The sequence below is a fragment of the Phodopus roborovskii genome, unplaced genomic scaffold (genome assembly GCF_943737965.1).
Source record: "Phodopus roborovskii unplaced genomic scaffold, PHOROB, whole genome shotgun sequence".
Lineage (NCBI taxonomy): Eukaryota > Metazoa > Chordata > Mammalia > Rodentia > Cricetidae > Phodopus > Phodopus roborovskii.
The window spans coordinates 20097227-20216406 of NW_026126514.1; the positions used below are offsets into that span (position 1 = coordinate 20097227).

Here is a 119180-nt window from a genome sequence, read left to right on the forward strand (position 1 = left end):
AAGAAATAGTTTGCTCAATATCAGTTAGCTGAACAGCAGAATTCCATAGACACGTATAGTTACAAATAAAACAAATCTTTAAAAACTATACCTTACTGTGTAAGGGAAATGCTGTTGTCGATAAGGATGTTGAAAAACTTAAGGAATATGAACGTTTAATGCACCCTGAGGTACCAACTTTTACAGATGGTTCATAAGTTTCCGGCTTTGAAAATTGTCGCACTTGATAATGGAGCCACCTTGTGGGGCGTTAGCAGAATTTCAGGCATTCCAATTGTAACCATCCTTGTAGGAATGAGATGTTCTAGAAGCATGGGTGGCCCTCCCTTTAGCCATAAGACTATTAAAACAACGGACCCCAAGCAATTGGAACTTCCCCAGGAGTCTTTTTGTTTTGGTTTTGTTTGTTTGCTTGTTTGTTTGTTTGTTTTTGGTTTTTTTGAGACAGGGTTTCTCTTTATTGCTTTAGAGCCTGTCCTGGAACTAGCTCTGTAAACCAGGCTGGCCTTGAACTCACATAGATCCGCCTGCCTCTGCCTCCCAAGTTCTGGAATTAAAGGCATGCACCACCAACACTGGGCTACCTAGGAATCTTTTGATGGAAGACAGCAAAGTTTGGAGCCCTCATGTCTGCTGGAAGAGAAGAGGTTTTGCTCAGCTCTGCAAACGCACCAGAACACCTTGCAGAAAAGACTAGTGTTGAGACAGTGATGGGCATGGGCAGGACCATAGTTTGACCAGGACTGCTTAGTTATGCATAACTTTTACCTTCTATTTAAACCTAAATCTAAAGATAGATTTGAGGGTCACTGGACTTCATGGTTCCTCTTTCCAATTTACCCACATTGAACAAATCCTTTTCAGCTTTTCACTAGGAATTGTCTGTTTAATTGGCCTTTTGAGAACAGGTTGCTGAGCCTAGATTGTCAGGGCTGCCTGGGTATAAGCTCTGACCATGGGAGCTCTGGAAGCAACCCTATTCTTCCAGGACCAAATCTTCCTGGAAGATTTGAAAGGATGGAGACTGGGTTATCTATAGACATCTCAATGTTGTGTTTGCTTTCTGGAGTCCCAGTGCATTTGGCTGGTACCCCCTCTCTAAAACACTGGCCACTACGGGACATTTAAAACAAAAGTCTCAGGAACATGGGTGAACCTGTATGGTCCAAGGATGATAAAGGTCTATGGCAGCAGAGGATACTGGTAGGCAAGGAAAGCCACTAAAATGAAGGGAACTGCGGACACCTGCTATTTCTCCAGTTCAGGTTCAGCACAAGTGTAAACTATGGGAAAGGGAAGAGTCCCCATGCGCAAGTGACCACTCCTATGTCCAACCGAGAGACTCTAATTTCAGAGAGCCAAGACAGTGCCAACATTTCCGCTTCCTCTCTGTGTAATCCCCTACCGTTAAACAGCTTTTAACAGTGCTTTTAAAAAAAAACTGTTATGTTTTTTATTTTGCTCCCTGTATTACACAACTAATTTTGATGAATTTCTTTTCACTAATTGGGAAACCCTGTTGTTTTTATTCTGTAGCCCCCCCACCTTATCACAATGTTTGTTTTTTCCTTTCTTTTAATATTACTTCTTCTTTCATTAGCTATTTTCTTGTCTCCTTCCTTTATTCCATTCATTTGCTACTTTATATTTACCACAGACAATTTTAACCTGCACAGCACACACCACATCCTTTTAAGCATTTCTGGTCTAAGGTCATCAGGGGTGTGTGAGTTGATTTAACACGTTTTATTTGTGCTTTTTACCTAACTCAGTTTGATGTTACTGTCACAGCAATTTGTTTTTCCTTTAGGAATGTTGCCTAGGGTTGAGTCCTGAAGAGATCTTCACTGAGAAGATCTTCAAACGAGATGTCCAAACAAATAGATGTGCAAATCAGAACATTTATACAAGACACATGAACATGCAAGGCCACATGACTCTTCCAATTCCCTGGTGACAGAATCTGAAGATACTGACATGGGTAAAATGACGGATAAAAAATTCAGGTTTACTTGCAAAAAATGATGAAAATACAGAAGAATGAGGTAAGAAAATCAACTCAAGACTTGTAGAAGAAAGCTGACAAAGTCAGCCTTACGGGTGAAAACTAAGCGGTGATTAACTGAGATTTGTGTGTATGGGGAGGGGGTGGGCAGCAAATGGATGCACTAGAAATGAAAAGCTCAATGAATCAAGAAAACATAAATAGTAGAACCAATGGACTGGACTATATGGAAAAAGAACATTGTGGTGATATTTTGTTTATGATCCAATAAAGCTTGCCTGAAGATCAGTATGCAAAGCCAGCCACAGCCATAGAGGCCAGGCATGGGTGGCCACATCTTTAATCCCAGGAGCCACACTAGTTAGCCATAGAGGCTGGATGGTGGTGGTGTATGCCTTTAATCCCAGCACTAAAGAGGTATATAAGACAGGAACTCAGGGTCTCGGTCGGTATTCAGATTGCAGCCACGCTGAAGATAGGATCACCTTAATCCTTGGTAGAGGTAAGAACTCTCTAGTGGCCGGCTGCTTTGCTTTTCTAACCTTCAGCTTTAACCCAAGTATCTGTCTCTGGGTTTTTATTATTTGTGCTACAGAACATCGATGATGGAAGACAAAATTGAGAACTTACTACATTAAGGCGTCAAAAGTGGGGGATGAAGCACATAACCTTAACTTTGACCAAGACACAAAACCCAAGAATCCATGAAGTAGAGATAACTGTAAAACAAAGGACAACAACAAACTAAAGACATAGGAAATTATTTGATGGAATTGTAGGAAAAATATGATCAAGATACATGTAAAACTCTTTAAAAACTTATAAAAATATTAATTGAAAAAAATCAACAACACACTAAAAAGCTCATACATGATTGAGTTGGTTTCATTCTAGGGCTGAAGATGGTTCAATCAACACATAACCAAAAATGTAATACAGCACATAAGAAGTCTTAAAGACAGAAATGTCATGATCACCTCAATACATGAAGAAAAACCTTTTGTCCAAATACAGCATCCCTTGGGTCTGGGGAAGGCCTGTAAAGTGCCATGTTGGGCCATGAAGGTGACCCATGAAATTGCCCAAGAAGCAAGTCAAGGAGATGGGCGAGGAAGACAAGGCTTTCACACAGAAACAAAAAGAGGGGACTGGCCACAGCTGGAATAAAGAAACCTAGCAAAAGGTAAGCTGTTCCTTGCCCTAAGGCGATGTTGACCCTTTCTTGTGCCTATTTAAACATCTGGATTCCCTCCCATAATGACTTTTGCCACTTACAGCTAGAATAAAGTGTCCTATAGACTGCTGTACATTGTAACACACACACACACACACACACACAAACACACACACACACACAGAGGCTCATTGTCTCCAGCTTTCACGCAACTAGTCCTCCCTCAGCTGTTAATTTAAAGTAAACTCAGCTAGAATCCTGCCAAAGCCTGCTATTTTGACTGTACTCTGAATTCTGCACTACTTTAAATTAACCCAAGTCAGTTAAAAGAGAAAACAGAAATCAACACTCTTTCAAAATAAAAGCCCTGAAAAAGCTAGAACTAGAAAGGAACATACCTTAACATAATAAAAACTCTATGAGATAGACCTAATGGAAAAATATTAAGTGAGAAAAACATGAAAGCATTTCCTATGCAATCAAAACAGACAAAAAGCACTGACTCTTATCCAATATGATTCTTGCAGTCTTAGTACAAAAGCAAGAAGAAAAAAAGGAAAGGAAAAAAATCCAAGGCATCCCTATTTGCACATGACACAAGAAAACGCTCAGGTCTGATAAGCACCCCAGGAAAAGTATTAGACTACACAGTCAAAATACAGAATCAGAAACTTTCCTATAGACCAGTAACAAGATTGCTGAGAGGTAATTCAAGAAAGAAACCTCATTCATGATAGCTAGGAATACTAAAGAGGTGAAAGATCTCCACAATGGAGAGACCATCACAATGGAAAGACCTCCACAATGATGAGACAAACAGAAGATACTAGAGCCTGGAAAGACCTCACAGATCAGCAGAATTCATATTGTGAAAATGACATCATAAAAAGCAATCTACAAATTCAAAGAAATCTCCATCAAAATCCCAATGCCTTCTGCATAGAGATAACTGAAATTACTATGACATACAAAAGACTATATAGCCAAATCAATCTCAGCTAGAAAGAACAATTATAAGAGCAATTATCACAATTCCTGAGCTCAAATAGTAATACAGAGCCATAGTGACAAAAACACATGGTGCTAACACAAAAACAGACACATAGACTAATTAAATAAAAGAGACCCAGAAATAGAGCCATATAATTACAACCACCTAATTTTTGGTAAAAACTTGCATTAGAGAAAAAGACAGCCTCCTCAACAGTTTTGAGAAAACTAGACATTCACATATATAAGAATGAAACTAAGTCCTTACCGTGTGTGTGTGTGTGTGTGTGTGTGTGTGTGTGTGTGTGTGTGTATTTTAAAGTGAGCCTAATACCTTAATGTAAGACCCAAAACTCTGAAAATGCTAGAGTAAAACACTTTAAGATATAGGCCTTGGTGAAGATTTCCTGAAGAGATTCCAATAGCTTGGGAAAGAATTCCAAGAATTGACACATGGGATTGCATTAAATTAAAATCCTTCCTCAATGCTAAAACAATCAGCAGATGAAGAGATAACCTGTATAATGGGGGAAATCTTTATGAGCTATATATCTGGCAGGATATTATTATCTAGATTTTATAAATAATTTCAAAAATTATCATTCAATCAACAAGTGGGCAGATGTACTGAATAGATATTTCTCAAAAGAAGAAATATTATACAAATGACCAATAAATAGACGAAGAAGCATTGAGATTTTATCTAACCCATCAGAGCAAGTAGCACCAAGAAAGCAAGTGGCATTCACTGGGGATTCCACTGAAACTTGTGCAGACACAGCTTCCCTCTCCCATGGGCCCTCTTTGCATCCTCTTCCCATCCTTTGGTCTTAGACACTGATCTCTAGAAGCACTTTCCACATGGGACCCCAAGTGGACACAGAAGGCTGGGACTCAAGTAGGCAACTGTCCCTGTCTTTCCTGTCCTCCATTAATGCTCCCCAGTTCCACTGCATCCCTGCAACAGCCTGCTTGCAGGTGCCTCTCCTCCCACCCCACCTCCATTCTCTAGAGACTCTGACAAACCTCCTGCCGGTGAACTCCCTAGCCCCCCTTCCTACTCCCACAGACAGTTCTCTGTGTCATCCTCCAATACCTAGAAAGGCTTTCTAGCAGGGCGCTGGGAGGGATTGAAGCATGTGATTCTCGGTGTCCTTCCTGTCTTCCATTCTGACCCTTAGCCCAGTAACAGCCTGTTTACTCCTCCTCTCTGCCACCCACCGACCTCCAGAAGCATTCTCAAGGACAACCCACAACCTCAACACTTCCCTAAGATCATGAGACAACAATGAGGACCAAGGAACAAAACACCCACCAGCCAAAGACAGGACAAGATATCAATACCCAGAATCATCTCAATCATCCCAACCCCAGATGCTTAGACACCAAACACCAATGTATGTATGTATGTATGTATGTATGTATGTATGTATGTATGTATTTATTTATTTATAGTATTCTGATGGGAGATGTCATTCTGTAAATATATTTCTCTTATTGGTTAATGAATAAAGCACTGCTGGCCAATAGGAAAGCAAGATAGGCGGGACTAGGAGACTAGGAGGAGAGAGGAGGGAGTAGGGAGGAGATCCAAGATGGAAGACAGAGAGAGAAGAACGCCAACCCCTCTCTCCGGGAAGATGAGACCACGTGGAAGTACTTAGATTAATAAAAATGGGCTAATAATTAAGACAGAGCTAGCCGATAAGAAACAAGTATCTGGCCAAGAGCATTTATATCAAATACAGAGTCTCTGTGTGTTATTTGGGGCTGGCACCATGGTGGGACCAAACCAGCAGGGAAAAAACTACTCATAACAGTATTCTTTTAATTTTTTTTTTTTTTTTTTATGTGCATTGGTGGTTTGCCTGCATGTATATCTGTATGAGGGTTTTGGGTGCCCTGGAAATGGACTTAAAGACAATTGTGAGCTGCCATGTGTATGTGCTAGGAATTGAACTCTGGAAGAACAGTCACTGTTCTTACCATCCTCCAGCCCGCACAATACAAATATTAACAACCAGACACCACACCTCTACCAGAGGCCAGAAACCCTACTACAGAAGGCCCTGAGACATGCAATACTGCTTGTGGCCACAAGAGCCACCAACCAGTCCATGGCTAGAAAAGAAACTCTCTGACCTTTTCATATGCTAAAAGCTGCTTCTTGCTTAAAGTTAATGAATAATAAGATATGAGAACTGAAAAAACCTCTAAAGGAGCTGGCAGGTGAGGTTTCAGAGTCAAGATGATACTATCAGAAAATTCCTTAGAAGCTGTAAGCACGGCTCAGTGCTTGCTAGCACGCCATGCCGCTTTCATTTCCTGAACTGTGCTGGAGCAGGACTCTGGCAGAAGTGGATAAGACCCCCCTTCCCGAACCAAGGCTCTATCTCCAATTGGCAACCAATTGCAAAGGAAAAATTCAGTTTTCTCCAATGGAGTTTCGCTGGGGCCCCGTGCAACAATAGATGGCCAACACAAAATGAAGTCAGTTGTTTTGTATATTTTTTGTTTCATATGGCTTTGTTTGGGTATTTTCTTCTTGGCAGTACTTTGTGTGTATATTATTATTTCTGGCTTTGTGTGCTTTTTGTGGGTTTTCTTTGTGCCTTTCTTTAAGTGTCTCTCTGAGTGAGTGTTTCTTGTACTTGTTTTGTTTTTTTTTTTTTTTTTAATTCTGCTTTGCTGTTTGTTTCATTTGCCTGTTTATTTTCTAAATGGAGAGAGAGGGTGGTTGGGGCTGGAGGGGAGAGGGGAATAATCTAGGAGGAGATGGAAAGGGGAAATCATGATCAGAATATTTGAAAGAAAGTATTTTCAATTAAAAAGGGCTGTGGGAAGAAAGAAACCATTATACAGTGTTGGTGGTAATGAAAACTAGTTCAGTTACTCGGTATGGTTAAAACTTAAAAGCAGAGCAACTATGCAGCCTGGCTATAACTCTCCTCAGTATTGACCTGAAGGAAGAAAGCTGGCATCCTCGAGAGGAACTTGCACATCCAAGTTTATTACACTATTACTCACAATAAGACATGGGACCAGTGGAGATGCCCATCAGCAGATCAATGGGTAAAGAAAACATGGTGCCTCTACACAATAGAGTTTTATTCAGCCACACAGAAGGAAATTGTTATTTGCAGTACGATGGATGAAGCTGGTGGTCATGTTAAGGGAAAGAAGACAGACACAGAAAGACAAAGGTCACATGTTTTCTCTCACCGTAGGACTCTAGATAAAACAGCATGTTTATGACACAAATGTAGTAAGGGCACCATTTGTGGAGGAAGAAAGGGTACAAAGGGACCATGGGTGATGGGAGATGTCATTCTGTAAATATGTTTCTCATACTGGTTAATAAATAAAGCACTGTTGACCAATAGGAAAGCAAGATAGATGGGACTAGGAGACAAGGAGGATTCTAGGAAGTAGGAGGGAGGAGTCAACATGGAGAGACTGGGGAGACCAGACGCCGGCCCCATTCCCTAGTAAGATGAAACCACACAGAACTACTTAGATTAACAGAAATGGGTTAATACTAGCCGATAAGAAACTAGTACCTGGCCAACAGCATTATATCAAATATGGAGTCTCAGTGTGTTAAGACCAGTGGCAGGTTGAAAAACCTACTCCTAACACATGGGGATGGGTTCAAAAGGATTGTGGGGAGGGAAAAAGGAAAAATAAATACTGCATGTTCTCTCAGGGCAGTCTAAGTCACAGGAACTTTGTAAACTACTCAAAGAGAAGGGAGTTGTAGGTTGGTGAGAAGCAAAATTCTTCATATAAGTTTTCCATAAGCCTTTGGCATAGATTTATGAACTATAAACAGAACAAATCACCATGAGACCTGGGAGAGCCTGGAGACTGTGGGACGGACAGACAGATAGAGGAAACTTGGCAGGGTGTTTGGGAGTTGAAGAACACTTCCAATATGTATTTCAGGCGACAATCTTTTGCCTTAGAGTAACATTTGTATCCTAAAAGACCTAGAATGCCATGTAGCTATCAAAAAGGAAAGTAAACTGAAACAACAAACAAACATGGAAACTCGCAAAACAGCAATGCACAGAACAGTATCATTTGCTAACTTTTATGTACAAAAGGGAGATGATTAAGGAAATACCTTTGCTTGCATTAACATTAAAAGAAACAGTAAAAGATCTTTGCCTGAAGGGAGGGTCAGCAGGTATTGACAGGATAAAAATTAGACTTCATTTTATGTTTAACTTTTATTGATTCTTGGTGGATTTCACATCAGACATTCCAATGGCACTTACCCCCCTGTCCCCTCAAATCCACCTTCTGCCCATGCAACCTCCACTCCCCAAAACAAAGCCCAATTTAAAAGAAAAACCAAATAAAAAACCAAACAAATCTTGTCGTAGAAGCTGTAGTGTGGCCAGTTGAGACTCACAGTTTACCCTTTAGCCTGGTCATCTTTATATGCAAATTGTTTATTACCTCAAGTCGTTGATCTGGCTCAAGGCCTCTGGTTTTTGCTACACCAACTTCAATGCAGCTCCTCTTGAATATCCTGTTGTTGATATCCTGTGTTTTGAAGATCCTGCTTTTTTGGATCTGTAGGTTTGTCCCTTTACATGCTCCAATATTTCATAGATTTGGCGGATGTTGGGGTGGACCAACTGGTAGCCCTGGTTCTGGGCTTGGGTGGTAACAGTGTTGGTCAGCTTGCTAGCTTTCCCTCATCTCCTGCACTGCCTCAGCTAGCCCACCCAGGCTACAGCAGGAAGCAGGTCCAGTACTGCTATCAACCCCATAGATTCATCCCTGTTACTCATATCGCCAGGGGAAGCGCTACTATTTTGCCCAGGCAAGGTGCGAGGCATGGGGGGGCATGTAAGGGGGCATATGAAGGGGAGGAGGATTAGCTTGCCTGTTCTTAAACCCTCAGGGCTCACTCACCCTTGAACTCGGCAACAGGATTAGCTTTAGTGTGCTGCCCAGGGCCTGCTCTCCTGTGTGCTACATAGCTGGTGTGGGGCAGAGCGAGTCTCTCACTTTCGTGACCCTGGGGTCAGCTCTCTCACCTGACACAGGTAGCAAGGGGTGGGGGGAGGACGACATCTTAACCTCACCCATGCTACCACAGGGCAGATGGGGTGCGGTAGGGGGGATCAGTTCTGTTGCTCTTAACCCCGGCTGGCTCACCTGCATCCCTGACAACAGGGTCAGCTAAAAATCAGACTCTGGGTTGGCAGGTTTTCCTTTCTGTATCTTGAATATGTAGTCCTGTCATCATCTGGCTTCCACTGTTCCTGCAAGAAAATTATCTATTTTACTGGGTTGCCTATGAGTGTGATAAGCTGTCCTTCTCTTGTTGCTTTTGCTTTCCCTTTGTGTTTTGATATTTTGCCTGTGTGTGCATTTTGTGTGTGTATGCATTGTGTGTGTGTGTGTGTATGTGTGTGTGTGTGTGGTGTTTATATTACAGTTCATTGAGCTTCTTGAATGTAAAGTTTACTTTTAAAATCAAATCTGGGGAAAGGCTTTAAGCTGTTATTTCTTCAAATACGTTTTCTGCTCGTCTCTCTTTTTCATGTACTTAGTGGTACTCTGTGGTCTTGGAGCTTATGGAGAGACTTCTCATCTCTCTAGAACTATATTCAAATTCACCAATTTCCATCTCTGCAAAATCAAACTTACTTTTGAGCACCCCTAGTGAATCTTAAAATTTCAGTTATTGTACCTTTTAATTCCAGAATTTCTGTGTGTCTTTTTAATGGTTTCTATCTCTACCAATAGTTCATAATGGTAATAAATTGTCAATATGACTTCTTCTTTAAGCCCAGATTTTTTTGTTGTTACTGTTTGAGATAAGTTCTCTGTACCTAGCCTTGGTTGGCCTGGAACTCACTATGTAGACCAGGCTTGCCTCAAACTCAGAGACTTGTCTGCCACTGCCTCCTGAGTGCTGAGATGAAAGGCAAGAACGACCATGCCTAGTCAAAGCCAAGGTCTAAGGATTAATTCTTTGAACATATTTCTGATGGCTGCGTTGATGACTGCCCATGAAATCTAACATCCAGTTCCTCTCACGGGCAGTTTCTATTGTTTTCTCGCCAACCACAGGTATGATTTATACTTTTTGTTTCTGTGCATTTCTCATGTACATTTATCATGTATCTGTTGCTGCAAGCAGGACATTTAGATACAGTCAGGGAGAAAGACCTGGGGAATCCTGGGAAAACCTACTTTAGAAGTCACACTTGCCCTGGGGTTTGTTACTGCTTGCTTGTTTATTTAGTAACTAACTGGACTGCTTTCGGGCAGGCTTTTTGCCCTGCTATGTGAAGCCTCTGGTATAATATCCCTCAGCACAGTCTTGAATGTGGTCATTTTCCTTGATAGTGGTCTTAGGAAGAATCTCTGTCCCTTTACCTGATCACACCCAAATGATTCAGTGTCATTAAATTTGATAATTGTTCTATTGTTACTGATTTTTTTTAGGTGTAAATTGCTCCAAATCTTACCACAAAGCGAGTTAGTTGTTACAGTCAGTGTTTGTTGAGGGCTCTTCAGATATGCCTCTTTGCCTGGGTCTCTGTGATTTATCTCTTAGGAAACAAGTGGCCTTTTGTTTACCTCAAAGTTCATTGATTTTAGGAATGCCCTTAGACTTAAACTTACCTATATTCATCTTCAAACAAAGTTAATTCCTTTGAAGATAATTTCAGAACTCTTTATGTAAAGCTTGTCTTTATCCCTAGACAAACTGTCTGGGGGAGCTATAGAGCTGAAGCCAGGGCAGGGAGAGTGGCTTGCTTCCTCTACAGTGAAATCTTACTCTAGGTAGGGCTGGGCAGTGAAAGTAGCCTCCAGCCCTCTCAGCTTGCCTATCCTAGCTTTGAGACTCCATCCTAAAGTGAGCTGGGCTGAAACCACCACAGCCATCCTATTCTTGATATACACACAATTGAGGTGAAGCATCCACCCTGGAACCTTGGAGGCCAGGGCAGAAAAACCAACTTTTTGGCTGTGCTTGCCTGTACCTTAGCTCATCAGAGGGCTGAGGAGCTGAAAATGCATGACTTTCCCCTTTCTGGAATTACCATAGTAATTATCATAGTCATTCCCAGAGCTGGGGGAGATGAGAGCTATGCACTCTTGGACATTCCTGCCTGGGATGGGTAGAATGTTAGACTGATCTGATAGCAGAAAGAGCTGGGGGTATGATTCAAATGCTACATATTCAATATTTGTCTCCAATTTCAGTAAGCTTTCTTGGATAAGCATCCCATCATCTCCTTAGGTCAATACTGAGAAAATTCAGGACCGAAGTGGGTATGATTATGCAGCAACTGTGGGTGAAAGGCTAGAGGCAGATTGTCCCAAAGATGCCACAGACTGATGATCAGTAGGGAATGATGTTCACCAAGCCTTGACACCAAATAAGTCCCTATACCTGAACTAATCTTTCAGGCAGAATAAAGGATTAGAGAAACCACTGAGTTGCAGAAAAATAATGACTTTCTTGTGGCCCTAAAACTGTGGATTGTGACTTAGATCAACTGTAAAATGATAGACAATTCTTTTGGTGAGTCTGTCTGATAGCAGAAAGGAGAGAATGGGAGGAAAGGAGAGGAGAAGAGAAGACACACACACACACAGAGAGAGAGAGAGAGAGAGAGAGAGAGAGAGAGAGAGAGAGAGAGATTGTTTGAATGAGAATGATCCCCATAGGCTCACATGTTTGAATATTTGGTGCCCAGCTGGTGGAAGTGTTTGGGAAGGATTAGGAGGTGTGGCCTTATTGGAGGAAGTGTGTTGCTGTGGGTGAGGGCTTTGAGATTTCAAAAGCCCAGAGCTGTGCCCAGTTAAGCTCTCTCTGTTTCCTCTTTATGCATCAGGATATAATCTCTCTCTCTCTCTCTCTCTCTCTCTCTCTCTCTTTCTCTCTATCTCTCTCTCTCTGTCCAGCCACAGCTTCAGCACCACACCTACCTACTGCCATGCTCCCAGTAATGATCATGAACTCTAACCCTCTGGAACCATGAGCCTCAAATTAAACTCTTTCTTTTTATAAGTTGCCTTAGTCATGGTATTTTACCACACCAATATAAAATTAACTAAGACAGATGGGAAACATCTTCCCCTCTTGAGTGAGAGGCAGAAGAATATGCTCTGAGTGTTCACGAACAGGATTTGGTGGAGCAGTAAGGCTGAGGATGCCAAAGGGAGAAATGATTGACAGGTGAAATCCCTGAGACTGAAGATGGGACCAAGCTTCTGAGGTGTGCTGCAAGTCCAGGTTAGTTTACTACTAACCTGGTGACTGAAATTTCAATATGTAAACAAATAACACACACACACACACACACCATATACGTGTGAAGTAGGAACGAAGGTCATCTTACAAGATGATAGGATGATGAAAGGATGAGAGTTTTGGGAGATCACAAATGTAGGAAGGGTGAGTTGAGAAGTGAGAAAGTTCCTAGGTGGGGCAGGATGGAAGGTCCTAGGTAGCATTACAGAGTCTAGGTTCACAGGGTCTCATCGAGGAGATTCTAAGTGATCCACCCACACTGCTCATCTTCTCTGGAGCAGGAATAGAGAATATGGATGACAGGGCCATTAGCCCAAGGATTAGGATTATTTCAAAAAAAAAAAAAAAAGAAAGAAAGAAAACAGTTGCTTGGAATGACTTCATACCTTAAAAAACAATGAAAAACCCACATATTTTACATAGCTGCTAAACATATCTTTTCTTTCAAATATATGATATCCACTTTATATTCCTTTGACAGCTGACTACGTAGCTTGCTCCCACCGGCTTCTACAAATGAGAGAGAGTATGGCATGGTGGTTAAATGGGACTTCTGGAATTTTTTTCCAGATACAAATCTTGCATTTAGTGTTTTCTGTCTGTGTGACATCAGACAAATCACACACCTCTGCACCTCAGATTCCTCATTTGTGAATCAGGGTAAGGACAACAGTACCCTACCCACAAGGTTGCTGCGAAAACTAAGTAGGCCACTGCTATTGTTGCAATCCAAATGAATAAACTCTTCTAAAAGAACACCCCTTTCCTTCCCTTCAATTAAGGAGTCCTGATTGTAGATGGTTCTTAGAAAGCACAAGGCCCTCTGTGAGGTTGCAAGCCTTCTGCAGGCAGGATCTGTGATTTCTACCTGTTGGTTGCTTCAACACCAAGAAGACTGTTCTTAGATAAACTAAAGGTAAAGTGATACATGATGATGGGGAGGAGGATGATGAGGGTAACAGAGCTTCTCATCCTTGTTTTCCCTGTCATTAGACAGAAAAGGGAATAAGGGGTATGAAGCTAAACAGATTGCAGGGCAAATCTTACTTTTAGCACTGAGTAGCCTTAATGCTACAAATGAAAAGTACACACACACACACACACACACACACACACACGTGCGCGTGCACACACACACACGTGCGCGTGCACACACACACACACACACACTTTGGCAGGCAAAGACAGCAGGTAGCTATTACATGCTCTTCAGGTTGCACTAGCCTGTATCCTCTAGAAAGGAGGGGTTTTCCTCATCAACTTTATGCCACATTGACTATTGCAATAACACACCCAGATAATTTACAAATTTCTGACTGTGGGGATACCTGGAGAATAAGAAAAATGAAAACATCCTTTGATCATCAGGACAAGGGTCATGTATTTCCATCTTTGATTACAAAGTAATGGTGTGCACCCATCCGGCACACAAAGACACACCAAGGAACATCTTAAATATGTTACAAAAAATAATGCTGGCTAGTTCACAATGAAATCTTCATGTAGTATGCATTATCATACTTTTGAAAATGATTATTCAGCTGAAGCTGTGGAATACTGAATTAAAGAGAAGCAGGAGGAGGGGAAGAGACAAAGTGACGTTCAGTGTGGGAAATTTCATGTTACAAAGCATAGATTGTGCTTCTGAATTATTGTTTAAAAAAAAACTGTCTTTGAAAGTTTGCTTGAGGTATCTCTCCAACCTTGTGCCTATGGACTTATATCCCAGCTTGTAACCCCATACCGGTTGCCTTTCTAATGATGACTAGAATATTTGCTATTAAAAAATACCCAAACTTCTGAATAGAAAGTATGACCTCTGAGGATATTCTATGGCTGTCCCAAGGATGTGACCATACTTCTCACTACTTTTAGAATCCCTCTGTGGAGTCACATGTGGCATTGAAGGGTAAGTAGCACAGTCAGTACAAACATGCCTGTACACATATTTATCAGCACTCACCATATTCAAGCAATTTGACTTCAAATTACAGTTTGGGCTTTACTAAAAACCAAACTAAAAACAAAACAAAAACAGAAACAAACAAAAACAAACCACAGTTATCCCAATGAACAATTTTTCTAGTATGAAAGTTACTGGGGTTTTGTTTGTTTGTTTTTAACAAATGCATTTTCAGTGGCATATACAAGCTATCAAATAGGAACGACAGTTTAAAGTAAGAACAGAGCCTGGGCTTCCCAAGACAGATAATTTGGGGGCTAAAATGAGCTTAGCAGGAACGTTGAGGTTTTTATGCATAATGTTGAACTATCATTTAAACAACCACGTTATGTTCATTTTGTCCTTTGGACCACCGAATTCTATCTAGTAGTAAACGACCTTTTCAAAAATTCCGACGTGTTCAAAATAGACTCTAAATTTAAAATTTTGCACAAAAATTCCGGAAGAGGGCACCAATCTGTGTAATGCTATTTCAGCTCTCAGCGCCTACTAAGCACCCAAAGCAGGTCAGACAGGCAGATGATAGAATCTGGTTTCGTTGAATGCTGGTGAAGTACAGGGGTCTTCAAACAGATCCGAGGATCTTAGCTCTTTCAAAATCTGTTCAGTTCAGTTCAATGTTTTTTGTTTGTTTCACAGTGTGATTCCTGTAATGTGAGCTTTTTAGTAACTATGAATTCTATTTTTGTGGCTTTTTAGCACTTACACCTGACAATGTTTGGTTGTGTGGTTTAAGATTGGTTAAATTTTTGCATTTCACATTCCTTTTGGCACTTTTGAAGAGAGGAGTGTTCGTTTGCGTCTTTTATGTTTAAGAATGAAGTGGCTGTATGAAATCCGCAGTTCTCCCCGGATTCCTGCATCATTAAATGAGAGGGCTGGAAATCTGCTATTACAAGCTGTCCACCCCAACCTTTTTTAGAGGCTACTATCCCTAGCTTCAGATTTATGCTGTTTGCTGTCTGCTGCAACCGGATCTGGTGGTCCCTCTCGGAAGAACAGCACAACTGGGTTTTTGCGAGCCCACATGACCACTTCCCCTCCTGCCCCGCTAGTCGGGTTGGAAGAAGGCATCCTGCTGCAAGTCCCCAGCCTGCTGGCACAGCCATTTAGAAGGCGATTGCGGCTTCTGGCCTGCAAACCTAGGCCTTGGCTGGGTAAAAAAGCATCCATGTTCCTAGTCCTGTACCCCTCCTCACGGCTGCGCCCTAGGAGCATGGAAATGTTGGGGTTTCGGATGGCATAGATGACAGGGTTGATAGCCCCATTGGCCCACGTCAGCCAGACAGCCGCCACATTGAGCAGCGAAGGGGCCTGCGTGGCCTGACCCTGCCGAGTCGCAGCCAGAAGCACCAGGAAGCAGTAGGGGCCCCAGCAGCAGATGACGAAGATAATCATGATGAGCACGGTGGTGGCGGTGCGCACGTCGCTGAAGAAGCGCAGCACGCGGGCGTAGGTGGTCATCGGCCGCACGCGCACGTCGGACAGGCGCACGGTCTTGCAGATGTGATAGCGGCAGAAGCACATCAGCAGGAAGGGCAGCAGGTAGCAGGCCACCACCAACCCCACGCTGTAGGCGGCGCCCAGTTGCGCGGGGTCTGGAGAGGTGCGGTAAAGGCAGCGGTGGAAGCTCTGAGGAGTAGGGGGTTCCCGGGGCGTCCGAAGCAGCTCCCAGGGCAGGGAGAAGCCGAGCGCAGCCAGCCACGCACCGGCCAACAGCTGCAGCGCGCGTCGCCTGCCCAGCTTGTCCCGCGGCGGTCGCACGATGGCGCAGTAGCGGTCCAGCGAGATGAGCGCCACGCTGAATGTGGATACGATGCCAAAGCACGAACTGAAGAAGCGGCTGGCGGCGCAGAAGCTGCGCCAGGGCCCCGAGTCTCCTGGAGGCGCGAACAGGTCTAGAAAGGCGGCGGGTAGACAGAGCAGCGCGGTGAGCAGGTCGGACAGGGACAAGGACAAGATGAAAGCATTGGTGACCGTGCGTAGCTGCCGGTGCTTCACGATCACCCCCATCACCGCGCAGTTGCCCAGGCTAGACAGCAAGAAGATGAGCAGGAGCACGAGCGCCTGGGCGGCCACCGCCGCCCCATGCCACAACAGCGGTGCAGGTCCCCGAGACCCCACTACCTCCAGTCGGCCCGCATTGCTCTGGTTTCCCAGCGTTACCGTGGCGACGGCGCTGAACGACAGCGCGGCCGCGGTGGCCGTGGAAACCGCCCCGCCCGGATGCGCGCTGCCCAGTAAGGCCACGCTTGCGGGCGGGCGGCCGAGTGGCCGCGCCTGCTCCTCCATGGGGCCCCGTGTAGGCCGTCGCTCTGCTCATCCCGCAGCAGGGTGAAAGGCCGCACTGACCCAAGCGGCCACTGCGAGGAGTGGGTGGGGCTCGGCCGAAACGGGGCGGTCACCACCGGGACTGCTGGAACCTTGACGTGGGTTCCAGGCGTTGCCGAGGGAACCGCCTGTTTACGCAGGAACGCAGGGCGGGATGTCAGCCGGGTAACCCAGAAAACCAGCCCACATCATCTCCTTCCCCAGCCCCAGGCGACCCAGCTGAGGTCTGCGTGGCTGAGGGCTGGTATGGCCCACCTCCAGCACCCTGCTATGCCAGAGACAGCCAGACCACCCCGCATACGAATGGCAGACTGACCCAAGGTGTTCTTGCTCTTTCCTGTCGTGCACAGATGCCCAACTGGGAAGACTTTGTGAGGGGACTGGTGCTCTGGGCATCTCTGGTGTACACAGGTAGGAAAGGAAAGCAGTCGACATCCGGAGTTCTTGAACTGGGGGTGGGTAGGGGATATTACCAGTACCTCTGAATTTTGAGCCGGCAACAGAAACTTTGAGAGGGAATGTTACATGTGACTGAGTTCCAATCTCAGTTTCAGATGATGTAGCTCCGAGGACCAAGGATTTATATGGGTGGTGATGATGATGGCCCAAGGACCACTCTTTGAAAATTAGTGATGTAATTAACTTGTTTCAATAGATTCCTTCCTGACAATATTCCCGAGTCTGGGCTCCTCCCTTAAGTTTGATTCTGCACAGGTACTCTCAAGAATTGGAATGCGGTTCTAGGAGGGAATATATAATCGACTCACTGCTCAGGGTCCTAGACCTTGGGATGGTAACTGGTTAATGCATGGGGAAAGGGCAGAGAGAGGTGTAGGTTCCCCTGCTATTACAGTTTGGTTTCTGGAACGTGTTATGTGTGGCATATAAGGCATTTCCAGACACAGTCACTCTGGCAGATACTGGGTGGGGAGAGTCAGGACCAGGAAAGGCCTGGCTGCCCAGCAAAATTGCACCTCTAGATTGTGGCTATGGGGAGAAGCTTGATTCACCCCTCAGATTACCTATGCTCTTTAAAGCAACTGTTTGCAAAGTGTGGGTCCAGGACCAGCAACCTCAGCATCCCTTAAGAACTTTTAGCAATGCAAAAATCTGATCCGATACTGATCTGGAGAAGGTCCAGATTCTTGTGCTTCAACAAGCTCTCCGGAAAATGCTAATTGTTAGGAACTAGCAGCCAGCTGACCCCCCCCCCCCATGATGGGCGGGACGCTCATGGCCTTGTCATCGCTATGTCAGCTTTACCTGTTGGCCAGAGGACTCAGTTACGTATGCACAAGCCTCTTTTAAAGCAAGCGTGCCAAGTGCTTCTCTCTCTGGTCCCTCTCTGTTCCCTCTCTCTCTCTCTCCTGCTTTTGGTTGGTCACCAGCTACCCCTTTTTCTCTCCCCTCTCTCAATAAACTCCACATGGGTGCTGAGTCTTGTGTTTGTGTTTCTTAGGCATTAGCTGCACAGCAAAAAAACAACACTAATGCACCGGCAAGCTTGAGAAACTCTTAAAGAATGACTAGGACGCTTGCACGTCTTGGGACCCATATTTCAATGTATGCATTTAAGGGTTTCTAAGTACCAGCCGTACACAGTCTGGGTCAGGTCATTCCTGGTTGGTGGGAACTGTTCCACGAAGAGGGTCCTTGGCAGCATTTCTAGTATCTGCCCATTGGAAGCCAGCAGCACATCTCCCAGCTACAACAACTAAAGTTGTCTCCAGAAATTGCAACATTCCCCTGCAGGACAAAAGCAACAAATTCCAGCTGACAATCATCCAATATGAAAATATAGTACCTGTAGATTAATTTATTTAATTTATTTAGTAAGTTCAATCTTCAACCATTAATGCCTAGTTTTAGGAAACAGCAAATATGGGCCCTTGCCCCAAAAGACTTACAGTCTTAGGCAAACACAAATGCATTACAAGGAAATAAGTGTTTTTTTTTTTTTTTTTTTTTTTTTTTTAAGCAAGAATGAAATGCAATAGAGACTAAGTTGCTATGGTAGCTGATAAAGACTTTGCATACTAAATTGGATTACTGAGAAGAGGGAGGAGAGGAGATATAGTGAATGCAAACATGACATCAAGAGGTTAGTGTTGAAGTTGTGTCTGTTTCTAGGCTGCGTGCAATTGGGAAGTAAAAGGGAAATGCGGCGGTTTTCTTGGGACAGGACTTGCATGCTGTGCTATGGAGACTGAACTATGGAGGAGGAGGGTTTAATCACAGTAGCTGTTGACCTTTACCAAACAAGGGCCATAGTCTGGTACGCGGTTCAGAGAGGCAGCAGGAACCTCCCACCCTCCTTTTTGCTTTCTTCCTTGTCTGCACCGCCGCCGCCTTCCCCCTCTGCCAGTAGATCTCTTCCTACTGGAGCCCGGCTCCTTTCCCCTCTGAAGGCCCTGTCTCACTTCCCAGACTTCAAAGACTCGATTCCTAACCCCACATCTAATTCCATGGGCTTGAATGGGATCGCTTAGGGGCAGGATAGTGAGTGAAAAAGGAATGGATGCTGAATAGAATGCTAGGGGCTGGTTAAAACCCAGAAGCAGTTAACGAGCGTAAAGCAAGGCAAGGTGGGAGATACAGTAAGACAGGATGGTAAGTTTCCGGGTGTCATCTCAGTTTGAAAGCTCCTTGTGGAGGTCAGCTCTATCATTTACCTAAAAGAGAGACTTCTTGAGTATTTCAGAGTAAAGTGAAGTTCCTTAGTAAGGGCACTCTCACCTGTGAAACTTGGGCCCCATCAGGTAATTAACACAGATTTGCCAAAAAGTTTGTTACCAAAGGGGAGTCTCCCTCCAGACACCTCAAGAGTTAGAAACAGCTCAACCAAAGCCTTAAACTGGACTGGGACACAATGTGTGAGTTTTTGGGGGTTGAAGGGTGGCTTGATTCTTAAGGAATCTAGAAGGTTTGTAACAAGATGAGGGTGTGGGTCTTGGCTCACACAATTGCAGCAGCATCACATGCAATTGGGCGCTGAGGACTAACCCAAAACAGTCTGGAGAGCCTCACCCAGCCACTCTGTGGGTGACCTTTGATCTTTTCGTTAGAAATCCTGCTCCAATACAGGTACCACACTTGACTGCAAGGACTCAGCAGCAGTGTCCACCGTGGGTTTGAAGAACCCTTTGATGACTCATAACTGACAGGCCAAGAAGTTCCCAAAGGGTAATGATGCAGAAACCAGACAATGCTTACATACATAGGGAAAGTGTACCTAGAAGCTTGACTCCGGAGGGAAGGAGTTGGGGGTGGAGACAAGCTACAAAGTGGGTCAGGAGTCTTTGTCTCATCATCTTCATGAGGACACATGTAAACACGGGGCATACCACTGAGGGGAAGGAGGTTGTGGGTGCTATGGTTTGTTGATGAGGTAAGCCTTGAGATGGACTGGGTTACAGGGAGCGGTGTGGAAGCAGCCCCAGTAGTGGTCCTATTTGAAGGCCAGAGGAAGTGCGGCTGATCTCTCCCCAGCCTTTCTGACTCCAAGGAAGGCAGAGCGAAGGACAGGATAGAACAGTGCTTCTCAACCTTCCTGATGCTGCGACCCTTTAATACAGCTCCTCATGCTACTTCTGTAATTCTGCTACTGTTATGGATTGTAAATATCTGTGTTGTCTGGTGGCCGTAGGCCACCCCTGTGAAAGGCTCTTTAGACCCCCAGAGGTTGAGAACCACTGATGAGAATGCCAGATGTTAGGTAGTCCCAGCTTGTTGGAGTCCCAGTCCCTGGATTGACTATACCAGAGTGAGTCAACGTGCTTGTCCAGCATCTCCTTGTGTAAGTGGGATGAAGCACAATGGCACTGCGCAGGTGAGGCAGAGGGCTCTACCCTCAGGCAGTTAGTGGGGAATGTACTAACTGTAGACTATTCAAAAACAAGAAGGGAAATGGCTGAGTCATCTGCTTGTTATTACCACCAACAACTGATGGTTTCTTTAGGCTAGGTAATAAAGTTCCATGTCTCCAAAAAATGAGCCAATAAAGGTTTGCTGAGTGACAGAGCAACTTAACATGGATGAATTCAGTACTGATGTGCATAGAACTGAATTACAATTACAACCTCACAGAAGAGCCACTGAGTTGTCTGAGGGCATCGCAGTCAATGTTTCAATTTATGATGACGGACAATGATCCATTTTATTTTATTCCTGATTTTTAAAAAGACATGGGCCTCAATGAATTGGCTGATCGCAAACTTCACAATCTTCTTGGTTCTACCCACCATGTGCTGGGATTACAGGCATGTGTCCCCACACCTGGCTTTCAAGAACTAATTTTAACAGGCTCAAGGGTAAGTATTAACTGGCAAATAAAATGCTAGTAATGGGATTTTTTTTTTTTCATGTTCTAAATCTAGCAAGCAACTGGTTGTTGACAGTAAGGCTGACCCAAGGCTTTCTCAGAGGCCCCTGGGAAAGGACAAAAGGAACCTATTTTCATGTCCTTGCCCAGGGACAGACTTGGCCAGGTCCAGTCCGGGGCTGGAGCCAGGGTTTTGAAGGAGTTTCTATTCCTGGGAACTTGGCTGTCCCCACTGAAGAGACTGGAGTTATCAGCCCCAGGGACTGTGCGTGCTGGGCCAGTGATGCCCCTGAGGTATCCTGTGCTCCTCTGTGCAATACTACCTGATTAGCTTCCTGCTGACTTTGTCCCAGTGCATGATAGCTTTCTGCTAGTCCCATTTTCCCCCTGCAAACACTATTCAAGATGGTATACTTCTTAATAAATCTGTCTGGAATAAAACACAGCTTGTACAAGACCTCCTGAGCCCACCTTTCCTATCTTCTTCTTCTCTGATCTCCTGGACTTTGCTCGTCAGCACCTGTCTGTGAAGAACAACTTACAGGTCAAGGTCAGCTGGTAGAACATGAGATTCACTTCACTGTACAGGTTCAGAAATTGATTTTTACTTCACATCTGTATTTCAGTAATGTAGCATGAGTTGTAGAATCAATCCTTAGATCCAATGAATGTACCAAACACAGGGAAAACAACCAGACAACACACGACAAACAAAATAACCACTCCCAAACCAAAAAGCACCATTTTAGAGATGGCAAAAAATCTGGTCACCAGTTGGCCTTTGCAGCATCAGCCAGTGACTTTGAGGCACTTGGGTACCAGTGGGTGTGGATTACGGTGGGTCACGGCAGCAAAGGTGATGCCCCAGCAGCACCTATAAGAGGCCTGTCAAAGAAGCAGACTCCATTTGATCCTTCTAAGATTGTTTATGCCAAGTGTTGAGCACCTCCCAGCAAACCCCCTCCTCAGCATGCTGCTTTGCTTTACTCAAACTGGAATGTTAAAACAACGAACTCACAAAGTTTACTATTGTGTGTTCTTATAACTGAAGCTGTCATTCGAAGACACTTTAAGACAAAGCACTGTCATATCAGTACAGATTAAGTAACTAGGTCTTAATTTTGCCTTGCATGCTAATGATTAAAAAGTTTCTGAATTTTTAGCACTTTGTAAACCACATCAGTGATATTTATGCTCAAAGGGTTTGCAGATAGGAAGTACAATGCCTTGCAGTTAGCCATAGTGTTCTATTTTAGAAAGTGGAGAAAATTAGCCTACACGAATAGCTGGATGCTGATTTTCATGTGATACAGAGAGAACGTCACTTATTGGTAATGACTTTAGAAGGGAAACCTTAAAATGTATGGAAAAGGTCACTTGAGAAGAAAGCCATCCCTCAACGGGTCATCATCTTCCACTGTCAGGCTTGCTGTCCCCGTGTAATGGGCTTGCCCTGCAACTTCCACTATGACAGCTTTGAAGTCCCCGCACATTGCTTCCTGAAAAAAGAAGACAAAAGGAGCACACTAAGAAAACCCTGGTGGTTGGTATCTGAGGCTGGGCTCTTGGCTCTCACAGCTAGAGAAGCCCTCATGTTCATCTCTTAGGCACAGGAAGGTTTTTAAGGGGGTGAAAAGGTCAGATGTGTGTTTAGGTTAGCTGGAAAGGGGGGGCACATGGGACAGGGACTAGAAACCCAGAAACCTGCTAACAGGGGGAAAAGCTCTGATTCCTGACTGACACCTGGAGTCACTGCGCAGCAGCGAGGAGAGAGGGAGAATGCACGCCAAGTTGGAGATAGAACTGACTGCCTGGCGATGCAGACAGAGGGGATTGTGAATATGACAAATGTGACTGTGGTTTCCAGCTCGGAAGCGGCATTATTTACACCATTAACACAGATGAAAAGAGAGGGGAGGGAGTGAGAGAAAGAGAAGAGAGAGGTGGTTTGAAGGAGAATGGCACCATGGGCTAATATGTTTGGGTACAGGGTCACCAGCTGGTGGAACAGTTTGGGAAGGATTGGAAGAGGCATGTCACTGGGAAGGCTCTGAGGTTCCAAAAGTCTACTTCATTCCCAGTTACTTTTCTCTCTGCCTCCTGCTTTTGGACCAAGATGGAAGCTTCCAGCTATTGCTCCAGAGCCATGTCTGTATACGTATTACCACACTGCCTGCCCATCACGATGGTCATGAACTCCAGTCCTCTGGAACTGTTAGCCCCAAATTAAATGCTTTCTTCTCTAAGTTGCCTTGGCCATGGTGTCTTATTACAGCAATGGACACGTAACTAAGAGAAAAATGCATGAGAGAGAGACAGAGAGAGAGAGAGAGACAGAGACAGAGTAGAGAAAGAGAGAGAGAGGGATAGAAGGAAGGAAGGAGTTTTTAGTATGCAGAATTTAAGACACTTAGGTAGTAACTTAGAGATGAGTGTAGCGAACTGCTAAACTGTTAGATTGGACAGAGGTACAGGACAGACAGGGTTGAAATGCAGGTTTGGGACTTATCTTCAACAGATGATCAAGAACTGAAGTCCAGGAAGTAGATGAAATTGTCCAGTGTCATCGAATTGGAGAGAGGCTAGAAGGAAGCTAAGTACAAAATTCTGGGACCACCGAATTGGAAGGACTCCTTCAAAGATCCTGGAAGGCACAGGGCTCTTTGGTACAGTGGAGGAATGCAGTGTGGTGAGGAATGGGCAGATGTAAAACCAATAGCTGCTAATTTGCTGTGCCCTGAGTACGAAATGTCTCCCACAAGTTAATGTGTTTGAACACCTGGCTCCCAGTTGGTAGGTGCTCTTTGGGGAAATTGTGGACCCTTTAGTAGGCAGAGACTCCCTGAAGGGAATGGGTCACTGCTGGTGGGCCTCAATGTTTTATACCCAGCCCACTTGGCTTCCTGACAGCTGGCTTCCCTTTGCTGCTGTGTCTCCCTTGCCATTGTGGACCACATTCCCTTGGACTGTAATTTAGAATAAAACCTTCCATTGGGTATTTGGTCACAGAAATAATAAAAAACAGCCAATACAAAATCTTACTTGTAGTGTATTTGCTTTTCTAAATTTTAAAATAATAACCAAAATTAAAAGTAAAATGTCAACTATAAAATCCAGGTACAGTAGTTTCATTATCACTTTAATAGTGTAGGTTGGACCCAGGGCCTTGTGCTTGCCAAGCCGATCCTCCACCACTGTGGTGGCTTGAATGAGTATGTCACCGAGGAGGGCTTTGAGGTCTTAAATGACTCACACCACTCCCAGTGTGCTCTCTGCCTCCTGCTTGCTATTGGAGATGAGAGTTTTTAGCTGTTCCTGCTACCATGCCTATGATGATCTAGATTCATGTGAGGTTGAAATAAGATAGCATGCATAAAGTTCTTAGCTTGACTGGCACACAATAAAATTCCTAATAAATATAGTAGCTTATTTTATCTCCAGTCTCAGACTCTAAAGATCTAAAGATATCTATATTGTGTTCCACATCAATGCATAGAACATAAATGGTTTGGTGTATTATAAATCACTCAATATGTGGATGCCTAGCTTGAAGATAATTCAGTATTCGAGAGAACCCATAAAAACAGCTAAAGTAGATAGCTTGCTTCCGATGTTAAAAGACTCTGAGTGCGTTCATTCTATAACAGGTTTCATTTGCTGCTGAGTAGATTCATTGTTAGTACATTTGCATTTGATTTCATTACAAAACTTCTGTTTTTCACAACTCACATCTTTTATGTGCTACTATTTGAATCACAACACTTCCCCAGAACAAGTCAAAAGCTCTAATGTGGGACTTCTCAAATCTTTACACCTTAGTATTTGAGGACCTCAAGTTCTTCCTTATGCATGTTATACCTCTCAGCACTTATTGGGAATTAGAGGCATTTGTTCATCGCTTCATTTGAAAACAAACTGACTGTACAGTAACATAAATACACTTTATGGAAATAAAAAGCACTGTTTGCCAAAAAGCTTTAAATGAGAAAAGCGGCATCATTTTACAGTAGTGCAACGCCCTCTTGTGTCTGTCTCAATAGAAATGCTGGATCCTTGCCTGCTTCTGCATTTAATCATTCTCCTCTTGGGCTATCACCCATCATGTAGCCTGTGGAGAATACCCTCATTACTTCTGAGTGAGTGTCCTAGTATAATGATGAACATAGTTTTGACCCATGGAAAGCACAGTGGGTCAAACCAGAGCTGCCAACACTACACTGTGAATCGACTGTTGAACAGAAGTCTTTACAGGCCTGTCCCCTGCCCCTTCTGTCTTCCCGTGAAAGAAGCCAGAGTCACACTCACCCTCACAGCACGCCCCGTGAACACTGACCCAGTTACACTGCTTTTGAAGGCTCTGGTCTGATGCAGCTGCACAAAGCCCCTATGATACTGCAGAGCAATCCGGGCCGTCACTCCCGAGCCGGTGGGGCTTCTGTCGACCTGTTTCCAATCAGTAACGACAGGAACTGAGTGTTCTCTACCAGCTGCTTCTGGTGTTCAAGCCTAACAGTTGCAGTCTTGATACCTACCTGTTCGTCTGCAAACACGCAGATGTTGGTGGTAGGTTCCTCGCTGTAAACATCTTTCCCATCTGTTAAAATAGTTCCATACAGAAAACCAAGGTCTTCACTCTCAGGATGGTTGATTTTAAACTATAAATAAAATGACCATATGTAAATTTTTTTATTTGAATTCTGCCTCTAGAAATAATATCAATGACAGACTCTCAGACATAATTTTCTCAGTACATATCATTTATTTTATTTTATTATTTTACATGTCGATCCAGTTCCCTTTCCCTCCCTCTTACCCTCTCTCCCCCCTCACATGCACCCTGAGCCCCCTCCCCTCCCATCCCTCACCCCCATTCCACATGTAGGGCTATGCCATCCAGGTGGGGTCATGTAAATCTGTCAAGGCATTTGAAGTAGGGACTAGGACTTCTCTCCTGTCTCTAGGTTAAGGGAGTGTCCCCTCCATGGGGATGTGTCCGCAAGGTCCTTTTGTGCACCAGGAATACATCCTGGTTCCACTGTCTGAGGTCCCTTAGACTGCTCAGTCCTAGCTGAGATCCATATTCAGGGGTTCTGAGTCAGTCCCATGCTGGCTTCCCAGCTATCAGTCTGGGAGCCCGTTAGCTCCTCCTTGTTCAGGTCAGCTGTCTCTATGTGTTTCTGCAACCTGGTCTTGTCCTCTCTCTGCATCTGGATTCTAGTTCGACTCAGTATTTAGTTATGGGTGTTTGCTTCTGTTTCCAACAGGTACTAGATGAGGGGTCCATGATGATGGATAAGTTAGTTGTTGATCTCACTATCCAGGAAGGGCATTTATGGTAGACTTTCCATGGTTGCTCAAATTGTTAGTTGGAGTCAGTCTTGTAGGTCTCTAGACATTCAGTTTTCTCTTGAAACCAATAATGGCTCTCACTTTTATATTCTCTCTCTCTCTCTCTCTCTCTCTGTTTTCTATTCCTACCCTAACTCAATCTCCCTAGGCACAGTGCTTTCCTCTCTACCCCTTCTCTTTCTCCTAGTTCTCTCTCCATTCACTGCCCCCCCCCACTTCCCCTGTGCTCTGGGGGACTTGTCCCTTCCCCCTTTTGTGAGGGACCTTATATGAGTACGTATCATTTTTGAAATTACCTGTGGGATAAGTCTAAATAAATGCTTGATATTATGTTACTCTCTAGGTATAGTTTTATTGGCAGTTATGCTTCTGATGTTGAGCTCATATGGAGGAAGATGCTCTGTATCTAGCCTCAACTAATCAAGCAGGCCTATTTTATTTGCATGCCCAACACACACCCTCGGTGACTCACTGAATTCATGCTGGTTAGGCCACAGGTTGGCTATGCCAGAGCTAACACCATCCCATGGGAGGGGAGAATGTGAAAAAAGTAATCTAACTAATAATTTTAAAAAGGAAAGTTAAAAGGATTCAGAGGCTACTGGTAAGTAAGGAACAACTGGGTAGAAAGGGAGAAGCAGACACAATTTGAGGTTCCATGAAAAGCAGTGATTATGCACAGACACAGCCCAGGGCTGTGGGAAAGTATATTCAGGCCCAACGGCATAAAGCTTCCAGTTCTTGGGAGGCCCAGTAGTTGAGCTTTTCCTGGACTTCAGTGATAACTGACACTTAATGTCTGAGATCACCATATTCATCTTCATACATCTATCATATGACACTTAAACAGACCTGAGGTTCTAAAGTCCACTCTATCAAACCAAGTTAAAGAGACTGGCAAACTTGTTTCTTGTCATTGCTTAAAGTCCCATGCCTTCCTCTACTATTGCACAAGGCATAGCTCCTTCCATTGGATTAAGCTCCTGGGACACTGGGGTGGGGTTTGTCCCTCCTTTGGGTCTCCTGCACCTAACTTAGTGTCTGACATATGCAATATGTTCTTGTTAAATATGTGGTAAGAGGGTAAGGTTGAACTTAGAGCACATTAACCGTGGACCTTGCTATACAAAAGGTCTTTCCCTAAATCTGCATCAACAATATGGATGGCCAACAACTAACAAATGGATGCCCAATACTTCCGTGATGGAACCTTAATTCTCTCAAAGTACAGGGACTCTGGGTTATCTCAGATTCCACCCTTTGCCATTATCACTTGCCTCCCCATGGTCCCTTGTCTTTGCAGAACACACATCAAGTCCTAATTTTTCTGCACTAACATGCACAAAATGTCCCACCATGTGCAATGTCCATCACCACCTTTCCATGTCTAGGAACATCCACTGTGAAGTCTGAAAGAGGCACTTATAGGTAAGTTTGTCAGAAAAAGAAAAGAAAAAAAAAACCCACAAAACCCCATGTTGTTTTAACCATGGACTTTAACAGAAAGCCCCAAATTACTCATTTTTAAGAAAATCAGATCCCTTTGCTTGATTTCATTAAAAAAGGAAGTGGAGTTATTTGTATTAAATGTTTAAGCCATTATCTGTCTGATAGGATAGAAAACATGTAATTGAGTGTTAGAATTTATCATAATAAAATAATTCTATATATTGGTATTGATAACCCCAGAAAGTGGTAATTTCAAATAGTGTTATGCTGTGTATGTTCTTTTAAAAATGCCTGTTTTATGTACATTTTGCCTGCATGCATGTCTATGTACATGTGCCTGGTACTCAAGAAGCCAGAAGAGGACATTAGACCCCCCTGGAACTTGAGTTAGGGATGGTTATGAGCTGCCATGTGGGTGCTGGGAATGAACCTAGGTTCACTGCAAGAACATCCAGTGTTCTTAACCCCTTAGCCATCTCTCCAGCACAATGCTACATATTTTAATTTTTTTACATTTTATAAATTTTGTCAAACTAAAGTCTTGCTAAGTGAGCCCATAATATGATCAATATGAGTATATTAGATACCATCATGCTATTTTTTATTACCACTAATTAAAATGGCATTTAACATTCAAATATGGTAATGTTCTTTCACCTATGAGTCCTGATCCCAGGGAGATTGGCAGAATTATGCTAGAGATGAAAGAATTCTCTAGAGTCCCTCACCACCTAAAGTGTCTTGATTTTAAAAGTAGGGAAACAGACACATGGAGGTGAGCATAGGAATGTTCTCAGTGTCAAAGCTAGAATTCACAAGAGTCATGCTGAGCCCTTTGGCAGGTACGCTAGTCTTATGACTAAAGACTTGGGTGTATTCATGTCTAATCTCCATATGGGTGTGATCACTTGTATTCATCTAAGCACCAAGGATGGCATTGTCATCAAGGTAGAACTGGGACTCACCTGAGCCTTCACGGCTTCTGTCACTGCACTTGCTGCCTCCACGAGGTCCCTTGTCTTCGAAGAACACACATCAAGTCCTAGTTTTTCTGCACTAACAAATGCATAAAATGCTCCACCATATGCAATGTCTGTCACCACCTTTCCATGTCCGGGAACATCCACTGTGAGGTCTGAAAGAGGAACTTATAGGTAAGTTTGTTAGGGAAAAAAAAAATCACATTGTTTTAACCATGTTTACTCATGATTAAACTTTCACAATAAAAAGGAACTTTCACAATAAAAAGGAATGAAGCAGAAATCCATTTTCAAAATAAGAGTTGGGTAAACGAGAGAGCTATGTGCATTTTCTTGTTTAAAATGGTGGTTTGCCTAATGGCGGTCTGGACCTTGCGTTTCTCTTTGATTCTGTGTACGTGTCTGTTAACTACCCTGAGGTTCTCTTGTAGGAGACATGATAGAGTGTGAGTAAGAGATGGGGAAACTCTGGGAAATCTACCTGTGAAGACCATGAAGGAATACGTATAGTATGGAAGCCTTCAAATGGGATTTGAATGCTATTCACATAATTGTCAGTTATAGTGACAAAAGGAAAATTTTTAGATTTTTTTCTAAGCTAGGCATGTGTAACTCATGCCCATAATACTAGCACCGGGCTTGCAGGTGTGAACCACAATGCCTGCCTGCCACTTTTCTTCTTAAATGACTAAATTGCTGATATTGGAAATTGAGAGACCATCAATACATCCCATGTGCCAGACCCATATACTAGCTCCTTAAGTACTTCAGCACTGACAGACAGGTATTGTATCATAAGACCCTCCCCACAAGTCTGAGAAGCCCACCAAATAAGTGGCAGAGCTTGGGGTCAAACTCAGAAGCAGTTGACTTTGATGTCCCAATCATTTCCCCCTGAAATATGTAACCTGTTTTTAGAACTCAATCCTAAATCTATCATCTTTCCTTTCATCTATGCAAACTTATCATTAGAATTTTAAATTGATTTCCTTCAGGTAACACTTAGGGCATACCTACCAGAAGAGAATATACCATGTAGAAGACTAAAGAGTTACAGGATGAATAAAACAGCCTTTCTTCTCAAGTTCAGTTAGACAAGAGAGATAAAATCTCAAATGTCTCATGTGGTGTGAATGAGGTTGAATATCCGAGTTTTCCAAAAAATTGAAATGTGTCTCTGTGAGTTGCAAAAATGTCAGGAATGAAAGGCTAATTTGCCGGGTTTGGCTCCTGGTTCTGCTCCTCAGTACAACTTTGCTGTGCTTGCACAGAAAATGGACTTGGACTTGCTATGCCCCCTACAAGAGTGCACAGAGAGCACCCAGCAAGGTTAGTAGGCATGGTGAATGCTATAGTGAAAGCCAAAGTTTAATTTCCAACAGGAATGGCGTTCTCCAGAGGCCTAGATAGCCACAATTGCCCATCGGCACATTCTCCAAATTTCATTTATTTAGCTACTCGTTCAGCTGCTATTCATCTACAGTCTACTGTTGTAGATTCCTAGGACACAGTGAACAAAAGAAATGTCATTTATCATGAGGGGCTGCAGTGAACTCTGTAGCCCTCCCAGGTGGGTACTGCTTGCCCCTTCATTTCACAGAAAGTGACTTTCCTGAACAAGGTTGACGAGATGGGAAGGGGGTAGATCAAGGCTCTCCACCACCCCCTTGCCTTTTATGTGCTTCTGAGGATGCAAGGTTCCCTGTTCCTAGGGAGAAATTAGGTAGCCAGCCAGTTAAACGACTTCCTTCCTTCGTTCCTTCCTTCCTTTCTTAATAAAATCATAAATGACCTCCCTCAAGCACCAATCTGATTGTGTTACCATTCTCTCAGAGGGCATCGAATTGCACAGAGGCATTCTTCACCATGGGTGTTTGCCTACTAAGGTTGCTCTAAGCCTGTTCTGCAACAGTGAATTCACACCCAGGCTGATCTAGAGTTGAATTATTCTGGGAGGATCAAGAGAAGATTTTCTAAGAATGATTCAAAGACTTGGGAGAAAAGCGGTGTTACATAACCATATTCCTGGATTGACTGAATTAGCTCCCAGTCAGATGCACTGACAAATTCCAGCCTGCAGGTGTATCTGCCTTTCCACTGTGGCAAAGCTCATGCTAGAGAGCTACCCATAAGAAACAGGTAAACCATTAAAGAAACTCAATGCTTTAAGTAACTTCCCATTTTATGTTGGGCCACATTTATACCTACCCAGGGGCACATGAGCCCTGCAAACTGCAGGCTGGATGCTCTTGTTAGCGGTGGTTCTCAACCTTCCTAATACTGCGACCCTTTAATAGACTTCCTCCTGTTGTGGTGACCCCCAACCACAAAATTATTTTCATTGCTACTCCCTAACTATCATGTTGCTACTGTTATGAATCATACTGTAAATATCTGTGTGTGTGTGTGTGTGTGTGTGTGTGTGTGTGTGTGTGTGTGTGTTTTGAGGGTCATAGGAGACCGCTGTGAAAGGGTCAGGCATCCCCAAGGAGAGCCATGACCCACAGGTTGAGAACCACTTGTGCTAGAAGGACACCTGGCATAAAAGATAAAACACCAGCTGCCAGCTTCCTCTACAGATGACCTGCTTGGAAAGATAACAAAGGATCTATACTAGAGAACCCAGAAAGCCTGTTCATGTTTCTGTACGTCCAGGGAACAAGTCCATATATCTTCAAGGCTCTGCTTCCTGATGAATATTTTTTTTCAGATTTTAAAAAAATTCTACCAGCACTCAGGAGGCAGAGTGTTGGAAGTCAGCCTGTCAACATAAACGTTCCAGGGTTTCATTCAAGCCAGGGCTACAGAGTGAGACCCTGCCTCAAAAAAAAAGTCAACACGTATTCATTCACCTTTAAGAAAATAAAATTCTATTTTATGTGCTCATTTTTAACCATAAGGACCACTGGGAATAAATGAAGGAATAGACTAAGTCAGGTATCTGAGCGGTTGTCAACTTAGCATCCAGGCAAAAGCCACAATATCTTCACTTGCAAATTTAGTTCTTCCCCAAAGGCAAGGGCACTTAACAGCTGGGGAAAAGGACAGGTCATGTTCAGTAACTTATTAGGAGTAATATGTTTACCAAGCACATTCCAAGCTAGGCTAGAATCCTGGTACACACACTGTCCTTTGCTCTTAACTTCATTCTACCGTGAAATCTCCACGAATGCCTGACAAACGTGGAGTCGGGATCTTGGGTAAGAGAAGTAGGAGGCACAGAATTCTTCACTACTCCACTCAAAGCTCTCTCAGGCCTTGCATGGATGGATAGACTCTGCAAGATAACTGAATTGCAACCACCAAGACGCTGAGGCGTGTTTGCAGTAGCTTGGAATTACCTTTTTATGAATTGCGAGGGCAAGCAGGGTGGGTTAGTTGCATGGGTTTATTCAGCACAGAACAGTGGTTAGATTCGTCTGGACTGTGTCCCAGTCCAGACACCCTTTACCTGCGGCCAAGACAAAGGCCGGGACGCTGTGGAAGCGCACGGGGCCACAACTACGGCCACCTTCACATGCCACGAAGGCGGCCACCAGCCCGCAAGGGCAGTGGATGTTGACCTGTGCCTCGCGGGCGCCATCTGGGGGAGCGGGCACCAGTCCGAAGTCAAGAGCGAAGCGGCCAAGCGCCAGCACTGCGTGGCCGCACATGGAGCTGTAGCCTTCGTTGTTCAGGAACAAGACACCCAGGTGCGCGTCGGGCAGCTCGCTCGGCACCAGGACCGCCCCGTACATGTCCCGGTGGCCGCGGGGCTCGAACACGAGCCGTCGCCGTACATAGTCGAGGTGCTGACGCATGTAGCGCCGCTTGGCCAGCAATGTGGGCCCGGCCACCTCCGGACACCCGGCGTGTACGATGCGCAAGGGCTCGCCGCCGGTGTGCATGTCCAGCACCGTCAGGACTGGCGTCCTCACGTCGTGCGGGGGCAGCCGGGCCGCTGCCAGCGCTGCCTCCATTGTCTGCGTCCAGGGGTTGCTGCTCGGCACAGCGGTGCTTTCTCCAAGCGGGGGATAAACGCAAAACCCACGGGAGAACGTGCAAGGGCGGTGGCCACCTCAGGGCCAGGCCTCGGGGCGGAGATCACTCAGCCAGCGACAAGCGCCTGGAAGTTTAGCCTGGGAGCGCCCGCCGGGTTCCGAGGACACATGGCAGGGGCGGGGCCTCGGAGACTAGACACGCGAAGGGGGCGGGGCTAAGACTAGCCCGCCCACGGAGGCTCCAGGGCTTGACCATGCTGCAGGGGCGGGGCCTCAGCCTGGCTCACCCGACGGGGGCGGGGCTACTAAGCCTTATCTAGGAAACTGGGGTGTGACCTCAGGGTCCCGTCTAGGAGTCGCTCCAGGCGGTGTAGGTTAGACCGGGTTGGAGGCCGGACCTCGGTTCCTGCCCTGGCCCAGACGAAGCCCGATGGGTCTGGATCCGGAAAGGGTGGAGCCTCTGAGCTCAGACCCGGAAGCGACAGCGACGCTTCCGAACCTGGTCTAGGAGAATAGGCACCTGGGATCCTAGGCCGGATAGTCCGCAAAGTGCGTCTCAGCCTAGCGGAGAAGGCGGCGGTGGGGCGGGACTCGGAGCCTAATGTAGCCGGGGCGGGGTTCCACTGCGATCGATCTCCAGGCTAGCGGGAGGCGGCGAGGCGCGGAGCGCTGTGGCCCGGATGTTGGGGCGCTGCGTTCCAACCGGCTGAATCCCGGGCTTCTTTGGAGAACCTAGCGTGGCCAATGGGTAAGTGGTCGTTTAGGCTGCGGGGGGTTCTCTGTCTTCGCGTCTGCTGTTTTTCCACATTGTCGTCTCCGGCTCGCCTCCGGCCGACAGCTCTGACCTGGAGCGCAGCCTCCGTCCTTTGCTGAGCGGTGCTCCGGCTTTGACTTCTCCCGGGATTGGGACGGTCGGCTTCCGAATGGCTGGAGATGAGCGCGGGGCCGTGTGCAGAAGGAAGGGTCGAGGCTTTGTTGTGCTCTTCCTGTGTTATTTCGTTCATCCCTTTGTTTCTTGTCCAGGAGGGCGTTCCTGATGGTTGACTTTAGAATTAGAAGTGCGGGTATTAGTGAAGGGCAAAGAAGCAGAAGCAAATTGTCACATATGATTTTTCCCCGCAAATGTCAATTTTGTTTATTTGTTTTTTGTTGCCGTAGTTTTTCGAGACAACGTTTCTCTGTGTAGCCATGCATGTCCTGGAACTCGCTCTGTAGACCAGGCTGGCCTTGAAGGCAGAGATCCACCTGCCTCCCAAGTGCTTGCTGGGTTTAAAGGTGTGCACCACTACACCAGGCATCAAACGAAAATACACTAGAGCCCTTCGCAAGGGGCAAACGTTTGTAGAAAACAAAAAACAAGCTCAACATTTTAGCCATTCACAAAAGGCTGAGAAAGGTGATTGTACAGATTCTTGTTGTTAGGTACATGAGCTTTGTTTTTGTTTGTTGCACTGATTTTCAGGCCTTGGTTTTGAGATCTTTTAGATGCAAAGCCCTTTGAGAAGAGGCTTTCAGTGCCCTAACTTCTCAGAAAACCTGGAACAATTCATTTCATGTATTTATAGTTCATTACAATTCAGTTGTTGTAAAAAAAAAAAAAAAAAAAAAAAAAAGATGTCAAGGGGTGGAGATATGGCTCAGCGATTAAGAGCACTTGCTACTCGTCCTGACCACTGGGGTTTGATTTCCAGCACCCAACAGAGTCTCAGGACCCTCTGCAACTCCAATTTCCTAGGATCAGATATCCTTTTTCTGATCCAAGCAGGTACCTGGTGCTCAGATGTAAATGCAGGCAAAACACACATGACATAAAAACATAATACTATAATAATAACAAACAATATCCTAAAATAAGGAAGATGGGCAAATAAAGATGTCAAGTACTTGATAAAACTGAAAATATCAAACATGATATTTTAGACTGTTTTTCTGTTTTCCCTCAAAAAATGTAAGGACAAAACACCTCAAGTCTACAGGAATTTGAAGGGAGAAAGGCCCTTGTAACCAGAATCTCTGCATTGAGAATAATGGAAGATTTGAGGAAATTATTGTTCAGTGATAATAATAAAGTGTAAATTCCTACATAGGCCATTCCTACATTTGAACCATTTCATGGTATATGGCAGATTCTTAGAGTGAACAGTCACACTGCCATGGTCCTGTGAGGACCTTCATGGCCCTTGAGCAGCATACTGCATGTATGGTCATTGAGCAGGGAAGAGAACCGGGTGTTGTTGGTTCTAAAGATGCCTTCAGTAATTTCTCCTGGATAAGGTCCAGAATGATGTGGGGGTCCGCAGGGTTTTGTTTTTAAAAGAGCTGTTATTTATTTTCCCATATCTTTAAGAAATTAATTGCAAGGCAGTGGTTCTCTGGTAATTGTTCAGAAGCTCAGTGCTAGCATTGGTGAAATTTACCCCTGTCCTCAACAAAAATGATAAAACCTAGGATATTGCTTTTATGTGGGGTGAATTTTTCTTAAAGACCTACCTCTGTTCTGAAATTCTCTCCTTCCGCCTTTCTGTTAATGTATTCTGTTATGGACAAAGAATGTCTCTGTGTGTGACTAGTGTCCCAGCTGGGCAAAATGAAGAATATTGACCTGTCATTGATTTCTTTTAATTAATTTTTAAAATTATATGATATGCATGGCACTGGGGAGTGCCTGCAGAGCATGCACATGGAGGATGACAAATTCCTGGAGTCCTCCCCTTTTACCATGAGCTCTAGAAATCAAACTCCTCAGGTAGTTCAGGTTGCTTGTCAAGTGCTTTTACCAGAGCCCATCTCTTTGGCCCTCTATCAGTGATGTTTAAAAAAAAAAAAAAAAAAAGTGTATGACCTTATAATCAATGATACTGCAAAGTCTAGTGATAGGGACTGCTTCCTGGAACCGGCAAGATTCAGGGGTAGGTGCCTGGGGCTAGGATGAAGACCAATATGAGGCTCAGGGTGAACAGCAAAATGCAAGTATCATTTTCTGTAATGTCACAGTGTGAAACAGTGTGAAAGAATTTAAAAATAAATGCACCAAGACTTGTCTATTACATGTTTTTTAAGGGTGATTACATATTTCTGCCAATTAGTTCAGCTGTTATTAGGTTATTATTATTTATAATCACAAAAGATGTTACTATACTGGCATTTGTTTTTAAAAAGCTGTCGATATTCAACCAGCATGCCTTGGACTCTACTGTGGGAAGACCCTATTATTTAAAAACGGCTCAAATGAAATCTATGGAGAATGTGGGGTAAGTCCTATGTTAATATTATTTTATTTTAAGACCTATTTACTTTGGAAACCTTTTGCATGTAGAATTTTTTGTTTTAAATATATTCATTGAGTGTATAAGAATGTGGCATTAATAAGAGCCTTGTTTATATTGACATGTTGATAACTATATTAAATCTTCCTTGATAATCACAGATACTAAAATATTTTATAATGTCTAATTACTGTTTAATGATTTATCAAAGTGTTTTGTACAGTCAGTTAACATGACAACTCTAGAACACTTCTGCAATAATATTTATATGATGTTACTAACAAGGTTTTTTTTTTTTGTTTTTACTGAATAGTAGTTAGCTGTTTTAGCAATTAAATAGGAAGGGTCTTTATTGAGCATTTTGCAGACAGCACAGGTGATGTGGATCTCTTGAAGTGTTTTTCATTTTAGATTTCTTTTTATTCTGCTTACGGATTTTCTTTTTTAATTTCTAAAAGCTACAAATAAATACTAAACTGGTTAAAATAAAGTGGGATCCCTTATAGGACAATCCTAGAATACTGTTTATAAGGAGTAAGGTTTTTCCGCCCGCCGCCTGGTCTTGTCCCACCGCAGCGCCAGCCCCAATTAACACACTGAGACTCTGTATTTGGTATAATACTGTTGGCCAGGTACTAATTTCTTATCAGCTAGCTCTGTCTTAATTATTAACCCATTTCTATTAATCTCCACATGGTCTTATCTTACTGGAGAGAGAGCCCGCCGGTATTCTGCTCTCTCTGTCTTCCATCTTGACTCCTCCTTTCTCTTTCCTCTTCTTGTCTCCTAGTCCCTCCTGTCTTCCTTTCCTATTGGTCAACAGTGCTTTATTCATTAACCAGTATGAGAAACATATATACAGAATGACATCTCCCATCAACTGTTTGTGTGTAAGGCAGTGGGATCCCTTATAGGATGATCCTAGAGTACTGTTTGTGTATTAAGCAATGTTTTTACATGCTGTAGGTGTGCCCAAGAGGACAAAGAACAAATGCACAGAAATACTGCCAGCCTTGCACAGAATCCCCCGAACTTTATGACTGGCTGTATCTTGGATTTATGGCGATGCTTCCTCTTGTTCTACATTGGTTCTTCATTGAATGGTACTCGGGGAAAAAGAGGTAAACACATCCTGATTGTATCTGAATGGACCAGTGTTGATCACATGTTGTGATGCTGAGTACACAGTCGTCTGCCAGCCTACACCCTCAGCCTGACTGTCCTTTAGAAGAGCAATTACTCTTCACTTGTTTCAAAGGAGGCAACCTGATTTTCTTTTTTATTTCTACTGTTTTTTCTTGAAATGAGAAAGCCATGGTAGGACACATCTTAGTAAGTCTTAATGACACTCTGATAAAGAATATTACTTCTCAAAGATGATACTGAGTTTCTGCAAAAAATTGCTTAGGATCACAAGCTGTTACTGTTTTAGAACAAATACTTTGTAACTTAATTTAGTGCTAACGACCTGGTATAATTATTAGAGCTGACTAATGCACTGTTAATACATTTATTGAGCAGTGTATTTTATCTTTGGAAGATCGAAGGATGAGAGAGAGAAGTAGAGAAGATGGATAGGTACATGATGATACTATCAATCCATCTTAGAGATATAGGGAAATACTCTGTTGTCAACATCTAGAGTCACAAAGACTGGGAAGAGAAATTATGCTTAATAGAATCTAAAAGTCTTAAAAAGAAATGCTAAAACAGTTTTGGCATAAAAACGATGGAGGGATGGTAATGTGAGCTGAAGCGGTCGAGGTATGGCTTGTAAAGGAGGGAAGGTAATAATGACAGTGGGTGGAGGCCAGAATGAGGTTCCTGACAAGTGTGTGTGTGCCTGGTCCTTCTACAGGGATGGGGAGACAGATTCTTCCTTAGCTGTCTCTGCCTTTGTAGTTCTTTCCCTCTGCTCTTGTGAGTTTTTTCCTGCTTTGGTCTTTTTACTTTCTCCGAGCTCTTTTTGCTGCCTGGCACTGTGGAGGCAGACGTGAGTGTGGTATGGTTGAGAAATGAGAACTGAGAGTGGACTGACAAAGAGTCCTGGGAATGGAAGTTTTATGACATAATTCCAGAGCTGGTGGTAGAGAGCATGTGGTTTTCCACACATTTCTCCCCGTATTGTGGACCGTACGCCTGGCTGACCGAAGCATTGACATTGCTCTGGGATTGTGCTCCCTGTTTCTCCAGCTCCAGTGCGCTTTTCCAGCACATCACTGCGCTGTTTGAGTGCAGTATGGCAGCTATCATCACCTTGCTGGTGAGTGATCCAGTGGGCGTCCTTTACATCCGCTCCTGCCGAGTACTGATGCTTTCCGATTGGTACACGATGCTGTACAACCCGAGTCCAGATTATGTCACTACGGTGCACTGCACTCATGAAGCAGTCTACCCTCTGTAAGTATATAACCAAGACCTTTGAAAAAGAACGATTGTAGATTCCATTGATTTCCACAGATCAATTGTAAACTTCTGGTGCAGGAAGAGATAGTAGAAATTATTTTCTTCTCTGAAGGCATATAGTATATAGGAAGAAACATTATGTTTGTTTTTAAGACATGGTCTCACTAAGTCTCGTTATCTTGCCTTGGCCTCCTAAGTATTGGGATGCCAGGTATGTACTACCATGCTCAGAAAGTCAGAGAGAAAGACAGAGACAGAGGGAGACAGACAGAGAGAGAGAGAGAGAGAGAGAGTCTTGTGCTAGAGAATAAGCCCAGCACCTCTGGCATGCTAAGGCTCTACCACTAAACTGTATCATCAGCCCAGTACAACTTAGCGATAGAAGGGGGAGTATTTTTTTTTGATTTTAAAAACAATGCACACATAGATATTTATATGTTTTCTATGTTTCCTAGACTTTTTAAAAAGAGGTTATTCCTTTTGGGGATATACAATAGAGTTGCAATCTTTGACATACAGGAAGTAAATGTAGGCTCTGAAAACAAATAGAGCCTGGATTTAAATTGTAGGTAGATCTGTTACGCTAACATGAGTATGTTAACAATGCCATATGATTCCATGTTTTTCATTGGTAAATGGGAATGATACCTCCTAGGTTGCTGTGAGGATTAATTTACTCCATGTGTATTAGATGTTGTGTGTCCTGCAAATGCAGGTGTTCAGTAGTAACTGTCATTACTGTTTGAGTATTTGGGTTAGTGTTTCTTTCTTTTTTTTTTTCTTTTTTTTTTCTTGTGGTTTTGCAAATGAATGTAATCTTCATCAGGTTGCTATAGTTTATGTATATGAATGTATCTGCATGCCACAGCACGTGTGTGGAGGTCAGAGGACAACTTGCAGGAGTTAGTTTTCTCCCTCTATCATGTAGGTCCTAAGGATCAAACACAGGCCATGAGGTTTGGTAGCAAACATCTTTATGTCCTGAGCCATCTTGCCAGCCCAGGATGCTGTTTTCAAAAGGAAGTTCATAAGATTCTGTGCACTATAGCATGCTATTCCATTTTAGAGTTTCTTTAAATTATTGGCAAGTTGGTATATTTTTCTTGCTATGGGTAGAATAGAAAAGTTATTATTTATTTATTTTTTTTGGAGTAAACTTACTCAATTGGAACAAGTTTCTACTAAATAATGTGCTCCAGGAAATTAGTTTTGATTAGGTTTTTTGTTTTGTTTTGTTTTTCTAAAGGCTTTTGTTATCCTTTATTTTATATGTACAGATATTTGTCTACATGTATATATATATATATATATACTGTATGTGTGCCTGTTGCCCATGGAGACCAGAAAGGGGCATCAGACCCCCGAAACTAGAATTGCAGGTTGTTGTGAGCTGTTCTATGGGAGCTGGGAATCAAATCTGTGTCCTCTGCAAGACCAGCCAGTGCTCTTAACTGCTGAGCCATCTCTCCAGGCCCACAACCAATTTCTTAATAGTAAATTGTCAAACACATGGACACATGTGCACATAAAAAGTGATTCTCAAGTCCAGATATAGAAAAATGAAAATCACTTTTACTGCCAAGCTTTATGACCATCAAAGGGCATGCATCTGTATAACTGCATTTCATCAAAACTAATAATGTCCTCTGTTGACTTATTGAATCATAGAGCTGTAACCCTGCTTCAGTTATCTGTGGTTGTTTTGTTTTGTTTTGTTTTGTTATACACTATACTAAGAACTTGTAGAATTTGATTTTTTTTTTTTTTTTTTTAATTTTTTTGGCTTTTCGAGATAGGATTTCTCTATGTATCTCTGGCTGTCCTGGAATTCGCTCTGTAGACCAGGATAGCTTAGAACTCATGGAGATCTGCCTACCTCTGCCTCCAGAGTGTTGGGCTTAAAGGTGTGTGCCACCACCACCTGGCTGAATGTGATCTTTTTATATGTAGAAAACTTAAGAACAGAATGGAATATCATTTAACTAAGATATGTACTCATTTAAAATTAAATCTAGCTCATTTACTACTCGTCACATAAATGGTATTTATTATAAAAAATGTCAAATTTGACGGAAAATGGCAAATGGGTTCCCCAAGTCCTCTTTCTGTGCACATAACAGCTGCTCTTATTTTTAGTTCTGTTGTCTTTTAAAATTCGAATGATAATAAATAAATTAATGGGAATTGTAGAATTTCTTTAATTCAGGGTGGACATAACAAATACATGGGGTAGAGTTCAGATATGGCTATCCATGTCAGCTAAAAGTAATTGAGTTATAGGTGGTCATGTAAGAGACCACAAAGTTTGTTTTGGTCTGATGAAGTTAATTACATATTTCAGAATCTTCTCTGGGTGATTCAAGCTGTCGTACCTTCTCTTGTCCTGTCACTTTTGTTAGGGCGTAAATCAGTTGGAAGTGTTAATACACACACCATGACACATGTATACATAATAACAACGATTCTTTAGAAAAGATTTACCTTTATGTGTATTGATGTCTGTGTGAATGTATGCCGTGTGTGCGGGGGTGCCATAGAGGCTAGGAGAGGGTTCTAGGTTCCATAGAGGTGAGGTTACAGGTGGTTGTAAGATGCCTGGCATGGGTGCTGGGACTGAACTTGGGTCTTCTGCAAGAGCGTTCTATCATTTTAACTACTAGCCATCTCTCTGGTATAAGTAATCTTTATAAGTCAAATTCAAATCAAATCCATAGTTCAAACTGCTAACCTAAATTATGAAAAGTACATTTCTTTTTTGAAATGAAAAGTACCCCTTTTTTTGTTTGTTGTTTATTCTGGATGGTTTCTCTGATATATTTCTTCAAGTTAAACTTCTGGGTCTACAAGCATTTTGAGCTGGGAATGGCTCAGTGGGTGTAAGTGAGGACGTGGATTCAGATCCCTCATTGCTAATATAGAAAGCTGGGTGAAACGGCCTAAAATACCAGTTCAGGTAGGCTGAGACAGGAGGATGCCAGGGGCTCCATAACTATCCACTGTAGCCAGTCACTGAGCTCCAGGCTCAATTAGAGACCCTGTCTCAAAAAAATAGGGTAAACAAAAGATACCCACATGAACCTCTGGCCTTCACTGGTACGTGCATGGGCACACATGCCTGCACACAGACATGCGTAACTCCCCTCCCCTCCAGAGAAGTAAAAAGTTTTAAGGTAGATGAACATTGTAAAGATGGCTTTTAAATATGTATTTACTTTTGTTCTATGTGTAAGGGTGTTTTGCCTGCATGTGTCTGTACACCACATTTGTACCATGCCTGCTAAGGCTACAAGAAGGTGTCAGATCCCCTAGAGCTAGAGTTACAGAGGGTTGTGAGCTCCCTTGTGGATGCTGGGAACTGAACCCAGGTTCTTTGCAAAAGCAGCAAATACCCTTAAATGCTGAGCCTTCCCTCCAACACCATCTTTAGGATTTTTGAGGTATTTTTAAACAAACAAAAAAACTGTGTGTGTGTGTGTGAGAGAGAGAGAGAGAGAGAGAGAGAGAGAGAGAGAGAGAGAGAGATTCTTGTCCCCCCTTTCATCAATCTGAGTGTCTTAATGTGCAGACTTAGTAGCATTTTCAACCTTCTTTTCAGAACTTTGATTTAAGAACATCTAGGGTAGAAGTGTGTTAAACATAGCTCGGTCCATTCCTCCTTTTGCAGATACACCATCGTGTTTGTGTACTACGCCTTCTGCCTGGTGTTGATGATGCTGCTGCGGCCTCTCCTGGTGAAGAAGATTGCCTGTGGGCTGGGGAAGTCTGAGCGGTTCAAAAGCATTTATGCTGCACTTTACTTCTTCCCCATCCTGACTGTGCTGCAGGCGGTTGGTGGAGGCCTCTTGTGTAAGTATGATGAGTAGAAAGCCAGTGTTCTCATCCCAACTGACGTGATATACGGCTTTTTCTTTACAGTCATCCTTTAATCTTTGAAGGCAGGCCTTAGTGTCTTTGCTGAAACATAGTGCTATTAAAAACACAATGGAATAGAGTTTCTCAACAAGATGAGACTGAAGTTTGTAACTTAACTAGAAGATTTTAAAATTCTGAAATTCTGAGCATAAAAGTTTAAAAAGTACATATATATACATATATATATGTATGTGTGTATATATATATATATATGATAAAAATTTATGTTGGCAATAAGTATTGTTTTCTTAGATTTCTAAGGTCCCTTATAAAAATCTTTTATACATAGTTAAAAGAAAGTTTGTTAAGATAGCCATTCATTTAGCAACTCTTGAGATTGAATTGTGTCTCAGAACAAGATGTAAATCACCATTATAAGGCTCAAACATACCTCTAGGAGACAAAGCAGACCCCTTCCAGACAGCTGAGGAAACATTGGAGGGGATTTTTTAATACATTTCCATTTTCCAAAGCCATTGCACGTTCCGTAGTGTTTCTTCTAAGAAGTCTTCCAAGAAGCGGAGGAAAAGCTTTTTGGCCCAGGAGCGGGTAGGGGTGGGGATTATACGACTTGGTAATGTAATCTGGTTCCAGGTGAAAGTGAAACTGGAAGAAGAAATTGGAGGTTCTTGAGGGGTAGGAGTCCATTGAGGAAGGGAATTATGACAGCATGTGGTAGAAACAGTGGCAAGAACAGCTGAGAGCTCACATCTCAAACTGCAAGCAGGAAGCAGAGAGTCGAGGAGAAATGGCTTGAGTCCTTAAACTCCAGAGTCAGCCTCCAGTGACACACCTCCTCCCACAAGGCCACACCTCTTCAACTTCCCAAGTAGCACCATCGGCTGAACCAAACATTCAAACGTGAGCTGGTGGCAGACATTCTTATTCAATCTGCCCATAGGGACCTTACAAAGATTTAGGTAAAAGGGTGGCATGATCAGATTTCCATTTTAGAGAGATAACTTGCTAACACCATGCACTGTCAGAAAGAAAAGCTGGAGATCTGCTTGGAGATGCCTGCAGTAAACTGAGCCTGATGGACTAACCTAAACAGTGATGGATGCCAGGACTGCAGGGCCATTTCAATGTAGGGTTCACTAAAACAGGTAATAAAGTTAACACAAGGGTTGGGAATGAACTGAACATATAATAAAGGAACTTCTACGTGTTCACCATGTGCTCATCATGGGCAGCCATGATGAGTTGATGCCCACATATCTAGGTTATATTTGTGTCTTTGTTGACTGAGGATTGTCCCTCAACATCTTCCAGGATGCTCTAATAGAGCAAAATCTTGAAAATTTCCACAAAAGCATTGAGTGGAAGTGCCTTGAGCTTGTCTCTGAGCTTCCAAACAACAAAGAACCATAAGTGATTCTGCCAGGCATTCTCAGAATCAGAAGCTTGGAATCCCTGAAGAGTCCGCTAAGCAGTGGTCTCTCTCAGTCTGGAGATGACTTCTCTGTCAGCATGTGTCTTGCATGAAGGGAAATGAAGTCTGTACACTCTGGTGAGAGCAAAGAGGACCTGGCCAACTGCTCTTGAAAATTGTTTAAATCATGACTCATAGGCAAGTACTGGAGGTAGCAGCCAAGGAGTTTGATGGGAGGAGGCTGGCCTCCATGACCAAGGAGCATTGGGTTACTAGAGGAAGAGGAGGAAGAGGAAGGGAGCAAGGTGGAGTTTGAGAATGTCTGCACACTCATGGAAGATGATGTCTTGGGTAAAAAGGTTGAGGAAGTGATCGTCTCTGCTAGGCTTATGTCTTCATCCTGCTGTATTAGCAAGCACCTTCAGGCCAATGTGGAATAGATCATGAAGGACCGGGCACTTTGAGACAGCTGTTTGACAGCCAAAGGGCTGGACCCCATAGAAGGCTGAGGTTTACAATGATGTCAAAGGATGTCGCCCTGCTTTTTTTCTGGCTTCTTGCTTGAGGATTCCCAGATACTCTCCAGCCAAACCCATCCCCTGATCATGTGATGCCTGGCCACTCATGAAGATGAGGTGACAGCAGAGGACCCAGCATTGCTGTTCCTGGTGGTACCCCTGCTTGAGTATGATGAGAATGCATCATTTTACATGGAAGAAGATTGGGGTCTCCCTGGGAAGCCAGAGCCCTCCATATAGTTTCCTTACTGCTCCTGCAGAAGCCTTGCTGCCCTAGCCCACCTGGCTCCCCTGCTAATGTCTAGTGTTCTATTTCTTCTGTCCTTGTGTGTCTAAGTCAGGAAAACCTCCTCCCTCACCCAAAAGCAGGGTTGGGTGTTGTGTATTGTTTTTGTTTTGTTTTGTCCTGGAATTACACAAATTAAGAAATACAATTAAAAATAGTTGTCTAATTCCTTTAGCCTAACTTCTGGTGCTGCTATGTTGGAGCTCTTAGGAACTAGAAGAAAGAGGAAAGCTCTGGAAAATCAGAAATGGTTTGGAATATTAACTCTGGGAGACAGCCAGATAGTATTGCATCCTAAGTATTTTTACAATTTATGTGAAAGTATTTTTACAATTTATGTGAAAATTTTATAATAGTATATAAAGTATGACACTAGATCTGTTGGAGAAGCATTAGACTGAAAAATTTGCTAACAAGACTCTACTCATATTCAGAGGATCAAATTGTTGTAATTCATTTGCAGTCTCCTGCATTACTCACAGAGGGCTCATACCAAAATCATGATTTGGGGGGGAGGGAATAAGTTTTTTTTTTTGTTTTGTTTTTGTTTTTTTAAGCTATATCAAGTGTGAGCACAGTACATGGGTCAGATGGCCCAGGGAGGAAGGGTCTGGGAATGCTTGCGAAGTGGTCAGTAACACACTTCTGGCTTAGAATGTTCTTCAGCCAGTATTTCAGGTGTTATCTATATCTGACCCAGGTGCACAAGATCTCAGGTTACTTTACATCCTAGCACTTAAGGACCTCTCAGTCCTGTGCCTACCCAGATAGTAACTATCTGACCCTGGAAGTTGGAGCTCTCTTACCAAATCGTAACCACTTATGTTAGCAATGTTATTTAGGTGTACTTTAAGTGAGTGAGTTTTTTGTTTGGTTTTTGTTTTGAGGACACAATCACTATCATAAAAAGTTATAGATAATATCTCAGTTCTAAACTAAATTGATCAGGCCTATTGGTAATTGAGGCTTCTGGCTACTGCATCCACAATTAATGTTTTAACTTGTTCCAGAGTGCTTTGTAGAATAATTGCAAGTGTTATAAATTGAAGCTATTTTGAAGTAATCTTATAGAAATAACTCAGGGTATTTTTCTCAGTTTGCCTATTTTGTATGCTATACATTTAAACATAGTAGGAAAGGGGAAACTGTAATGTTTTGTAGGCAAAAGTTTTAAGATATTATTGCTATATTGTGTTTGAAATTAGGAATTTTCTAGAATTTTCCTAGGAATTTAGTATTAACTAAAAGTTTGATGACAAATAAACTTTTGCAAAGACTGTGAAAGCTGAGATACTCTTATGTGTGGTCTTCTCAACAAGATTCCCTTCCTGAAGCATGCAGCATAAAACTGAGTGTTCCCAGTTCTGTAGCTTGGTGTGTAGCTACTAGCAGCATTCTAGATATGTGGGAGAGCAGTTGACCCTTCACAATTAATCCTTCAGCTGGCTCAGAGCTCTTAGCTTCTCATAGGTGTGTGGTACAGTTACATCTTTAAGAGGTTAAAAAATTCAAAGACAATGTTTATTGTGTGAAAATTACATGAAACTCACAGTTTATTGTTCATGAAATTTTGTTGGGACAGAGGCCGAGCCACTCATTCACATGTGTTCTGTGCTGTTTGCATGCCTCATCTGTTGAATCGGGGAGTTGAGATGGAGACTGTGTGGCCCAGAAGGCAAAAAATATTTATAATCTCCCGCCTCAGGGTGATAGGGCTCAGGTCTCCGCAGTGGCTGAGAAGGAATTTAAGAGCTGTGTTATATCTGATGCTTTAATCTCTTAGTTTCTAATGCAATATCTATGTTTGTTTTCCAGATTATGCCTTCCCCTACATTATATTAGTGTTATCCTTGGTTACTCTGGCTGTGTACATGTCTGCTTCTGAAATAGAGGTAGGAAATTGGGTTTTCTTTGTTATGCAGCTTTAGGTTTTTCTTTTTTTCCTTTAAATAAATATTGATAATTGAATGTGATAATGCATATGATGTGGTAAGGATGCTCAGTGGTTCAGTGGTCCTTGGCTAATCGATGCCACTTGTACCTCCTTAGTTAATTTTCTGAGAGGTTATGTGGGCTGCATTGTATCTTTCCTTGGGAGATCAGGGAAGCAGTCAGTGCTCTTATCCAACAAGATGAAGAAAATAGTGTAACATAATTTACCCTGATAGAAGCAGATACGCAATTATCAACACATTAAAGTTCATTGATGCTATTTGAAAGACACACAGAAATGTTTTAGTACACACAGAACTGATTTTAAACTGCATTTTACTAGAAATGTCCATAATTATTCATTCCATACCAGCTGCATTTCTCTCTCAATCTCATGCTTGAGTTGGATGATTTTGCCCTGCAGTATCTTTTTTGTTGATTACATTGATACTAGTACTTTAGTTCTGATTGGCTTCTTGTGATAAACCTTTTGTATTTAGTATTGCCTTAGGGTTACTATTGTTGTGATGGAACACCATGACCAAAGCAACTTGGGGAGGAAAGGGTTTATTTGGCTTACACTTTCATATCACTGTTCATCATTGAAAGAAGGACAGGAACTCGAACAGGGCAGGAACCTGGAGGCAGGAGCTGATATAGAGGCCATGGAGGAGTGCTGCTTACTGGCTTACTCCCCATGGCTTGCTCAGCCTGCTTTCTTATAGAACTGAGGACCACCAGCCCAGGGATGATGGCAACACCACAGTGGGCTGGGTTCACCCCCATCAATTTAAGAAAGTGCCCTGTTACGAGTATTTCCCGCCAGCCTGGTCCCACTGCTGCGTCAGCCCCAAATAACTCACAGAGACGATATGTTAATTATAAAACTGTTGTCTGGTTACTAGTGTTTCTTATTGGCTAGCTCTGTCTTAAATATTAACTCATTTCTGTCAATCAAAGTGTTTCCACATGGTCTTATCTTAATGGAGACAAGATCCAGACCTCTTCCTCCTCTTCATCCCAGATTTTGACTCCTCCCTACTACATCTCCCAGAATCCTCCTTGCCTCCTAGTCCCACCTGTCTTGCTTTCCTATTTGCCAACAGTGCTTTATTCATTAACTGATAAGAGAAACATATTTACAGAATGACATCTCCCATCATCTCTTCTGTCAAAAATAAAAAGAAGGGCTTTAACTTTAACATAGTAAAATATATAACAAAACAGTTATCAAATAAGAACTATAGTTAACAATATTTTGTCCATTAACATTATCAGGAATTAAAGAAAATATTCTATCATGTATCCTATCTTTGAGGGTTTAAAGTCTTATATGTAGCTTATCTTTAATCCTAAGGAAAACTATAACCATAACTATCTGTCTTCAACTCCATCAAAGACCACAGAAGGATAATATATAAACTCTACAAATGATAGAACAACTCACTACCCAGATAATCATCCAAAGTTCTTCTGTAAATTGGGGCATCCATCTTCAGCCCATAGACCAAAGTAGGAAATTTCAAACAGTCTCACCTGTGTTGGCAGTTTGTCAGTCACTTTTCGCTGTGTCCTGCAGACTGTCTGGCAGACTCTTCCATGAAGCAGGAACTCTGTAGCAATGTCCATCTTGAATCAGCAGTCACTTTTCTGTAGGTCCTGCATGTCCAGTTTATACATTATAAAGTCAAACAGTCCAGAAGAGCAGTATCTTGCCATATTGGAAGCGAAGTCCATAATGAGTTTCTTCCATGTACATCTTTCTTTCTGATGCAGTTGGTGTTGCCAGGAGCAGTTGTGCCTCACTGTTCAGAAAAACCCTACCATTTTAAATGTATTATTCTGTAGGTCTTTGAAAGGTTTGAAGAATACCTATCCAATTGAAATATATCTCTGTATATCTATAAAAACCTAACAAACCTAACTATAAGTTTTGACTATTACAGGTAACTATCTGTAATCTGTACTAATTTATATATTACATTTTTAAATGAGCTATATAAACACAATACCTAAACAAGAGGAGAAGTATACACATCACAAAATTTACCTTAAATTTATGTCAATAAATGAAAATCCATTTCAAAACAAAGTATTCATTTCTATACCATAATCCCTTTTTTACCTTTAAAAGAGATTGGTTGTGATCATTAACCATTTATAACCAACTCCATTTAGATGAAAACAAACATTTATAAACAATATTTGGGAATTTGGGCGTCGTTTTTTCCAAACTGCTTCCTGCTGGATGGTGATGCCGTAATACCATGGGAATCCTAAGAAGATTGCAGATATCCTGGCTGTAGTCTGCAAGGCTGCATTGTCCCAGCTGTTTTGAATGTTGAGCCACCTGGGACACTGTTTCAGTGGTCTTGCTTTATCAAACCATGTTAGTCTGGAAGGAATCCACAGCTCTGCTCCCCCACCTCCCACCCCCCACTCCCAGAAACAAAAATAGAAATTCTTTTCCCCAGTAATCTGTCCTTAGACTTAAATTTTGAAGTCAAAGCATTTTTAAAATATATGTGTTGGATTAATTTAAGAGCATTGATAATCAAATGTATTTTAGCACCTGTAGCTCTTTCTTTAGCAAACAAACAATTTAAAGACAGCATTATAGTTACAGTATCCAGACTCTGTGTGTTTTCTCTATTTGTTTTATTTTTTTATTTTCTGAGTTTCACAGGTTTCTCTGTGAGCTTTTTTTTTTTTTTTTTTTTTTTTTTTTTTTTTTTTTTTTTTTTTTTTTGCCACAAGTCATTTATCTGCTAAACAGCATTGTAAAATTAAAGCAGCAGCTGTTTTAGCTGCCGTCTATCCACGATGATGGGGTACGCTTACCGCCAGCAGTGAGAGCTGTGCTCACTGCCTTGGTGTATGCTGCCGTCAAGCGGCATGTTGCTGGCTTGGAGATGTGGTCACTGCCACTGCCAGCTGTTGTACACACTATTTAGTTGTTAGCAGGGCCTCTTAAAAGTGCCCTGCAGTTTTTTCTGCTTATGCCGAGTCAGGAAATCTCCCTTAAAGGAGCAGTGCAAGTCTTTGCTTGTGTCTAGCAAAACAGAGCCTGCCTGAGAAAAATGCTACTACCAGGAAGGCTTGCTTGTCTCTGTTCTTTTGTTTTTAAAATCCTTTTTAAAGATTTTGTTAAGTTTTAAGTGGAAGTTGTTAGTATCCATGTTGCAGGCACCATTTTGTTACAAGTCTTTCTGGACAGCCTGGTCCCTGAGCCTCGTCAGCACCAAATAAACTGGCAGAGACATAATTCAAATAATTATGAAACTGTTGGCTGGTTACCAGTGTTTCTCATTGGCTAGCTCTGTCTTAAATATTAACTCATTTCTATCAATCTAAGTGTTTTCACATGGTCTTATCATACCAAAGAGAGGGTCGGGACCTCTTATTCCTCTTCATCCTACATTTCAACTCCTCCCTCCTACATCTCCCAGAATCCTCATTGCATCTTACTTCCACCTGTCTTGCCTTCCTATTTGCCAACAGTGCTTATTCATTAACCAATAAGAGAAACCTATTTACAGAATGATATCTCCCATCAATGCCCTAAGCTGGATATGACTCTAGCTTATGTCAAGTTGACATAAAACTAGGCACCTTAGTTTTAAAAAATTTTACATTGTATATGTTGCTTTGATTTTGTTATAGTATATTTAAATTATTTTATTAAAACCTTTTGTTTATGTGCCCAAAAGCCTCCGTGTATGTGTGGAGGGTGGTTCAGTTCTCTTCTTCTACACTTTGCGTCCTGGTTTTTGAACTCAAGTTGTTGGGCTTGGTGGCAACTGCCTTCACCTGCTGAACCATCTTCAGCCCAATTATGTTTTCATTTTTGGTCAAAAATATGTATTTTGATTTGTTGGTAGGTAGGTTGTTATTGTAAAGTAGAACAGCCTGCCATCACATTTTTAAATACTTTATTTTTGAGGAACTAAGGTATTCTCGGTTTACAGTATGAGCAGTAAATAAGAAAAAAAATCATATGTTTGACATTCTAACTAAGACAGATGTATTCATAAAAGTTTTAATCAATGTTTTGTACATCTCTTGTAAATGTCTTTCCAATTATGTGGCTTTCAGATTCTAACTATCTTAAGACAACACCTTTACATGATTTCCATCAAGTACCTTCACAGCTCTGATTACAAAGCTCTGTCACAAACAGAACTCCCAAGAATTTAAGAGCCAAATTCATAGACCCTTCCATGCTGTACTGAGCATCTGCTGCTCACAGCAGTCAACATGTGCGTTTTCTCAAATTTCTTATGTTGAAAAGGACACTAGAGAAAACAAGCTGACTCTTTTAAGAGATGGTTATTGGTGTCTCTCTTTCTAATGCATGGTGACTATGTGAGATGAGGCCGTACCTGAAACTCATAGTGGCTTTAGGTAGAGATGATAATGGAGGAATTGAATGGAATGATTTGATGGTGATTACTCAGCTTGCCTGGTTTGTAGACCAGCCTCATTTTTCCTTTGTAATCTTTAATCAGCATTGCAATTGGATTAATCAGAGAAGACAGGAAATTAATTTTGACTTTCATCAGCCAGGAAAATATCAAGTGATGTTGGAATATTTGAATACAATATGCAAGTTTATGAATGAGCAATGCTCTTTGAGAGCATCTAGTAACTCCTTCGATTGTCTGTCTTCATGCGTCTGCTCTATAAGATGTTTGTATCCTTCAGTTAGCTCTGTTCTCAGGAGTTGAGTGTGGTACTCTGAGCCCAGAGAAAGACATGCCCAGTCTAGGTGAGCCTATGATTCATTTAACTGAAAGAAACAGATGAAGAATAACCCACTGCAAATTCCCTATTACTGTGTTTATTAGCGCATTTAGATGTTACTTTTATATTGATTTGACCCTTTGAGTTTCTCCATGTTATCACAAGGCACTGAAGGTGGAAAGAAATCAGATAATTTTAGTGAGTTATTTCTGTTACCTTGAGTGCATTCAGAGGGAAGATACTGGAAACGTGGGAGACATGAAGGTGAAGTTTATGGGGCTGCAGTGGACATGGGTGTGGAGAGCATACACTGTGGACTTGCTCTTGCAGTTCATGTCTTTGCAAAAAAGCTCATGTTCCCCAAGGGAATGGTGTTGTAGGCGAAGACCAAGAGATGGGCTCTAAGCTAAGTGTGGCTGTTGAAGGCCTTTGTGACCATCTGGACAGTGTGGTGGCTAGCCTGGGTCAATGGGGCAGTTCTTAAGTCCTTTTTAGCTGAAGCATTCAGAGTCCTGGGCCATGAGTGTACGTGAAGACCAGTGGTCTAGCAGAGTTGTACTAATCTGTGTTTCTCTTCTTTCTCATACATGGTCACACAGAACTGCTATGATCTTCTGGTCAGGAAGAAAAGACTCATTGTCCTCTTCAGCCACTGGCTGCTGCACGCCTATGGGATAGTCTCCATCTCAAGAGCAGACAGGCTTGAACACGACCTACCACTTTTGGCTTTGGTACCTACACCAGCGCTGTTTTATTTGTTCACTGCAAAATTTACTGAACCATCACGGATACTCTCAGAAGGGGCCAATGGACACTGAAAAAAAAAAAAAAAAAAAAAAAAAAAAACAGAAAAAAACAAACAAAAACCCTAAAAAGTATTCTTAATAAAAGAAAGTAAAGAGGAAATAAAATGTATTAATAGTGTTCTGTCATACATGGGAACAAGATGGTCTGGATATCTCAATGCTTGTTTTTTATCTTTTGCTTTAATAGACCTTGTGGTTAGACTTGGAAATGGCACAGCATCATGGTACTGTGCAATCCATATATTATCTGTCATACTGGCAGTCCGAACAGCCATGTTGCTGTGCTTTTTGTGAATACCTTTTATCATGGTTACTCCTGCTTGCAAGCTGTGCATTTGGCTTTCACCTATAAGGAATTATAGGTGGGGTGTGAGGGCAATTACAGAAACAAAGATGTCTTTGTCAATATCTATTTATTTTCACCAATAACAGTATTTTAGCACTATTACAAAAATAAAGCATAATTTATATAATGAGCTCTTTGTTTATATATAGACAGTTTGGTTGAAGATGTGTCCAGATTACTGCTCCTGTAAAGAGGAAAACAATAAAGAGTTTGACTGTAAAATAACTCAGTGTTCTGACAATTGTCTTTTTTGCCACAGTGAGTAGGAAAGTAATTAAAAATGTAAAGTATTAAGCTTAATATCACTGTTGTCTACTGAATAAATGCACATACTCCCATCCTCTCGTATTTTATTTCTTAAAACAAAATTCACATGCCACATTTTATTGATTCAGAGACTATTGATTCATGGCATTTCTGAGTCAGGATCTTGTAACTAGAAGTATCTGGGATAGAATGAAATACAGGAATATAGAGACTGTTCCCCTGTGGCTGGTTTTGGATAGGTAAGCTGTCCTGTTCAAACTCTGAAGACTTTGACAGACTCTTGTCACAGCCATGGAAACAAATAAAAATGTTGACACTTAGTCTAATAATCTGGCCATGTGTATTCATGTGTAGTGTTTGAAATGTTACTCACTGGTTCTGCTCCATGGCAACTTTGAAGACTTATGTTAATGCTGCAAAATATGACTGTAGGTGTACTTACATTGCCTGTGGTTCTCTAGGTTGTTTCCTTATGTCATTTGCTGTTCCGGATTAAGGCGTTTCTCCTAGCGTTCCTCTTAGCACTGATGGCTGATGGAAAATGGACCTTTTTTTTATTCTTTTTAATATTTTCTGTAAGAAAAAAAAATTTCAACTCTATTTGTATCCTGCATAGGTTTTGTGGTTATTAATGTCCACTAAAATCCTGAGTTGTTCCAAGAATCCTTACGTGGCTAATTACATAATCTGTACCTGAGAAATGATGGGTCGGATTATCAGTGCCACTTCTGGGCCCATTGCATTGAAAACTGTTTTTAGCAGTTACCTTCCTGTGTCCCATTCTAGCAAAAAAAGTATATGTAAAAGGAGGACTCATTAAAAAAGAAATATTACAATTCTCCAAAGGCAGAGATTGTTAGGGATATTTAATATCTGCATTTTACAGTCTGCTCTTGTAGAAACAATGTATCGATATCATAGCCACTTTGCTCATGTTTAGTAAATAGTTTGACTGCTCAATGGAGCCATGTAGAGATTTAAAAAACAATATGCCTGACCTCACCCCTGGATACGCCCGTTGAACTGGGCTGGGATGCAGCCTCAAGGTGAATTTATCCTTCAGACTTCCTTGTGGAAATGTTTGAGAGCTACTGACCAGGCTGGCCTTGAATTCACAGTGATCCGCCTGCTAAGTGCCCGGATTAAAGGCGTGTGCTGCCACCGCCCAACTCGGGATTTGGAAATTTAACTGAACAGATAGTTCTCAAAAGGCATACAAAAGGCCAAGAAGTTTTAAAAAGTGTTCAGTATCCTTTGCCTCTAAGGAAATGTGAAACAAAACTACTTTGAGATGTATCTTACCCAGTCAGAATGGCTGTCACCAATAGACAAGTGAAAATTGCTGGCAAGGCTGTGGGGAAAGGGGAACTCTCACCTACTGTTGGCTGGAGCGGAAAGTGGTACCGCCATAATGAAAACCAGTGTGGCTAAGAGGGGCATATGGGTAGGGAGGTTTGGCCTAAACTTGTCATTTATTGAGATGCCAAACAGGAGACTGCTGATTTAAAAATAGAAATAAATATAAAGAAAGGGATTGTGAGTGTATTTAAATTTGATTGATTTTCATTCTGACTTGTAATTAAAGAAAAATAATGAAAAGTTCTTTAAAAAGTTGTAGTCTGTGTGTGTGTGTGTGTGTGTGCATGCATGCTTGTGTGCAAGGGTGTATTGGTGGGCAGTGGTTATCACTCATGTGTCCCAATGAATGTGGAGTTCAGAGGATGACATGTAGGAGTCTACATAGGTTTGGGGAATCCATCTCAAGAGTGTCAGCCTTGATGGCAAGGACATTTACTACTGAACCATCTCTTTGGCTCAAAACATTTTTAATAAGTTAAAAGTAATCTGTATTGGTTCTGGTGTTTCTCATTACGTTTTTGCTTATAAAACATAAAAGGTAAAAGTTAATTGATCACAGTGTGCAGGTGAATTCTGGCGTCTAGCACTGATATCCGTCTCATTCCTCTTTCCAGTTAGCGAGCCCACTGACCTCCCACAGCCCAGCTACTCGAGGTTATTGACTAGCTCACAACTGCGCCTGTCACTGACATTCCTGTGTGCTCTCGGCATCCAATAAGAGAGCTTTACTTCCGTGAAGACTAGAAGCGATCCATCCGTTAATTCTAACCATCTGTTCTCTTGCCCTAGGAGTACTCCATAGACTAAGGCCTGAAGGATTGTAATGACATATTATGTCCAAGAGTGGGCAGCAGAGGGCTGCTGTCCTGGAAGCAGTCCAGGGGTTCTGGAGATCAGCAGACAATCCAGAAAGTTGGAGACTATGGGTGGCTGTGAGATGGTGGCATAATCCAAGGGCCAAACGGTACTCACTTCCCTGGGACGGTGGGAGATTCTAGAGACTGATGGACACTCAGTCCGTATTTGATATTGTGTAACTCCCATTTGCTGTCGCTCATATTTTATGGTTGGAGAATGTGAGGAAGGGTATGAAGCAGCAGGAGCCCGCCTGGCTTCAAAGCTCACATTCTACTCCATGCCCTGAGAGCAGAGATAGGCAGAGCTATGGCAAGACAGCAATCTGCTCCCAGATCTATCTCAGCTCAACTTCAGAGCCTCTGCTTACGATTCTTCAAGCCAGCTGCCTCTTAGATAAGCCCACACTTCTTATGCCCCACTTTTGGCATACGCAGGAATTAACACGCATTTTCCAAGAATCCGGATTCTCTTCCTACTGCATCAGCAATGGGCAAGTTACAACCTAATGGGTAATTCTACGATAGCAGGCAGAACTGCAACAGAGATTTCAGGGCTGGCGATGCCAAAAACACTACTGACCCCCGTTAGATGAGGAGCTGCCATGCTCTATACGGGGACTGTGACTCTCATTTGAGCAGGAAGTGTTGCATTCACCACAGTTACCCAGGTATCTTAGAGCTTCAGCAGGACAGGCGGTAGTAAATGCTTGCTCACCGCAATGTTTCATTGGCTCTAAAGTAGTATAGCTCACTATTTAGGTTCTTGTTTTAAGGATTTATTTGTTTTTATTTTATGTGTACAAGTGTATGCCCGCATGCGCGTAAGTGCACCACATGCATGTCTGGTGCCAAAGGAAGGCATTGGATCTCCTGGAGCTGCAGTTATAGATGATTGGGGCGCTGTCATGTGCTGGGAACCAAAATGTGGGGCAGCTGCAAGAGCTTTTAACCACTGAGACATTTCTCCAACCCTGAGCACTGAGCTTGAAATCTGTTTTGTCCCTCAGCACTCCACCGACTTTTGAAAACTATCTAGTAAGAATGTTCTTCCCTAGTTTCCTTTTCATTGGTAATGAAAATAAGATTTTCATTTTATTTCATTATACATGTTCACCATTGTGTGGCCTAGAAACAAAGTCTGTCTTCATTTTCCCAGTGTCTCGGCCTGGGTGACCTTGGCTTTACCAAAAGAGCCTCTCATGTTATTAGACAACAGCATGCCAATGTCAGCCTGCTAGTTCTAAGTGTTTTCTCTATAAAGTTAGATAGTCAGTGTGCTAGACTTGGAGGTTCGCATGGCCTGTGTCGCCACCACTCTGTAATTTGTAGCATAAGAGCACAGGTATATGTAATATATGAATGAACTTGGTTGTGCTTCTGTAGGGTCATATAGGCAGGGAAATGGAATTCACATGAGGCAATGGCATGAAATGCTGTTGCTCTTTTGAGTTTTTCCAATTATCTAAAAGTATAGAACACTTAAACAGTGTTTCTGAGTCAGGTGTGGTGGCTCATGCCTATAATCCCCAGCACTCAGGAAGTTGAGGCTGGAGGATCCTGAGTTCACTAAAGCACCAGAATCCTCAGTAAGAACCTGTCTCAAAGATGGATTATCTAGGATTTTCTTTTTATCATGAAGATGATTCAAGATTAGTTCTCTTGAAAATTAGTTCACGTGGAAGGAAGAACTGACAAAAGTGTTCCAACAAACGCAGCCCAAAGTCAGTACCTGTGTTCGGTGGGATGCTCAACATCAACAACCACCATCCTTCCCCTTCCTCTGGTGACCAGTCCCCAGGGAGCCCCTTATTTCGATGTCACTAGCTACTACAAGGCAGCAGGAAGTTCTACATTACCGAGTTGTTCAAGGTACTTTCTATGAAGAATTTCAGATGGAGATTCCTCCAACATAAGGAGATGCAGCCTCTCGATGCCGCCCAGCAGCCAGGCACTAATGGCCTCGATTCTTCCATCCCGGTAATACAGCTTCTCTATTAGAGTCTTGATTTCTTGCAAGGTATCTTCTCCAATGTTCACCAGTTCCTTAAAGGAATTGTATTTGGGGGTGTGTGAATATGATTACAACAAGATAACATTTTGAGCAGATTCGTTCCAAAACAACTCTAAGGACTGTAGGGAGGCTAGATTCAAAGCAGCCTATCTGATTCCTCCCTACCTAGAGGAGGAAGGGAAGGGAAGGGAGGGAAGAAGGTGCTGGGTAGCTGGGGCATAGAGAGAGAGCCTAGAGCTGTCTGCACAGACTTATAAATGTATGTGTTGTCTGTGAACTTGCAAAGAATGAAAGAGAACAGAAGGAAAGGAAAGAAGGAGGGAGAGAGGGAGGGACAGAGAGAGGCAGGGAGGGAAGGACTTCCCATGTTGACTGACTGGTAGTATAAGAAGATAGTTTCTGAAAGGATTAAGATTTCGTAGTGACAATGGCACAATGGGTGTGATGGTGGCACCACCCTGGCATCCTTCTGTAGTCTAATAATTCCGGCCACGCATACATGAGTACATACCAATACATGCACATGTGAGCACACATGAGCACACACAGAGACATGAACTAACACACACACCCTTAATGGTAGGTAAACTCCTTTGGAAACATGATACACAAAACAACGAAAGAAGAACCCTCACCTTAATTGTGATCTGAAATTGTGCTAGGAAATCTCCATAGTGTTCTGAAATATTTAAAATACAGTGGTTACTAAAACGATATTAGCATTTTCATAATTAAAAGTTTAAAGGTTATTTTCATCTAAAAGTTTTTACTTCCATAATGATGGGGGGAGGAGGGAGAGAGAGGTGAGGGAGAAGAAGGAGAAGGAAAAGAAGAAGGAGAAGAAGGAGAAGAAGAAGAAGAAGGAGAAGAAGGAGGAGGAGAAGGAGGAGGAGAAGAAGGAGAAGAAAAAGTAGTAGTAGTAGTAGTCATCTTTACTTGACCTCATGGCAAAAAGTATGAAACCCTAAGTCAAACCTCAGACTGAAAGAAAACTAAATCCCAGAATATATGAAGACTTTAGCTCAATGATAAGAACACTAAAACCCAAGGCAAGGGGTGAAAAGCTTGAGGAGACACGTAGCAGATCACAACTTCCACAATGTACCTGCTTGTGCAAGCCTCTTGCATCTCGGTGCTGAGGTCCTCCCCTTTTCTAGAGTAGTTATCTTTAACCAGAGAGTCATGTGGGACTAATGCTCTGACTTTCAAGGTTAGGCCACGGCCATACCATGAGCTCCCACTCCGTTCTCCGGGATGCTTTTCTTGGAGACCAGCAGTTATGTGCGGAGGCTGTGCCAAGGTGTTCTGGCCAACAGTTTTCCCCAAAGCACATTTGAAAGCCACATCAACTTCAAACATAAGCACCAGTTTTTGGATGGTTCCAGATCCCAGATGCTGAATGTCCACAGCTTAGGAAGGTTGTCTCCGAGCTCTGATCACATCGCCAACTTGTGAGCCAAGTAAATTATTTGCCTTAACATCTTAACTTTGTGATATTTGTTGGGTTTTTATTTGTTTTTTTTTTTAAGGTTTATTTTTACTTATGTGTGTATGTATGTATGTATGTATGAGTGAAAGTCACACGTGTGTTCAGATGTCCAAGGAGGCCAGGAGAGGGCATTAGATCCCTTCAGCTAGAGTTATAGCCAATATGAGTGCTAGCATCCGAACTCCAGTCCTCTGAAAGAGCAGCAAATGCTCTTTGGTATTTGTTATGCCAGAATACTTCATTGGTTCAAGATGGTTCACAAAAGATGATTTCAGATAGCCAAGAACCACATAAACTAATGACCATTTCAGGGAAAGGCAGATCAAAACCACAATGCCACACCATTCTATGCTTACGCAAATGCTAAGTGTTAATGCTTTCGATGTCCTCAAATTTCTAAGTGTTGGTGAGGAGCTAAGAGCCACAGGACCTCTTTCCCATCACTTGTTGGATGAGACCTTTGAACAGCAATGTTGGCAAACTAGCAGTTTCTTAAAAAGAACTCAGACAATAACCATGCAACCCAGCTATTCCACTCCTACTCATCCCCTAAAAATTAATTAAATAAATAAATTCCAGAAATATACTTCTAAACAAATGCCACTAGTCGCTTCACTTATGGTAAACGAGGAACAAGGCAAATGTCCCTCAGCTGGTGCATGTGGTCGTTTGAATGTCACTGACCCCCATAAGCTCACAGGGAGTGGGGTTATTAGGTGTGGCTTTGTTGGAGTGGGTGGGGCTTTGTTGGAGGAAGTGTGTCACTGTGGGGGTGGGTTTTGAGGTTTTGTTTATGTTGAAGCCATGCCCAGTGTCTCAGACCACTTCCTGTTGCCTGCAGATCAAGATGTAAGAACTCTGAGCTCCTTCTCCAGCACCATGTCTGCCTGCACGCTGCCATGCTCCCTCATGAAGGTAATGGACTGAACCTCTGAACTGTGAGTGAGCCACTCCAATGAAATGCTTTCCTTTATAAGAGTTGCCGTGGCCACGCTGTCTCTTCACAGCAGGCGAAGCATATATAGCTGCGTACCAGTGGGAGGTAGCTTGTGGCTCACGAGAGAACAGAGACATGAGTCTTTTGTATTTGGTGATTGTTTTGAAACAGGTTAAGACTCTAGGCCAGGTCGACATGGAACTTACTATGTAGCCCAGGCTGGTCTTTAACCTACATCAGTTCCTCTGTGTCAGTCTTCTAAGTGTTGGGATAATAGGTGTGAGCCCACCCCGCCACACACACACACACACACACACACACACACACACACACACCTGGCGTCATGAACAAATATTAAAAATCCGTTTCGCAGAGGCCAAGAAGCCAGGATACGGAAGTGTTCACACTGTGCCATTTCTTTTTGTTAACTGTTGGGTTAGAAGGCAGGTTGGTGGCATCCAGAGACTGGAGGTGGGGTGAAAGATCAGCTGGAAGGGACAGGTGGTAGCAGTCACTTTTGTAACCAAAATAAATGCCTGACAGAAACAACTCAAGGAAAGAGGCTACTTAGGCCTATCTATAGTTTCACTGTGTCACAACACAACGGCTGTCTGTGCTGATAGGACTGCGTGGTGGAGATTCCATGTTTCTCTCGGTAGCTCGGGAAAAAGAAAATACAGGCTGGACTCAGGAAACAGTATAGCCTTTAAGAGCCTGTTCCTAAAGACCTACACCCATCAGCCAGGCCTCGCCCTGCAAAGAGCTCACAACCTTCCTGCTCGCTCCACAACTCAAAGCAGCAGCTGGGAAGGACACTGCATATTTGCACTATGACAAGATAAACAAAGATGAACCTGTCCTACACTGCTGTGGTGGCAGTGGCAGCTGGGGTGCACATATCCCTCAGAATCCATCGAGGTTTAAAATAGATGCATTTCATTATATACCAATGAATCAAAACTGATGTAAACAAGAACAAAACTGTAGGGGAGGAGCGATGCGCTACTTACTGTGCTGAACTATCAGTTGCCAGGACAGGTCACCTGAGTCCTGCACGGTTATCTGTTGCTTTTCTCTGTACATTTGGGTTTGTTTCTTCAGGTAGTCAAGATGCTGAGAATGAAAGCAACATGACAGCTATCAGCACCTGCTCCCTGTACATCACGTGCGTTAGTGAAATGGCCACGCGGTCATTCATCAAACATGTCAGTGCTTCACGACGCCACCAGCTGCTCTACTCTGTCTCCCTCCGTTCAAGGGAGAAGACAGGGTCCTGCTCTCTTACTACTTCAGCAGCCAAAGACATAAACATGGTGCTCCGGATAAGGCTGGACATGGTAAGAAGTTAAAAGACCAAATGCTTCATATCCACAAGAACAAAAGTTCCTTTTGTAAAATACAGCAATAAAAATCCCCATCCTTTTAGTAAATGTTAAATGTTTCTATAGGAGGAGAGGCTGGTGGTGCACTTCCACAGGCAGATAAAATTCCTCCCTAGTCCATATCACAGGCTGGCTGCAGGATGTTGTGTTGAGTATATGAGAGTTACTGAGGAACAAAAGTTTCCCACAGTACATGCATCCTTCTGAAAAACATCAGTCCTTAAGCTGCTTTTGTTCTACTAGACAAAGCATGTGAAATTGGCGGGATAACTCTTGACATTTAACAGACAGAAATAAGGAAATCCCTTAATGCCATCGGGCTAGTCAGTGCCCAGGCTACTTTCCTCATCAGGCTCCCACGGAAGGAATGTTTTTTATTTTTCTCTAGCTATTATCAGTTCTTGAAACAAACAAAACCAGAGTCTTTTCTTGTCTAAAAGGTACATACTTTACTGCCTGACTTTTGAAGTTATCATGAGCACTGAATGGAACCAAGCCCCACAACTCTTGGACAGTAACGCAGACCCTAACTTCAAGGTTGTCACAGGTTAGTGAGAGAGAAATGTTTACAAAGAAGCAACATTCACCCTGTGAGACACTAAGGACAGTGTCTCCAATGAGTGACAGACTCTATCTCATGACTTCAAACAAAGGAATATTGTACAAATCTCTGTGATTACTGTCTTGTAACACTTACAAAGTATAGAAAGTATATATTATTCATGTATTATTAATAAACTGTTAGATTCAACAGTTCTGAGCATTAAAATCAGAATTTAATAGGTTTAATTATTGAACATACCATTCTAAAATTAAAATGAGTGAATCTTAAGCATAAACAGGCAAGTCTTACTCTTTTGAGTCACAAGCCTGAAAATTAATGTTCATAAATTAAGATTGTAATTTTTGGGGTTATATGAACAGGCTTGTTTGCTGTATAATAATCAGTTAATATGGTACAACTAAGTTTTTAGCTAGGCAAAGGAAACTCAAACATGAATCTTACAAATGAAGATATCTGAGTGCCCTACAATACACCAGCAGGTGTTTCTTTACTTGTCAAAGGGGCTCCGATCTGTGCATATAAAAGAACAATGTAACCAACTTCACCATGCCTTGGACTTGCCAGCAATGAACTTTTGAAACTCAAGGTAAATCATGGCTTTGATCTTAAAGTTATGAACTCTTCCATTCTCTTAACCTAGAACAATATATGTGTGTGTTGTGGTAATTGTTTTCTGAAAGCAGATAACAGGTTAAAAGCCACCTTAAACTAAACAAATATCTTTTAAATGTTGGAAGCAACATGGATTTGGCTGTGATATCTGTTTGAGATATGTACTGCTATTCTGGTTCAGTTGGGGGTCAGTAAAGCAACTTGTAACATTTTGTTAAAGGTTTCTGTAAAGGATTCCTTCAGCTTCTTTCCATACTATGTTCTCTGTGCTATTCAATAAATATAGAGCCAGCTTTTTGTTAAGGATGGACACAACCACAGACCAGATAGAAACACAGCAGACAGGCCAAGGGGACATACGAAGCACACACACACTAGATCAGCTAGAGTCAGCCTCCAGACAGTTGGAAGATAAGACATGGGCAGAAAAGTGGAAAATCCAAAATTGGGCTTGCTCTTGATCAAACTAATTCAAGAGGAGATCTGTGTTTTTATTCCTTAATGCAACATCGACACAGGTTAAGTTGTGAGTTTCCGGGCTCTCACACTTTGCTGGTGGGAGGGGTGTTATAATTTAAAAACATAGTGTGTGAGAGAAAGATGCCATCTGACAGAACTTGGGTGGAGGGGCTTTTTATTGGGAGAAAGTGAATGGGAAAAGGGGAGGGGAGAGGGGAGATGGACCTCTGGGGATAGGAGCAGCAGCAGAAGAGAGAGAGGTAGGGGGTGAGGGGAGGGGAAGAGCGAGGCAGAGAAGCAGAGAGAGATGAGAAAGATGTGGGAGGTGGGCAGGGCCCTTTAGAAAAGGAACAGTGAATATGCACAGGAGATGCTCTTAGTGGCTGCATTTGAGGGCATATCCTGTCAGAACCCCAAGGACAGGCCAGTACAGATGCCTGAATACTAACAAGGGGCATTCAGTGCAATGCCTTTGGGAGCCTGGCATTCTGCAGGAGATGCACTTACTGATGACTTTGCAGTTTTAGTTGGGATCTATACCCAACAGAAATATGTCCATCAGAACAGTTATCCTTAAATGGGCTTAGGAGCAGGGCTGGTAACAGCCAAAAGAAATTCTTCCAAACAATAAATAGTACTGTCTAAATAAATACTAGTCATATGATGGAATATACAGAATTCACTATTCAGAATGAAGAATAATGAATTACACTCAATTAGAATGAACCTCAGAGACAGAAGGCTGAACAAACTTGTGGATGCAGCCTTCACATGTAATATTTGAATCCTGGCAAAACCAGTCTTTGGCATTAGAAGTTAATGGTATTCTTGCGGGGAGAGGTGTGGGTAACTGGAGAGATTTGGAAGACTGGAACCTTCTTCTAAAGCTTGTTGCTGGTCCAGGCAATCAGTCAAAACCATTAGGAAAAGTGAAGTGATCTTGAACTTACTTCTTTTAATTTTTTGTTTTCCAGGATGAGAAGGGTTGCCTTTTGGTCATTTACATAGATTTCGTTTTCCAAGTTCTTTATAAATTCAAAATGCTCTTTGGTTTTTTTACTTTCAACTTCTCGTAAATGTTTTAATTCTTTCTTCACACTTTCCTGCCCAAACATAAAAGATACAGTTATCTCCTAAGGATCAAAGGGCAAGGCACCAGCATTAGGCTGCCTAGTCACCTGTTCTGCATTCATCCCTGAGCTGTGCAGCAGAAAACCCCAAAAGCTGCATAGTAAAAACTCATTTGTGCACTCTGGTAATGTCATGTATGAACCTTAAGTGAAGTATCCTAGACACTAACCAAACTTCACAAATTAGGACTTGCTTTCATACTTGGATAATTGCCTGTCCAAAATGGGGAGTGGGAGCCAGAGGTGGGGGTGGGGTTCACTGAGATTTTGAAGGAAGGTGTTTCTGATGGATATTTATTTGCCTGTTTATTCACCTACTGTTTGTTTGCTTTGGAGATAAGGTGTCAGGTATCCCAGGCTGACTTCAGGACTCTGTAGCTGAAGATGACCCTAGGCCTCTAACATTCCTGTTTCCACCTCCCAAGTGCCAGCATTACGACTGTGGTCCACCAAGATCAGTCAATGCAGGGTAGAGGACTGAACTCTACCAGGGCCTCACACATCTCAGCCAAGCACTATTCCAATGGATCTATACCATCAATCCTAATCCTGAGTCCTTTCTTAAAACAAATTATTTATCAAAAAAAATTTCTTATAGAATTCTCTATTCAGTTCTCAATTATTATAGCATTATAAGCCTCATTAGAAAAAAAGTGTGTGTGTGTGTGTGTGTGTGTGTGTGTGTGTGTGTGTGTGTGTACATGTGCATTACCTTTCCCTGTAATGTCCTCATCCATATTTCTTCTTGCCCACAGCATATCAAAAATCACATTTGAGGAGGTGGTGATGGCACACACCTTTAATCCCAACACTTGGGAGGCAGAGGCAGGAGGATCTCTGTGAGTTCGAGGCCACTCTGGTCTATAGAGTGAGTTCCAGGACAAGGTTACACAGAGAAACCTTGTTTTGAAAACATAAATACATAATACATACATACATAATCACATTTGATATCCAAATATATCAAAGAATAGGATAATTCCATGTTCAATTAACCAGCTCCACATAAATCATTTATAATGAAGTCATAGGCTGTGTATTTTGAAAGATAGTAAACACTTCTTTGATTGCTTCTGTTCTATCTGCCACAATCACTGCCTACTCAGCCTCAAAGAGCGCGGGCAGTACAATCCCCACCCTCTTAGAGAGAACTTAGGGTCAACGATGTTTATTTCTACCATTAAACTTGAGCGGCTTCCAGAGATCCTCCCTATTCTTAATCACGTATTAATCCGAGGGAACTGAGAGCTATCAAACCTAGAAGAAGCTCACTTCCCAGTGTTTCTCTGAAGGAGTCTCAGAGATGATTAGATCACAAGGGCGCTCACATAACAGATTTAGTTCACTGGCAGACCCCAGTTTTGTACAGAGTATTTGGAGGTGACAGGACTGGGGACCATGAGGCCAGTGGAGGAAATGTGCGTGTGTATTTTAATGAGGTAGGGAAGTCCCAGCGCCTTCTTCCTATTATTCCTCTCTGCCCCCTGCTGACCGTGAGGTGAAAGGCTTTCCTTAGCCACGTCTTTCCTGCTGGCAGCTCAGAAACAAGAAGGGCCAGCCAATCAGGGACCTCTGAGATCAAATAACCCCTCCCGCCATTAATTTGGTTTTCTCGGGTGCATATGTCTCACAGTAGTGCAAAACTTCCCCGTTATGTATATATTCACTACAATTTTAATAAGTTTAATAAGTAAGTTTAATAAGTCAATTTCATGAAAACTGAATAAATAGTATTGCTTGCACACACTAGTATTTTAAAGTAAAGAAGGAGAGGGCGGGGTCTCTGAGTGGTAGCATTCTTTTATCCCAGCATGCTGGATGGAGGCTAGGGTGGGCGATTTAAGTCTAAGGAGTTTAAGTCTAAGACTGGCAACACAGAAAACAAAACAAAACAAAAAACCAACCAACCAAACAAACAAACAAAAAACCTTGTTTAAGAAAACCAAGCCCCAGGGACATAGCCCTGGCAACACAGCACTTGCCTAGCATATAAAAGCCTGGCCTTCAAACCCCAACACCGCAAATAGCACAAAATAGAATTCCAAGACAAATGAACCACAGCGATTATTTACCGTGTTGTCCAAATATCTGATGATATCCTTTCTAAAGCGGAAAATGTAGTTGCTCAATAGATTCTCCTCTTGCTTCTTTGCTATTTAAAAAGACAGAAAATAACTGTCCACAAAGTTATTTGGCTTAAAAAACATTAACCAATATAAGGCATGCATAGTTTTAACAGTCGCATTATGATAAACTATTACCACAATAAAAAGGCAGCTAATAGCCAGGTGGTGATGGCACACGCCTTTAATCCTAGCTCTTGGGAGGCAGAGGCAGAGGCAGATGAATCTCTGTGAGTGCAAGACCAGCCTGGTTTACAAGAGTTAGTTTCAAGATAGGCTCCAAAGGCACACAGAGAAAGCCTGTCTCAAACCTCCCCCCCCAACCCAAAAAAAAAAAAAAAAAAAAAAATGCTCCCTAGTGCATTACCTTTGTGTCTGGTTCCTCAGAATCAACCCTATTATCCGTTTGTTTCTTTTAGATTTGTTTTTGTGAGAGCAGAGGGTGTGCACTCAAAGGTATGTGGCGGTCAGAAGATGGCATCAGAGTTGAGTTTCTGGAGTTTGAGGGTTGCTTGGTTATTATATAGGCACCATGATCTGAACTCTGGTCCTCATGGCTGTGGATTAAGTGCCCTTAGCCACCGGGCCATCTCTCCAGACCCCTCAGACACATTTGAAGAAGAATGCCTTTAGTTGTGTTTTCCACTTAGCTCAATTTTCTTAAATTATGTGCTTGTGAGGCTGTGGTTATTTTAAGACATTTTCTACTCATTTCTACTTTGTACTAAGAGGAGAAACGGGAAGGCTGGGGAGAATAAGGTATCTACGAACCCAGATAAAAGCATCAAGTGAAAGCCTCCCTGTGATGGGAGATGCCATTATGTATATATGTTTCTCATACTGGTTAATGAATAAAGCACTGTTGGCCAATAGGAAAGGAAGATAGGAGGGGAGGAGACAAGATGGAGAGTGCAGAGAATTGAACCGCCAGCCGCCTCTCGCTGGTAAGACCACGTGGAAATACATAGAAATGGGTTAAGACAGAGCTAGCCTATAAGAAACAAGTTACTGGCCAACAGCATTATATCAAATACAGAGTCTCTATAAGAAACAAGTAACTGGCCAACAGCATAATATCAAATACAGAGTCTCTGTGCATTATTTGGGGCTGGCGCCGCGGCCGGAGGAGACCAGGCAGCGGGAGGAAAAACCCAACTCCTTACATCCCTGACTTCCTGAAAATCTGCCAAGAAATAGAAAACCAACTCAGAAATGGCAGGCAGACTGGCTGCCCAGGCTCTTAGTATCCCATTTATATATTCTAGCGAGTTTTAACTCCTTGGAAATAATCAATATTTATTTGCTTTACAGTTTATCTAATTGATACAGGCTGTGTTAATCCATATCTTTATGATTATCTGCTCGATGCTCACTCCCACTCCTACCCCAGAAGGCTGTTCTTTCATTGTCCCCATCCCAGTCCTTTCTTTTACTCTGAGCCCTGGCCTTCTGATTCCCACAGTTCCTCCATCATCTAGAAGACATGTCATCTGGAAGTGGTAGCTGCAGAGGTCCTAGATAATGGCTGGCCCTCCACTTCTGGAATGAAGGCAAAGGTCAAACATTCTGGACCTTAGGTGCAGGGTTAAGTGAACACATCTAATATTTGTGGCAGAAACAATTGTTTTTTATTTGAACACACATGGTTATATGCACACATTGTGTAATATGTTGTGCTGTGTGACAGAATGCAAAAGACATACATACACTTTCCAGACATGGTCCATATCTCTGGAAGTGCCATCTATGATAATTCTTATTAATCTTTGCCTTAGGGATAGGTGAGTGGGGGCAGGTATCTACTTGGAGGAAGGAGGGAGAGGAGAAGGGAGGAGAGCGGGGAAGAGAGCAGGGAAGAGAGGGGGAAGAGAGGAGGGAGGGGGAACTGAGTAGGAGAAAGAACTTGGAGAGGAGAGGAGGGAATGGTAGATAAACAAGCTGGAAAGCAGAGTGCTTCTCCTTGGGTGTGGGATGGATTTCCACCCCCTTTGTGCTGGCAGGCAGAGGGGATGGGACGTAGTTACCAGCACTTCATGCACACCTGAAATATCACTGTGGAGGGACTTGAGACTCCTGTTCTTTTCTTTGTATGCCTCTTCTGCTATCTGAAGCTGTGGGAGGCTGTCCACTAGTTCCTCTTCTCTCTCTTTGTTCGTCTGTGCTTCCTTCGTAATCAAATCCTGTAAGAAAGTAAGGCTGATTGATCAAAGAGGTTTGGACCCGTCACACAGCTTAGAGTTAAAGCGGTCTTCTCCAAGGGAGAGCTTCCATGGGTGTGGGGGGGGGGGTCCAGAGAGAGGTACCTGGCACACACTCTGTGTTTGAGAAATAGGTGCTGCCTATTCATTCACCCTGGTGCACTACATTCAATCTACAAAGATGCTGTCAATTAGGAGTCTCTGGCTGTTTCCATTCCTACTATCTGTGCAACCAAAACATGCTTGAGGAAAATTGCCTTTGGTGTATCACGTTCTATGCAAAGGAGCAGCGAAATATAAACATGCATGCTCCAAGAAATATGAACAATGTAGAAACAATGGGGTATAAAGGGACAAATGGAAAAGGTACTCTGAGGAAAAGCATGAAGATTATCTGTTTACTTAATTGTCCTGGTTGGTTTTTGTCAACTTGACGCTGGCTGGGATCACTTGGGAAGAAAGAGCCTCAGTTGGAAACATGAGCCCACCTGACTGTCCGGAGGGGTATTTTCTCGAAAGGTAACTAACGTGGGAGGACTCAGCCTGCTAATTGTACATGTGCCATGGCAGTGTTATCCCTGAGCAGGTGACTTGTATAAGAAAGCAGGCTGAGCTTTCTTATACTGGAGAGCAAGCCAGTAAGCAATGTCTCCTCAGGTTCTGCTCCAGTTCCTGCCTCCAGGTTCCTGCATCAAGTTCTTGCCTTGCTTTCCTTCAGTGCACTGTATATGACCTGAGATATGCAAGCCAAGTAAAACTTTCCTGGACAGGTTGTTTTTGGTCAGTGTTTTATCGAAGTAATAGATTCCTTCAATGACAGGAATTCTGAGTTGTAACCGGGGACTTGGCTCCCATCTGGAGCATGCCTTTCCTCACATGTATGTATGTATGTCTATAAACAGAAGCTGTGGGTGCCAATTTTAGACCCAGGCCCTCAACCAAAAATGACCCTTTCACCCTTTTCCTGGCTGACTGGAGATAAGTGTGGAAGCCATCACTTGTACCTTCATGTCAGCCTCACGCTGAAGTGGCAAAGATGTCTACAAGTCCTGTGCTTACCATGGCCTGAGCTAGGAATGAGAAATGAAAGTCTGTCTTGCTTCCAGTGAAAGGACACATAAACGGTCTTAGTTCCTGTTCTATTGCTGTGAAGAGACACCATGACCACAGCAACTCTTACAAAGGAAAACATTTAATTGTGGCTGTCTTATGGGTTCATAATTTTAGTCCATTATCATCATAGTGGGAAGGGCATACAGGCAGACATGGTGCTGGAGAAGGAGTTGAGAGTCCTACATCTGGATTGGCAGGCAGCAGGAAGACAGAACACTGGCCCTGGCTTGAGCATCCGAATCCTCAAAGACTACCTCCAGTGACACAATTCCTCCAAGAAGGCCATACCTGCCCTAACAAGGCCACACACCAAGCAGAATCACTCCCTGGCGATCACACATTCAGTTTATGAGCCCATGGTGCCACCACAGAAACCACCCCCACATCAAGACCAAGTCACATAACTTTCCCCTTGCCCTTGAAGAGACAAGACCTTCACCCAGCCCTCTGCTTTAGCAGCCATGACAGGCTATAGAAAAGGCATGTAGGCCTCTAACTCAGCACATGACACAAAGAAACTCCAGATGCCCTGGCCTCCTAGAGCCTAGGGCCAAAACTGAACACAAAGAAACTCCAGACAACGCCCCCCTCCCACCCAGCCTCCTAGATATTTGGTTCCTGGGAACTGTTTGGCCACAAAAGAAACTCTAGGGAAGACCAAAACCTCCCCTGTAGTCTCCAGGATACAGTTCTGAAAACTATTAGTGTCTGTGAACAACTGGCCACCTGCAAGTAATAAGAGACAAAGCCATAAAAACCACAGAATATTTCCTCTCAGCACTGACCAATGAGAAAATTGGTACATAGGTATTTCATGCCAAAATATGACTTTGAGAAATTCCCCTAATTGTTCTCCAAATGTCAACTAATCAGAAACCAACTGTACCTACTGATGTAATCCTGTGATTCCCCCCTTTAAAACCTAGCAGTAGACAGGGAACTCCATTTCCTCTGGTGGCTGCTGCATCAGCCAGCTAGATGAGGCCCCTGTCATGGTTGGATGAAATAATAAAACCTTGCTGTTGCAGTTCGGTGGGTCTGTCTCCCTGGTGGTCTTTTTGGGGATCTTCGAAACTTGGGTAAAAAACTGATATTTCTTAAGGATTAGCTTCCCACGGAAATCTATATTTTCGCTTGTTTGCTTGTTGAGGCTTTTTAGGAGGCATGATCTTGTGTAGTGATCCTTCTTCCTCAAGTCTACTTTTTATTGATTAAGTACACAGTAAAATTACTCTGGAATGCACCAACACTCTCTTAAGCACTTCTAAATCCTGAGTTGCAGGAGGTCACACCTGCAAGGGTGCTTGCCAAAAACACATAAAATCTAGACACAGCGCCTTTCATCAATGCAGAGATGGCCATTCATGTCTTCTTTGGACACACTGGCCTGTAGTTCTTACTGAGTTATGTTATAGAGATATATGCATACAACTCATACTCTAAAAAAGGGGGGAGCTATTTTTTTTCCTTTGTATAGACAACTGAGATGTCTGGGGCTGTGGTAATATTTTGTTAATGCTTTAACAAAAAAAAAAAAAAAAAAAAAAAAAAAAAAAAGCTTGCTTGCCTGAAGCTCAGAGTGCAGAGCTAGCAACTAGTTAGCCATAGAGGTCGGACAGTAGTGGTACACACCTTTAATCCCACAACTGGGGAGGCAGACGCAGGCAGATCTCTGTGAGTTCAAGGCTACCCTGGGCTACATGAGATGAATCTAGTTTAAAAGAGAAATAGAGCCAGTCTGTGGTGGCTCACAGTACTTGGGAGTCACAAGCCTTTAATCCCAGCACTAGGGAGATGGAGTGAGGAGTGACATGGCTGGGTGAAGAGAGGACTATTAGACAGGAGGAGACAGGAGCTCGTTGCATTCAGTCAGAGGATTCGCAGGGACAGGATTGCCCCTTTGGTCTGAGGATTCAGTAGAGGTAAGAACTAGTGTTTGGCTGTTCTGCTCTGATCTTTCAGCATCAACCCCTATATCTGACTCTGGGTTTTTATTATTAAAACCAATTAGAATCTGTGATACATGGGACTCATATTGTTCTGTGAAAAAGCATGTAGAAGAGTTTCCCTTGGGAAGATGGTCATCAAAAGACAAGAGCCTCTGTCTTCCAAAGTGCTCTCTTCTTACTAAAGCTCTTCCTTCATCATTACTCTGGTTCTGGAGTGATGGAATCCATCAGGAGGCTGAAGACTGAACCTTGTGTGGTTACACAATGACTACTTTAGGATATCTTCTTGCTAGACAGTCAGATGCACACAAGTCCCCTAGGCCAACTTTAGAGTTTGCTATCTAAAAACCTTTACTTTTCGTTTAAATTTTATTCAAGTTGTGTACTTGTTGAAGGAAGGGTTGTGGCCCAGTAGAGCAAACAAAGCCAGAGTTGTTTCTTTAGTGGGGGACAGTTCTTATAACCCAGTAGACTCAAGGCACTTTAGTGATCTTGGACTCACCATGGTGACAAGTCAGATGTGAAAGGTGGATACCCACATTGGTGGACATCATAGTCCTCCTTCCCTCTTGACCTCCGTGTTCAAATATAGACCGATCTCACCTGTACACACCTTGCAGGTCATTGAAAGGGCCACATCCTGTTCTCTGGTTTCCCACTGATAATTCCCACAGTACAGTTAGCATGATAATACTATGGTTATCTCACCCCACCTTTTCAGGCTAAGATTGATTTTCAATATAGAGGAGAGAGGATTGTTAGCTCTTTAGTGTACATCCTGTTTCTCCATCTCTTTGACATGGCATCTTGCTCACAGCTTATGTGTTTTCCCCTGAATTATCATTAGATTGCTTTTGAAAAAAGTCAGGAAGATAAATATGCATATGTTTTAACTACAGTTTAAAGATATCATGATGAGGAAGCAGAAATAAATATCTCCAGGCTTTAACATTGTGTAGGTTGCCCCTAAGTAGCACTAGTTATCATTCCATGAGTAGTTATTAGCTTTGAATCAGTTTGTCACTCACAAACTTTGTATCCAAGGCTTAGCTCCCCAGTGGGCAATGCTTGTAACATGATAAATAAATGAACCCAGAGACAGTTATTAGGGTTCAAGCTAAAGATTAGGGAAGCAAAGCAGCCAAGCTACCTCTAACAGGGTTGGGGTGTTCCTATTCTCAATGTGACTGGAGAATGAATGCCTGATACTGAGACCTTGCTCCTGTCTCATATACCTCCCTACTTCTGGGAATGTGACCCCGGGTGCTGAGGACATCTTTGTGTGAGCTGGATCAATCTTGTGTGGATATGAGTGGCCTTGGACTCCCAGAGATCTGACTTACTCTCAATGCTGAGTCCTAGGATTAAAGGTGTGTACCATCACTCCCTAGCTAGCTTCTACCTGCTGGGCTTAAAGGTGTGTGCCTGGCTTCTATGGCTTGTGGCTGACTTTGCTTTCTGAGTCCTCTGGCAAGCTTTAATAAATCATAAATAATATTTCATCACAGGTGCTACTTGGGGGGCAGGATTGGAAACAAGTAGGTGGGATCTAGCTGGAGGCAGCAGGTGATGGGGCATATGCCCTTCACTGGTGTTTTGCTTCCTGCTTCTCTTTCTTTTTGCTTTCTGGACATGAGAAAATAGCAACTTTGTTCTACACAGGCTTTTGCCGTGATGTTCTGTCCCATCACAAGTTCGTAACAGTGGAGCAAATCATGGACTTGAGCCTCTGAAAACATGAATTTAAAAAAAAAAGTTTTTCTTTGTTTTCAGTTGTTCTTCTATGCATTCATCACAGCAATGGAAAGCAGATTAACATCACTGTGGTGGGTGGCTTGAATGACAAATGTTCCCCATAATCTTGGGCATCTGAATCCTTGGCTCCCAGCCTGTGGAAGTATATCACTGGGGCAGGCTTTGAGATCTTAACACCTTATCCCACTTTCAGCTTGTTCCCAGCTCCTTGCTTTGGTTACCATGATGTCACCGGAACGGACTCTTATCCCTCAGGAACCGTAAGCTATATTAATCTTTCTCCTATAAGTTAACATGGTCATGGTATTCTATCACAGCCATAGAAAAATAAATACTACAATATCTAACACACTGTAAATTCAAAGCATCAGTGAGGTGCGTAGAGCTTCAATAACAATTAGAAACAAGTACATTTCAGCTTGGATGCAAGTTGCATGTGTCTTGGCAATCATAAACACACACCCCTCCTTCTGACCCAAATTGTGAAAACCCACTGATTTTGCTTCTACCCAGAACTTCAGTCTCTTCAGCTGTTCTCACAGTGGCTGCCTCCAAGACACATGCCCTTATTTAATAGTATCACCTTGAAAAGGTGCATTTGTGTGGGTGTGTGCATGGGGACAGTGCTTGCAGTCTACAACATCTGGAAGCCTGGATGTGTTTGATGTCTGTCATCTCCACTTTCTCTAGTGTCCATTTTTTTTTTATTTACCCCTGATTGGCTTTTGGAACTTTTTAAAGGTATTCTGAGCTCTACTCCTCACTCAGTATTCTCTCCATCTTTACCATCTCAGCTCCTACTGGCTTTCCTACACAACTTCACCCTCCCTCGCAATGCTCATTGCATGTCACGTGGAAAAATTTTGAGTATATGGGTGGTTTTTGTTTTGTTTTAATGAAAAAAAAAGACCCTATTTCTGTTTCTTTTTCAGAAAAAGAGGAAAGATGCAGACTAGACTTGTGACCTTGCCTTTGTCCATACTGGAAGATTTATTTTACATTTACACAATCATGATTGCATGTAATATCATTTCCATTTCTCTCACATAATACTTCAAAGTTATTCTGAGATACAAAATAAAAATTACCTCATACTTGCTTAATTCTTGCATTAACCTTTTTTCTTTTTTGACAAATTCCTTTTCTTCTACTACTAATTCTGATTTAAGTTGATCAATTTCCTTCACAAATTCATCGATTTCCTGTTCTCTACGTTTTGTCTAAGTAGAGGAAAATGAGATTTGTTATTTCTCTTGTCATGGATAGTTTTACATTTCAAAACAGCTTGATAAACTGTGGGGTTTCTCAGAAAACTCTGAGGAGGGTGACACTTGGCCTTTCTCCTTTAGAAGTTTAGTCTTTCACCAGATGATAACTAGACAACACGAATAATGAGAGAGTTGTATAAGGAGTAAATATAGGAGTGATAAAGGATGCTTGGTAAGCTAGGATCTGCTTCTATGCGGCAGAGACACACCCTAGAAAGTGCGGCTAGGTAATGTGCTGGATCTCCCTTGGTGGCTTTCCTCCAAGCTGCTACATTTGCTACCAAGCCTGATGATTTGAGTTTCATTTCTGGGACTCCTATGGTAGAAGGAGGAAACCAATTCCTTGAACTTGTATCCTGACCTCCATTTGAGCATATGCACATACATGAATATAATAAAAAAGATTAAAACATCTAGTTAGCATATACCAAATAGACAGATTTGATTTCTAAAGAAATATCTATAGTAAGTACACTAACCATAAAATCCAGATAAAGGAAAACACCTTTTAGTAGAATAAAGTTTGTTTAAATATTGAGGGGGTGTTACTGACTTCTCTGTTGGTGACTACCATAATTCTAAACACTTTGGGTTTTCTTACCTCTTCAAGTAATGCAGTTCGCCTCTCTTCTGCAAGCTCAATTTGACTTATAATCTTCTTCATGTTTGCCTTTATTTTAAATAGCCAACGTGCATGCCTTTTTCTCACACAGCTTATTCTCCACTGAGTAACGACACTAGATAGCAGAACAAAACAGATTTAACATTATATCAGCACAGCAGCTTATGCCGACTATGAAGCAAAACAAGTCTGACTACCATTTTACCATGTTGCCTGGGCCTTCAGTGAAGTACACTCTGGCTACTAACTAAGGGAAGGCAGAGTGCTGCTGGCTGCCTCAGCACCAGCGCGGCCTGTGCCTCTAGTTTCCCGGGGAGGAGAGGTCCTTGCCCATCACAGCAGTGTGGAGACCATGCTGGGCTCTCCTCTTTCAGGTCGAGGATGGACATGAGGGAGGCGACAAGGAAAGTGAAGAAAGGAGAGGCGTGGGCAGAAATAGTAATGGAGTCACCCAAAGTACTAATAAGAAACTTCAAGTTTTAGGCTCTCAAACTTAAGGAAAAAAGCCCCCCCCCAAACCCCCCCCCAAAAAAAAAAACCAGGAAAAGCAAAAACAAACAAATACAAACAAAAACAGCTGTTTCTTTGGAGAATGGTAAAACGTACGATTTCAGCTTTATAAGTTATAGTATCAACAACAACAATGCTAATAAAATATACTTAAGTGCAAGTGAGTGCTACCTGTGTACATTTGACCTCCATACTTTTGATGGATCATCTCTTTGGCATTCACCCTATAGGACTAGGGCGATGAGAATAGATTAACTGAGCAATGCTTAAAACTAATAAGGCAGGGGCTGGAGAGATGGCTAGGCTCACAACCAAAAATATAAAACTAATAAGACAGACTGGTGCATGTGAAAGTCTGTGATCTTAATTACTGTCCTCTATATCAACCTTATTGTAAATTGACCCAGAAGTCTGGGTGGGCAACAGACATTCACAGATACTGGCAATCTCACTCTTTGGTGATTTCCCTGAGCTGAGATGAGAAACAAAGAACAATTTAACAAACATATCTAGATCTGAATGGATGTATGTGCAATTTAATTTAGGACAGTAATTTTATTAGACTCTATATAACATATACTACTGATCTCTCAGACCCATCATATTACTTTCTTTGAAGTTCTCTTTCCAGATTCTCACTCATGAGTTTTATTTGTTTTCGATACACTTCCTTTGTTGCTCTAAAAAAAAAAAACAATAAACATACATATTGGATTTTGTACTTATAGTTCGTCAAATACATATGAAAGTCTTAACACATTTATTAGAATGGGTACAGGCAATTGTAAAATTTTAGCGGCTGTATTACACAAGGGCATATGAACTGCTCCTGCACACCTATGCGAGAATGCAGAGGAGAGTCTAGGAAAGCATTGGAGGCAGGTCTCTGGAGGCTTCGGTTAATAGGGAGGGATGTGGATGGCCAGAATGGAGGTGTGATCTTACCAAAGAACCGGTGCGATCATTTGTGAAGATACAGAAGAAGGCACAGAAACGTCAGAGCCCAGCCACAACACAGGCTGGGAGGCTTGCTGCCCAGGGACTGTGAAAGGTGCACCAAACTGTTGAGGAACTCTGTGTTCTAGACAGTTCTAATTTTGTACAATACAGAACACAGGAAGGCTAGACAAGTTCTTGAACTAAGGGAAGGTCTTAAGTGTGTGAAATTTTCTTGAGGGAGGCTGGAAGGAAATGCAAAGACTCCAACACAGGTAACACAAGCCTCTGGTTCCATTCTCTTTCCTCTCACCACAGCTTCATACATACAAGCAAATCAAATGCCACTTAGGTAACATGACACTTTGTGTCCTTTCAAAGACAGAAATATTCATGAATGAAACATACAGTTGAACTATTGTTCCATAAGGTTTTGAAGGCCAGAAATACAAATTAAAGGATTCGGAATGCAACTGAATCAACCAGAACTAACCACAAGGCCTATGTTTCATAGTCTATTTGAAATAATAACCTATTTTAGATATCTAAGGTTCTTCATAACTCTATATCTCCTTAACGAGTTTGTTGCAATACACATACACACATACATACATATTTCCACAAATGATCTGAGCCAGTTTAAAAATAACATGGAATACAAAAGTTCATAACAACATTGAGCTACATATTTCATTCTGATCTTCTTGGTGACCAGAGCCAGAACCACTCAGTTACTCATCAAAAGGGCTGGGTATGTAGTGGTACACTCCTTTAATCCCAGCACTCAATAGGCAGAGACAGAAGGATCTCTGTGAGTTTGAGGTCAGCCTGGTCTACATAATAAGTTCAGGATAGCTAGGGCTACATAGTGAGATCCTATCTCAAAAAAATCTATAATTAATACATTTACATTATTAGTTAGAAAAATAAAATCTGATTGAACACAATTCAGTTTTCTTGCTCCTTCATAGGAGAAGTTCATAGTTTTCCTTCTGAAGCTGGCCCGATGAAAACTAGACATTTAAGTGATTGCTTATCTATACAGAGACAATAATGCAAAGAGCCTATACTTCATGTCTATGCTGGGTAGTTTTGTGTCAACAAGCTAGAGCCATCTGAAAGGAGGAAACCAAAGTAGAGAAAATGCCTCCATAAGATGAGGTTGTAGGAAAGCCTGTGAGACAGGCTTTTAATTGGTGATCAGTGTGGGAGAGCCCAGCCCACGTTGAGTGTGGACACCACTGGGCCAGTAGTCGTGGGTTCTACGACAAAGCAGGCAATAGAGAACAAGTCAGTGAGCAGAACCCCTCCACGGCCTCTGCATCAGTTCCTGCCTGCCTCTAGGTCCCTGCCCTGCTTGAGTTCTTACCCTGACTTCTTTAGCTGAGGAACAGGATGTGGAATTGCAAGCTGTATAAATACTTTCCTTCCCAAGTTGCTTTGGTGATGGCATTTCGTCACAGGGGTAGTGGCCCTATCTAACACAATATCACACCCAGCGTTCTAATGCTGTGTGCACTTTTCACCGCCACCTGCCCTGGTTGTGTAAGCTGGCCTTGTCACTGCCCTACATACAAATAATGTGCTCCTCTGTTTCTTGTTTGCATTCATTCTATTTTTTATTTCTCCTGTCTTAGTCCTGTGGCTGAGCTCTATATTAAGTAAGTGTGTAAGGAATGAATGCTTTTGATTCTTACTCCACTCTAGAGAATGCTTAGTTTTCCCCCTGTTGGGTTTAGGTTCGCCATGGCCTCCCCGCCCCATTTGTCAAAAGACTTTTCTGTGTCTATTAGGATGATCCCATGATTTCTGTTCCTGATTCTATTTATACATCCTTGGAATGAAAGAACTTAGCCAACAAGTATAATCTTTTATATGTTCTGGTGAACTTGGTTTGCAAGTATTTTTGTTGAGAATTTTTATATCAGCCCATAAGGAAAATTATTCTACAGCTCCTTCCTTCTATTGGTGCTGTCCTCTTATCTGGTTTGGGTATTAAGGTGATACTGGGTTTAAAGAATGAGATTGGCAGCATTTCTCCCCTTTCTGATTCAGTGAGTCATTTGAAGAGTTCAGTTCTTCTTTGGATGTCTGGATGGATTCCCGCCAGGGTTTTCCTTTTGGGGAGACACTTTGCTACTGTTTCAATCATGTTGTTCAATACAGATCTGTTTCAGTTGTTTGTATCCTCTTAATGTTGGTAGGTCATATGTAGTATGGTAGGTCATTAGTAACTTATCAGTTTATTCATTTTCTAACTTGTTGGATGATACACAAGTGGCATAAGATTGTGATGTCTCCCTCTCCTACTCCCAGTTTTGATTCTCGTTTGCTGAGTTTTGCTGAGTGCTCGGTGCTTTAAACCTTTCCAGAGAATCAACTGGTCCTTCTTGTTCTCTCAATCTCTATTTCATTGATCTATACCATGCTCTTCACATGTTCTTCACTGTTTCTTTCCATCTACTCATATTAGGCTTGGGTCAGACCTGTTCTTTAAAACTTTGTTGTGCCTCACTAAACGAACAGAATGGTTCTGGAAGAATCACAATATCTGGTCTCAAATTTTGCTAAAGAGCCATAGTAACAAAACCAGTATGGTACTGGCAAAACAAAACACACACACACACACACACACAGAGAGAGAGAGAGAGAGAGAGAGAGAGAGAGAGAGAGAGAGAGAGAGAGAGAGAGACAGAGGTCAAGGGAAGAACTGAGATTTGTCAAGGGCACCAAAAATATATGTTAGAGAAGAGACCACCTTTGCAACATTTGGTGTTTAGAACTTTTAACGTACCTTTTCCCATTTATGCAGCTATTTCTTAATACGAAAGTCCTACTTAGGCTAGCCAGTTAACAGAGGAGGCATTTAAAAATCAAAATTATTGCACAAGTGTCTTGCATAGATATTTTCAGTCTTCCACTGATACCAGACCTCCTTGAGCTTGTTCTTTGGCAGCTTACACTGCTTTGTTCACAAGCACACATGGCTCATTAGTTATTTTATGTGCATTTGTCTTGCTTGTCTCCTCACCAACAGTGCATAAATGTTCCTTTCTCTACACATCGTCCCTGCAGTTTATCATGGCTTTCTCGGGGGTAGCCAGTCTTATGGAGGTGAAGCGGAATCCTTGGAGTCCTATTCACCTTTCCTTGTGGGTGAGGTGAACAGTTTATCGTGTATTAATTGACCACTTGTGTCTCTTCTTTGGAGAAATTTGTTTAATTCATTTGCACATTCATTAGATGGACTATTTGTTCTTTGAGTATATCATTTTTTTTTTGAGTTCTTTATATATTTTGGATAGTGATCCTTTGTCAGATGAGTAGCTGGCAGAGTTTTTCTCCTGTTTTGTGGACTTTCCCTTCACTGTGGTCACTGTATCTTTTGCTGCCCAGGAGCTTTATAACTTGATGCTTTATGATGTTATAACCTGTTTGACAATTTTAGTTGTCATGCCTGGGCTATTGGAGGCCTATTCAGAAAGTTGTTATTTATGCCTGTATCTTAAAATGTTTTCTCAAAGTCTTGGGTCTTACTCAGTCTTTTATTTCTGCTTTGTTGGCTCCAGTGATGCTGGGAATTGAACCTAGAGCTTGAGTGTGCGTGCAATTGTGTTGAGTCATAGTCCTATCTTTGCACAGATACACTTTTAAGTGGAAGATAATGTTGTAGAGTAATAAAATCCAATTTTAAATATGCTCCATACATACACATCTCCTTATATTAATATGTGTGTAAAGTATGTGTGGCAAACTATTAATAGTGATCATTTATGTGTAGATATGGAGAGATTAGGGTAACTCTTTTCCATAAACAACATATTTTCACCTTTAAAAATTAAGTTTGGGCATAGGCTCTACTTTGTTAGGAAAAATGTAAATAACTTAGAGTGGCAGAAATGAAGGTTATTGGGGAAGAGGACTGACATAATGGTCAGGCCCATGCTTGCCACAGGCCTAGATCTGGTGCATCCCTTTGTCACCCAGCTTCTGGAGCACCTGTCTATCCCTTCAGTAAACTACGCATTGACCATGACCTCTCTGAACTGTGGGACAGAGAAAGCTGGTTATAAACTTACTTCCCTGTAAGACATATGTCCATATAGACTCGTGGTTCCAGGTTAAAGAAACAAACACAAGGAGAGTAAATGTTTATGACAGCAAGGGCACAGCACTTACTGATGGAGATCCTGAAGGGCTCCGTATCCTTCTTCCATGTTTTTGATGTCCAGCTTTCTCTGTGCTAGGAAGTTTTCTTTCTGGTTAATGAGTGCAATCTGTTTCTGATTTCTATCATGAAAAAAGAAGTGACAGTCATTGTACCGAATGCTGGGATGATCATCCTGAGGAGCTGGAGGCTTGAATGCAGAGGCTTAGACACTATAGGCAAAAAGGTATAAATCATTTAAAGGGAATTAAGGGCTGAGAGATGGTTCAGTGGTTAAAAACACTTGCTATTATAGAGCGCCAGATGGCAGCTCACAACCATCCAGTTCCCAGGAATCCAACACCCTCTTCTGACCTCCTTGGGTACCAGGTGCATATGTAGTGCACAAGTATACATGGAACTTGCACAAAATTCACAATTCTCAAGCCACTGAAAGAACACACTCTGCAATATAAACACAAGACAGCATGGGGAGTTGTCTAGCATTTCATCTGCCTCCAGTGACAGTGCCTCTATCAATACAGTTATAACTTCCATCAGATTTTCCTGAGCAAGGAGAGCAACACAGTCAGACCATCTCTGAGGATGGGCTGAACATCTGAATTGCACTGGGACCTTGGACAAGAAACCTTACCTGTGGGTAAGTCTGCATTTCAGCACCTCAAAAATGAGGGCTGCAGAACCTGTCTCACTGGTAGAATGGATTAGCTCACTACTGACTGGCTCTGCAGACCAATGAGACTTCTTATGGCTGTTGTTTGCTGTCCTGATATACAGCAGAGAAAATGAAGCTCAAAGAAGTTCATGGTTTTGTTTAAATGGCCCAACTGTGACAAGAACTTCTCTGGTAGAGAAAGCATCCTGTGTGACTCACCTTCAAAACCATCCTAATGTGATGCAGAAAGCAAAGTAACTTAAGCTCTCAAAGTTACATATTTCTATGTTTAAGAATCATGCATAGACATAGGATTTGATATTGCTTTGGTTCCATATTGTCATGGGACCTTTGGGAAGTGATTTAGTGTGGATGAGGTCTTGAGGGCAGGGTCTTCATGATTAGATTAAGTCCTTCTAAGAAGAGAAAGAAAAATCACTCTTTCTCTATGTAAGGAGAGAGAAAGAAGGAGGAGGAAAAGAAGAGAGAGAGAGGGAGGAAGGAAGGGAGGTGGAGGGAGGGAGGGATAAAGAGAGAGAGCACTATTTGTATGTCAGAAAGAGGGTCTTCACTAGAACCCAAACATGTTCATGCTGGCACTACCATGCCAGGTTCCCAGCATTTACAGTTGAGAGAAAATAAGTTTCTGTTAAGGCCAGCCAGTTGATGGCATTTTGTTATGGAGAATGAGATGAAGACAAAAGACCACAATGACAGTGAGTTTTTAGTGTTTGGTCTTTTGCCATCAGCACAATTTACTATTCTAGATGATAACTCCAGTATTTATCTGGGGACGGTTTGCACTTGAGGAACTGCAGTAAGATGAGACACGATGATTGCAACAACTCTATAGCTTAAATGCTACAAGAATGAACATGAACTCAGCTTCACGTAAGTGGGCCTGTAACTTTGGGTTACTAGTGGGCTTTTTTCCCTATATAATTTTGTTTTTTTTTCAAGATTTCATTCTGTTAATATTCATAAAAAAGGCATTGTGAATACTGACTACCTACATAACCATGGATGAAGTCCTAGGCATACAGGATAGCATAAGCCTTTTCTGGTCTCTCTGGAGCCCAATAAGCCAGAGGTTTGATATCCAGTTGCTATAGGATGGATGGTGTGGGGTTAAAGTTGGGGGCAGAAAAGCAGAAGAAGAAAAGATGTTTTGGGAGGCAGGCCAGAAAGGAAGGGATATAGTGGAGATATATGTGGGAGGTAGAATTATCAAGCTTTGGTGACCAAATGGAGTCCAGTTGGTAGTGAGAAAGAAATGATTTCCTTGAGTACTTTCTGAAGTCACTGTAGGTGACCAAACTCGCTGAGTCAGTGTTTAATAAAGGTAGATATTATAACTCACTGGAGAGTCTCACACGGTAATTATTGTTTCCAGGGTCTGATTTAAAAGTGTTAATAATGCATTTAATTTTTATGGATTTGAGATGATCTAGATGAAAAAAGCATTTCTTAGCACTGTAGAGGCAGACAAGAAGTGTGCCTATTGATTACTGAATAAAGAGCATCTTGTCAGCAGAGTTGAAAAGTAAGATGAGCTTAGATGGGCAGTCGTCATTTAGACAGCAAGGCAGGCCTCCGTAGCTGAGGCAAGCTGAGTGAACACATACTCATCATAGATCTTCTGTTTTTGCAGGAACACTTTATCTTCCTCCTTCGATACCAACTTATATTGTCTCATGAGTGAGTGTAGTCTCTCTTGGATATCTTTGTTCTCTGATTGGGCTTGCTGTAGTTTTTCCCCCATCTAGGGAAAAAAAAAAAGAGGAAAAGAGAAAGAGAGGGAATTAAGGAATTGATTTGTGCTTCCTTTGGAGATAGTGGCCTTGGGGTGAGCAGTATCAATCAACAGTCCCTTGTACACTGCTCATAACACAGATCTCACACAAAGCACAGCCAACTTAATTCTACAGCAAATACGCAAATGTTTGCTTTGCAGCTTTTTCTGGGAATTATGACAAATTTGCAGAAAGGTTGTAAACATGGATATGAAACCATAAAATGAGAATTCATGCTGAAAGGGAGTATTATAAACACTCTTTGATTATGAAGTGATGATTTTGTGTCCCTTTCCAAGAATTTAAGGTGCAATAGGGCAAAGAAAACAGCATCTCATAGAAACCCTCACTCGATTCTCTGACCATGCTTGCCCCGGGGTTCAGAATAACTGGACCTTCAGCATCCTCCAATTCCCCAGAAAAGTGTGTGCCCGATGAAGCTGTTCCTTCAACCCAACACAGATGGGAAATATTGGAAATCCCAGAAAGTTCTAAAAAGCAAACTTTGAGTTTTCTGTGTACCAATGGAATTTACATGGATGAAATGAAGTGATTTATCTGTAAGGTATTGTAAATACTGTAGAGATACAGAATGTGGGAGGATACATATTAGTTATGTGCACATTTATTTGCTGTGTGTATGGTATTTTATAATAAGCAGGCTAGGTTAGCAATGGATTACCAGGTCAAAGAAATGTTTGCCACAAAAACTGCTCACAATAGCCAAGGTGATGCAGCCAAGCCTAAGTAAGGGTCTCTCAGTGGAAAGATAATGACATGCAAACACGATAAAACACTCTTCAGTTTTTAAGCAGAAGGAAATCCAGTTGTTTGTAAAAGCATGAACTGGGACAATGTGTTAAGTAAAATAATCTAAGCAAAGACAGATAAATATTACACAACCACATTTATATATGGAACATAAAAATTGTTGATTTTATAGACGCAGAAAGTAAATTTGTTGTACCAGGGGCCAATGGAGATGGTGTAAGACTTGGGGGATATTGAAGTAGGAAATCTACCCCACATCCACTAAAAATTTTGCATAGCTCATGGAGTAATCAGTGTTGTTAAATTTGCTTCTAAAACGCATTGAAAGGATAAATTTTATACTTTTGCTGATTTGGAGCAAGACAAAAATAGAAGCTACAAGAAGAGGTTACTGATGCTAAGGGTGGACTGTGGGACTCAATGTTAGTATATGGGAGCAGGGAAGAGGGACCAAAGACATTTCTCCTTCAATGCCAGTAATAAGAAACATCTCAGGTATTGGTGTATATACATAAATGAATCGATCCTATTACATATACTGTTCTACAGTATAGGGCTTGACATTCAATAATATATTGTGAGCAATACTAGTACTCAGTTAATACTAAGTAATACTAATACCCACTCCCTAATTTTTACTACCCCAATGAATGTTTCATTGAGTACTTCATGGCTAAATCCTTGTTTATATTCATGGTTACTTATTTATGCAATTCCTTTTGACTTAAGTTTAGAAAAAATGTCTAGATTGAATTTCCAGAAGGGTGAATTTGGGTATAAACTTTTAAAAACCAAACTAAGAGCAAAACTTTAGAAAAATTTAAAACACAAAGAAAACTAGATTTTAAAAAAGGAAGCAAAGTAAAATATTTAGAGCATTCTGGTGATGAATCCAACTCAAATACTTATAGAACATTGTTATTAAATGTAGAATGATTGTCATGCTTTGTAGACACCACACCATGGCATGATAGTTATATTTTCCTAAGTAATTCACATGCCCATTGAACATAATTATTCCTGATATAAAGCCATCAACCCTCAGGATAAGTAGCCCAAACTGGATCACATTCATTCCTCACAGACAATCTTTGCTGCTTCATACCCTTAGAACTCAAATGTAGGAGCTCAAATGTTGGGATTAGTTTCTGTGAATTATCATAGTTGTCTATGAAAAGCCTGCTTTGGAAATATTCAACATTCATTGTATATTTACTATATTAACTAAAAAATAAGAAGTAATTATCAGGTAAGTCACTTCTGTTACCCTACCTGTTGTATCTTATTCAACATCCCATTCTTCTTGAAAGTAGATACATTATCCATGTGTTCCTTGTGATTCTGAAAAAACAACCTTATGAACACAGGGGGAAAAAAAACATGAATGTTAGAACACGTTTTTCTACAAAGCCACACTTATTTAAGACATCTTAATTTTTTTGGTCCCATCTCTGTACAACCTATTTTTTATACTTATTACTCTATTGATTAATGAATAAATGTGTCATTTATTTATTCATGTATTTGATAAGAAATTATTGAACACTTGTACTGTGCAAGATTTGTTTGAGGTACTGTTGTGCCCAAGTCTCAAAGACTCCCAGAGACTACAAAGGAGACAGACTCATCAAACTGCAAATGCAAGGCTTTATTGTTTAATTCTACCGGGAGGAACTCCGTCTAGCATGCTGAGGCAGCAGCCTCCAGAGGGAGCCAAGTCCCTTGTCTATTGCCAGAATTTAAAGGAAAAAAAAAAAAAAAATAGAATTACATCAGTAGGTATGGGTCAGCTTCTGATTGGTTGACACATGGGGAACAATTAGGGGAACTTCCCAGAGTCAGGGCAACTGGATTTTTAGTATTTTTGATTGGTTGGCTACAGATGGGAGCATTAGTGGTTCCTATGGCTTTGTCTGTTACTTGTAGGTAGCCCATTGTCATTGGTTGGTGCTGGGAAGGAGCATTCTGTGGTTTCTCTGTCTCTTGGATGTGGTTTGTTATCAAACACAGTACCAGGTACTTACTAAGTCTAAGAGGAAGGTTGTCTTGGGAGTTTTGTTCACTACACAAGAACTAGAGGCTAGGGGACTGGATTTGTTTTGAAGGCTTTTCTATAACCTTTACGTTTGTGTAGTTTTTCTGTAGTATGAATATTAAGAGTTGAACGGAAATCTAAAGCTTTGCTACATTTATATAATTTCTCCCCAGTATGAATTATTAGAGGTGAAGCCTTTTAGTTTAGTTTACCTCTTTCAGGTACGAGGGACACAAAATACGTCAAATCCCTATTCTTATGGAAATTAAATCTAGTGAATAATCAGAATAGAAATGGTATACAAAAATGACACTGTATTTCAGATAGTGTTATATGGTCCAAAGAATGTAAACTGGGGTGAGGATATTAAGACCCTAAGAAAAAGAAGGCTGTGACAAGTGGTTTAGGATGATCTCTATGGTGCTGCCCCATGAAAGACCCTGGTGCTGAGAAGGAGCCAGCCACATACAGATCTGAAAGACTTCAGGAAGGGTAAGACCTAGAAACCAGAGGTAGACTGGTATTGTTAAGGGGAAAAAGATGCCCTAACTGCAGGGCAGGGGTCATGATGGTGTTAAAGGGGCAGGCGGGGTTTCATATTTGATTCTGAAGGGAACTGGGAAGGAAGCTTTCAAACAGAGGAGCAACATGAATTAATCCACGCTTTGGAAAGAGGATTGAGATGTCTTTGTGGGAAATGACAAAAGTGGAGGAAGAACCCCACTTCAAGTGATGGTTGCAGTCGAATGAGGCGGGGCGAGAGTCGTGAGTGGGCATACATAGGTGCATTCAGGTGTGATGACTTGAAAAGGAATGGCCCCGTAGATTTGTGCATTTGAATGCTTGGTTGTTAGGGAGTGGCACTACTTGACAGGGATTAGGAGAAAGAACTTAAAGAGAACAAATGCCTGAGTGATGCCCAAGAAAATACAAACTCAAGGCCGATGGAAATGACAAAGACAACCCAAAATCTGAGAGCAGAATTCAATCAGAGACACTGAAGCAGACTCAAGCTGAAGTGCAGAAGGAATTGAAAAACCCAATAGTGTAACTAGAAAACTCAAAGGAAGGTCTTGAAGTGGAATAAATCAAGCAGAAGACAGCAATCATATCTTGAAGGTAAAGGGGAGGATCGAGACCAAATAAACAAGAAGTAAGAAAATCAAAAGCAAACAACAACAACAAAAACAAAGAGAAGGAACATACAGGAAATGTGGAGCACAATTAAGAAATCCAAATGTTCAAATGATAGGCAGAGATGAGGAAGAATCCCAAGTCAAAGGAATAGAACAGATCTTCAACAAGATCATAGAAGAAAACTTTACCAAATTAAGGAAAGTTACACCTATCCCAACACAAGAAGTACACAGAATACCAAAATCAATAGCAACAGACAAAACAAAACAATAGCAACAGCAGCAACACAAAACCAGAAAAGAAAATTGCCATGGCATGTCATAGTTAAAATGCTAAGTATCTATAACAAAAAAAAAAAAAAAAAAAAAAAAAAAAAAAGTGTATTGAAAGCTACCAGAGAGAAAATGCAAGTTACATATAAAGGAAAACTATCAGAATAACAGGTGATTTCTCAATGGAAAATTTGAAAGCCAGAAGAGCCTAGAAAAATGCAGTCTGAGTTCTAAAAGACCACAACCTAAAGTAATACACCCAGCAAAACTACCCCTGACATGATTAAAGAGAAAAAGAAAACCTTTCCACAACCTAAACAGCAAAAAAAAAAAAAAAAAAAAAAAGGAAAAAAATCTGTATCCAACAAAATAAACAGAAAAAGAAAATATTAGAAAACACTATATTGGACTAGAGTGAAGAATGAGCAAAATAGAGAAACTGTGGGAAAAAATATAGAGCCATAATTACTAAAACACAAAATACCTCTGTAAACACAAGCAACGTCACTAAAAAAAGAAAAAGAAAAAGAAATCAACAACACAACGACACAATTATCACACACAATTCAACAGTAACTTTAAATATCAATGGCTTCAATTCTCTAATCAAAAGAAAGAGGCTGAATGGATCAGGAAACAAAACCCATCTGTCTGATACCTACAAAAAACACATCTTAGTTTTAAAGACAGGCACCACCTTAGAGTGAAAGGATAGAACAAAGTACTCAAATCAAATGGGATCAGGAAGAAGACAGATGTCACTACCCTAACTAACATCTGCTAAAATAGATTACAAACTAAAACTAATCAGAAGAGATCAAGGACACTTCATTCTAACCTAGAGAACAGTTAACCAACTATCCTAAACATAAATGCAGGTCATCTAGCAAAAAAGGAACAACAATAGCAAAAACTTCAGAATTAATTGCCATCATACATAGAATGAATTCTGCAGAATGGTCTGTCCAGACTCGAAAGAATACACATCCTATTCAGCAGCACATAGAAACTTTTCTAAATAGACACATCTATAAAGATTGAAATCACTTCTTGTATCATATCTGAGCACAATGCCATAGAACTTAGAACTGACAGAAAAAAAAAAAAAAAGATTTAAAAAAAGCCTTCTAGTAAAGTACAAACTCATGGAGATTAAACAACATATTAGAGATTGCCAAATGGGTCAAAGGAGAGATCAAGGAAGAAAAATCTTCCTGGAATTAAATGAAAATGAAGACACAATACAACCAAACTTCTGGGACACATTGAGAGCGCTCCTACAAGGAAAATAAATAGCTTTAAATACCTGCATTAAAAAGTCAGAAAGAGCATAAATAAATGTCTTAAAGATGCAGCTCAACAAGGTGGAAAAACAAGAACAAAAAGTAATAAAGATCAGAGTAGAAATCCATGAAATAGAAATGAAGAAAATAATACAAAGAATCAAAAAGCCTAAGAGCTGATTCTTTGGGAAGATAAACAAAATTGACAAAACTTTGACCCAATCAACCAAAAGAAGGAAAGGGAGAAATCAAATTAACAGAATCAAAAATGAACAGGGAAATATTACAACAGACACCAAAACAATACATGATATTGTACAGGGATATTTTAAAAGTCTGTACTCTAGTAAGCTAGAGAAACCAAAGAAGATGTATTTCTACATTCAACCAAACCCCCTAAACCAAGAGGAAGTCAACAACCTAAACAGACCCACAACAAAGGAGGAGACTGAAATAATAATAAAAGACCTCCCAGATAAAATAAACAAAAATGGCAAGCATCAGATGGATTCACAGCACAATCCTATCAAACATTCTGAGAAGTTCTAAAGCCAATCTGTCTTAACTATTAAAGAAAAAGGAAACAAACAAAAGAATCACTCCCAAACTCCACAAAACCAGTATCATTCTAATACCCCAAAGCAGGTAAAGAGACAACAACAACAAAAATAAACAAACAAACATACAAAAAAACCTACAGGCCAATATCCTTGCTGAACAATAGGTTAAAAAACACTCAATAAAATACTTAAAACCAGAATGCAGACATACACTAAAAAGATTATACATTGTAATCAAGTTGGCTTTATCCCTGAAATGCAGGGATGGTTCAACATATGAAAGTCAATGCATTTATTAAACTACAGGACTTAAAATAATCACATGATCACGTCAATAGCTGCAGAAAAGGTCTTTGACAAAATCCAACATGCCTTCTCGATAAAAATCCTAGAGAGTGTAGGGTTAGAGGGAATATCCCTAAGCATAATAAAGGCTAATACATGAGAAAGCCACATCCAACACCATCCTAAATTGAGACAGGCTTGAAACAATGTCACTGAAATCAGGAACAGGATAAGGATGTCCCCTGTCCCCACTCCTTTTCAACACTGTAATAGAAGTACTAGCAGCAGCAATAAGGCAAGAGAAGGAAATTAAAGGGTTACAAATAGGGAAAGAAGTCAAACTATCCCTATTTGCAGATGACATGATATTATATATTAAAGATCACAAAAATTCTATCAGAAACTTCTGTAAATGGTAAACAAATTTAGCAATGTGGCAGGATACAGAATCAACTCGTACACTTCAATAGTTTCTCTATATAACGACAACAAACATACAGAGAACTGGGTACAGGTAAAGACAGGCAGATGAACACTTTCTTCCAAGGAAGCAGTCCATCATCTTTTAGTTAAATGGAAGACTTGCTTCAGGCTCTGGGAGTGGTAAGAATGATTTTTGCCCAAGACTTCCCCATGTGTTTCTCAATAAACAATGCAAGATCCCTTGACTAAGTATAAGGCATGAATTAACATTGTTGCCTGGTTTGTTACAGACTCATGGTGTGCTCTCCCAATGTCCTTCCCCATAGGAAATGTTTTGTTTGTTTGTTTGTTTGTTTGTTTTGTTTTTGGTTTGGAGTGAGGAACTGAAGTAAAGATAATGCATTCCAAAGAGTTCCTTTATTTGCCAAGTGTCTACATCATCCTCAATCCCCATCATCACCTAAATCCCCACCATTGATTACCTGAAATCTGACTAAGTGAGGCAATGATTCTACAAAGCAATCTCATGGATTCGAATACACTAAATACACTTTCCGTTTAATATTAGTGATGTGGTTTCGAGAATGAAAGTAGCATATTAGTGTTACACTTTGAACCTTGTCTGGTCTTCCAAAGGCACATGAGTTAAAGACTCTGTCTCCAGAGTGCTCTTTTTTTTTTTCCTTCGAAATTTTAAAAAATTTCATTTCACATTCCAACCACAGTTCTGCTTCCTCCCACACCTCCCTCCCAGCCTAACCCCATCCACTCCTTTCATAGGGTAAGGCCTCCCATGGGGAGTCAACAAAGCCTGGTACATTAAGGCAGGATCAAGACCCTCTCCCATGCATCCCACCACAGGGAATGGGCTCCAAAAGGCTAGCTCATGGAGGGTATTTAAGGGACAGGGCCCAGTACAGGTGTAAGGTCATTGGACACACCCCCGATTGGGACTGGGGGTCACAGTCTCTTGTTTTCCTCTTTTTTGTGCTTCCTATGTGTGGGTTCTCACAATGTCTATGTGTGGCACAGGAGTAGTGTGACCCCGATCTGTAGCCTCTACAACTGTAGCAAAAAAAAAAAAAAAAAAAAAAAAAAAAAACAAAAGCTGACAAATTGGAAGAGCTCCAGATAAAACAAAGTGCTACACTTACAGTTTTTCCTCCAGGCTTACACAAACTCTCCTCATGTCTTCTACCTTTCTCTCCCAAATGCTTAATGATTCCTGCAGCCGCGACATCTCCAAACTGTGATCACTAAGCATCTATTGAAAAGTCAACAGAGATGTGACGTCCAGTCATTAGCAAATGATTCACAACAGCAATTCAGGTTTCCTAAGGATTTTATGCATCATTTTGTCAGTATCCAGGCATCTGTGCTGGCCTGCACTCAGGGTCCAGACAGGGTACACCCTCAGCTGCAGCTGCTAAGAGCATCCCCTGTGCAGTCCCTTATAAAAGGCAGGCCTTGCCCACCTCCCGTCTCTCTTCCTCGTCCACCACTCTTGTCCCCAGGGACAGGTCCCTGCTTCCCCACCCTCCTCTCTGCCCCTCTTTCTGTCCTCCTCTCTGTCCCCTTTTCTGCCCCTTCTCTTGCCTCTTCCAATACACCTCCCATGTGAGTGCCGCTGCCTGGCTGGACTTCCCTTCTTGACATTTTTAAAAATTTAACACATTCATTCAACTTTTATGGTGGGACCACCCTTTATGAGTTTTTTTAAAAAATAAATTCAACTTGACAAAAACTAATTCTGAAACAATGAGAAAACACAAGATTTGGTTGGGTAGATGACTAAATACAGTTGTGTGTGTGTGTGTGTGTGTGTGTGTGTGTCTCCTCTAATAAACTCATTTATCTTCATTAAAATGAAACTGAACAAGTCATTCTTTAGGTGGCTGGTGTGTTATCACTTTGGGGACAGATGTTAATTTAATAACTCCCTAGAAAGTCACCCAACAGAGTAAAAGCTGCTCAAAGTGGTTTCTCTCTCTAGAGTACCACATGATTGACTATAGGAACACAGCTCCAGACTTAACTGAAATTCTAGAACAGCCCTCAGAATCGGCAGAATGTGTCGAGGACTCTGATCGTCATCAGGATTAGGCCTAATATTCATTGCCCAAGTTTGTATTTTCTCGTTGGGTTTTATAAGTCTTACATGCCAGTAAAACTGATGGGCCTAATAATCATTGTCTCGAGGCCTCAACCACCCTTGCTTGAAGAATCCCGTTCAATTCTGTTGCTGCCAACATTCCACCAGGTCAGCCAGCCAAAGATGTGTCTAAACTGGAGATTCTATGTGCTTGTTAGTCTGTGCTTCCCCATGGCCTCAGTCTATACTTTGGGAATCTCCACAAAAATCCACTGTACTCGGCACTATCATGTCATAATTAAGGTTAGCAAAGTCCACCTCATTTAACATATGATGGGATGAGTGATGCATTCTGGCAGAAAAGTGTGCTATTTCCCCAGGTTTCACATGCAATTTCTGATATACTACAGGCCCATTCCTGGTAAAAGATTAGCAGGCATTAATACATATATTTAGTTAGTCCTACATGCAGCTTTATGATCACTTTCAAAATATTTTAGTCCATCGAATATAATCAGAACATGCTATAACACTTCAAAGGATGTGCCAGGAAATGTTAACATGCCACCAGCATACTTTCAAAATAGCTGAAAGATCAATTAAATAAACTTAAAAAAAAGAAAAAACCAGGTAAGCTAAAGGAAGATGTTCATTTTTTCTTACCACTGTGCTGGTAGTAACTGTTTGCTTCATTTTTATTATTTTATTTTGTAATCTGGTCAATTCTTTCTTCTTACTGTATGCCTCTTTCCTCCTTGTTTCACAGACTTGTTTAATCTCTTTCATCTACAGTGACAGCAATAAGCCAGTTAAAAAGCCTATTAGCACAGCAGAGTCCAAAAAGATCCTCCAGCTTGCTAACCTAATTAATATTTAATTTTAAAGCACCATTTTCCATTTAAGTAAACTAACAATTTAAAAGAAAATAAGACAAAGCCAGGGTTTGCTTATTTCCTAGTGTTAAAGAAAAACCCATGAATCCTATGGGTCAAACTTCAGTTACATGTTGTTGACATGGTATACTTATAGGAACAACATGGCCATGGCCACTGCTAAGGAAGGATAAAAGCATCTTGCCACTGTAAGGACTTGCTGCAACATCACAGCAATGGGTACCACACTACTGTGCATTAAGTAGATAAGGGAAGTGAAGGAAGTAATCACTTGTCTTAGAAACCCCAATTCACATTGCCTAATGGAAAATAATACCCAACTAAAGAGAGAGAATACAAAGTCACTGGAGACAGGGCAGCTTATACTCTTGAACAAGTTTTCCTGATTTTACCCAAATCAAACATCTGGCCACATGTCAGACTCTAGGAAAATTAGTGATGCTTATTAGACTCAAACCTGTTTGTCAGCAACCTGAATGATCAAGAACAAGGCAACAATGATCAGAAAGGTATACGAAAGCATATTGGATGAAAAACCTGTCAAAGCTTTTGTCTGTCTTTCCATTGAAGCCACCTGCCACTTTTTTTCAGTGTTACCTGTTTTGAATGAGTGTGACAATAATCAGTATCTATGCATCAAAGTATAGACACACACGAGTGAAACTTGGTGATAAAAACATTTTCTTGAAAATTAGGGGGAAAACCCATAAAATTAAAAAAAATCAGTGTAATAAATTGACCTTTCTTCCCTTTCCATTTAGTGTTGCATTTAAGTTCAAGTTTGACTTCCTGCGCCTGAAGGTGGAAACTAGCTGAGGGTGAAAATGTCGGAAGTCTCTGAGCTTATGCCCATTCCTGCTCTGGGAAGGACACAGCAAAAGCTCTGCAGCAGTTTCCACCTTAGGCGCAGCTCTTTTCTGTAGAGGAGGAATGGAGATGGCTCTATCATTCCCAGAGCAACCAAGGCACAGTGAGAAATAAAAGAATCCAAAGCAGCAGGACAGTTACCTCGATTAACACAGCACAGCCAATGGTGCAGCCTCCACCAGGGCGGAAGAGGTGGTAGTCACCTCTGCTTCTGACCTCTGAAAGTTGCTGGCCTCATAATACAGTTTGCTTTGTGTGCAGCGGGATCTGGCAGCCCCTCTGAAGGCCATTTCTGACTCAGGTTGCTGCAGCTGGAATAGCAGGCACTGCGGGTGTTCTGCAGACATTGCAGGTGTTATGCCTGACACTGCAGGTGTTCTGTAGACATTGCAGGTGTTCTGCAGACATTGCAGGTATTATGCCTGACACTGCAGGTGTACTGCAGGTGTTCTGCAGGCATTGCAAGTGATCTGCCTGGCATTGCAGGTATTCAGCAGGCATTGCAGGGGTTCAGCAGACATTGCAGGTGATCTGCCTGGCATTGCAGGTGTTCTGCAGACACTGCAGGTGCTCTGCATTATCCTAGATTCTGTGTATACAGAAGTAGCACTAGCTAGGATGGTGGCAAATTCCTCCTCTCTATGTTGGCATGAGGCCACTACAGAGACATGGATGCTGCCCACCCATATTCTGTCTTATGAACTGAATGCACACAATTGAGTATCTTTTCCTGGAGGCTCCAAAACAAGCAAGCAAACAAAGAATACAACCATGAGCTCACTCCACTACTGTTCAGAAGTTTCTGGAAGACAATCACAAAGCACACTTACCAGCTAGCCTCCAGGTCAAATGAAAAATCCAACCACTTACCTGGGTAGCCAACTGGTCTTTCTTTTCCAAATACTCTATTTTATGTTGTTCCATTAACTCATGTGTCTGTTGCAGACATTGTTTTTGGACTGCTATTTCTTTTCTCTCAAAGTTTATTTTGGTATAGGTGTCATTTATATAAATAGTAGCTGTGGCTTTCTCTTCCAGGGTTTGGTTCAGCGACAGGACAAACTTTGCATGCTGCTTTGCCAGCTCTGCTTGCTCTACACTGGAGGAAGAAGAATGACTCTCGGTATAAGAGGACGGCATTTAGGAAAGGAGGGAACGTAAAGGCTCTGGTGACACAAGTCCTCACAGAGAGGGACATTGTGAGGCATCCTTATTTTCTAATCATCTGTGTGGTTTAAATTTAAACTTGGTAAGCATATAGGAACCAGAATAAGTGTCCACTTTGCAACTTTTTTAGCTGCTACTAAACAGTCAGTCACCTGGTGCCACCTGGCCCAACCTAGCCCCATGTGCCAGGATATGAGAGGATATTGTGGCTTAAAGAATAAGATGATTCTCTAGAGAACTACAAGACTGCCACCAACTAACAATTTGAGCTTCCATGGAAAGGCTATCATAAATGCCCTTCCCGGATAGTGAGATCAACAACTAACTTATCCATGGAGCCCTCATCTAATACCTGTTGGAAATAGGAGCAAACACCCATATATAATCACTGAGTCGAACTAGAACCTAGATGCAGATGGAGAGGACAAGACCAGGTTGCAGAGAGACAGCTGACCTGAACAAGGAGGAGCTAACGGGCCCCCAGACTGATAGCTGGGAAGCCAGCATGGGACTGACTCAGGCCCCCCTGAATATGGGTCTCAGCCAGAAGGACTGAGAAGTCTAAGGGACCTCAGACAGTGGAGCCAGGATGTATTCCTGGTGCACAAAAGGACCTTGCGAACGCATCCCCCATGGAGGGATAACTGCCTTAACCTAAAGACAGGAGAGAAGCCCTAGTCCCTACTTCACATGACCAGTCAGATTTACATGACCCCAACTGGATGGCATTCCCCTACATATGGAATTGGGGTGGGGGGATGGGAGGGGAGGGTGTTAGGGTGCATGTGAGAGGGCAGAGAGGGTAAAAGTGAGGGAGGGAGGGAGAGAGGGAGGGAGGGAGAGGGAACTGGGATCGACATGTAAAAAAAAAAGAATAAAAAAAAGAATAAGATGATTCAAAAGTTATTTTGAATGAGTGAATGAAATCTGATCAGATGAGTTTTTTGAGGCAGACTATTGAGTCAAAGAAAGCCAGCCATTCTATTATGTCTCTGTTCACCCTGATACCATAGCCCTATAGGGTGGGCCCAAGAGAAATCTAGCTGTCCTCTGGACAGGACCTCTGGAAAGATGAGGCCGCAACCAACTCTACTGCTCAGATGATGCTTGAGACCTGATTCTCATCTTGATGTGTCATGTATTTCACACGTGGTCTGTGGGCCGCATTTCCCTGAGGAAGACCTGACTGTTGGAAGAAACATCTAGCACAGAGATAATGGAGAGGTTGGAAGAAGGACCAATTGATGTCATATCTCTGTTTCACTCTTTAAAAGCTCTTGCAACATAAAGCCCCTTCCTAATATTTAGTGTCCAGATTAGAGACTTCAGGTGCGGGGAAGGGTGCTTGAAGCCTTAGGAAAATAGACATGGACTATTTGGAGATGTATTTGGCAGAGGCCAAACATCACAAAAGAAATCTATAAAAAGCATCCCGAGTGGGAGGCTTGGTGGGGGAGAGAATCAGTAGGTGTTTTGTGGGTTGAGTATGGGAAACCTGGAGAGGAAATCAGTTCAAGGATCACAGCTCTGCAGGGAAGAAACCAAGTCAACCTAAGAACCTAACTAATTTGTGGTAGTGGTGTTAGAGGTGATGGTGATTTGAGAAGCGGGCACTCCCAGACAGGATGCAGGCCCAGAGAAAACACACCCAAAGGCCTCCTCCGTCTCTAGTTTCCCAGCAATGAGCAGAACCAGGAGAGTCTCACCAATACTTAGCAGAGCCTGTGAAGACCTGGATAATGCATCTTCCTTTGAAAAGCAGAACAGATGTGATTATGGCTTTATAGTCCTGTCTCATCAATCCACCACCCTCTGTTGTACCTTGTCTTTCCCTGAAGATTTGTCTACAGCAGAGATTTTCCTATCATGAAGAACTGCAGGATGAGCATCACCTGGAATCTATTAGAAATGTTGGTCTTTATCACCACTCTACTACCAACTAAACCTTTGAGATCACAGAAGTCTTCATTTTAATAAGCCCTCTCAGGATCCTGATGCTCATTTAAGCCCCCCAATCACAGGAGCAGAAAGGTGTGACGTCGCTTGATGGATCTGGCTGAATCTTCTATTTCTGGTTGTTGGTTCTGAAGGCCTAGTTTGGAAAGCAAGCCAGTGGGCGTTGAGATCTTACCAGTCCCTGTGCACCAACTTCCATGCTATGTTGGGGTTCTTTGAACATTTCTCAGTATGGAATACCAACACGCTGATATTCATGCATGAGCCTTGCACATTTGCTCAAAGTGATAACTTAGTCTTCAAACATTTTATTGGTTTTCTCCTTTTAGAATAAATCTTCCTCTATGTGCTTGGTTGAGTCAGAAGTTCTGAATCCTGTCTTACAGATGGAGCAAATGAGGCCCTTGGGATTGGTTCAAGACAGCCACTCAGAAACAAAGAAAGAGTGCCAGGAGACCCCAGACTATAGGCAGTTATATACACTGTCTCATGAACTTTCCATAAACTCTAGCACCAGCTTCATCCTCCAGTAGATTATAGGCAAGGAAATGAACTAGACAGAACTGGATTGATATGCACTTACAATATAATTCCAACAAGAGGGCTTGTCTTGGAGCAGGGTGGATTGCAAACCTACTTCTATCAGAGCAGAAACTAAAACACCTGTCAACCTTGGGCAGTGCCTTGGAAATAAGCATATAGTTCGCCAATGAGTACTCCCAACCTCTAAAATACTGAATGAAAAAATACCTACCCCAGAGCTTCATTCACATCCTTCAGATCACTTATCCTCTTCTTCAGAAACTCCATTTCATTATCCATCCTTTCGATCTTGGTTCTCAATTGATTTAGCTCAAAAATATTTATTCTGCGAGCATCTCTGATACATTCTTAAAAGCAAGTGAAAAGATGACTATCATTTGAGGAGCAGCAACAGTAGATGCTCTTTCTATCCCGAAGAGAGCTGTCTTTCATTGAAATACTCCCTTCACCATACTTCTGCACCAGGAATCTGTACTTAGCCACTTGAGGCATCTCAGTCTTACTGACATCTGCTGCTGTTGGGGTGTAACCAGCTTCTGTGCTCCGACAAGCATCACAGGGCAGAGTCTGGCAGCAGCTGGCTCCCACTGGCTCCACACCTTTCTTATCTCCCGCCTCAGACTTTCTGCTGTCTCCCAGACAGCATTGTTTTAGGCACCACACCCATGCATGTGTGGTCAGAAGTTCAGGAGGAAGGACAGTCATTGGAACATTGGTAAAAGGAAACATGGCATGCATACTTATTTCCTCCTCAACAGTGGATGCTATTGAGAAGTAACTTTACTGGAGCAACCACGGAAGCCTGGAGGGGAGTGGTTCTCAGCCTGTGGGCAGTGACTCCTACAGGGGTGGCATAGCAGATATTTACATTACAGTATTTATTTTATAACATTATATATAATATTATATAATCTGTTTATATTACACAACAGTAGCAAAATTACAGTTATGAATGAACAACAAAATAATTTTATGGTTAGAGGTCACCACAACATGAAGGACTGTGTTAAAGGGTCACAGCATTAGGAAGGTTGAGAACCACTGCTTTAAAGTGTTATTCAACCTGTGACATACCAAGAGTGAATACACTTCCACACAACAATCCCCAGCAACTAGCTGATAGCTCCCCTTAGAGATTCAGGCTATTATCCCTCCCCAGCCTCCACCACCTGGTATATCTCTTTTCTAGGTCTAGATAAATTGTTTGTGGTCTCAAACTTTGTGTCTCAAATACACATCTCTATCCCCAGGTAATCCTGTTAAACTGTAGGCTCTGCTGCCAAACAGAAGTCTGCGTGATGCCTGGAGATTTTGGTCTCTAACAAATCTTCCCTTGCTGCATCTGATGCTGGTATAGAGCTAAATAAACTTTCTTAACTATGTGTACAGCCTGAATCATGGAATTTACAAGCTAAGGAGATGTGTATTTTTCCTACTAACATATTTTTTCTGTTTATATAAATATAGCTCAATCTGGAAAATAAAGAAAAGCAACTGAAGAAAGTAAACCAGAAACATTTTTCTAACTCTCCCTTTGATGCAGATCAGTTAAGTCTGTTTTTCACCTTGTGTACATGTATCATTGTATTTTTCTTCTCAAAGAATGTAACGCCAAGAATATTGCTTTATTATATAACCTACAGTACTGGTTGGAGGGTAGAACTTTCACAGAAAAGTTAACAACAAAAGTTTATTAAAAAGTGTTACTAACTACAGCAAAGGATTAAAGTAACAATAAAGTAGCAGCTTTAGCCGTAAGAGGGAGCCTTGGTTATAAGGCTGTGCTCTATGGGATGGCAAAGAAATGCTGGGCTGCTGGAACTTTCTAGAAATCTCCCTAGAATGATAGAGGATTTGTTCACACAGGCTCCTCTACTGCCAAAGCTGAACTTCAGTCATAGCAAGAGGTGGGGGGATGTTGGCTAGTTTTATAACAGTTTGATGCAAGCTAGAGTTATCTGAAAGAAGGGAGCCTCAGTTGAGAAAATGTCTCTGTAAGATCCAAATGTAGGACATTTTCTTATTGGTGATTGATGGGAGAGAGCCCAGCACATCGTGGGTGGTGACATCCCTGGGCTGGTGTATCTGGGTTCTATGAGAAAGCAGGCTGCTCAAGCCATGAAGAGCAAGGCAGTAAGCAGCACCCCTCCACCCCCTCTGCATCAGCTCCTGCCTCCAGGTCCGCATCCCATGCCCCCTCCCCTCCTCCACCCCCCCACCCCCCGCGTTTGAGTTCCTGCCCTCTGTAAGATTCAGCTCCCATACTACCAAGCAAACATCAAAATGCAGATGTAGAACTAAGAGTCAGTAAGTGGATAATTGTCACATCTGTCTTTAAGATAGGTGTTTTATGCCAAGTGAGATGTCACATGCCTCTAATCCCAGCACTAGGGAGGTAGAGCAGATAGCCTGGGCTGGATGAAACCCTGTTTTAAAACTAACAAACACAATCAAAGCTAAAAATAAAATAAAATAAAATGCAAACAAACAAAATGTTGCTTTTCTCATTTGAATTGCTCTTTCAAGGTGGGCTCCTTGGGAAATAGACTCTAAGGTTGTGTGTAGAAAATGTGTAATACTTTCAGGGGTATCTCTGGTGGGGTGAAGGTGAAGACTGCCGAGGGGAAGTCAAATCATGAACACATTTACAATTGGTCCATGCTGACACAAGAGAGTCATACTGGCTGATCACTGAACACACTCTGACTCAGGGAGGGGCTGTCCCGTGGGCAGGGGCTGTCCACCTCTGTTCCAGGTGATTGTCAGAGAGGAACTCAGTCATGAGTCTCGGCTGACACTTCTTGCAGCTGGGAAAGTAAAGTTGGATCCTGGACTGACACCAAAACTTTCACTAAAAATTATTCAAAGAGCTACATTTAAGACTGGACTTTCCTAGGGACTGGAAATATGGCTTAGTAATAGGATGCTCCTCTAGTGTGTGAGAGACCATGGGTTTGATCTCCAGCACCATAAAATCCAAATCAAAACATTTAAGAGACACTCTTAGAAGAAAAGATGGGTTTGAAGTCAGTGTTTTTTTTTTAATTCACACACACACACACACACACACACACATATATATTTTAAATGTATGTGTATGTGTGTGAGCCTGTATGAGTTTAGGTGAACCTTGTGAATGTCTGGTGCCCATGGAGGCCAGAAGAGAGAGCTGGAGCCACTGGGACTGAAGTTGCAGATGGTTGTGAGCTGGCTGTGATGCAGAAGCTAGGAACTGGTCCCAGGTCCTCTGCAAGAGAAGCAAGTTATCTTAACTATGGAGCCATCTCTCCAGGCTTGGTTAAAATCTTTATGTCAATGGATTTGGGAATGATTTCTTTGATACAATACCCAAAGCATTGCAAACAAAAGAAAAGGTAGATAAGTTAGACCATCAAATTAAAAGCTTGTGTCAAACAAAGGCCACCATCAACAGAGGATAAGGATGAGCTCTGGAGTAGAAGTGAGTGTTTGTAAGTGATAGATCTAGTAAAAGGTTAACATTGAGAGTGATTTAAAACTCCACAACACTCAATGATAACAACAGTTACTATAAAGACAAAGGGCCTGGGTAGACAGTCTTCTCCAGAAAATACAGTGATAACCAACAAACACAGGAAAGGACACTCACAGGCACTAGTCATTGGAAAAATTCAAATTAAAACGACAATGAGAGTCTAATTAATGCTGAATAGGCTAGGTCTCATTAAAACAGACAAAACCATAAAAAGCAAGCAGGATGTGGAGGAAATGAAGCCTTGTGCATTGCTGGTGGCTACCCATGATGGCTGGCGTGCAACTGCATGAAGAGTTATCATACAATCCAGCTACTCCTTTTCTTGATCTAGCGCCAAAAGAATTAAGAAGAAGAGTACATCTGTGCATTTGGACATGGTTCATAAACAGCATTATTCACAGCAGACAAAAGTCAGAGGGAGCACACAAACATGAACAAAGTATGGTGGGGTATATACCGTGGAATGTTGTTCAACCTTGAAAAGGAAGGACATGCTGACACACGCTCCCATATGCATAAGCCTTGAAGACATTAAGTGAAACAAGCCAATCATGGCAAGACTACTTATGTGATGTACTTAAAGTTGTCAATGTCATATAAGTCAAAAGTAGAACGTGGATGAGGACATCCACAGTGCCTAACTTGTGCGTGTAGCTATTCATCAAAAATGAGCTGATCCATTTCTTAGTCAATTGAGCAGCAAAACTATGCAAATTATATTTCTATATAGTATATTAATCCACTTAAAATAAAATGGGAACCCACTATGGATCATAATGTTCATATCAGGTCGTGTGTCTATGGATGCTTATATAGGTAGCACAACTATAAAATCCTTGCTTCAAAAGCACGTGGTTCTCTTTTCCTATGACAGGCACTGAAGCTTTGCCGCTCGTGACCTCAGAAGTACCTTCCACCTCCCGGTTGATGCTGTTGGGCACAGTCTCCAGCAGAAAGTAGAGCCTGCTCAGTTCCATGCTCTCAATTTCCAGAAGCTCAATTGTCTTTTTCCTCATTTCTTCCTGAAAAAAATAATTATACCGTTAAAAAGGTAATGCATCAAAATAACAATGTTACCTTCCTAAGAAAGGGTCTGTTTTGGGTGTTTGAAACATCACCCCCACCAGACCTCTCCTGCTGCTGTTTTTATGTGGCAGACAACAGGGAAAGATGATGGCCTATAATCAGATTTTAATCTGTTGCTGCTGATTTATCTCTTAATTTCTGTTGGTTTTCTTTGACTGGGAACTTTTTTTTTTCCTTCTGTGTACCTGTTTCCTATATCCAGTTTCAATTCATCTAAATGGAAAGAGTCCAACAAAAAGGGCGATATTAAGGAAACCACTTACTAAAAATGAAAAAGTCTCTGTAAATACCCATGTATGAACAGAGAGCAATGCTTTTTTTCCTTTAAAAGATGTGTATGCATGTACATATGTATACCATGTCTATATATAGTACTAGCAGAGGTCAATAGAGAGAACTGGGTCCCCTGAACTGGAGTTGTGTGAGTGCTGGGAAGCAATCCCGGGTCCTCTGCAAGGGCAGCAAGTGCTCTTAACTGCTGAGCCATCTCTCCAGGCCACACACTCTTCTTATATTTATAAATCTAAATAGTCTTGTGGGGGTTGATTTGTTTGCTAGGTTTTAGATACAAATGCATTTAAAGGGGGAGAAACATTAAAAAAATCATCTTTTAAATAATAATAATAATAAAACTATAGCTATTTTGTAACCCAAAAAATTTCATTGCATTTTACCAACTAAAAATCTGATGACAAAATTGTATATGCTATCATGAGCAGTAGAGGGGTCTGCCAAGCTGAACACTGGAACCTAAAAAGAAATTCTTCCTTCTCTACCACACTTCCCAGTATCCTCTACTGCCAAAGCTCAACATCAAGTCAGTTGTGGGGGGAGGGTATGGTGGGTAGTGGTGTGCTGGCTGGTCTATGTCAATTTGACACAAGCTAGAGCTAGCTGAAAGGAGGCAACCTCAGTTCAGAACCGCCCCCTTAAGATCCAGCTGCAGGACATTTTCTCATTAGTGTATCATTTCTGCAAAAACACAAAATCCAATGCAGATATCACTTGTACTCTGAAAGCAAAAGAATTAATTGTGAATATTTTAAGGTAGTAGAGTTGGTGGCAATATTTATTTACTTACTTTTACTTATTTAATTACTTTGTAAAATTTCTAGGGTAAACATGTATTGCTTTTATAATAGGTATTGATCATTTTTTTTAAATGGAGGGATTTATGTGTGCTACTTGAGAGATTTCATGGCTTGCGTATTAAGCAGATGGGGACTAGATTCTTTAATTAGCCACAATGGAAACCTTGACTTCTATATATATACTAAGAAGAATGTGGTGCTGTGTTGTGATTACACACTTGTTTAAAATTATATAAAATATAAGTAAGAAGCTGCTTATTTGTGGACTAGAGGTCACTTGCTTCACAGCCCTTTCTACCCTTTTAGACATTTGTTGTATAATAAATTTGTATTCACCATTTTTAAAATCAAATAAAGTCTCCACTGTTTCAGCTGAGAAAACATTTTAAGCATCATCCAAAGATGACAAATTGATGTGTCTGTGACACCCCAGGAGGACATTTTAGAACATTTCTTTGATCTGGCTTCTCTAGGGACAGGCCTATATAAGGGAAGAATTTCTGACATTTCCATGACACAGTTGTCTGTCTACTTAAATCATTTACCAGTTGTGAAGGGATTTACTACTGTATATATAACCATATAAATGACTCCCCCTACCCCCACCCCACCCTACCAAGTATTGGGGTGGCTGTTGGCTAGCTGGCTGTTGGCAGTAGGTTGTTTGGCTGATTGATATTTTTGAATGGTTGATTGTAAGCATCACTTACATATTATGTGCAAGCTATTGTTCACATGGCCCACCCATTAACTGGACTCCCTCAGCACTTGTGCGGCTTTTCCTAATTGAGCTTGTCTTTATCTTTGGCACAGGCAGCATAACTCACTTTTCTGCATGAAAAATTGAGCATCAGTCTATACTGAAATTGGTTAGTAAACTGAAGAAAAACTATTTCTAACTCAGGGTAAATACTTTATCTGTTTGCATATTTAGGCAACCTGAGCACAGCTGCTTCTAATGTAAGGGTTAATGAAAGTATAAGCAAAACTCTGAAAAACATAAGATAATAAGTACCAATTTTTTAACAGCGACAGTAATGTCCTTAAGGAAGGTTTTAATTTCTTCATTGCAAGTGAAATAATCACCTTGCAGAGATTTTTCTGGAAAACAAAAGATTAGAATATTAAGATCTCTTAACTGATATTTTTTCTAGTCTTACTTGGTTCAGCCTTTATGATCTGGTTCAAATGCTGAATCTTACACTGTTTTGAATGTCTGTTGAACATTATGAATTTCCTTTGAATATGCTTCTTATTGCATACAATCTCTCATTAAATTCATCTTTGTAGACATGTCTTATGACAGGAAGAAGAGATTTCAAATAGATGAAACATCAATGATCATTTATAAACGAGAAAGAGCTAAGATGTCTGTAATGTAGGTTCAAAAGGTTTCATATCTAAACACACACACACACACACACACACACACACACACTCACAGAGTGAATATAAATTACATTGTGCCAGAAACACATACCAAATCCCTTTAGGTAAGGAATCTTTATATTATGAACTTCTATACACAACTGTGAAATGCGATTGTGAATTTGTCATTGGTTAAGTGTGGCATTGTGTTCCCATTACCCTTTGTTCATTGATGTACTAGAGGAGGTCTCCTTTCCCTTTAACCTCTGTCAGTAGGGAGTACTGAGGACATTAGTAGCCATTTCCATCTCTCAGAAGAGTGAATTGTAACATCTACCCTCAGTTCCAGGGAACTTGGACTCTCCTACAGACTATGCTCTGTATAGTTATGTGTGTTAAAGGGACACAAGTGTACTAGAGTTCTTTCTCTTTTGCTTTATGGGGTAAGTGAGTATGTGTCTATTATTGCTCTTGAATATCCTGGAGACATATACTTTCTAACTAAACTCAGAGCAAGAAATCTTTATTTTACTTTAGATTTTATTTTATATTTTAATTTATATTTTTAATTATATTTTAGATAATTTTAGTTGTAGCCCAGGCTGGTCTCCAACTTGCTACGTAGCCAAGAATGACCCTACCATCTTCTGATCTTTTTGTCTTCATCTCCCAAGTGCTGGGTTTCTCACATGCAGGTACAAGAAGTGTTAATGAAGTTTCTTCCTAAGAAAAAGATCCTGGGGTGCTGTGACAGGCTATCTTCTAGACATGGCCACTGTACTCCCAAACTCCCTGCAGCTACGGTCAGGTGCACAAGGTGCGGTCAACAAGGTCAGACAGCATTCAACATGCAGCACTAATTGAGCTCAGTGGGGGGAAGGAGGAATAATAAAGATGGGGAGAGGAAGTTTTGGGGGTGTTGGGAGGAGTGGGATGGGATGATCACGATACTATGTACACATGTATAAAATTATCAAGGAATAAATAAAAGATATTCTAATAGAAAAACACCCAAGTCTCCAGACATTACTAGCATATGAAAAGTATTTGAACACACACACTGTTCTAGAGATGAGCATGAAGAGAATTCAAGGTCCAAATTCTAACAATGACCGTTGTCTACTCGGGGGTAATTTGTGTCATTCATTATTAACATTTTTCCCCCCATGGGAATACTTGCCTCTGCTTATTCAATGAGAAGTGTGAAATTAAACTCAGTCCTCTAAGAAGGTGAAAGACAAATCACTCCAAACTGCAATCCTATCACAGAAATGCTTGTTTTGAAACAGTACGATGGCCATAGTGAATCAATGGGATGGTTTTCTCTTAGTGGTCTAAATGGTTTTTGCTCTCAACCAGAAATGCCTTTGTGGAACTAACATATTGAGATTTCTAATTGAATAAGTATAAGCAGAGGGCAAGCAGGGGGAATCAGGGGCTGGTAAAGACCTTCAAAGTCCAGTCCCATCCTGCTCAGGAACAGATTCTCTCTGCTGAGTCCTACCCCCTAAAGGTTTCACAGCTTATAAACAACCCCACTAGTCAGGAAACAAATCATTATGATCCTGGGCGAGACAGTTCAGAGCTAAAGCCCACCATGTATGTTAGCGTGGTCACACACTTAACAAGATAATTTTTGGTTTAAGTCTCCCAAACACTGTCTTTTATCTAATTTTCTTTGCCTAATAAAACAGGTGCCTCTCAAACATTCCTTCTCTTGCTTGTCTTTTAAGTTTCCAGTTTTCCACGGTAAAGAGTGGAAGGAGATAAACCCATGGGGAAAAAAAGGTGACAGGAGACAGCTGAAGTGGAAAGCAGTTGCTCAGGTCTGGGTTGATGGCCTGGATGTATCACCCTAAATGAGCCTGAGCAGGTGCGCTGAACAACTCCCTGTCTCCCATCTTTCAGGCCAACAAGGAACAGAAGGCTAGACCCGGGCCAGGGATGTTGCAGTGTTAGGAGAAGAATGCCTGCCCGGATTCCTGCCTGCCAAGAGTGGAGCAGACCACCATCTCCAAGGAAGACTCCTGCGTCTCTAGAACTTCTCACCCACAACTAGGAGCTGCTCTAATGCGGCAGCCGCTACGGAGGAGCCCAGAGTGCTGGGGAAGGTGCATAGCTCCAGGGAGAGGCTGGTGGAGACTGAGGCACTCCGCGTGACCTTCTCGCTGACAAACCCCTTGTCGGGGGTCCAGGAGCGAAGGGCCATCTTGCTTCTGGGGCCGGCAGTGCCCAAGGCAGAGGACCACGGTTGCCAGGGGCAGCGATGACGCTAACGTCTCCCGGCGCCCCCTTGTGGCCCCCACCTGTGGTGGGAAACGCCTTTGGTTCTCTTTACCACCAAAGCCTAAATGGTCCCTACTCTTCAGCTACTCTGTCGTGCTCCGTTTCCTTACCTTTCGTACACACTACTTTTGGGGACAAGGACCACACGTGAACGCCTCAGGCCTCTCCATATAGTAGCTGTCTTAACCTACACGGAGACTTTATGTGGCAATTTTATTCTAGCCACCTTACAGAGGAGGAAACTGATGCATGGGTGACTAAGTAAATTTCCGAGGCCCTATGAAGACAACACTGGATCTAAAGAGGAGTCCATCGAATCATCACACTAGGAGTTTACCCTCCAGGACTGTTCTGAGTACATTTTGCCTTGAATCGGAGTTCTTTTATCCTTATGCGAACTGTTTGATGACAGGGACACAGGACTAATCAGGCTCAGTGTTGCGTGTGATGATCAACTCTGCCTGTCTAGACACAAGCAAGGCGATTTAAATTCTGTTCCTAAGGTTTCTTGACAGGTGTTGAAACTGAAGTCCTATGATTGTAATACCATTAGCTGCCAACTCTGTGGTGCTTATTATGCTTCAGACCTTGTTCTGAATATGTTCCCTCCTGTGAGCTATTTAACCATTGTCATCTTTTGAGGTGGGTATCTGGACTCACTTCCCAAGGGAGTGCCTTGAGCCTGCCATCTGGAGGAGGCCTCAGGCTAGGAACAACGGAACCAGTTCCAGAATGGAGACTTTCATCATCCAAAAGAGTCTATCCTGACTGTGGGTACTGTCTCGGGTTCTTTCTTCTTGTTAGATTCAGCCTAATTATATTCAGATCTGTTCTTGCCTCTGTGTGATCTCTTCTTGATGGATACAAGAACCAGAAGGCCCATTTTCCAAACTCTCCTGTGATCTTGGGTTTCTGGGTAAGTTCAACCAACAGAAGACGTTAGGAAGAGAAGAGAATGTGGGGGAAGCTCCTGTGTCTGTCCAGAGGGGCATTTCTAGCCACAATGGACTGCAGGTACCATACAGTGCCGTGGTGGTTTTCTGACTTTTTCCCCTTGACTTCATTGTGTTTGTGGCACATTTCCTTTGAGAGCTTTCTCTCTGGAAACATGCACATTGGACCAATTCTAATCCAACCTTTATAGACTCACCAATTCCCTTACATTACTGCTGTTCATTGTCTACAGATGAAGGCCAATCCCTACGGGACTATCATCATCTTCCACACATGTTGAAGTTATTATAGGTTTTCTAGTTTTAAAAAAAATCTCTTTCTCCTCTTGTCTGTAATATTTTATTCTCTCTGAACACGCTCCGTGAAACATGTCCAGCATCTCCCTTAGCTCATGCATCTTCTTAATAAAATTAACTCTACCATTTTCAAAGGAACTTTTAAACTTTGAACTAGAAATCTGGACAAACAGCATGAAGAAACACTTCATAAATGATAAAACTGTCCCAGAAACACATTAAAAATTTTTTTAGCATTCAAATAAAAATAGTGCACCCATTTTTACATTGTATAATTGAGGTTCAAAAGAATAATAATTGAAGTGTTGGTACTGAGAATGTGAATTTCCATGCCCTATCTGGACAACAACTTAGAACATTGTATGAGGAGTCAGTGTATAATAAATAACACATCATAGAATGATTCTGTGTATGTGCATGTGTGCATGCAAGGGCATACACATTTGTATAGTTTCCTATGGAGACAAAAGGTCAATGTTGGGTGTTTCCCTCAGTAGCTCTCCATTTTATATTTTGAGGCAGAGTCTCTTATTGAAAGTAGAACTTGCCTATTTGACTAAACTGACTGGCCAGCAAGCCACAGGGAAGCTCCCGTCTGTCTCCCCAGCTCTGGGATTCTAGGGAAACCGTGCTATGCCAAGCTTTTATGTGAGCACTGGGAATATAACTTGGGGACTTTGAACCATCTCTTCAGCCCAAATAATGGTTCTTACAGAAACCAACCACAACTGTTCCCAAGGACATACTATGAACTTGCTTGTTGCCATTTTATTTCATTAAAAATTTTTAGTTAGTATACAAAAATATGATGACATTTTCACACACATATAGCATTATGCATGTATGATAATACAGGTGTAAAGTTCTACTTTAAACAGTAAAAATTATATATAGCCCAAAATTATGTGCATTGGGACCCTGCCTTTAAGTAACTTTTGAGACATCCATGTAGTGGGAAAATCTAGGAAGGAAGTTTTAGAGTATGGCACCTGATGGATTTAAATGAGCTCTGCCACTTACAGCATGGAGTGTTTCTTGAGACTGATGGTCTCTACTAATGTCACTCACAGATCTAAAGGAGTGAAAGTATTAATAGCTCATAATTTGTAGGATTGTTGGAAAGACTACCCTAACTAATACTAATGCACATGAAATACCAAAAGTGTATAGTAAATGAACACTGTGAATACTAGAAAGAATGGCTATAAATTTGCATGTACATATCTAAGGAAACATTTGAGTGAGGTGGGAATATTCATTATGCTCAGTGTAATGATCCTCTATCTTCTCGGTGTTTATATGGCAGAATCGACCACACTGGAGATTTGGTTCATTGTAGTCTATCATGCTTCACTGATCCTCGAATAAAACTCCGAACTCTGTATGTCAGTATTTCTTGATAATAATCTATGCCTGTCTCAACACAATCTTACAAAACAGTTTTAAAGGCTCGATATGCCATCTTTTTGCTGCTGTGACAGCATGTATTAGATGATCAGTTTGAAAGGAAGACGGGCTGATTTCACTCATAGGCTTGAGCCCTGGTTGCTTGGCTTTGTTGTCACTTGGTCTGTAGTATGACAGGGGGACACAGAAAGTGAGAAGGCAGTCCTAGCATCCCTTTCTAAGGCACATCTAGTGACCCAGCTTCCTTTTGCTGAGCTTCACCTGTTAAGGGTTCTACCACCTCCTAGAGGCATCACAGGCGGAAGACTAAGATGTCAAAACATGTGACATTTCAAATCCAGGTTGTAGTGCTTCAGCACCTGTCCCCTCATAAGCTAGAATTCCATGAGCAAGATGCTTTAGATGGTGTGATAGGGACAAGGGGCACTTGGTATTTCTGAAGTTGTAAAACAAAGAAACTTGTTTTTTTGTTTTTTTCATGAAAATTCCATGTTTAGCTTACTTTCTGTCAATATGCTCAAACTAACTCAAAATATATCCTTAATTACTGATCTTTATGTAATATACTAAATTGATACTTCCAAATAATTTAAGAGGTGATTTAGAAAAAAGGAAAGAAATAAAAAGCCTTTCTATAAGCATATAATAAATGTTTGTTAAAGTCAGAACTTTAAATTAAAAGCTCATTAAGCAAGGGTCTGGGGACATAGCTCAGGTAGCCCAGTGCTTGTAGAAGTGTAAGGACTTGAGTTCAATTCTTATAACCCAGGTGTAAAGTCCACCATGGTGGTGTAGCAGAGAAAGGCAGATCCCTGGGGCTTGTTGGCCAACTAGCCTAGCCTAATCAGTGTATTCCAGGTCCCCAAACAAGGCAGATGGCTCTTGAGGAGCGACATCCAAGGTTGTTCTTTGGCTTCCATTTGCTACACAAACACACTCACACACACTTGAGCACACATGCACTCACACATGCAGACATGCAGACATGCAGACATGCACACACACACGTCACATACGCACACGCATATGATCTTTGTGGGACATAAGAACTGTAGCAAACTGTCTGTCATGCTCACTCTCCGGCAAGTCTAGCACATTGCCTTTGCCCAATCAGTGTTTAGGCAATACAGTGGTGTTATCCCTCTGTCCTACCGCCTTCGGCAGATTGTCTCAGCCTCAGGACTATCCCCTTCATAGTCACGGACAGGTGCTGAAGCCCCAGATGGTCTGCACTGAAGCAGGGAAAATAGAAAATTCTCAGGCGTGAAAGTCCCACATTCCTTTCTTTGGGGAAGGAAATCTGCCCAGCATCTCACACATTTCCCTGTCTTGGTGTCCAGAATGGGATCACAAGGCCACCCAAGAAGGGAGTTAGAACAATGATGTGTCTACACTGTCATCTTTGTGGATGTGGCAGAAATCAAGAAGCTTCAGGCAAGCTGGGAGCTGGGCAGTCTCTACATAAGTCAATCAAATTCATGTTCAACATTAAGGTCAGCTCCAAGCTAGGTGTGGCTTCCTGTTCAACCTCAAGGTCAGCTCCAGGCTAGCTGTGGCTTCCTGTTCAACCTCAAGGTCAGCTCCAGGCTAGCTGTGACTTGGTGTTTCCCTCATGTCTGAGAAGGAATCAATGCAGTGTCTCAGGCTGCATAGAAAGGGAGTTTGTATCCAGTGTATCTCCCAAATCTAAGCCTTCCAGGTGGCGTCACACCTGGCAGATCTCTGTATGATGTTTATACATTAGAATGCCCCTGCTCCTATAATTTCTAGTAGCTTCTAAAGTATTTTGATCAATTTGACATGAAATCAGAAAGAAGACCTATTGGAGGGAGGAAGGAGGCCATCAACGGTTAGGGCAGGTGGCATGGATATGTCACAAATTTGGCTAGAGTATAAAAATGCTATAACAAAACCTGTTACTTTGTTAATTAAAACAAGTTAATGAAAAAAGCACTTATCTTCAGTTCTCAGTTACAGTGGCTTCATCATGTGGCAAAATGGCAGAGAAAACGTACGCCCAGGTGGTACCAGATTGATAACAGTAAAGCAAACAGATGGAAATACCCTGATAGAATTATGCCAAGGGAGGAGAGCCAGGTACCCACCCCTAAGGAAGGACAGACTGTGTCAGTCGGTGTTCATAACAAAACATGACTATTTCTGTTCAGTGACCAAATGGATTTGGCCACATCATTGCTAACAGTTCTTAGCAACTTGCCTCTTTGTCTTGATCCTTCGTGTGTAAAGTGGGAATCTGCACCCTTTGATTGTGAACAATAGCACAATGAAGATGTCCTAATCTCAGAGCACATGATCAGGATTTGCCACCTTTGCCTTCTGTTAGTAGAAAATAAGCAGTCTTTCTGAAATGTAAATGCTACTGTATTTTCTACCATGCCTTGATTTGTTATGCAAACTTTATCGAATGTTATCTGAGCCAACAGCTGCAGTAACACAAATGGGAAATTGGTTTTATTTCCATGCCATTTCTCTTGGGTGGTGGTGGTGACTGCCTGCGAGGTTGAGAGTGAATCTCAGCACAGAAGACAATAGGCTGCTCTGCTATCAGACACAGGCATGGCCACACATGACACCAGACTCATTGGTTCAGACATTTGCTGTGTGTCTGCAAGGCAGGGCTATGTCCATCACAGAGCATGTATATACCAAAAAAAAAAAAAAAAAGACCTATGGGTGCATCCGTGATAGGATCTTGAAGGAGGTCAGACCAGGCCCTAGAGGAGTCAGGAAGAGGAAAACTATGAGAGAGGAGAAAGCAAAGGTGGGCACCTGGAGATGTCAACTGTCTGTCCTTGGGGTCTCTCTTCTCTAAAGCCTTCCCTATTCCAGGGACTGAGAACTGACCGATTCAGCTTTCCCTAGAAGTTCAGTTCTGACATTCAGTGCATTGGGTCTTACTGTACATTAAATATTCTAGCTAGTCCTTTGAGTAACCACATGGGTAAATTTGGATCCTGTTGAGAAAGCAGCCTTGAGGCCAGGAAAGGAGCACTACTTTTGACCCACGTTCATCCTTGCGAGCAGGTTGGAGCCATACCTACCGCTCATGCCTACAGAGTACTTTACCTACAGGGTACTTTACATTCTCCCCAAACAGCAGCGTCCATGACCCCATCACAGCTCTGTGGGGTACTTATTATAATTAGTTTTTGAAAAAAAATTACACTAAAGCTAACATGTGGCTAATGAGAGGGGAAGTGGGAAGCTAGAGCCTCGTGAGGCTTGCTATGCACTCGCGGGGAAAGGCTTTCCCCGAGTTCAAACCAAGAGTGTGGGTTCAATGCTGCACACAGAGCTGCTGGCTGGTGGCTGTCTCCATGGGGAAAGAGGGTGTTCCCTGCCAGCGACAGGGGCAGGTAATGTTTTCATGGTAGGATAAAGTGTCAATTTCAGGGATTAGGACCTTTGTCAAGCACGCTTGCTGTGTCATCAGAAATTAAACTGGGTTGAAAACAGCCAGCGCTGCAGTGAGCACCCACCCCTCCTCCCTTAGCTATCCGAAGTTGTCTGTGAACCAGGCAGCATCCTCATTGAGAAAGGTAGGTAATGGTATTTTAAATACCTCCCCACCAGCCTCACAAACATTTCCAGCCCTCGGGCTCTTTCAGTAAAAAGGATTCTCGGTTTTCTTCTTCATTTTTATTTTCTCTTAAATCATATTAAAATGTGTAGCAGATGATTATTCATGTGAAGATGACTCAGCAAAGTATAAGCTTCCCACTTGACTTTAAAAATCTCTCTCTAAAACTTACAAAATGCCAAGAAACACAGGATGACCACCATATGGGGATGCAATTGACTGTTTCTGGAGCTCCCTTGAGAGAGTGGAAACACAAGTCATTGCAGTTCTGCCTCCCACTCCTTCCTGCCCTCTGAGGAGCTTTCCCCGGTCAGCTGCCTGCTCACCCATGTCTCCATGGCTGCCATGGCTTCCTCTGACCTCACACCTAGCTTGCTCTACTCAAATCTGTGCTTCAACTTCCCTTCCTTACCAAAAGCTGTGGTTTAGATATGGTTTAACCTCCAGGGATTCACCGACAGAGGTTTGGTCTCTGTGTGGTGGAGAAATGAAGTGGTGAATATTTTAATGAGTGTGACCTCTGGCAAGGTGGCAGGGCTGGTCCCCTGCTTCTTCCCAGTGATGAAACTTTCCCCTCTTGTGCTTCTGCCACGGTAGGGACATGTGCCATGATGGGATAGTCAAGAAATGACTGATACTGTGTTGTGTGGACTCTGGACCTCCAAAACCATTGGCAAGACAGATGTCTTTCACCATGAATACACGGTCTTGGGTATTTCGTTCTAGCAATGAAAAGCAGACAAGCACAGACACCTTCTAAAAGAGTGGTCTACATCTTGGCTATGGTGCAAGCCTTCACTTTAAACCTGAATTGTCTCCTCTTCATCCTGTGTGTGTGTGTGTGTGTGTGTGTGTGAGCGCATGCACACACACGGGTATGGAGGTCAGAGGTTAACATTGGGTATCTTCCCAATTGCTTTTATCCTTATTTTTGAAACGGGGGTTCTCACTGAACCTGGAACTTGTCAGTTTAGCTAGACTCGGTTAGCCAGCAAGCCTTGGGGAGCCTCCTGTCTCCCCACCACTGGGTTTACAAATGTGTGCCATTAGCCTTTTCCACACAGGTGCTCAGGCTCAAACTTCATGTAATAGATGCTTGTATTAGTTAGGGTGCTCCAGAGAGACAGAACCAGTTAAATGAATATGTATGTATGTATATAATTTATGTATGTATATAATTTATTAAATCAGTATATGTGGAAATAGTAACAACAGCTGGATCACACTGAAGAGTCTGAGAAACCTGCAGTTGTTCAGTTCAGGAGGTCCGGTACTTCCATAGTCCCAATCTGGCACAGAAAACTTGGAGGTTTCCAAGAGAGCCACTGGTCCTCAGTTGATGATGGAAGCCCAGAAATGCTGGTTCTAGGGAAGCAATAGCAGTAGCACAGTCATCACTATCATCACCATCACCACCACCATCAGCAGCAACAGTGGTAGCCGCAGTAGTAGCAGCTGAGACAGGGAGTCCAAACAAGGACTTCTTCCCTGTCCCTTTCTCTTTGGGATGCAACCAGAACGTACTGTCTACATTTGGAGGGGGCCTTCCCTAATTATTTCAGGCAATCATTATAGCTCCCCAGTGGAGACTTGCTGCTTGGCTAGTTTAATTTGTGGCAAGTTGATGTTAAAGCCAGCTATCACAATGTTTAACATATTTTTGAAGAGATGATAGAAAAGTTCATATATGTGTAATTTAAAAAAAAAACAGAGTTCAAAATCTGCACCTTAGTTTTTATTAGAATGGGAGAAAGCACAAAAAAAAAAAAAAAAAAAAAAAAGCCATCTCCAGGATCTATCACACTAATTTCATATCTAAGCCAATGTCCTAGTTAGGGTTACTATTGCTGTGATGAAACTCCATGACCAAAACTATTTGGGAAGGGAAGGATTTATTTGGCTTACAGTTCCATGTCATAGTCCATCACTGAAGGAAGTCAGGATGAACTCATACAGGGCAGGAACCCGGAGACAGGAGCTGATGCAGAGGCTATGGAAGGATGTTGCTTATTGGCTTGCTTTTCATGGCTTGTTCAGCCTGCTTTTTCATAGACCCCAGGACCACTAGCACCACCTACAATGGACTGGGCCCTCCCTCATAAATACCTATGTAAGAAAATATCCTTCTTATGGAGGCATTTTCTCAATTGAGGATCCTTCCTCTGAGATGACTTTAGATTGTGTTAAGTTGACATAAAACTATGCAGCACAGAAAATATGGAGGTGAAAAATGATTGGTCACAATTGGAATCCCAGTATTTGGTAGGCTGAGGCAAGAAGACTGGGAATTTGAGGCCAGCTTGGGCTACAGAGTAAAGCCCAGTCTCCAAAAATGTCATCAATAAAAATGAAAACAACAACAAACAAACAAACAAACAAAACCCCACTAAACCAGTGGTCAAAATTTGACATTATAATGGTCCCACTGATCTTTATGAGAAAACCCAATGGATTTTTTGAGCCATCATAAATTGTACATAAAATTTGAGTCTGTGAGTTTTGTTACATCAAAATTATTACTTTGTGAGCATTTATAAAAGGGTAAGTTCTTAATCAGTCTGATTTCAGGTTATGAGAATGACTTCTCAGCTCTGTGGGGTAATGGGCATCTGGAATTAATGAACGATGTCACCATGATTTCCCTGTTCTGGCTTCTTTTCCTGTTGCCATGTGGATGTGTGTTCTAGATTAGGGGACCATGCATATAAAACTATGCCATTACATAAAACTCCTTTGCACTTTCCTGTTTCTGTTCACAGCAGGATTGTTATGTAACACCCGCATCCAACTCTCTTTAGCTGAGAAGGTCCAAAGGGAGAAACTGCTTGAGAAAAAACCCTGCAGTTAAACCCTTAGATCTCTTATGCTCTCCCAATAAACGCTCACTGAATGCTCATATGTCAGCGGGTTTCTCCTGCAGCAGTCAAAGAGTCTTGCTCAGAAAACATGGCTCCTCATCTGTACTGCGGGGGAGGGGAGGAAAGGCTTCACGCACAGAGCCCACCTTACAAATCAGAAAGACAGACATCCTCCAAGGGGTCCTTGCTTCAGCTTTGACCAGCTGTGTGAACACTGAGATCCAGTTTCCTCAATATCAGGAACGTAAATAGGCCCTTTCACCTTGCAGGATTTTGATATTTTAGTTAGAGATGTTTATAAGAAGTCCATTCTACCCAGTGGCTAGCTGGAAGACACTGTATTAGTCCTAAGACTTTTCATCTCAGTAGTTTCAAAATAGCCTTCCTGACTAATAAATGAGACATACATCTGGGTAATGATTTAGATGTTCTCTGTAGAACCCAACTTAGAGATTAAAGAATAAAATTTAAAAACATGTCCTGAGAGAGAGAGAGAGGGAGAGAGAGAGAGAGAGAGAGAGAGAGAGAGAGAGGAAGAGAGAGAGAGAGAGAAACAGAAAAAAGGTAGAGACATTTGATTAAGAAAAACTGTAAGAAAGGCCAGGAGGCAACGATTGTTCCAGGACTTTCTTCTCAGTGATAGGCAAAGGTCCTGCTTAAATTGGGAAGTCAGATGGGATAGCTTAGATAGCCTACCATAATGTGCATATACCATAATTTATGCAATGACATACTTGGGGAGCTGCATATTCTGTTAGGGACATTCTCCAAGCCATTATACACAATGGCTGTTCTTTCCTGCCCAGAGAAACAAGAAAAGCACAAACTATATTATGAAGAACAAAATGGAAGACAAGATAAATTTGTCTTGAGGAATATTACCTTCTGGCAAATTCTCCAGTAACTTAGGGCACTTGGGCGTAGGCATGGGACAAAGTGTACACTGCCGAGTTTCTGGGGCCTTTGATGCGTGCCACATGAGAAAATGGCTACCCCCAGTGGCTTCACTCTAGAGGCTTCATGTGAAGTGGTAATTTGTCCTTAGGGGAATTTGCATGCTGAGGCTCCGTGTTTGATGTGTTTCAAAAACAAGAGAACGATAAGCCAGAAGCTCTGACAAGGGTATACCTGGGAAAGGAGGGAAGGAAACATCACCAAATTCATTTGAACCATTTAAACTTTAATTTTCTAAGTAATCTTTTGAGTCTAGTGTCCCAAAAGATCTCTCATGATTGCTGGGCTTTGTCATTAACCTCCTGTGTGAGGGCTGCGTTTGATGGTGGATGGGTAGAGATCATAGCAAGCTTTACTCTACCTGTGCTCAAAGAAAATCATTGGCAATAAAAACGGTCGAGTGAATAACGATGTGTTTCTCAGTTGAATTGTAGCTCACGGGCAGGATGTAGGTGTCATTGAATGGTTCCTCCCCCATTTAAATTTGAAAATGGGAAGAGCAAAAGATGTGTCATATCCCACCACCTTTAATGTTGGGATGATCATGAAGCATACCGCACCCACCCACTTACTTCCTCCAGAGGTCAAGGTTTTCTAAGGTTCACAGCCAGAATGGAGAACTGTCTCATTCACTCTGGATGCTCTCATTTCTGTCTGCTTCTTACCTGACTGCTGGGTCTCCACACTATTTCCAGTATCACCACTCCAGTATCACCTTGACTAATGTTTCCTGTATATGACAGCATTTGATATGCCCAAAGCCCTATCTAATATTATGTCCATGGCTGTCATTTCTGTGAGCCTGACCTTTCCCTCAGCATCTTCTTCACTCCTGACACCAAATGGGATTCCTAGTTAGATCCCCTCCTAAGGTGGGAAAGGAATTCTAGATCAACTGGAGAAATGAAATACCATGACAGGTGATACTGATGGCCAGTTCTGCACAATAAAAAAAAAAAAAAAAAAACCTATGAAAAACCATGTTCTCAAAGGCTTGAGATTGGAAACTATAGATGTGAGAATCAAGATTCACTAGACTCTGTACAGGCAAAGTGAAGTTTATTTGGGGAGAATGCACTTACACAAGAAGCAGATGATCACCACGGGTTCCCACTCGTGACCTTGTCACCCGGAAGGCTCTCCACGACCCGACCAGCAAGCAAGAGCAAACCCCCCTCCCCCCAGATCTAATTCTTATCAACGGTAGGCCATATCCACACCTGTGACCTCACCCATGGGTGGTCAGTGCTACAGATGGAATATGTGTGAACATCTCACTACAATTCCCATTTTAGTCTAAAGAAGAAGATTTAGCCTTGATATAAAACTATATACAATAATAGCAAATATCAAGTATGCTCTAGGAGAAGGAAAATGTAAAAACATACACAACTTAAGTCCTACTGCCAGTGAAGCAACATAGAGAAATTGGCATGAACTACAGGAAACCTATAGAAAGACTAAATCCTTTCATTTATGATTGTATTTTTTGTTTTTCTGTTGGGTGTTGGAGACTGAAGCCAGGTCCTCACACAGGTAAACACATGTTCTGTGACTAAGCTATGCAAACTTACCCCAAGAAATCCTCCTCTTCTGTATCATTAAACATTAAAAAAATACCCAGGCACCAATTTAAGCTTATCTTCCCTCCCCAAGCCAGTTCTGGGCTCTCCACCTGGAAAGTGGTGTATTTATTCTCTTGCTCAGCTGGTCATAGAAAGTTCTGGGTTAGAGTGAGGCCAGTGAATTTCCTAGAGTGTGAAGTTTAACCAGGCAGCCACTCTCAAGGTTAAATTGGGTCTTGAAAGTCTATATCAAGTCAATCACCAACTTCAGTCAAATCACCCTCTGCATTGTACCCCTTCACACTGGGTGATTGACATGTCAGTCAGGACACAGGGGAATGTTGAGTGCCTGCTTTCCTTGGCTATCACAGCTCCATTGGTACCTGCTTGTGTTAGAATTGTGTTACAGTGATCTCCTATATTGTTCTAATCTCCAGAGTCTGATGCCATCTCTGTGTTCACATAACTCAGACTTAAGCCTAAATCCCCAAGTTTTTCATTACTTTCTGTGAAGGAATCGACTTGACATCGCCATTCCCACAAGTACCTTCCACCCAGCTTGGCTCACTACTTACCATTTTCTGCATATACCACGTTCTTCCTTATCATGATTCCTCCCGTATGCTCTTCCTTTATTCTGATGAAGCTTGGAACCCAGCTATGCAGCTCTACTTCCCTGAGCATTGTCCTTGGGGCTGGAGCTTGCATAGCATCCTCTGTCTGGTTAGTGTTTGCACATAGACTCTGTCATTCTACCCACAGCACCAAGATGCCTGCGTCATGGCTGACTCCATGATAACAAGCAGCTTCTGTCAGTTTTATGCTACTTTGCTAAATACTTTCAGGACCCAATTGTAACACTTAAAGGCAGCTTTTTACACACAGTGTCTCCTTGCTTCCTCCCATTGATACTCTTTTGGATTACTGCTATCTTGGTCCTTCTTCTTTGACTTCAGTTTCTAACTGGGAAATAGAATGTACGGGGGGGAGGGGGGAGGACTGATGATGAAACCCAGTAGAGCACTTGCCTAGCGCTAGTGCGTGGGCTCTGGGTTCCACCTCAGTACCACGTAAACCAGACATGGTGCCACTCAACTGTAGTCTGAGCACTTGGGAGATAGGGGCCAGAAGATCAGGTGTTCAAGGTCATCCCTGGCAATATAATAAATTGAGACCAGCCTGGGCTACATGAAACCCTGTCTCCTATCCCCCAAAAGTGCAGATGAAACAGTTCAATCACTTGGAAACTTAGTATGGTGGGAACATGTTATGGGAGGTTCTTGTCCAGCCTGGTCCCACAGCCGCCTCAACCTCAAATAAACACACAAATGCTATATTA

At 42.0% G+C, this 119180-nt stretch overlaps 4 protein-coding genes across 5 annotated transcripts; 1 reads left to right on the top strand and 3 right to left on the bottom strand.

Annotated features, from left to right (window-relative positions):
• Positions 1-15251: 15251 nt before the first annotated feature.
• Positions 15252-16960, bottom strand: Gpr135 (G protein-coupled receptor 135). The gene has a single exon (XM_051195972.1). It carries the CDS (start codon positions 16712-16714, stop codon positions 15341-15343), a length of 1374 nt encoding a protein of 457 aa, XP_051051929.1. The 5' UTR covers positions 16715-16960; the 3' UTR covers positions 15252-15340.
• Positions 16961-21657: 4697 nt separating this feature from the next.
• On the bottom strand, positions 21658-32931 carry L3hypdh (trans-L-3-hydroxyproline dehydratase). Its single transcript, XM_051195973.1, has 5 exons — positions 32304-32931; positions 28838-29007; positions 25607-25729; positions 25380-25517; positions 21658-22573 (listed from the first exon to the last, which is right to left on the bottom strand). Exons 1-5 carry the CDS (start codon positions 32809-32811, stop codon positions 22448-22450), a joined length of 1065 nt encoding a protein of 354 aa, XP_051051930.1. The 5' UTR covers positions 32812-32931; the 3' UTR covers positions 21658-22447.
• A 467-nt stretch (positions 32932-33398) lies between these two features.
• Jkamp (JNK1/MAPK8 associated membrane protein) lies at positions 33399-52090 on the top strand. 2 transcript variants are annotated; one of them, XM_051195976.1, is made up of 7 exons: positions 33399-33580; positions 35992-36083; positions 37065-37219; positions 38292-38498; positions 42169-42350; positions 46408-46484; positions 51867-52090. In XM_051195976.1, the coding sequence occupies exons 1-7, from the start codon at positions 33577-33579 to the stop codon at positions 52083-52085; spliced, it is 936 nt and encodes a 311-aa protein (XP_051051933.1). In that variant the 5' UTR covers positions 33399-33576; the 3' UTR covers positions 52086-52090. The 2 variants fall into 2 exon arrangements, with proteins under 2 accessions (XP_051051933.1, XP_051051934.1); XM_051195977.1 differs by having other exon boundaries at positions 36010-36083.
• A 4639-nt stretch (positions 52091-56729) lies between these two features.
• On the bottom strand, positions 56730-106129 carry Ccdc175 (coiled-coil domain containing 175). Its single transcript, XM_051196058.1, has 19 exons — positions 105970-106129; positions 103568-103653; positions 101286-101397; positions 97073-97208; positions 94066-94294; positions 92099-92221; positions 90498-90607; positions 84621-84702; positions 82410-82546; positions 80141-80251; positions 75634-75705; positions 74495-74630; positions 73714-73845; positions 67652-67790; positions 65560-65639; positions 63308-63460; positions 60350-60452; positions 57549-57592; positions 56730-56945 (listed from the first exon to the last, which is right to left on the bottom strand). The coding sequence occupies exons 1-19, from the start codon at positions 106127-106129 to the stop codon at positions 56730-56732; spliced, it is 2361 nt and encodes a 786-aa protein (XP_051052015.1).
• Positions 106130-119180: the final 13051 nt, after the last annotated feature.

Excerpts from the sequence above, each read along its gene's own strand:
- Gpr135 (XM_051195972.1), bottom strand. The coding sequence starts at position 16,714 with ATGGAGGAGCAGGCGCGGCCACTCGGCCGCCCGCCCGCAAGCGTGGCC.
- L3hypdh (XM_051195973.1), bottom strand. The coding sequence starts at position 32,811 with ATGGAGGCAGCGCTGGCAGCGGCCCGGCTGCCCCCGCACGACGTGAGG. Across the intron at positions 25,730-28,837 it reads CAGAAGCCGTGAAGGCTCAG|TTTAAAATCAACCATCCTGA; the intron begins GTGAGTCCCAGT and ends TTTTATTTATAG. Across the intron at positions 22,574-25,379 it reads TCACGGGGCGTGCTGTGAGG|GAAGCAATGTGCGGGGACTT; the intron begins GTGAGTGTGACT and ends TTCTTTTTTCAG.
- Jkamp (XM_051195976.1), top strand. Across the intron at positions 36,084-37,064 it reads AAATCTATGGAGAATGTGGG|GTGTGCCCAAGAGGACAAAG; the intron begins GTAAGTCCTATG and ends TACATGCTGTAG. Across the intron at positions 38,499-42,168 it reads CATGAAGCAGTCTACCCTCT|ATACACCATCGTGTTTGTGT; the intron begins GTAAGTATATAA and ends CTCCTTTTGCAG.
- Ccdc175 (XM_051196058.1), bottom strand. The coding sequence starts at position 106,129 with ATGGCCCTTCGCTCCTGGACCCCCGACAAGGGGTTTGTCAGCGAGAAG. Across the intron at positions 103,654-105,969 it reads AGAGCAGCTCCTAGTTGTGG|AAAAATCTCTGCAAGGTGAT; the intron begins GTGAGAAGTTCT and ends TTTGTTTTCCAG. Across the intron at positions 84,703-90,497 it reads GTAAGCCTGGAGGAAAAACT|GTTGTTTTTTCAGAATCACA; the intron begins GTAAGTGTAGCA and ends TGTGTTCATAAG.